The sequence below is a fragment of the Gambusia affinis genome, linkage group LG14 (assembly GCF_019740435.1).
Source record: "Gambusia affinis linkage group LG14, SWU_Gaff_1.0, whole genome shotgun sequence".
Classification (NCBI taxonomy): domain Eukaryota; kingdom Metazoa; phylum Chordata; class Actinopteri; order Cyprinodontiformes; family Poeciliidae; genus Gambusia; species Gambusia affinis.
Genome location: NC_057881.1, coordinates 2,997,905 through 3,142,083, shown reverse-complemented (window position 1 = coordinate 3,142,083; position 144,179 = coordinate 2,997,905). Strand labels below are relative to the sequence as shown.

General features: G+C 36.0%; 7 protein-coding genes and 1 long non-coding RNA gene across 10 annotated transcripts in view; 3 read left to right on the top strand and 5 right to left on the bottom strand.

Moving 5' to 3' along the window:
- The window catches only part of LOC122843206 (proteasome subunit beta type-7-like), a 2,655-nt gene extending 441 nt beyond the window's left edge, over positions 1-2,214 (top strand). The window contains exons 2-8 of the mRNA XM_044137805.1: positions 1-16; positions 672-769; positions 996-1,136; positions 1,248-1,363; positions 1,498-1,556; positions 1,696-1,847; positions 2,006-2,214. The exon at positions 1-16 is cut by the window's left edge and continues 72 nt beyond it. Coding sequence (XP_043993740.1) covers positions 1-16; positions 672-769; positions 996-1,136; positions 1,248-1,363; positions 1,498-1,556; positions 1,696-1,847; positions 2,006-2,117 — 694 coding nt within the window. The 3' untranslated portion in view covers positions 2,118-2,214. The remainder of the gene's footprint in view (positions 17-671; positions 770-995; positions 1,137-1,247; positions 1,364-1,497; positions 1,557-1,695; positions 1,848-2,005) is intronic.
- Positions 2,215-2,628: 414 nt separating this feature from the next.
- On the top strand, positions 2,629-8,820 carry LOC122843208 (proteasome subunit beta type-8-like). Its single transcript, XM_044137806.1, has 6 exons — positions 2,629-2,914; positions 3,168-3,309; positions 4,678-4,789; positions 5,465-5,594; positions 8,013-8,217; positions 8,587-8,820. The coding sequence occupies exons 1-6, from the start codon at positions 2,765-2,767 to the stop codon at positions 8,673-8,675; spliced, it is 828 nt and encodes a 275-aa protein (XP_043993741.1). The 5' UTR covers positions 2,629-2,764; the 3' UTR covers positions 8,676-8,820.
- On the top strand, positions 6,194-7,522 carry LOC122843212. Its single transcript, XR_006372679.1, has 2 exons — positions 6,194-6,413; positions 7,373-7,522. It is a non-coding gene; the product is annotated as an uncharacterized LOC122843212 (long non-coding RNA).
- Positions 8,821-11,786: 2,966 nt separating the features above from the next.
- LOC122843205 (H-2 class I histocompatibility antigen, Q9 alpha chain-like) lies at positions 11,787-30,140 on the bottom strand. Its single transcript, XM_044137804.1, has 8 exons — positions 29,988-30,140; positions 25,774-26,034; positions 16,962-17,240; positions 16,459-16,743; positions 14,796-14,891; positions 13,602-13,619; positions 13,386-13,459; positions 11,787-12,619 (listed from the first exon to the last, which is right to left on the bottom strand). The coding sequence occupies exons 1-7, from the start codon at positions 30,043-30,045 to the stop codon at positions 13,413-13,415; spliced, it is 1,044 nt and encodes a 347-aa protein (XP_043993739.1). The 5' UTR covers positions 30,046-30,140; the 3' UTR covers positions 11,787-12,619; positions 13,386-13,412.
- A 1,701-nt stretch (positions 30,141-31,841) lies between these two features.
- Positions 31,842-45,215, bottom strand: LOC122843201 (H-2 class I histocompatibility antigen, Q9 alpha chain-like). Of its 2 annotated transcripts, none has more exons than XM_044137799.1 (8): positions 45,060-45,215; positions 41,909-42,175; positions 34,036-34,314; positions 33,596-33,904; positions 32,902-33,006; positions 32,707-32,724; positions 32,543-32,583; positions 31,842-32,366 (listed from the first exon to the last, which is right to left on the bottom strand). In XM_044137799.1, the coding sequence occupies exons 1-8, from the start codon at positions 45,121-45,123 to the stop codon at positions 32,322-32,324; spliced, it is 1,128 nt and encodes a 375-aa protein (XP_043993734.1). In that variant the 5' UTR covers positions 45,124-45,215; the 3' UTR covers positions 31,842-32,321. The 2 variants fall into 2 exon arrangements, with proteins under 2 accessions (XP_043993734.1, XP_043993735.1); XM_044137800.1 differs by having other exon boundaries at positions 31,842-32,363; positions 45,060-45,212.
- A 17,145-nt stretch (positions 45,216-62,360) lies between these two features.
- Positions 62,361-73,626, bottom strand: LOC122843203 (H-2 class I histocompatibility antigen, Q9 alpha chain-like). The gene is made up of 8 exons (XM_044137802.1): positions 73,478-73,626; positions 72,375-72,635; positions 65,314-65,592; positions 64,672-64,968; positions 64,154-64,258; positions 63,911-63,928; positions 63,701-63,771; positions 62,361-63,290 (listed from the first exon to the last, which is right to left on the bottom strand). The coding sequence occupies exons 1-7, from the start codon at positions 73,536-73,538 to the stop codon at positions 63,716-63,718; spliced, it is 1,077 nt and encodes a 358-aa protein (XP_043993737.1). The 5' UTR covers positions 73,539-73,626; the 3' UTR covers positions 62,361-63,290; positions 63,701-63,715.
- A 14,625-nt stretch (positions 73,627-88,251) lies between these two features.
- On the bottom strand, positions 88,252-97,312 carry LOC122844033 (class I histocompatibility antigen, Gogo-B*0102 alpha chain-like). The gene is made up of 5 exons (XM_044139237.1): positions 97,234-97,312; positions 94,379-94,645; positions 93,862-94,140; positions 93,429-93,728; positions 88,252-88,340 (listed from the first exon to the last, which is right to left on the bottom strand). Exons 1-5 carry the CDS (start codon positions 97,310-97,312, stop codon positions 88,252-88,254), a joined length of 1,014 nt encoding a protein of 337 aa, XP_043995172.1.
- A 3,797-nt stretch (positions 97,313-101,109) lies between these two features.
- LOC122843198 (HLA class I histocompatibility antigen, A alpha chain-like) lies at positions 101,110-141,940 on the bottom strand. 2 transcript variants are annotated; one of them, XM_044137794.1, is made up of 11 exons: positions 141,865-141,940; positions 139,829-139,927; positions 125,268-125,435; positions 124,484-124,762; positions 123,215-123,517; positions 112,561-112,821; positions 109,347-109,625; positions 108,769-109,068; positions 108,202-108,312; positions 101,792-101,888; positions 101,110-101,662 (listed from the first exon to the last, which is right to left on the bottom strand). In XM_044137794.1, exons 1-11 carry the CDS (start codon positions 141,923-141,925, stop codon positions 101,641-101,643), a joined length of 1,980 nt encoding a protein of 659 aa, XP_043993729.1. In that variant the 5' UTR covers positions 141,926-141,940; the 3' UTR covers positions 101,110-101,640. The 2 variants fall into 2 exon arrangements, with proteins under 2 accessions (XP_043993729.1, XP_043993728.1); XM_044137793.1 differs by lacking the exons at positions 139,829-139,927; positions 141,865-141,940 and adding an exon at positions 130,678-130,813 and having other exon boundaries at positions 125,268-125,534.
- Between the last annotated feature and the right edge of the window lie 2,239 nt (positions 141,941-144,179).

Below are 144,179 nucleotides of genomic sequence, written 5' to 3'. Positions count from 1 at the left end.
AGGAGTTGTGTTTAAGGTGGGCGACGCAGTTCAAACTACAACATTAAATTGTCAAAAATATTTTTTATTAGAGACTGAGTCATTATGAAAACCTGACTAATTACAGAGTAAATCCCTCACATTTCAGCACCCCAAAATTTAACCTCTAGATTTGACCCAAGAACATCTGAAGGTGTCCTGTAGCACCTTTGTACCAAGTTGATATCTGTAGCTGTGTGAATTCAGGTTTTTAATGTAATCAGAAACAGTCAGATTGATATTTGGTTAATTTGAGCATATTTTGTTCTGTAAGGAGACCTTTCCAAACTTTCTAAATCTGGTAATATAGCTAATAATTTATTAATATCACACCCTAGAACATAGAGTAATGTTGTTTTTTTTAAATAAAATAAAAGTAAAACTTTGTTTCTGCAGTGTAACTGTGCAATGTAAAATGTGTATATAGTGGGAATGTCTTATCTTCCCAGTTTTGTCCTTTGCGTTACAGTTTTCTAATTAGCCAGTGCATAGTTTTAATTAAACTAGAAGATAAAAAAATACTCTCAACCATTTAAGCTGTTGAATTCTGTGAAACATTTTTTCACTTTAAATGTTTTTTTTTTTTACTGTACTAACTCCTCTAAACACAGATGTAATCCAGTCCTAATGTCTCATCTGTCTCTGCTGTGCAGGATGGAGTTGTTCTTGGAGCCGACACAAGAGCCACATCCAGTGAAGTGGTGGCCGACAAGATGTGTGCCAAGATCCATTATATTTCCCCAAATATATAGTAAGTTTTGGGAATTTTACATGAAAAACAATGAGAAGAGAAAAGAGGTAGAGCAGATGCTCCATTTAAAGAGGCAGTTGTTCAACGTTTGCTTCTGGTCTTGGGACATTTCCCCACTTCTCTCTCTGGCTATTTTCTGTCTGATCACTATTGGCCACTAGAGCTAGATAATTTATATCGTTCATTGTGTGTGTGTCATAATCCTTGATTTCTCTCTGTGTTTTAGTTGCTGTGGAGCAGGAACAGCCGCAGACACAGAGAAAACCACAGATCTTCTGTCATCCAACCTCTCCATCTTCTCCCTGAACAGCGGGAGAAACCCTCGTGTTGTCATGGCGGTGAACATACTGCAGGACATGCTGTACAGGTTAGTAGTAAACACATGGTGTACATGGATGAAATGGTAAATTGAGATCCTCTTTGCCAAAAAAACTCTACATTTTGTCAGTCAGTTTCACATTTGGTGTCTTGTCCTCAGGTATCACGGTCAGATTGGAGCCAACCTGATACTGGGAGGAGTGGACTGTTCTGGGAACCATCTGTACACTGTGGGTCCATATGGGAGTGTAAATAAGGTTCCTTACCTTGCAATGGGTATGTAATGAGACACAGCACAAATAATGTTTTTTTTTTTTTTTTTATGACATTTGAGTATACAGCATGTTTCAATTCACAGATGTTTATTTCTTGCGGATGTTGAGTAAGGAAGGTTTCCTTTCCATTCACAGGTTCTGGTGATCTGGCTGCTCTTGGCATTTTAGAAGATGGGTTCAAACACAATCTAGAGGTATAATACTTACCAGTGTGTGAAGAGCTTTGGAGAGTGTTGGTGTTTGATTTCAAAATCAAACAAGCAATCACTATGACCTTTCAACCTCTGTGTTTTATTTGTTCCTTTCTGTCTTGCTTTTGATTTTCTGTCTCAGCTGGAGGAAGCGAAGGAGTTGGTAAGATCGTCCATCCATGCAGGCATCATGAGTGACCTCGGCTCAGGCAACAACATCGACATCTGTGTCATCACTAAGAAAGGAGTGGACTACATCCGACCCTACCAGGAGTCAGAGTACAAGGACAAGAGGTGTGCAGTGCTAGATATCAGACATGTTTATTTACTTATTATTTCTTTTCTGATCTGTAGAAAATAAAGAAAAAAAGTTTGTACATAAACCTGATTATGAGTTACAGCTTAGCTGAAAATAACTATTTCAAAACCATTTCTCTCTTTCTTTCTCCCAGGAATATTAAATATCGATATCGCCCGGGCACGACTCCAGTCCTGACAGAAAAAGTAATTGCCTTGAAGCTGGAAGTTGTACAAGAAGCTGTGCAGAAGATGGACACTGCCTAAACTACACAACTACAGAAACAAATTAATACAGCATAAATAATAACAATTTGCATTCTGCTGCTGAACATTTTCAATAAAATCATTTTTAAAACTGTAATATTGACTGTTGTTTTCCTCCTCCTTTAATTTTATGATCCAAGCAACTTAACAACAGTCATATATTCACTTTAGCAGGATTTATAAGTAACTATTTTTGATGCATGTTGAGATAATTTACTGCTTTTACATTTTTTTGTAATAAATCACTTGCTGAATCTCAGTCCAGTTTTCTTCCCAAAACCTCCGTGTTGCCCTTCCTCATAGTGACTGATTGTGATATAAAATAAAGCTCTCCCATTGGCTAATATTTTCCAAGCATTTTTTTTTATTTCAGTGAATATTGAGACAGTATATTATTTAATAAACTCAATCTGTGAGTTAAGATCTATTTTTGTTGCTTGTGAATGGGATGTTTTTGACGAGAAAAGCGAGAAAAGGCACTGCAAAGAAAAAAAACGACTTTTTTCAAATTCTTTCACTTTCAGTTTCTTTGTCACGTACAAGGAAATCATTGATCAGCTTCGCCAAACGCGTTTCTGTTTCTGAGCGTTTGTAGGAATTATATCAAACAGCTACAATAATAAATAAGGTCTGGTATTTAAGACACAATGGCACTTTTTGAAGTGAGCGGTTTTAAGCCTTATTCTGAAGTCCGTGCGCAGATTCTCCCGTTCGGTCAGACTCGGCTTGTGGACCGACCGAACCACTACACCTTCAACACTAAAACCCAGGAGTTTGCTGTCCCTCTGGGCGAGGACGTGAGTATAACTTCAACTATTTATAAAAGACAAAAAAAAAGTTACACGACACCTAAACAAAGCGTCATATTTTGTGGTAATTGAGTTATTTCAGCTTCTCTTGTTTTTACGTGTATCTGAAAATGTAATAATTTTTTCTTAATAGAAAGTAAAATTATACTTTGTTATGAAAGCGACACTGTTGACATATTATAGTATGACTTATTTAGTTGCGTTGTTTCGCCTCCTGTTGATTTGATCCCTCTTGTTGCAGCCCTCTGGGTTTCTGAAATCCTGCAACCATGACGGAGGAGTTTGCATTGACCTGAACCACGGTACCACCACTTTGGCTTTCAAGTTCAGGCATGGAGTCATCGTGGCCGTGGACTCCAGAGCTTCAGCTGGGAACTACCTGGGTAATATTAATGACTAGCTCTCACGTTGAAATGAAAAAAAAAAAAAAAAAAAAAAAAAAAAAAAAAATCAATCAGGAAGAGAACAAATAAAATGCAAGACAGTGAATAAGCAATTGTAGTTATTTGTGCCATCAATACCTAAAATATTTGACCTGTCATGGTATGAGCAAAGAACGTCTGGACTTCAAGGCCAGACGTCTAATATGTTTGGTTTTGTGAATTAAGTGGGTTGTTTTAGGAACTCATACAAAATAACTCCACCATTTACAAACTTTGAGAATATTTGTCTTTAGTTCATGACGATGTCCTAAAAATTTGTCAAAACTGTATCAAATTCAGAGCATTTGTCTCAACTTCTCTACCTTAAGCTCTAACATTTCAGTAATATTCATAGTTGCTAACTTTTTGAGTATGACTATGTTCTATCTTTCATCTAAACAACAAATTGAAAATTTGTTTTCTTTAATTTCATTTTGTCTTACTTTTAGTTCTTTCTGGTTAGATAATCAGAAACATATTTATTTTCAACTTAAATCTTGAACCAACAAGGATTTTATTTTTGTTGTTAGTTGGCTGAAGAAAAGACCAAAAATGTGAGAAACAGAAAATATTTCTTACTTAATCTATAAAAATGTGAACTTAGAAAAAGGGACGTGCACAATGTAAAACCTAAACTATGTGTTATTACAGCAAACTCTTAAGAAAACTGTTTTTGAAGTGAAGTGATAGAATGATAACACCCGGCTTATAAAGCAGGCAAAAAAGCAGTCTCTGATTTTTATGTTAATTGCCTGAACAGGTATAGGTTTGATTCAGGACAACTCTGGGTAAAAAATGGGACCATAAAGATCTTAATTGTCTTCTGCAGGTTGAACTAAGTCTCTTTATATCCATGGAAGATTGTACATCGTTTGCTTAGCTCACTTTTGCAGTATTGATTGTAATTCATTATACCAGTCGAGAAAATATGACGCCAGGCCAACTAATTACCAACGGAAGTTGATATAACCAGAGTCCAAAATCTTAAACTCTATTAAACCTGACCTTTACCGGTTTGTTTACAGTCTAACATTAAGAACAACAGTTATGTTACTCTTTATTTTATAAACTATTGAATATATTAGCTGTAGAACAATATTTGTACCTTAATAACTGAAAACAAATTAGAATTATTAGCAAGTATAAACTTTAATAGTTTTGTTTAATCCTCTAATAAAGAAAAACAACACATTGAATAACAGTAAAAGTAAAAATAAAAGTGATTTCAACTGTAAAACAGTTCATATCAAATGTAATTGGGTATAACAGAATGTTTGTCTTTATGTTTTTACTATGAGGGGATAATTCTCATGTATATTTATTCTGCAGCATCAAAGGATGCCAACAAGGTGATAGAAATCAACTCGTACTTACTGGGGACCATGTCTGGAAGCGCTGCCGACTGCCAGCACTGGGAGCGGCTACTGGCCAAAGAATGCAGGTAAGCCAAGTTTTCTTTGTGTTTTAGACCTTTAATGATTTCATTTGGCAGTTTAGTTGCATACCACTTACATAAAATTAAAAATCAAAAGAAGTGTTAGTAGTCCTAAAAACTATGGAGAAAATTCTCAATTCTTTTTTGCTGATTTGATTGAAATTAAAAATAATTTACCTTCAAGCTGGAAATACTGCTACATCAAGCCTTTGAGAGCAATCCTAAAATCAACTGAAATTCTCCTACTTAAGAGACTTTCAGAAATCCTGCATTTACCTACTTATGAATGAATTCAGGCTTTAGTGTATGATTATTGAACAATTTACAACAGATTTTTAAATCAAACAAAAGATGCCAACCTAGAATACATTCGGCGCTAGAGGCACAATTTTTGCATATGTTTAATTAAATGTAACCAGATTAGCTTTATTCGTATTTGTTTTACAGCAACATTTGATCATGCTATACTTTTATATACAGTTATCTTTTTGTATGCACCAAAGCAATTATTCTGGACGTTTGAATTTATTTTTTGATGGAATAATGATTATGATAAGCACTGCTTTAAGAAGTAGTGATCGCAGCACCTGTGGGGATTTTTTGTTAATTACAAGTTGTCGTTCAAGGAACCTACTTGCTATGGTGTCAGCTTGTTGAATGATCCAATTTTACTTTGTCTAGACTGTACAGGCTGAGAAACGGTCACAGGATTTCTGTGGCCGCTGCATCAAAGCTGCTGTCCAATATGATGTTGGGCTACAGAGGCATGGGCCTCTCCATGGGAAGCATGATCTGTGGATGGGACAAACAGGTGAGGCGTCTTTTCTTTTGCTGAAGGAAAGAGATGAGTCTTAAATTGTTTTATCAGTGGAACACAGACATTTACATTATAGTGAGTAGACAGTGATTTTGTTTAATTACTATGGTGATATCAGAAATTGAGTAACAAATGTAGCATAAATTAAGGATTACATTTCTAAATATTGCATATGTTCCATTAGAGGAAGTTTTGCTTTACAAACACCACAATAGAATTATTGGGGAAAAAATTGCTTAACAGAATAATTTAAGAGTTTTAAATAGTTTCATAATTAGCATGATTAGTTCCAAAATTTCACCAGCAATCATGATGCACATAAAAATTGGGTCTGAACAGAGGGAGAGAGTCAATTTGTACTGCTAACAAGAACAAAGTTTAAACAATAAAACTGTCAACAGGAAATGCAACGACCAGCAATTTGTTCAAGTTGCATTTACAGGTAAAAGCCAGTAAATTAGAATATTTTGAAAAACTTGATTTATTTCAGTAATTGCATTCAAAAGGTGTAACTTGTACATTATATTTATTCATTGCACACAGACTGATGCATTCAAATGTTTATTTCATTTAATTTTGATGATTTGAAGTGGCAACAAATGAAAATCCAAAATTCCGTGTGTCACAAAATTAGAATATTACTTAAGGCTAATACAAAAAAGGGATTTTTTAGAAATGTTGGCCAACTGAAAAGTATGAAAATGAAAAATATGAGCATGTACAATACTCAATACTTGGTTGGAGCTCCTTTTGCCTCAATTACTGCATTAATGCGGCGTGGCATGGAGTCGATGAGTTTCTGGCACTGCTCAGGTGTTATGAGAGCCCAGGTTGCTCTGATAGTGGCCTTCAACTCTTCTGCGTTTTTGGGTCTGGCATTCTGCATCTTCCTTTTCACAATACCCCACAGATTTTCTATGGGGCTAAGGTCAGGGGAGTTGGCTGGCCAATTTAGAACAGAAATACCATGGTCCGTAAACCAGGCACGGGTAGATTTTGCGCTGTGTGCAGGCGCCAAGTCCTGTTGGAACCTGAAATCTCCATCTCCATAGAGCAGGTCAGCAGCAGGAAGCATGAAGTGCTCTAAAACTTGTTGGTAGAGGGCTGCGTTGACCCTGGATCTCAGGAAACAGAGTGGACCGACACCAGCAGATGACATGGCACCCCAAACCATCACTGATGGTGGAAACTTTACACTAGACTTCAGGCAACGTGGATCCTGTGCCTCTCCTGTCTTCCTCCAGACTCTGGGACCTCGATTTCCAAAGGAAATGCAAAATTTGCTTTCGTCAGAAAACATGACTTTGGACCACTCAGCAGCAGTCCAGCTCTTTTTTTCCTTAGCCCAGGTGAGACGCGCGCTGTTTCTTGGTCAACAGTGGCTTGACACGAGGTATGCAGTTGAAACCCATGTCTTTCAAGCGTCTCTTGGTGGTGGATCTTGAAGCACTGACTCCAGCAGCTGTCCACTCCTTGTGAATCTCCCCACATTTTGAATGTTTTTTTTCACAATCTTGACTAGGTAGCGGTGATCCCTATCGCTTGTACACTTTTTCTGACCACAGTTTTTCCTTCCCTTTGCCTCTCTATTAATGTGTTTGGACACAGAGCTCTGAGAACAGCCAGCCTCTTCAGCAATAACCTTTTGTGTCTTTCCCTCCTTGTGCAATGTGTCGATGGTCGCCTTTTGGACAGCTGTCAAATCTGAAGTCTTCCCCATGTTTGTGTAGGCTTCAGAACTGGACTGAGAGACCATTTAAAGCCCTTTGCAGGTGTTTTGAGTTAATCAGCTGATTAGTTTGTGGCACCAGGTGTCTTCAAAATTTAACCCTTACACAATATTCTAATTTTGTGACACACGGAATTTTGGATTTTCATTTGTTGCCACTTCAAATCATCAAAATTAAATGAAATAAACATTTGAATGCATCAGTCTGTGTGCAATGAATAAATATAATGTACAAGTTACACCTTTTGAATGCAATTACTGAAATAAATCAAGTTTTTCAAAATATTCTAATTTACTGGCTTTTACCTGTATATGTCACAAGACAGTAATCAGTCCGGTTAAAATGCTCGGCTTGGCTCGCAAAGTAATTTTATTTATATAGCACATTTTCATCAATGAGTGTTCAAAGCATTGTCTTGCCCTGTCAAAATCTGTGTTAGTTGTCATCCAGTCTGTTCACATTATCTCATGGGTTGAGAATTTGGTTGTGTGAGTGGGTTCACACCAAATAATCTGTTTATTTAAATACTAAGTGGGTGGGCAAATGAGTATCAAATTATGGTATTTAGCTATGATTGAAGGCTAAATGCGTTACCTATAAAGTAACTTACTTGTCAAAGTTAGTATTTTGTCATTTTTGTACTATAGATCAAACTAAGATTATAAATCGTTGTGTTCTCCAGGGTCCTGGTCTCTACTATGTGGATGACAATGGAACTCGTTTCTCTGGCCACATGTTCTCCACTGGATGTGGGAACAGCTACGCCTACGGAGTGGTGGACAGCGGCTACAGAGAGGACATGACAGTGGAGGAGGCGTATGAACTCGGCCGCCGAGGAATTGTTCACGCTACACACAGAGACGCTTATTCAGGAGGGGTTGTCAACAGTGAGTACATATTAATAATTAACTTTGGTGGTTTAATTTGTTATTTACTGTTAATTGTTTTAAATTGAAAGGGAAATGGTTACATACTAATTTATAACTTTGGAGATACATGAGTGTTAACTTCCTTAATTATTGTAAGAAGTTATATTTTTGACAGTAACATGAGGTGATACTGCTAAAAAATAGTTAAAACAACTTGAGAGACAGGTGAAATACAAAGGAATTTTAAAAAAATCAATTGAATAAACACTTATCACATCCACAAAACAACATTAAATGATACAAACCCCATGATCAATTAATACTATTTATGCATGAATGACTAAATGTTTATGCATTTGCATATCTAATTGTTGTTTGTTTGTCCAGTGTACCACATGCGAGAGGATGGCTGGATAAAGGTCTGCAAGGATGACGTGTCCGAGTTGATTCATCGCTACAAAGAAGGAATGTTCTAAGTTCCTTCATCACTTCATGATCAGCATGGGAGATGGAGTGGTCTTAGAAACTGAAGTGCTCTGTGTTTTATTCATTTCCAGTTACTAAAAAATGTGCCTTATGACCAAAAACTTGTCAGTGATAATAAAATACTACAGAAGACAATATAGAGTCAATATCAATAAAATGAGTTGGTTTGTGTGTGAGATTCAGTATCAACCTTTTGACCTTCAACCTCAAGGCAAACTTTGATGTCAGGTGCAACTCTGACTTAATTAAGCAATTAGTGTAACACCTCCACTTGAAGACAACTAGCTCATGTAATATTTCTGAAATGCTGTGACAGGTCACATGGGGAAAAAGGAAAAATATTACTTACTTGTATAACTGTATGTTCTTTATATGTTAAGATGTTTTTAAGTTCTGGAGCAAATGGGCCAGGTTATTAAGTGTGTGATAAAGTACACGTGTTTCCTGTAACAATGTTGCAGAACATGTAGCTTATTTGGTATCAACATGAAAAAGTTTCTTCTGAAGTATATTTTTTTTATTATCTAATCATTCAAAAATTGACGTAGAAAGCAGTGATTCTTTTAACCAGCGAGCCTGGATCATACATCAGGTGACAAAACTAATGGCCATTCAAGTGAAGGTTAGTTTTGCAGTTGTGGATCCACTTGAATTGATAGATCGTGGTGCAACTTATGTTTCTCTTACAGTCAATATACAAACCATAACTACACACAGGACCACACAGACAGTTTATCTTGGCAGTTCACCTTCCATTTTGTATTTGAAACACATTCAGTTAAATCAATTGCATAGACCCTCTACTAGTTGGCATAATGTAAACATTTAGATTCAAGCATAAGACAGCAATTTATCACAGCGCTCGCTGTGTTTAACTTGGATGTGCAGATTGACCCCAGAACAAAAGTCAAAGACCTGTAGATGTTGGCTGAAGCTGGTTAGTCGGCGTCATTATTCACAGTGAAATGTGTTTTACTGACATGGGCTGAAAGGCCATACTGCTAGGAACAAGCCTTTACTTCAAACGTTGTCGTTTGCAAAAGCACACGGATACAAATATCTTCATTTTGCAGACATGTCCTGTGGTCTGATGAAACTAACATAGAACTGTTTGACCATAACTACAATTGTTACATTTGGAGGAAAAACAGGAACGCTTTCATCAATTATGTCAAATATTGACAGCATCATGTTTATCATGATTTGTGGTTGAAATGGTGAGGATGGACACGGTGGACCCAGGTTATTGAGCAATGATGGTTTTAATGGTGAAATACATAAAGTTAGGCAGTACAGGTGAGCAGAAGGTTAGTAGGAGCTCAGAACTGGAACTGGAATAACTAAAAAAACAGGGATTGACACAACAAACAACAGTATTGTTAAGGATCAGGGAACACAAGTGGGATTAAATACACAAGGGATAATCAGGGAACACGAGACAGCTGGGAGCAATCAAGGGGTAGATGGGACAACACAGAGGAAGAGAACAGGCGTTTCAACGTGTGTTTGCTTATTTTCTTTCTCAAAACAGTACAATACAACTGCAGTACTCGGAAGACACAGTAGCTGCCCTTACAAAAAATCCCATGTGATCACATGTGGTTCACACAAATTTTACATGTGAATGATGTGAATCACATGTGAAAGCACATGAATACGTGTAATTTTGGAACGTTTCGTGGTAAAATCACGTGATTCACATGTGATTCACACATTTCCACATGTGATCACATGTGAAAATCACACCAAAAATCACGTTTTCACATGTGATTTTCATGTGATCACATGTGGAAATGTGTGAATCACATGGAAATGTGTGTTTCACATGTGATTTTACCACGAAACGTTCCAAAATCACACGTATTCATGTGATCACATGTGATTTTCATGTGATTTTTTTGTAAGGGTGGAAGCATTACAGCCTCTTCATTAACAACCATTGAACAAATTACTGTTTCACATTTCAACAACAGAGACTCAATTCTGTGAAAAACACAGAAACCTTAATGAATACACAGAGAAACCAAATCCTTATAATGAGGCTGTTTTGCTACAGGAGAACTTGGTATATTTCATAAAACAGGTGTTATCATGAGGAAAGAATATTATGTATATGTAACAATACTAACGTAACATCTAAAGACACCAGCCTGGAAGTTAAAACTTGGGAACAGATTGGTCTTCCAAATGGACAAAAACCATAAGGTTATATAGTCAAAGTTGATACAAACTGGATTAAAGACAACAAAGTCAATGTCCTGGTGTGGCCATCACAAAGTCCTGATCTCAGTCCTCTGGAGAAGTTAAGGGAAGAGCTGAAAAGGCATGTGTGAGTGAGGCAGCCTCCCATTATGTAGAGGCAGTCTACAAAATGGACTCTGTTCCACCAGTTCTGTCAGGAGCGATGGGCCAGAACTCCAGTAATTGAGGAAAGTTACAAAAAAGAATATTTAAGAAATGTTCTCGCCAAGATTTTTGGCATTAAGAAAATAGAAATAATTTCGGTAATTCTAACTAAGCTAAAGCAAGAAAAGTTTGGTCAGATTTAATGTAAATGAAAAAGTGCATATGTATTTTTATTCAGTATATGTAAATATCTGGTTTCAACTGTAGTTCTGCTGTTATGCTGCCAAACAGGCTTCTTGTGTCCAATTTTACATGATTTACTTTTAACTTTCCATTCTCTCTGGGATATATTTACTCTTCTGAGTAGGTGCTATATCAGGTCAGCCAACCTTTTTAGCTGTGACAATTTCCTGGAGAGTCATCAGCTGAGATAATACTTCCAACAGGTTAACTTTCTTCCACAGATTTTGTACTTGTCGACTTTCAGTATTGAAGCTTATCTCTCTCCAGACAAAGCCATTAACTGAAATTTGGCTGCAATTATGTGCTCTCTTTCATGCTTTAGACTGGTAACTGGCTCAGAGCTAATCTGTTTAGCTGTGTTTTTCTCCTAGGTTACTAAAGGAACTTTTGCCAGTGTTAAATAAATATAGGGGAGTACTCCTACACCAACTCTTCTGTTTCTTTCTTGTCTCTGCTTTGCCTTCACAGCTCTGTGGTGGACGACCATGACAATGTAACACACAAAGACATGATGGATTTGGTGAAAATTTATTTAAAAGCAAACCAAATTTACAGAGATGGATTTAACAGAACACCAATATACTAAACCTAACACAAGAAATTATTTAAACCCCGGATCATGAAGCCTATAAAACAACAAACATATCTTCCTTACACAATATTTTTTTTGGTGCATACATGAGATAGAACTATTTGAATAATTTCTTTTGAGTGGTTTTAATTAAAAGCAAAATAAAAATCAAAAAGACAGACAAAATAAAGAAGGCACACAAACCTAAGCTGAAAATATGCAATTTACCCAAAACCAAAATATTTAAGTGAGAATTATGTGAACACAAACCTGTCTAGAAATTAAATTTAGATGTGTAATCATCACTGTGATGCTAAACTTAACCAAGCTCATATCTGATAGGTAGAATAATGTATTGATAGTTGATTGGATCAGAAAAAGATTAACACATAAAAACACAACATGCTATATTACATTACCTGGCAGAGCAGTCAACATCTCCAGAGGTAAAAATGTCTTTGATTTTGTTAGATTTAAACCCCAATTGTCAGAGTAACTGTGTTTGGATGAATTTGTGAGCTTTGCTTTAAAAGTAATAATTTTTTTTTACTATAAAAAAAAATTATAATAATTTCAACATATTTCCAGATAATAAAAATATCAACATCACTTCCACTTGATTTAACAGCACTTGAACCCGTTAATGTACGGCTGCACAATATTCCTGAATTTCAAAACCGAAGAAATCTGTTCAAATTTCAGATGAATCACAATTTGCCAAAAATAGAGAACGTGGTGCAGTTTCTTGTATAAATTCCGTCTTTACTGATGAACCTTGAAAGACACAAAACAGAGACAAAGAAAATGCTGAAACAAAGAAAGTGCTGAGAAATTCAGAACAAGCTGTCTCTATTCTGTTTCTGTCTTTTGCTTTTGCATTTTTAGGGGATTTGTGAGCTGACTGCTTTGAGTTTTCTGTTGATTGTATTTTCTTTACACTCAAATTAGTTCATTAAAATCCAAATACATCTTTTTATGCATCATGTTAAAGTTTCTTTCTTTGATTAGTTTTATGATCCTCTCAGCCGTTTTAACCAACAAATTTCCAGCTGGGACTGTTTTCTGTTATTTACCCAGCTATAACAGTTTGTTAAGATCTGCAAACTCCCTCTTTTATCTGAGGCATAAGTTTTATAATTACACTACTGAACAGCCTTTCTTTGGAAATCAAAATACAAGTAAATCCTACAGTTTCAATATTGAGGTATTCCATGTTATCCATAAAAGACTTTCTATTAATAGCTATATTAATTGTATTTTTTATGTATGCTTTACAAAGTCTGAATATTCAGTTGATAAAGAAAATAGTTGGGTCATTTTCATGTTTTTCAAAGAGGATGGGTGAATAACCATCCTCCAAAAGCAAATATTTTAGATAAGAGTTCATAAAATGATCACTTAAAAAAAGTTGTATAATAATAAAAGTCTCTTTTAAAATGATCAAACCTTTTTTTCAATCTTCATATATGCCTCCAACTTCTACTAGTTAAATTGTTACATACAGGTTTCATGTTTATTAAAATTGTTTTGTTCAACTCACTTATTTGTCTGGTCTGTTTGAGATTTTTCATGCTTGCAGACGTTGGGTTTCTTCTGGGAGTGGACCGGGCACAGCTGTAACATCAACAAGCATATGAATAAACATTCTGCTGTTAACCAATGTAAAATGTATAGAAATCTCCAGCACAATAAAAGAAATATTTTCCGAAATTACAGCGCTATGGATAAAAACAGATGAAGATGGTGAGTTACTTACGAGAATCTGAACGGTTGGCTGAAATAAAGAAAGAAAGAAGGAACAACTTTAGATCTTGCCTTAATAAAAATTCTGTCAATTTCTACAGATGGCACAAAGTGTCCAGTTTTAGATAAATAAAAACATCCATCAAGTAGTTCCTAATCCTCTGGGCTAAATTTGGTAGCTGTATGGTTTAACAGTGATCAATTTTTGAACATCAAGAAATCATTTTGGCTGACATTGCCTTAAAGCAGGGGTGTCAAAGTCAAATGGACGGAGGGCCAAATAAAAAATTTAGCTACAAGCCGAGGGCCGGACTGATCGAATGTTCATTGAAATTCTTTTAAATGACGCATATAGTGTAGTGCAGCGGACCGGCCCGAGCCTTCGTAAATTTCCTGCGGACCGGGGGTTAAATGCGTGCGTTGAGGATCGAACGGGGAATAGAAGACAAAGTGAGCCTACCAAATTTATTATTCCTCTGACTGTTTCTTGCCAGAAATGTCACAGGATATCATGACTTGAAAGAGTAATATATTATTTTAATATATTCAATTGAAATTATCCATTTTTTTTATCTGCTTAGGAAAAGTTTTATTAATACCAAATAATCTTTGTGCTGCTGACAGTCTTTGTCACAGAAGAGCTGCTGCTGAATGACAGTGCAGTTTTATTTGGAAATTAAGATTCATGCCAGCTAACAGACATTTTTTATTTATAAAAACAAACTGAATTTCATCTTTGATGATATCCAGTAAGCAGCAGCCTGTAGAGCTAATTTACTTCAGATTAAGGTTCATCATTCATTGTTCAAGTACAATACAAGTAATGTACCATCATATTGATCACTTGTGGTTCCGAAATAAACAAAATACTGTTTTTTATGCACACTTTCTTAATTACAACAATATCAGAAATAAAAAGACAAGCTCAAATTCATTCATACTAAATCGAATGAATCTTTCTTGCATTTTCCTAAAATTTTGAGATTTTTAGATGGCCCTAAATCTAAATTTAGACCACTTTTAGAACAGGAAGCCTTGCTTGGTTTAAATCTAGGCGAAATTCCTAGGTCTAAATTATGACTACACGTTGACATGTCATTGTTTAGAGTCAGTATATACAATTAATGTTTAAGCAAGTTTAGTTTTCACTGTGTGAAACTCAACTATCAAAATACAGGAAAGGGATGACAAAATATTTGTTTCTCACCTTTCCTCTTCAGGTAAAAAATGATTCCAATCACAGCAATGAGACCAATGACAACCACAGCAGCAACAACAGAGATGATCACATTGGTTTTATTTGCTGTTGAGAAAACAAATCAAGTTATATTCATGCAAAGTAACAGGTTTCTTCGTATCTTTTATTCTAGTTCACTTAAACAACATGCCAGATTTTAGCTTTGTTCATCTTTTGTTTGTTCTGGTTTCTGTTCTTTAATGCATTTCCTTTCAGTTACTATAATTGTGAGTTGTTAATTTAACAATAATTCACAGCAATTTTAGAAGTTTTATACATTGTAAATGGTAAATGAACTGAACTTATATAGCGCTTTTCCAGTCATTTTGACCACTCAAAGCGCTTTACTCTAGAGTCACATTCACTCATTCGCACTCACAAACACACACCCATACGCAGATCGGTAAGCAATTTGGGGTTAAGTGCCTTGCCCAGAGGCACATCGACATGTGGCAGGAGGAAGCTGGAATTGAACCTGCAACCTTCCGATCACAAGACGACTACTCTACCAAAGAGCCACAGTCGCCCACTGTGGCTGTTCTGTCGATAGTTGCTAATTAAAGTCTAACTTAACATAAAACCTCAATTAATTAAGTGGTATCGTGGAAAAAATACTATTTCCAAGCACTGTTCAGGTGAAATTGCTCAGTCAGGTTTATTCATATATTGTGCACAATACAGAGAGCTTGTAGGACAATCAGTAATGAAGCAGGTCTGGATGAAAAGCTCGCTAAGCTCTGCCAGGCAGAGACAACACATGAGTTTTATACCAAAGATAAAGGATTAACAAGGGGAGAGATAGTCTGGTTCTGACGCAGCTGTGGAAAACAACTTCCAACCTTCTACATGAAACCCAAATAGTTCTTTTGGTGAGAGTTCATAAACTTTTCATATGACATGACTAGCAGATCTAACCTTATTGTAATTTTTCCATGACAGTAGAAAGTTTAGTTGAAGCTGGTCTTAATAAAAAGAAGCACAAATAACAGGTAAAAGTGTAAATAATAATCCCAAGGAAAAAAATGTTACTATTTCTAAGCACTCAAACTGAATGTAAATCTACAAACACAAACAAGGCAGACAGACCTTTGTCTAACATATATTTATTATGAAAACTACTTTCTTCCTTCCTTCTGTGTTACCATTATTAGTAGGCTATCATTGTCATTAATCTGCCATTATTATCATCATTAGTTCTTTCAATTTTATTGGTTAGTTATATAACTCAGATTATGAAGTATATAATATGGTGTACATTGGTAAGGAGTTGGTAATTATTCTGACACTGTATGGCCGGTTTGTCATCATTACTCTTCTATTATTATTATGGGTCAGTAAATTTTCTTGTCCTATTATAAGAATCAGAAATCATTTTGTTTTATGTAATATAACTTAATTACAGGTCCTTTAACAGTTTATTAAACAGGCATATAAAAATCATAACATGCTTTTGATGACAAATTAATGATAGTTATTGAGTCAGCTTGGTAAGTGGTATATTTCATTAAGTGAAATATAGGATAAAATAACTGTTCACTTCTTCTGACTTGTACTGATTACTTGTTTCTAAACACGTTTGTAATCAGCATATACTTACATATAGATAAATGTGGCATTTTAAAGAATTACTTACATTCATTCTCCAGTCTATTGATGATGTCTTCCTTGACTCCAGAGAGCTGAAACACACATTCATACTTGGTGTGGTCTTCAGTCGGAACAGATGACAGATCGATGTTAACGCTCATCTGGAAGGTCCCATCATTGTTGGGGAGGATCTCTCCTTTAATCACTCCATCATGAATCTCTTCTCCATCTTTCCTCCAGAACATTTCAGCTCTGTTGGGGTAAAAACCTGAAGCGAAGCAACTGACTGGAGAGGAGGACGATTTCTGAAGGACAGACACTGAGGGGAGCTCTGGAGGTAAAAACACACAAAGTCTTTATAATGACTCATATCTAATGAAAAGTGACTTTCTTTAAATGTGTCAAGCTGGAGAAAAGCCTCAGACTTGAGTCATACACACAAAATGTAGTGAATAAACTAGTACATAAATGAATGTAATAAAATTGCCTTTGGGTAATTTTAGTAAAACATGGTATTTAATTAATCAGATAATACAAACAGAACCACACCTGTTCTCATCAGAGAGCTTCTCCCATAGTCTACATATTTCTTCAGCCACTCAGGACAAATCTGGTTGAGGTAATTCTTTCTGTACTCCAGCCCAGCTTTGTTACTGTTCCATTTGTTTTTAGTAATTTCAGCCTGTTGTTTTGGAGCAATAAATGTGTTTGTGCCAACATTCAATACAAGCCAGTCTTCGCCATCGTAGCCATACTGATAATAGCCAGTAACCTGTTGAGTCTCATCATCCCACTCACAGCCGTACATGAACTGGACAATGTGAACACCTTTAAGAAAGAAAAAGATATTAGAACTAAATGGAGAGTAGGCTTATTACTCTCCATTTAGTAATAAATGGAGAGTAAGAGTTTGCATTAATTAACACCAAACAACAGTGATCCATACATTACAGAGATCTAAGAGAGAAACAGAAACTGTTGAGAAAAAGAAAAAAAATATTTATTATGACCAGAGAGCATCTTTATATTCAGCTTCACTGTCTGCAGTTTATCAAAACTGATTAAGGTAGTGAAACTACATTTACAAAGGCATTGTGGACTTTTTAATGGGTTAATGTCAATTTATTCAGTTTTACAAAAAGAGCACAACAAATTAACATGCCTGGTAATGTTTTGATGTGAGAAGTTACAGACCAAAATAAGGTTTCTGTTCAGAACCATTTACTGAAGGAAACCAGAACACAAACTGGGAACAAACTCAAACTCCACCAGTAACTCAATCTGGGCCGACTGGTGTGTGGAGAGGAGAACCAGCTGGTCCAGTTCCTCTCCCAGTCTGGATCAGGTGAGTCCAGCAGCAGAACCTCAGTCTGTGGAGTGAGGAGAACCTGAGAGGAACCAGAGAGGCTGACAGGATAGAACCACTGATCTGATCGGTTCTGTTGGGACCCAGTTCTTCCTTTTTCCTCCCTTGTTTATCATTCATATCTCTGTGGATGGAGACGCTACATGCCAAGAACTACCACTGAGTTTTTATTCAGGAAAGATTTAAACAATCCTAAACTGTTTAAAAGATTACAAATCTTGGAGTATTTTACTGTTTCCAGTTTTTCTGAGTTTAAATTAAATGAATGAAACATCTAACTTCCTCTGATGTTTCTCTTCTTTCTCTCTGCAGATCAAATCTCTCTCTCTTTCTCTTTCTCTCTCTCTCGAGTGCGCATGTATGAGCGTCTGCTGCAAGTGTGGAGTGGAAGGAGAACGAGTGCGAGGTTTTCTAAAGGTTTAAACTTCACTTTTCAATGTGATGTTTCTTTTGTTTTGCACTTTAATAAATTCTGTTTTCACTGGTGTTTCAGTAAGTTTTTTCCCGGCAGCACCAAGTTTTTTAGTTCGGTGCGAGGGCCGGGAAAAGTTACTGTGCTGCAGGCTTTAGGAGCCTTTCACGTCCACATGGTATTAAAATACCAGTTGGCGTAGATTTTTGGGTAGAGGAGTGTTTGGATGTTGGGGAACTTGTTGGGTGTGAAAGTGTGAAGGCAGCAGATGAACAATGCAGTGGTTCTGTTTTGGACTTGATTGACAAGATGAACAGTTGAGAGGGGAATTGTTTTGAGAAGTATGAAAACTACTGTTTTCCCTTTAATGAACCCTGATAAAAAGATCATCCTGTCTAATTTGCCACCTTTCATCAGCGATGATGTGTTGCTGATGGTCGTGTCGACGATGAAAATGCTCCCGTCGGGTTGCAAATCATCAAAGTTGAAACACGTTGTTTCTTTTAGAAGACAAATGTTTATGATTATTAAAAATGATATTGAGGAACTGAGCATAGTGATGAAATTTAAAGTTGACGGTTTTGATTACACTATTTGTTGCGACAACGGAAACTATGAGGTGTTTTGGATGCAACCAGGAGGGACATTCAGTTGGTAATTGTCCTGAAAATATTCAAAAAGAGACTGTTCAGGTTAACGAGGATCCAGATCCAGAGACGTCAGCGGATACTGTGAATGGATCTACATACTGAGGAGGGAGACTGGGTGGCTGCTGCTAAGGAAGGAGATCAATAAATTAATGTTGAGGAAGGAGTTTCAACAGGAGAGCAAAAACAGTTCGATGTTTCAGAATGTAACAATGACGATGTTAAAACTTCTGTTAAAGGGAGTAAAGAGAGTCAAACGACGACACAAGAAGGATTACAAGAAGAAATGGATGTTGATGACTTGGTTCATAGTGGAGGAAATTTGATCAGGGATGATGAAAGTGTTTTTAAAATACCAAAGACTAAAAGAAAATGTAAAGAGTCTAAAGGGATAAAACCTAAAAAGACTCAGTTAAAAGAAAAGGGTGAGAAATAAAGTGATTCAGAGGTTTTATCTGATTCTGACAGCGATAGAGAAACTTCTGATTCCTCCGTTCCTGATGGTCGGAGTATTAATGGTTACAGTCTGGAACAAATCAGAAAGTTTTTGGAAGTGACAAAAGGAAAACAGGATGTGGTCGTAGACGATTTTTTTCCCAAATAGAAAATTGTTTGTAGACTCAGTTAAATGGTTAATGAGACAAAGGACATCTGATGGGTTAAAGGACACTGAAGTTTATAGACTTCAAAAACTGGTGCAAAAAGTCAGAGCTTGAATTAAGTGAGTCACATGAAAGTTAAAAACAGCTGATGAAACGCTGTACTTTCTTCTTTGGATCTTTTTTTGTGTGATTATGAGAAGTTTTAAAATCTCATCTTTGAACATAAACGGTGCAAGAGATGTAAAAAAAAAAGGGCTGTGTTTTTTTAACTTTTAAATCTAAAGGTATTGACAGGCTTTGCTCCAGAAACTCACAGTGACGTTGATAATGAGGTTGATTGGAAAAAAGAACGGGATGGAAATCATAAAACTTCACCAAGTGCAGGAGTTGCTTTTCTTTTCTCAAGAAATTTTCTTCCAGTTTCTATTGAAATTGAAAATGTTACATCTGGAAGATTGTTAAAGGTTACTGTTAAGTATGAAAATATAAAGTTTATTTTACTGAATGTATATGCTCCTGTGAATTCAGGTGAACGTTGTGTTTTCTTAGAAAAGTTAGCAGATACACTTTTAAATTGTGTGTCAGCAGATTATTTAATTTTAGGAGGGATTTTAATTGTACAATAGATGATTTAGATAGAAATCATTTGGAGCCACATTTACATTCAAGGAAAATTTTGAAATGTATTATTGAAACTTGTGATTTAGCTGATGTGTGGCGTCTTAAAAATGGAAATATAAGGCAATATTCCTGGGCTCATTGTAAAGAGAATTATGTTACTTTGGCAAGATTAGATAAGTTTTATTGTTTTGGGCATCATTTACAAATATTTAGATCAGGCACTTTGTGTCCAGTGGGCTTTTCTGATCATTGTATGGTCATGGGAAATGTATTTATAAATAATTTAAGACCTAAAAGTGCATATTGGCATTTCAATACTGTCTTGTTAAATGATGGTTGTTTTAAAAAAGGATTTTCTTTTTTTTGAAAACAATGGAGACTTTTAAAATGTCAGTTTGCATCTGTGCAGCAGTGGTGGGATATTGGTAAAATTAAAATTCAGCAGTTTTGTAATCAATACACATACAATGTTACAAGAGAAATGGTAAAATCTATTGAAGAATTAGAGACTGAAATTGTGGATCTCCAGAGTTTTTGCGAGTCGACAGAAAATCGAGGCCAAATTCAGACGATCAAACGGAAAAAAGCTGCTCTGACTGACCTGCTGGGGCTCAGAGCGCAGGGAGCTCTGGTACGTTCACGTTTCAAAATGTTTCTGACATGGATGCTCCCTCAAAATTCTTCTTCAGTTTGGAAAAGAAAAATGGACAGAATCGTCTCATTCACTGCCTTCGTTCTGAAGAGGGAAAAGAGTTGACAGATCCCACTGAACTGCGGAAAAGAGCTGTGGACTTTTTCCAACGTTGTATGCCAGTGAGTTTAGAGAAGACTCTGTGATGACGGAAGAGTTTCTTAATGAATTACCAAAGGTGTCGGATCAAGACAATGTCAGTTTGGAGCATGCTCCAACGTTGAAAGAACTGCAGGAGGCGCTGCTGAGCATGGAAAATGGCAAAGCTCCAGGAATGGATGGCCTGCCTGTGGAGTTTTATAAATGGTGTTGGCTGAAGATCTGCTGGAAATCCTTAATAACAGCGTGACAAGAGGAATGTTACCTCTTAGTGTCGAAGAGCCGTTCTCACTCTTATCCCTAAGAAGGGTGAACTTTATGAAATAAGGAACTGGAGACCCGTTAGTCTGTTGTTCACTGACTACAAGATTTTCTCAAAAGTTCTGGCATCCAGATTGGGAAGAGTGATTGATCAAGTTATAAATGTTGATCAGTCTTATTGCATCCCTGGCAGATCAATAAGAGATAACATAACATTAATTTGAGATTATTTGGACGTCTCTAATTTATTGGGTTTAAACTTTGGTCTGATTTCTATTGACCAAGAAAAGGCATTTGATGGAGTGGAGCACCAATATTTATGGAATAGTTTAAAAGCTTTTGGTTTCTCCTCTGGGTTCGTTGCCATGATAAAAACCCTTTATTGTGACATTGAAGGTGTATTGAAAGTCAATGGTGGTTTAAGTCACTTTTTAATGTAAAGAGAGGAATTCGCCAAGGTTGTGCAATGTCAGGAAATTTGTGGTCAGGAATGTTGTTGTCAGGAAATTTGTTGTCAGGAATGTTGTTGTCAGGAATGTTGTTGTCAGGAATGTTGTTGTCAGGAATGTTGTTGTCAGGAATGTTGTTGTCAGGAATGTTGTATTCTTTGAGTATTGAATCTTTATTATGTCAAATTAGAAAAAGGTTACAGGGTGTAAAATTAAGTGAAGTTTCTTTACCTTTTCAACTTTCTGCATATGTGGATGATATTATTGTGGCAATAACAAAAGAGTCTGATGTTTTTACTTTAATTAAAATTATTGAATGTTTTGGTAAAATTTCTTCATCCAAAGTTAATTGAAGCAAAAGTAAAGCTTTGTCAGAAGGTAAGTGGACAAAGCAAAAACCAAAATTACCTGATGAATTAATGTGGTCAAAAAATGGATTTAAATATTTGGGTGTTTATTTGGGGGATCAAGTAGAGGTCATGAAAAATTGGGAAGGTTTAATTGAACTGGTGGAGGGTAGATTAAAGAAACGGCTTTTGCCACGCTGTTCTTACAGAGGCCGAACACTAATTATTAATAATTTGGTTGCTTCAACTTTGTGGCATCGCTTATCTGTTCTGGAACCTCCACAAGGTCTTTTGGTAAAATTACAGACTATTATTTTAAATTTCTTTTGGGACAGATTACATTGGGTCCCTCAGAGTGTTTTGTTTTTACCAAAGGAAGAAGGAGGGCGAGGGTTGATTCATTTAGAAAGTAGGAAAGCAGCTTTCAGATTACAGTTTTTACAGAGTTTTTTGTATGGTGATCAAAATGTTTTGTGGAGACAAATTACAGAATGTTTTTTTTTTTTTTTTTAAAAGTTGGCAATTTAGGTTTTGGTAAAACTTTGTTTATTGTTGACCTTTCAAAATTTAATGTGACGTGTTTGTCATCTTTTTATGTTAGTGTGTTAAAATCTTGGAGCCTCATGGAAACGAAGAGAGTTGGAACATCTACATCTTTAAACTGGTTCTTACTGGAACCTGTTCTTATGGGATCTCGTTTGGGTTCAGTTTGGGACAACATGGCTCTGATTTCTGAACTGTTGGTGCAAAAGGGAGTTTTTACGCTGAAACATCTGCTGTAACTCGTTGGATCTGAAATGGATGATGTTGTTCCTTTGGCTCGATGATTAGAGATCCACTCTTTAAGAACTGTAGGCGTTATGTTGGCAGCGTTTAAACGAATGTTGTCATAAGATGAAAATGGACTCATAAAGGGACGGTTTGATTTAACACCTGATAAAACAAATCCCTTCTTTAAGCTGTTTTAAGATACAAATGAAAAACCTTGAATGCCCTGGAATTTTTTAGAGGAAGGAAAAAATGAATGGACACTTTTGGATTCTGTGAATGGAAAGATAATTTATATGAAATGTGTTAAAGCTTTGAACAAAGTAAAGTTAAAAGATAAAACAGAAACTCTTTGGAGAGATTATTTTAAAGTTGGTTTTGAGATGAAACCTGTATGGGGATTAATTTATGAGCCTCCATTGACTAAAAATGTTGGTGATTTACAACGGAGAATTTTGCATGGGATTATTGTGGTTAATGCTTTTATTTCTATTATTAATCCTGTTTCAGATAAATGTCCCTTTTGTTTATTAACAGAAACTATTTTTCATTGTTTTGTACAATGTTTTAGAATAATGGATTTATTTTCATTACTAGGAGATATTTGGAAATTATTAGGTAAAAGTTTTACAGAACAGTTTTATATTTTTAGGTTTTTATGGCAAAAGAAAGAAGAAAATTGGACGGTTGTTAAATTTTTTTTCTTGGTCAAGCAAAGCTTGCAACATATTTGAGTAGAAAATTTAAAATTAACAATGAACAGAATATTGATTGTGTAAAACTTTTTAAGAGTTTGGTTGGAGCAAGAGTGATGTTAGAATATAAATATTATTTAAAAATGGACGAACTGAATATTTTTCAGAATATTTGGGATTATGAAGGTGTTTTATTTACTCTACATGATTCTGAACTTTCATTTATGAATGTGTTAATCTGATGTTGTGTTGAATGTTTCTATGTATCACCACTGAGTGAATAAATGAGTTTTTAAAAATCAAATCTCTCTCTCTCCATCTCTCTCTTTCTCTCTCTCTCTGTGTTTCTCCTCCTTCAGTTTGGTTCTGTCTGCTCTGAGGTTCTGGAGAGACTCCACCCATGGAAACAAACACACCTGCCCACAGAACTCCTCACTCCGACCAGAACCACTGACCCAGCGGCTCCTTCTCTAGAAAGCAGCTCAATCAGAACCAGCTGATGAACATGAAGGTTTTCCTGCTGATCAGAGGAAACCTGATCAGATAAAACCTGTTAGTGATCAATCTGACAGTCTGAGCTGCTTCAAGCTGCCGTCAGTCTGGATAATCCGACCCGGTTTTACTTTTTATTTATGAACCAAACAAACTGGGTTCTGTTCAGTACGGTTCTGCTCGGTCCGATTGGGACGGTTTTACTGGTGTTCTGTCTGTTAACTGGTTTAAACTGGTTTCCTCTGAGAACACACAGCTGATGGTGCAGCGTCTCCATCCTGCTGGGCTCAGCTCGGTCCAGAACCCGGTTCTGATGGAGCGGTCTCCTGCGGGCGGGGCGGTTCTGTTAAAGTTCTGGTGGGAAAGTGTTCCTGATCTCTGCTGGTTGATGTGAGGTGATCAGAACCGCTGAGGCAGAACTCTGCAGCGGTTCTGATCCCAGGGCGTCTTCAGCTGAGGGAGGTTCTGTTCTCCAAGACTCCGGATCTGCTGACCCGGATCAGACCCGGTTCTTCCTCCAGCATCACAACAACTAAAGCTCCTCAGAACCTTCCTCGGGTCAGAACCGTCCTCTTCCTCTGAGGCTTTTCTAGAAGTTTCCTCTGAAGCCAAGTTCAGCTGCAGGTTGGATCTCTGCAGGAACGTCGGCTCAGAAACAGGTGGGGGTCACTCTAACGCTCCGGCTACATGAATCTCCTCTCTGGTTGGTTCTGGAGGATCATCTCTGCTGCTTTATGGACAAAACATCCCAGAATAACCTTCACTGTTAAACATCCTGCAGCTCTGGTACCAGCAGAACCAGAACCAAACTGGGAACTAACACTAATACCAGTAACTCAGTCTGGGCCGACTGGTGTGTGGAGAGGAGAACCAGCTGGTCCAGTTCCTCTCCCAGTCTGGATCAGGATGAGTCCAGCAGCAGAACCTCAGTCTGTGGAGTGAGAAGAACCTGAGAGGAACCAGAACCTGATCTGATCGGTTCTGGTTCTGTTTGGACCCAGTTCTTCCTTTTTTAGGATTCCTTCCCTGTTTCTCATTACTGTTACTGTACATGGAGGCGTTTTGAGGTCTTCAAAAAAAAACTTCCTCTGAAATTTTATTCAGTAAAGATTTAAACAATCCAAAACTAAAATCTAAAATCTTAGAAAACTTAGAATATTTTTCACTACTTACAGTATTTCATCAGTTTAAATTAAATGAATGAAACATCAAACTTCCTCTGATGTTTACGAAGCTGACAGGACAGAACCACTGATCTGATCGGTTCTGGTTCTGTTTGGACCCAGATTCTCTTTCCTCTGGGTTTCTTTCTTGTTTCTATTCATATTGGTGTGAGTGGAGACGCTTCAGGAAAAACTACCTTAGATTTTTTATCCAGTAAATATTTAAACAATCCAAAACCGTCTAAAATCTGAAAATCTTGGGAGATTTTTACTGTTTTAATCAGAGTTTACATTAAATGAAAGAAACATAAAATTTTCTCTGAAGTTTCTCTTTTTTTCTTTATTTTATTTTTTTTTCTAGCAGTTGATCTGTTATTTTTTTTCTATTTATAGTATTTCATCAGTTTAAATTAAATGAATGAAACATCAAACTTCCTCTGATGTTTCTCTTCTTTCTCTCTGCGTTTAATCAGTGTAATTTAATTGAGCTAATAACTCTCATTCAATATTTTATTAGTGAATTAATAATTAGAACATTTAGAGACAAATAAGATTTAAACAAAATCATCCTATTTTGTATAAATCTATTTAGGGCCTTTTAATAGCTTCAAAAGTAATTGTTAAAATAATTTAATAATGATAATGTTTAAATGCTTTAAAAAGTTTTTAAGTAGAGGTAGAGAAAGAGAGAGAGATAAAAGTTTAATGCTTATTGCTATAAACTTTAGTAACATTGTGCATAACTCACCTCCAGTCTGGTTGAAGCGCTCCTTAGCAATACCAATGTTGGCTTTGAAGGACTGCTCATCACCAAGGGAGGCCTCAGTCTGTTGCTGCCAGTACTCAGGACCTTCACTCTTTGCCATCCAGTCCTGCTTGGGAATCTCCTTTTTAATGACACTGTCATAGTAGGAGAATTGCTGATCATCCACCATCCCAACAGTCACAAACTCTGGGAAGTTTTTTATTCCAGAAGAGGCCGTGTAGAAGTATTTCAGTGAGTGAGTAACTGTGGCAAAAGGAAAGGTCATTATTCATTCCTACATTTAGCAATCCTATTTACACAAACAAAATGCACAGGATTAAGTAGAATCTTACATTTTAATACATTGTTATGACTATATTTATGTAATTTAGAAATATTATCTCCTTACTAAATATATCTACATTCAACAATCAACACCACATCTCTTTCTAATTTTTTGAAATGAAGTGAATTGCAGAAGCCATAGAGAACACCTTTTCTCTACAAGTCCAGAAATATTCAGTTTTCCTTTTTGTATGATTCATATCATTAATAAATTATAATACTTCCAGCCATTAGTGAAATTAGTGAAAGTCATTCATTTAAATACCAATAAAGTAGTTTGATCAGTATAGCCCTAAAAATCTTTTTTTTTTTACTGATAGGATTATTGATAGAAATAACTACTTAAAATTTGCAACTTTCTTTCAGACATTTCCTACTTGTTTGCAACTAACAAGCAGGAAATGTCACAAATCTGCACCCTGCGTCAAGCAGCCTATGTTTTAAATATTTAAAATTTAACACATTAAGAAAAGAAAAAAGGTCAAAGACAAGATGTTTCTTACCAGAAAACCATAAAGAAAAAGAGAAAAGTTTAAGTTTGTAAAATTATTATTAAAGTTTGTTGTTTGATATTATGTTTTAAAAAAAAGTAAAACTCTATTACAAAAACATTTGAGGACATTTTTTTTTAGCAATTTTTAATACCTAAAATATTTAAGAAACACACACTAAATTTTTTAGTTCAAAGAAACAAATAAAATCAAATATATCTTATTTTCATAAGTTATAAGCATACGTCCAATTCTGTAAAAAAAAAAAGCTCATTAGACTCTTGTAAGGGATGTTTATTCTCTACATTCGCTTATTCTCTAAATTCGTCAGAGAGTGCAAAGTTAATAATTCTGTGCACATTATTTTAATTTCCTGAACAACAAGAATGCAGGATATTACAACAATCCAGTTTTACAATCACCGGTGTGTGAATGGAAATAACTGATTTCATGTAAAGTGTCTTTGAGTGTCCAAATACATTGTTCTATAAAACTAATGTAATTTCATTTTGTTACAATAACTTGTTTAAATAACTCAATTTCAGCATCTCACTGCAACTCTGAATGTTCTTCATATTTATGGCCTTTGTCTGAAAAGTTAACCTATGAAAGAGAAGATACTGTAAAAAAACAATTTCAGACTGAGATTGAAGAGGGATAGAAATATAGTAGTGTATAATTTTACAAACTCCTTTTCTCAGGAAAAGGAGTTTCCTTACATTTGCTTATAGATGAAGCAAATGTAATACATGGAACTGTATTTTTTTAAATAATGTGAGTGTGTTTTCATCAATTTATATTAATAGACTGTCTTCTTTTGACAAACAATGAGAGGTTCAGCATCCTCATTGCAAACTAATGTGTCACCTGGTTGAAGTACAGGGTCAATATTGAGTGAAATATTTTCATTTTATAATTCTGTTTTGCTCTAAATGATGCTTTAATAAATAGCAACTTTGTGTTTTCTGCACACTGTGAGACCATGTTTGACTTGTGTTTTTGGACACAATCGCACTGACAACCAAAGCTTTTCCCTCAATTTAACCCATTCAAAAAAAATAACTGTTTTCTCAAGGCACGTTCCTGTCTGAGAGCAGATAAAATATGCGTAAAGAACAGCGCCTCCTAGAGTGATGTTAAATAGAGGTCAGTCTGTGTGCCTGTCTGTAAGCCAGGTAAGGTCATTTTATTTATATAGCATATTTTCAGCAAAGCAAATCTAAATACTTTCTGTGTCAAGGAGACAGATTGTGTGTTTTCATCTATATTTGTGAAACAAAATTAGTCTTTGTAGGTTTTTGGCCACAAAATGAATAAATAAATAAATAAATAAATAAATAAATAAATAAATAAATAAATAAATAAATAAATAAATAAATAAATAAATAAATAAATAAATAAATAAATAAAATAACTGCTCAATTTCTTTTTTTTTTATATATCTAGTTTTTGATAAGAAAATCAAGTTACTAAAATACACCTCAACCTTGTAAGCCTGAGATTTGATGGCTTTTATGTGTTAAACACCCTTTTTTCCACCTAATGTGAAAACACACACACACACAAAAAAAAACGGTTAACTCACCGTTTTCTGTGAGGTGAATTTCAATGAATATTATACTCAAGAAAAGGAAGATCCTCATCATGTTTGTATCTACACTACTTAATGCTTGAAAATGAATTAAATTTTTAAATCTACTCCAGCTACAGAGTTTTGTTCTGTACCTCTACCACCACGAATGCCCAACTGAGAAATGTCTGTGCGGTTTCAAACTTTACCTTCATCTCAGCCAATAGCAATTTAGTGAGAGCGAAACGTCACTTAAATCTGCATGGAATTTGTTCATGAACGTAGTGAACGAAACTGAAAGTAAACTTTAAGTTTTACAGAAGAACAGCAAAACCCTTACATTTTTCTTTGTATTTTTTTAAGATAACTAACAATGGACTGGTAAGTTGGAAAAGTAGATTATAGCCTATTATGTTACATTGGCTTGGATTTTTTAATCAGAAACCAAAGTAAAAAAAAAACAGTTTTGGATATAAATTTATATAAAAAATATGAAGTCCAAATACAAGCTAATTTTTGTTTTGTGACCAACAACAGATGAGGAAAATTAAAATTTGATTTCATGTTTGTGTTGTTATCAACATATAAAAGATAAATTAGAGAATCAAAGAGTATATATTGCCTGGAGAGGCCCCTGCTGGGATCTTTATAGACTGTGATGCTAGGAGTCACTGCTTCTCTGTTTCCTCTCCACTGAATGTATCAGGGGAATAGTGGACATCTTGCTTAAATAGGGTAAAGATGTGTAGACAAAACAGTCTTGCAAATCTGTTTTTTTAAGAAGCAAACATAATTTTCTCACACAATTTTGACATTACTCTGCCAGCAGATAATGCATCAGTTTATTGCAAAACTGTTAAATGTGAAGAACATTTGAGTCAAAAAGTCAAAGTAGGTTGCTGGTATGCCAACGTATTTCTTGTATCCTATTTCTGCCTATACATAATGTTAGTATGCTGTTATGCATGTTATTGTGTGTTATTGTAAATACTATTGTACAATACCCACTACTCGCATGAAATAGGCTACAGATGATTGTATGTTCTGGTGGCTTGTATTTAGTTTGATGAAAACCATCAGAATATGCACAGTCCAGTTCCAATATTAAGAGCACAAACAGTTAGGTCAATCTTATATGGTTACAAAACAATTGCTTTATTGGGAAAATACTACATTTTGTAAAGATTAACATTATATTCACACTTGACAGGCACCTACATATTTTTAAAGCTAAGTCACAACCACACATTCAGTCTTCTACTACATGAACAGCTCTTTTTAGCGGCAGTTAAATATATATATATATAAATATATTTATTTATTGTACTCTTGCATTGAACGCTTGAGAGGGAAACATAAGACTCTGTGGGCAGGGCCACACACTGGCCAATGGAAATTCCGGAAATAATATTCTGATCTGTTTCTAGGTAGATTTCACAGCTAGACGTTTCTACTAGATAAGAACAAAACGTCAGGCTGAGGAGAAATACACAGAGACTGTCTTTCGGATTTATGTCAATACAAAGACGTACAAAATTAGGACAAGGTAATAAATAGTAAGTTAACTACATCTCTGGTTTGAGTTTCTATCTAAAATGTACAAAAGGGTGAAGCTCAACAGGCCGCAGTATAAAAAGCTTTATGAAAAGCAGTATAAAAAGCGTGACTGGCCAAATTTGAAAGAAGTATTTTTAACAACAAATTCTACTAATAAATAGATCAGTGGAAAAACCCAAGACTTTTTGCAGTCCAATAAATAGCTATTTTCTAGGCCTTTTCAAAAGATTTATAAAATATTTTAGATAACTCACCTGACGCCACATCCTGTAGGCCAACCAGCAGGACCACGAAAATGACAATCTTCATCATGAAGTCACACGGACTGTCACGAAACAGCTCCGTTCCTTAGCAGAAATGTAAGGTTATGCCGTCTACTATTCTAGACTCGGGGCTCAAATACTGTCTAAATACGTAACTGGTCGGCAACAACCGCCATATTGACCAATGAGAATTTAGGATTAACGTCTACGTCACCTAAATCTCAGTAAAAATGAATGAGTATGGATAAAATTGAAACTGAAAGTAAAGGATTGTTTAAAGTGAATAGAAGTTGAAGTAAAACAACTTATTTTTATTGATGGCGATGTTTCTCCAGTAGTTGGTTTCATAAGTATTTTACGCCATAAATTACAGGCAGCAAACAAAAACGCACCAAGATATCAATGAGTTACTCATCCAGGAGATTAAGTCTACCCATATAATCAAAACGCTCCTCAGCTAAAATAGATTTGTGTGCAGTAAAAAACTTACCTTAAAAAAAAAATCATTGTGGTTATACTTTTACTTCCGACTTTTGCATTTTTTTTATTTGTTCATTTTATTTGTCAACTGGAAAATAAACAAAATTATGTTTTGGGGTTTTTGGGTTTTTTTGTTAGTTTTTTTTTTGGGGGGGGGAGGGGGAGGGGGGGGGATCTGTGGGGAACAAGTGAGTCAAATAAATTTATAACTGTAAAAAAAACTGTAGACTGATCTGTTTATTTAAAACAATGTGTTTCATGTCCAGGATGCATGCTTGTCACTGTCATAGGGGATGTGACAGCTCCCTCTGCAGGTATATACTGTATTGTTTTCTTTATTTTTTTTTCCACGAGTTATACTCAACACTGAAACTGATCTTAATCAGTTTCAATATGAGATAATTGAATGCTCTTGGATTTTGGTTTGCTCTTAAGTCTGTGCTTGGCCTTCATTGGGGAAGATGGTGAGAGTCCTTCCATGGAAGAGTGCAGCATCCAAAAGAACATTAAAACACTTTTTAATATAAGTTGTTGCTTCAACATGATCACAGCACTGCCAAAACATATATACAAAAATCCCCAATAAAACATAAAATATTTGAATTGAGAAAAAACGCTACTTACTTAACCTTTAAGTAAGTAAACCTTTACTTAAAGTAGCGTTTCTTCTTTTATTCTTTTTAAATCCTAAAATTTTAAAAGAATAAATGTCCTTCCCCAATTATGGTAATCTGTTAATCTAAGCGTTCAAGCATAGATTGCAGTTATGTAGTTTCACTGCAACAGGTAGGAATGATTTGAATTTGTTATCGAACGAGCTCCTATAACATTTTGGCAGCTGATGAAGAGGATGTGAAAAGTTCAACATTGTTCTAATTTTGGACAACATTCTCCTCTCCAACACCATGTCCAGAGTCTAGTCTCACTTCTGCAACATGACTGGCCTTACTAATGATCTTGTTCCTAATGTCCTCGACCCCCAAGCAGCTGCCCCAGCTGTTTAAGTGTGATGGTACAGGCTACCACAAATTCATAGAATCTGCAGCAACTTTCAACAAATATTAAAGAACCTGAGCCTTCTGTAAAAGAGACAACTCTTTTATAGATCACACTGGGATTTTTGACCAGTCCAGCTTATAGTCCAAGTTGATGAAAACAATTTTTTGGTTGCTCACCATTGTTTCTTCTTCTCCCCACAGGACTCCAACAATGATGCCAACCAGAACTGCAAACCCAATAAGTCCCAGAATATCTTCAAGTACTTATTCTCCAACCAGCAACAGTAATTTACACTTATTTTTAAAAGTACTTTATTCACTTAAAAAAAGATTCTAAATACAAGTTAGAAAAAATAACCCAGAAGGATTTTATATTTATATTTTATTGATAAAATTGCACCACCACATATAGACCTTATTGGTAGAATGTTGAAGAAAATAGGAATTCAATAAAACAGTAAAACATCAAAGCAAACAGTTGTAATCAAAGAACTAACAAATTTGCTTCATTTATAATATTTTTGTCACACATATGAGATGGAAAACAAACAAAAAAATCCCCACATTAATTAAGATTGCAGTTGCATTAAAATAAACACAATAGTGAGTTATTTTTACAATTGTATCAAGTTTGTTTAATTTAACCAACATTAATCCAGTAAAGCAGGAGTGTCAAATAAAAAAAAGGAGAAAAGGAAACTTAAATCATAAAGAAAGGAAAAATAGAAGTCTCGGAAGAGAACTGTCATACATATTAAAAAGATTGATTTCCACAGTTATTTTAATTTTACTTGATGTTGTAATTTATGAACAGATATTTCCAGACTGTTCTGTTTTCTTTGTGCATTCAACTTATTGTCTTCATCATCTTCTCCTGTTCGCTGTTCACCTGCTGAGAAAGTGGATAGACACAGTGTTATTTTAAAATTCAGGGCAGCTTCCAAAGTTTCCTCAATATTTCTGAATAAACGTCCTCTGTGTCAAAAATCAGATGGAAAACACATACAAGTGAGACTGAAATTAAAGAAGCAACAGTTTGAAAGACTGTTTCAAAATAAATTCACTCACATTCTTAGGATCTCCTGAGGAAGAAGATGAAGTCTCAGAAGCTACAAAATAAAATTAAAAAATAATAAAGTAAAATGATTCTATTTGGCTTTCACAATATTAGATGGGAACTACAGGCAACTTAACATTAATAGACAAACAAGAAAAAATATGAAAATACTCACTATTTGCTTTTTCAAACCCTGAAACACAAAAAAACAGCAGTTTTTAAATTTTGATTTAAACTGCATACAGCATAAAATTACAAAATATCAGGTTTGACCAAGAGCACAAACCACGGAAACAAGAAACAAACACAAAAACCAATATTATGCAAGTAAGGTCAGCTTTATGATGAAAACAATTTTTTGGTTGCTCACCATTGTTTCTTCTTTTCCACCATAGGGCTCCAGCAATGATGCCAACCAGAATTACCAGTGTCACAACAATCCCAATAACAGCCTCAGGGGGGAACTCTGAAGAACCTGAAGCAACATAATTCACACTGTTCAGACTATCTCAGTCATCGGAAGATTTAGGGAAAACATAAAATAGGAGAAAAAAATGTCTTCAAGTGAAAGTAATACTAAAAAAAATTGATGTAAAAATTCAGCCACAAAAGTTGTGTAGCAAACATCTGTGTATGAGCTAATTAAATTTGGTTAAAAAAAATGTTATCACAGTGAACAGATAAATGACCAAAAGGTGTTGCAAGAGTAATAAACCCATTAAAATAAGTCAAAATAACTTATTGCGAAAAGCGTTTTATTTCAGTAATACTGCAAAAGTAATGACAGGGGAAAAAGTAATCAAAAGTAATGCTTTCTGAGTGTGTTTCAGACTACATCTAAAATGATCAAGAAAACATTACTTATTAACTTTCTTTGACTGTCTCAATAACGTAAAGGTTTTAGCTTTTTGATAGTTTAATACTAATTAAATATTAAAATAAAGATTACTTAATTTTAATATTTGCTACCTTGTTTAATCAAGGTAGCAAAAAATATGTTAAAGAAAACTCAGGGAGAAAAACAAACATACTTTAAGAACACTATCATAATATTTCATTCTCACCATGTCCAGTCCTGATGTTTATTTTTATTTTCTCCAGTCTGGTGATGATGTCATCTTTGACTCCAGACAGCTGAAACACACATTCATATTTTTTCTGGTCCTCTGGGTTTTCTGATGAAAGCTTCAGGTCAACACTCATCTGGAAGGTCCCATCATTGTTGGGGAGAATCTCTCCTTTGTCCACACCCTCATGAATCTCCTCTCCATCTTTCCTCCAGAACATTTCTGCTCTGTTGGGATAGAAACCCGTAGCGTGGCAGCTGACTGGAGAGGATGACGACTTGCGAAGGAGAGACACTGATGGAAGCTCTGAGGAGTAGATGGGAGCAATATTTGAGATTCTGAATATTTAACAAAGGAAATGACATCTAATTTGTTGTAAATTGAAAGCCATGCAATTTAACAATAAGTCTATCACACAATACAAGTTACATAAATACCTGTTCTCATGAGAGAGTCTTTTCCATAGTCCACATACTTCTTCAACCAGTCAGGAGCAAGGTGGGCATGGTAATTGATCCAGTAATCAGTATTAGGCTTGTCGTTGTCCCACTTGTGCTTGGTGATAACAGCTTGCTGGGTCGGAGCAGTCCATGTCTCTGTATCAAAGTCCAATGCTATGAAATCTTCCCCATCATAACCATACTGATGAAATCCAGTAATCTTTCCTGTCTCGTCGTCCCACTCAACGCCATACAACCGCTGGACTACATGCACACCTGAAAGTCAGAAAGATGATTGTAGAGTAAGCTGTATTGAAGCACAAAGGATTCACACATTGTGTTTTAACAGGCTTAATCAGTCTCTCACTCGAACTAAAATCTTGTTGCAGTTCCTATTTTCCATTTACTACAAACAAAGTCTGCCTAAAACTGTGTTATATGAGCAGGATGAATAAACAACAATAAACAGACTCCATGATGGATAAAGAATAAAACTGCACCTAGATTTAACTTCACAATCAGCCTGGATGTCTAGATTCATCCAAACTGAATTTAGGCATAATGACCTCAGCTGAAGAGGCCATCTAAAGTGTTGTAAACATTTGATAGTCTTATCACCATAACAAATGTTGCTGGAAGGTAAATTGTCCCAGAAGTTATTGTGATAAAAGATAATATTGTTGTTTTGAGACCATTGTAAATTAATATAATGGTAGTGGTGTAATAATGCAAAACACATGATCAATGATCAAAAAGATTAAAATTCTAATAACCACTTAACACTGGAACGGGAACATTTTTTAAATATCTAAAATAAATAAACACAACATAAACAAGAAATAAAATTAATTATTAAGTCTCTGTAAACAAAATTGCCCTTTGGAAAAAGGGCTAGTTGAGACCAAAGCACCAGACTGAAAACATTAGAGAAAAACAATAAATCATGCAAATTGAAATTATTAATTCATCATGTGATTATGGTAGTTCATTTATTGCTCACTGAAACATGACTAGTAAACAAACTACCAGAAAAAAACTCAGACAAAAAACAGAAGGCAAGGAAGTACTGGCAAAAATACATCTTATTTTTGCTTTAATTCATAACCTCAGTTGATCAATTTAACTTTAATTTTAGTTAAAGTTGGTTGGCGCTCAAGCTAAATTTTTATTGATTTATACAGAAAACCACAGTAACATATTTACTCGCAAAGAAAGAGAGATATTTGTGCATTTGACAATAAAAAATGCAATATCTGTGATTCCTTGATTCTCATTATTCTTTTATTTATAATAAAGTCCTCATAAAACTTTAGACAGGATGATCTACGAAGAATTTTCCACCTTTCATCAGCGATGATGTGTTGCTGAGGGTCGTGTCGACAATGAAAATGCTCCCGTCGAGTTGCAAATCATCAAAGTTGAAACACGTTGTGTCTTTTAGAAGACAAGTGTTTATGATTCTTAAAAATGATATTGAGGAACTGAGCATAGTGATGAAATTTAAAGTTGACGGCTTTGATTACACTATTTGTTGCGACAACGGAAACTATGAGGTGTTTTGGATGCAACCAGGAGGGCCATTCAGTTGGTAATTGTCCTGAAAATATTCAAAAAGAGACTGTTCAGGTTAACGAGGATCCAGAACCAGAGACGTCAGCGGATACTGTGAATGGATCTACAGGGGGGGAAACTGGAGAGGGAGACTGGGTGGCTGCTGCTAAGGAAGGAGCTCAAGAAACTAATGTTGAGGAAAGAGTTTCAACAGGAGAGCAAAAACAGTTTGATGTTTCAGAACGTAACATTAACGATGTTAATACTTCTGTTAAAGGGAGTAAAGGGAGTCAAACGACGACACAAGAAGGATTACAAGAAGAAATGGATGCTGATGACTTGGTTCATAGTGGAGGAAATTTGATCAGGGATGATGAAAGTGTTTTTAAAGTACCAAACAGTAAAAGAAAATGTAAAGAATCTAAAGGGGTAAAACCTAAAAAGAAAGTGATTCAGAGGTTTTATCTGATTCTGACAGTGATAGAGAATCTTCTGATTCCTCCATTCCTGATGGTCGGAGTATTAATGGTTACAGTCTGGAACAAATCAGAAGGTTTTTGGAAGTGACAAAAGGAAAACAGGATGTGGTCATAGACGATTTTTTCCCAAATAGAAAATTGATTGTTGTCTCAGTTTAATGAGACAAAGGACATCTGATGGGTTAAAGGACACTGAAGTTTATAGACTTCAAAAACTGGTGCAAAAAGTCAGAGCTTGAATTAAGTGAGTCACATGAAAGTTAAAAAACAGCTGATGAAACGCTGTACTTTCTTTCTTCTTTGGATCTTTTTTTGTGTGATTATGAGTAGTTTTAAAATCTCATCTTTGAACATAAATGGTGCAAGAGATGTAAAAAAAAAAAGGGGCTGTGTATTTTGAACTTTTAAAATCTAAAGGTATTGACAGGCTTTGATCCAGAAACTCACAGTGACGTTGATAATGAGGTTGATTGGAAGAAAGAACGGGATGGAAATCATAAAACTTCACCAAGTGCAGGAGTTGCTTTTCTTTTCTCAAGAAATTTTCTTCCAGTTTCTATTGAAATTGAAAATGTTATATCTGGAAGATTGTTAAAGGTTACTGTTAAGTATGAAAATATAAAGTTTATTTTACTGAATGTATTTGCTCCTGTGAATTCACGTGAACGTTGTGTTTTCTTAGAAAAGTTAGCAAATACACTTTTAAATTGTGTGTCAGCAGATTATTTAATTTTAGGAGGGATTTTAATTGTACAATAGATGATTTAGATAGAAATCATTTGGAGCCACATTTACATTCAAGGAAAATTTTGAAATGTATTATTGAAACTCATGATTTAGCTGATGTGTGGCGTTTTAAAAATGGAAATATAAGGCAATATTTCTGGACTCATTGTAAAGAGAATTATGTCACTTTGGCAAGATTGGATAAGTTTTATTGTTTTGGGCATCATTTACAAATATTTAGATCAGGCACTTTGTGTCCAGTGGGCTTTTCTGATCGTTGTTTGGTCATAGGAAATGTGTTTATAAATAATTTAAGACCTAAAAGTGCATATTGGCATTTCAATACTGTCTTGTTAAATGATGGTTGTTTTAAAAAAGGATTTTCTTTTTTTTTTGGAAACAATGGAGACTTTTAAAATGTCAGTTTGCATCTGTACAGCAGTGGTGGGATATTGGTAAAATCAAAATTCAGCAGTTTTGTAATCAATACACATACAATGTTACAAGAGAAATGGTAAAATCTATTGAAGAATTAGAGACTGAAATTGTGGATCTCCAGAGTTTTTGCGAGTTGACAGGAAATCGAGGCCAAATTCAGGCGATCAAACGAAAAAAAGCTGCTCTGACTGACCTGCTGGGGCTCAAAGCGCAGGGAGCTCTGGTACGTTCACGTTCTCAAAATGTTTCTGACATGGATGCTCCCTCAAAATTCTTCTTCAGTTTGGAAAAGAAAAATGGACAGAATCGTCTCATTCATTGCCTTCGTTCTGAAGAGGGAAAAGAGTTGACAGATCCCACTGATCCCACTGAACTGCGGAAAAGAGCTGTGGACTTTTTTTCAACATTACATGCCAGTGAGTTTAGAGAAGACTCTGTGATGATAGAAGAGTTTCTTAATGAATTACCAAAGGTGTCGGATCAAGACAATGTCAATTTGGAGCATGCGCTAACGTTGGAAGAACTGCAGGAGGCGCTGCTGAGCATGGAAAATGGCAAAGCTCCAGGAATGGATGGCCTGCCTGTGGAGTTTTATAAATAGTGTTGGCTGAAGATCTGTTGTAAATCCTTAATAACAGCGTGGCAAGAGGAATGTTACCTCTTAGTGTCGAAGAGCCGTTCTCACTCTTATCCCTAAGAAGGGTGAACTTTATGAAATAAGGAACTGGAGACCTGTTAGTCTGTTGTGTATCGACTACAAGATTTTCTCAAAAGTTCTGGCATCCAGATTGAGAAGAGTGATTGATCAAGTCATAAATGTTGATCAGTCTTATTGCATCCCTGGCAGATCAATAAGAGATAACATAACATTAATTCAAGATTATTTGGACGTCTCTAATTTATTGGGTTTAAACTTTGGTCTGATTTCTATTGACCAAGAAAAGGCTTTTGATGGAGTGGAGCACCAATATTTATGGAATAGTTTAAAAGCTTTTGGTTTCTCCTCTGGGTTCATTGCCATGATTAAAACCCTTTATTGTGACATTGAAGGTGTATTGAAAGTCAATGGTGGTTTAAGTCACTTTTTAATGTAAAGAGAGGAATTCGCCAAGGTTGTGCAATGTCAGGAATGTTGTTGTCAGGAATGTTGTTGTCAGGAATGTTGTTGTCAGGAATGTTGTTGTCAGGAATGTTGTTGTCAGGAATGTTGTTTTCTTTGAGTATTGAACCTTTATTATGTCAAATCAGGAAAAGATTACAGGGTGTAAAGTTAAGTGAAGTTTCTTTACCTTTTCAACTTTCTGCATAAGCAGATGATATTATTGTGGCAATCACAAAAGAGTCTGATGTTTTTACTTTAATTAAAATTATTGAGTGTTTTGGTAAAATTTCTTCATCCAAAGTTAATTGGAGCAAAAGTAAAGCTTTGTCAGTGGGTAAGTGGACAAAGCAAAAACCAAAATGACCTGATGAATTAAAGTGGTCAAAAAATGGATTTAAATATTTGGGTGTTTATTTGGGGGATCAAGTAGAGGTCATGAAAAATTGGGAAGGTTTAATTGAACTGGTGGAGGGTAGATTAAAGAAATGGCTTTTGCCACGCTGTTCTTACAGAGGCCGAACACTAATTATTAATAATCTGGTTGCTTCAACTTTGTGGCATCACTTATCTGTTCTGGAACCTCCACCGGGTCTTTTGGTAAAATTACAGACTATTATTTTAAATTTATTTTGGGACAGATTGCATTGGGTCCCTCAGAGTGTTTTGTTTTTATCAAAGGAAGAAGGAGGGCGAGGTTTGATTCATTTAGAAAGTAGGAAAGCAGCTTTCAGATTACAGTTTTTACAGAGTTTTTTGTATGGTGATCAAAATGTTTTGTGGAGAAAAGTTACAGAATGTTTTGTTTTCCAAAAGTTGGCAATTTAGGTTTTGGTAAAACTTTGTTTATTGTTGACCTTTCAAAATGTAATGTAAAGTGTTTGTCATCTTTTTATGTTAGTGTGTTAAAATCTTGGAACCTCATGGAAACGAAGAGAGTTGAAATATCCACGTCTTTAAATTGGTTCTTACTGGAACCTGTTCTTATGGGATCTCGTTTGGGTTCATCTTGGGACAACATGGCTATGATTTCTGAACTGTTGGTGCAAAAGGGGGTTTTTACACTGAAACATCTGCTGTAACTCGTTGGATCTGAAATGGATGATGTTGTTCCTTTGGCTCGATGATTGGAGATTCACTCTTTAAGAATTGTAGGCGTTATGTTGGCAGCGTTTAAACGAATGTTGTCAGAAGATGAAAAAGGACTCATAAAGGGACGGTTTGATTTAACACCTGATAAAACAGATCCCTTCTTTAAGCTGTTTTAAGATACAAATGAAAAACCTTGAATGCCCTGGAATTTTTTAGAGGAAGGATAAAATGAATGGACACTTTTGGATTCTGTGAATGGAAAGATAATTTATATGAAATGTGTTAAAGCTTTGAACAAAGTAAAGTTAAAAGATAAAACAGAAACTCCTTGGAGAGATTATTTTAAAGTTGGTTTTGAGGTGAAACCTGTATGGGATTAATTTATGAGCCTCCATTGACTAAAAATGTTGGTGATTTACAACGGAGAATTTAGCATGGGATTATTGTGGTTAATGCTTTTATTTCTATTATTAATCCTGTTTCAGATAAAATGTCCCTTTTGTTTATTAAGAGAAACTATCTTTCATTGTTTTGTACAATGTTTTAGAATAATGGATTTATTTTCATTGCTAGGAGATATTTGGAAATTATTTGGTGAAAGTTTTACAGAACAGTTTTATATTTTTAGGTTTTTATGGCAAAAGAAAGAAGAAAATTGGACGGTTGTTAAATTTTTTTCTTGGTCAAGCAAAGCTTGCAACATATTTGAGTAGAAAATATAAAAATTAACAATGAACAGAATATTGATTGTGTAAAAATTTTTAAGAGTTTGGTTAGAGCAAGAGTGATGTTAGAATATAAATATTATTTAAAGATGGACGAAATATTTTTCAGAATATTTGGGATTATGAAGGTGTTTTGTTTACTGTAAATGATTCTGAACTTTCATTTATGAATGTTTTAATTTGATGTTGTGTTGAATGTTTCTATGTATCACCACTGAGTGAATAAATTAGTTTTTAAAATCAAAATCTCTGATCTTCCTTCTTCTTCTCTCAGTCACTAAAGTTTCAGCTGATCTTCTCTTCGCTCCACCTCTCTCTCTCTCTCTCTCTCTCTCTCTCTCTCTCCCTGTTTCTCCTCCTTCAGTTTGGTTCTGTCTGCTCTGAGGTTCTGGAGAGACTCCACCCATGGAAACAAACACACCTGCCCACAGAACTCCTCACTCCGACCAGAACCACTGACCCAGCGGCTCCTTCTCTAGAAAGCAGCTCAATCAGAACCAGCTGATGAACATGAAGGTTTTCCTGCTGATCAGAGGAAACCTGATCAGATAAAACCTGTTAGTGATCAATCTGACAGTCTGAGCTGCTTCAAGCTGCCGTCAGTCTGAATAATCCGACCCGGTCCAGCTGATCCCGGGTCAGTATTTCTGATTCCTGCAACTTCCTGCTGACCAGGCAAACTGTTTCTGCTCTGAGCTGCTGTTTGTTAAATGAGAGAGAAGCTGCAGTAAAAACCCTCAGCGCCGTCTGACCCGGTTCACTGATTTCTGCCAGAGTTTCATCTAATCTGCTGAATTTGATTTAATTAGGTTTACCCAACAAAAATCAACAAAATGCCCCTGTAAAAGGCATTACTGTGTGGTCATATGAAAGTAAACTGCAAGTAGATAGAAGAGACATGACATCTTGTTATTCCTGTGTGCAATACAATCACTGACTTAAAGAAATTATTTTATGTTGGTATGTTGGATTGAAAGTTATATTCAGTGATCTGTAAACTAATGTTAGCTGTAACCTAGCAAATTCCAACAAAAGCTATAGTCAGCATTCTGCTAAAATGATTTCTTCTCACTAAATCTATTTTTTCAATCGTACAATAAAGAAAACACTTTTGACAGAAAATTACACAATGTCCATATAATAATCATAAAAATGTCCTCTTCAAATTTATAAAGATATTAAAGAATAACTAACTAATGTTCTGTCCCAAAAGTCATAGACCATCTTACAGCCAAATGTTTGTATTCAATAATTATTAAAATACTTTAAACTGTTTTTACGTTTTTACATTGGAAACTAATCCAAAATTTTCTTCAATCAGTATTGTTAATTTGTATTAAATAAGAATATGAAGAGGACATTTTCTTTCCTATTTAATGAGTTTGGTTTTCAACATGCTTCCAGTTTTCTCTCATGCCACTATAACAGACACCGATATCTTTGATAGTAATGCACCACAATTAAATTGAAAGTAGTATTCCTCAATAAAGGGATGTTGAGAAAATACTTACAAACTAAAGTTGTAACAGACAAGATCACAGATAAAGTATGTATTAATTTACATCTCTATTGTATAGCAAGATCAGAATTTATTTTTTGAATTTTCTATATCAACCAGTCTCAAAATATATTAGTGTCTATTCAAAACATCCAAATTGTAAATTCTTATTTTAGTAGGAAAAATCAAATAGTTGAATAAAGGAAAATAAGATAAACATAAAGGAATAAAGATACAAATATAAATTAAAACACAAACAAACCTCCAGTTTGGTTGAAGCGTTTCTTTGCTATATCGATGTTGGCTTTGAAGGACTGCTGTTGCCCCAAACATGTCTGAGTCTGTCCCTCCCAGTATCCTGGATCCTCCTCTTCTGCTCTGCTCATCCAGTTCTGTCTAGGTTCGTTTCTATTGATGAAGCTGTCACAGTGGCTAATCTGAAGATCATCCACCAACCCGACAGACACGTACGCTGGGAAATTTGGAATCCCAGAGGATGCAGTGTAGAAATACTTCAGTGAGTGCGTAACTAGGCAAAGAAAAACAAAATCACTTTATTCAATCAAGAAAACAACGTTAAAAGCTTGCTTAGTTTTAGGAAATATTAAAACATATACTCTTTAGCCGTTTAGCCAAAGTATTTTCAAATATTTTGAACTAATTTTAGCTTTAATACAAGCATTTGAATTTGTCTTTTTGTTTTGTTTTATCACTCAAATTCAAAAACTGGGGAGTAATTTTTTGTTCCATATTATAAGTCTCTCTGTCCTACTCCATAGTGCAACCTTTAACATGAACATGTTTACCACCACAATAAAAAAAGCTGTTAGTTTTTTAGGTTAGCTATACATTTTTAAACACTGAACTAACCTGTCATCAATCCTGGCATTCTGATTAAAAGCAGAAAAATAAAGAGTCCCATAGTAACAGAGGATAGTAGACATGGATGTTTGCCTCTCCAAATCCTCAATGTTGTTCTATGCAACTAGGGTACGCTTAATACATAAAATAGATGGTGATTGTGGGAGGTGTATTGCAGGAAAGGCCAGTTGTGAGTGGTTGTGAGCAACTACGTCACCTATATCTAAGAAGAATTGATACATTGTTGTTGCTAACGAAAGTGAAAGTGTGTTTTTTTGTCTTTCACCTATTTTAAAATTTAAATAATTTACTTTCCACAGTAAACACCTCAAACAAAGTTGAATTCTTTGTGATAGATCATCATTCTTCTGATTATGTGTGGATAATTGTTGCTGTTAACACCTTTTCCCTTTTTTCTAATATTTCTGAGTATCATAAAAAGCCAATGTGGGCTACAATAATAAATAATATAAAAGGCTAAACATACTTAAATATTTACAGTAATAGTTAACAGTTTACTGATATAACTAAAAATGTATGTCTACTTATGACAAACTGAAACAGATAAACCTCGTCCGAGGGTCTGTCCCTGTTAGTGCGTCATAAATAAAATCTCCCTATTTGTCTCTGGCACTACTACAAAGAAAACTTCCTAATTATATCCTAAATGTACAATTTATTTTTTTTAATTTATCTCTTTATTGAAAGCATTCAATAAAATTTAATTGCATTATAATTTTCAATAAACAAATGCAAAGGTTTTATAACTGTGATCTGTGTTACAATTCAAGAATTTACAGGATCCCCAGACCTTCAGTTTTCTTTGCCTTGTGTCATTTTTGTCATCATTTCATTCCTCTGTGGAACATTACATGTCAATCACTGACGCTATAAGCAATACTGAATAAGTCTACATTATCCATGAAGATAGAGTAGCGAAAGCAAACTACACCACAAACATAAATGTGGTGTTGAAAAGTTGAAAGATAACTTTAATAGAGGTTGAGATTAATTTGCAAAACAAATTTATCTATCGTTATGCTGATAAATAAATACAGGACTTTTCAAAAAATTTTATTTATATTTTTGCACACTGACACATCACAGCAAGGCAATTTATTTGTAAGTTTTTGTTAATGATTGTTTTGTGGTGCTAAGCTGTTCAGTGATTTATAAAAACAGTATTTTAAAGTCTATTCTCTTTGCTACAGGGGGCCAGAGCAGAACTAAGGTGATGTGCTCTATCTAGTGGTTTTAGTCAGCTGCAGCTGGAGGATAGATTTTTTTAAGGCAGACCTGTGAAAACAATGTTACAGTAACTGACTAAAGAGAAATGCATGAATGTTTCTCAATTACAAATTAAATTACAAAATCTAATGAAAATAATTTATCTCTCAACGTTACAGTTCTAGATTTTTCAGAGGTGCGTACATCAAAAAATTATGTAGAAAAAAAAACCTCTGAGGTTTTTGGATCTCTAAAGCAATCTGCAGCCAAGTTGCTATGAAGGTTAAACAGTCAGACATTATTAGAGTTTATTAAGTAGCTAAACGGTAAATGTGCTTATTTCATAATATACGTCATATGTTAGACCACAAGAGAGTGACCTTTGCGCCTGTGGTCTGTTTAACAACTACAGTTTCGGATCAAAACTGCACTCCAGCTGAGCAGCAGAAACCCCTCAACAGCAACATTATGCCCATAGGAAAAAACATAGACTACATTTGCTTTGCATTGTGAAGACACTATTACATAAACTAACAGTATTTTAATGACACATGATGACAATTATTTAGTATGATCTGATTAAATATTAGATCCTTGATTGATATGGGTTGTTGCCATGTTGCTGAATGGTGTTTTAAGATCTTATTCAATGTGCCCCTTTTTAACTTTGAGTCCCTGAATGAGGGCAGCCAGACTAATTTATTTTTTTCTAAATTGTTATTGTTAGTTAAATATTACTGTTGAGGGAAACAAGCAGGGCTCTTGATGCACAGATAAAATTTAAAAGATATAATGAAAAATGGAATTGAATAAAGTGCTTGAGAATTGAAGCCTAAATTAAAAGTGTGATAGTCAAGCCTACTGCTCTGTGTCTTGTCCCATGTTGAACTCAGTAAATTAATGTTTGAGTAATTTACTAACACCAGAGACACTTCATTTGGTGTTGTTTGCTTACAGAATCCATTCCTAGTTTCTTTTTTGTTTTAATTTTTTTCTGTTGTTTTGATATCATACTTTCAATTGGCAATTATTAGGGAAAAACGTCTACATAAATACAAGCATTTTAAGTTTTTGTTAATTAATTTTTCAAGTTTAAGTTCATAACCTATAAAAATGTACCTAATTCAAGAAAATGCAAAACAACATTTGCAATATAGGCATCTACAAATATGTTTTGCACACACATATTTGTGCTAAACAGAGATGTTAAAGAGCTTGAACATGCTATATAGTAAATTAAAATTCGATCGGTAAAAAATGTTAATTTTAAAAACACGGGATTTTTAAAATTTTTCTCAAACGTAAATAGTTACAAATTAACTCACCAGCATCAGTGCTGCATATCACTGCTCCCAGTAGGAGCAGCAGAAGAAAAATATTCATTTTCATATGTGTTGTCGCTGGAACTGATAGTTTAAGTTTAGGAACTTATATTGCCAAGAAAGACGTGCTTTCGGTAGCGACTGCAGCCGAAGAATGAAATACACGATCAACATCATGGGGTATCAGCGTTGGCCTAACCAATGAAAATTGAGCTTTAGCCATACGTCACTGAAGCTCGTCCCATATCTAGGCAGAATGGATTTTCTTAGGTTAGTAACAAAAGCAAAAGTATGAGTTTACGGGCTTAAATAGACCTGACATCAATGGCAAAGGGTCATCCCAGTACTTAAAATAAAATAAATACAATTTATATAGTCTCAATTATCTTCTTAAAATTCAAACATTAAAACGTTTTATTATCTAACCAATTAAGCTATAAAAGACTGAGTTATACTTGAATTCTCAGTAGTTATTTTGTAATCCACTTAATGTTTCTGTTTTTTTAATTTGTTGCTATTACAAGAAAAGCCTCTATAGTAAGTGAAAATTAACTTAACTCTACACGTTGTTCAATGGAGCCTCATGACAGAGTAACATTTTTAACTTGATCAGTTACATAAAAAAGTTATTTATTTTGTGTTTGTTGATATTTGTGTGTGTTGCAACCTGCTCGGTTTCCATAGCCACTTTTTAAACGACATCGTATAGAGAAAGGTCAGTTAATTATTCAGTTTGATATGATCAATTGGAATGTAAATGTGATTGAATTGAAACGATTTAATTTTTTTTGTACAGTGCCTCAAGACATCTGTTGTGATTTTGCTTAAATTGAATTGAAAACAGCAAATAAATGGTGAACAATAACTTCTGCTGTTAATTATTTTACAATTAATATTTGAATTGAGCTATTAACCGGTGTTCAAAGTTTGTTTAAATAAGACTTGCTTAGGAGTATTTTGTTTCCTCTTGTGTGTCACCATGATTATTTACTGTGTTAGAGCGCCACCACAAGGCAGAACTCGGACTCCACTGAAGTCCTGTCAGTTTTTTACAATGAAGCACAAAACTGAAATCATTTACAGTTTAGTCTGAGCAAAACATTGTTGATTTATCTTTACCATAGCATTTTTCATTTTATTTTTCTTTTTACACTTATTCCACTACATAACTCTGGGAACACAATCAGGGAAAAGTATCAATGAAATTATAACAATTCTTTTTTTCTGCTAGAGAAATGTAAAAAACAAAATACTTTTTATTTTCTAACTTATCTCGTTTGATCTGAAGTCCTGTCAGTTTTTTGCAATGAAGCACAAAACTGGAATCATTTATAATTCCAGTTGTGATTGTGTCTGAAAAAACAAAAGTGTGTAAAATCATTGGCTAAGAAATAAATCAATATAAAACCATCAATATAATTCAGATAAAAGATTTCAAGCTTTGAATTCAGTGAAAAAGGAGGACTCATAAATCACAATAATTTGAGAACATTTACTGCAATCTAAAAAAAGTGGTGGAGTTTTTTAACTTTGTGTAATATAGTTGGTTATTATTAGTTAACTACACAGACACAATATAATCAATTTAATGGTTTTATTTTGATTATATTACATATTCTTACTTAAAGCTTATGAAAAGTCAAAATTCAGGTCTGGTTTGACCAAAGGCTCTCATCAACATCCCAGGCAATGTTATGATTACCGGTAGCAAGACAACATTGGAAAAATCTTCTGGGGTGGTGACTCCATCCCTTCACTGATATCACAACAGTTTGGCCACACATGAATGCAGGTGCTCCTGTTTTATACAATTTATGTTAGGATGAAGGGGGAAAAACATCACCATCTTAACACAGTCTAAAGATTTAATGAGTTTAGGAGTGACTCCAAGTGGTAAAATAGTTACTAATGAAATCCATCCATCCATTCATCCATTTTCTGTTCACCCTTGTCCCTAATGGGGTCGGGAGGGTTGCTGGTTCCTCTCCAGCTGCATCCCGGGTGAGAGGCGGGGTTCACCCTGGACAGGTCACCAGTCTGTCGCAGGGCAACACAGAGACACACAACCATTCACACCTAGGGAGAATTTAGAGAGACCAATTAACCTGACAGTCATGTTTCTGGACTGTGGGAGGAAGCTGGAGAACCCAGAGAGAACCCACCATGCACAGGGAGAACATGCAAACTCCATGCAGAAAGACCCTGGGCCGGGAATCGAACCCAGGACCTTCTTGCTGCAAGGCAACAGCTCTACCAACTGCGCCACTGTGCAGCCCACTAATGAAATCATTCATGAAATAATTAAGACTGCTCTGCCTTTGGAGCCTCTTAAATAAGTTTACATGTTGAGATTATTGTAGCAGCTATATTCTGTATTTTAGGCTACTGGTGGCTGTTCCTGGAAGGCATTGGTTTTGTGTGCGCTCAGTCAAGATTTGTACTACCAGTTTTCACTTTGACATATGATAAAGTCATTTATTTTCAGTACATTGTCTTGCTATTTCCATTGAGAACCATATAAATCTGACATCAATCCAAACCAAGCACAGCAGAAAACTGTTTGCCTCTTCCCATTAACAACAGCTGAACAGAATCACACTAGACCTTAAATAACCTGTCTCCCTTCAGACATAGTCAAACTCAAAATGAAATATGCCCTCTGGTGGCGATAAACACAGGAAAAGATAAATGGCTCCTACAGTTATTCTTTATTGAAAATGCAAGGTGATAACCAACAGTGTGACCACCTCGTTAAACACATGCACACCATGGATGCTCTTATGAAAGTAAATTTTCTCTGAGTCCACTTTCACCAGGATTGGTCTTAATTTTTGTTATTTTCCAGTTTGATGAGGTTTTCACTTTCACCAGAGACCTGAAACACACATTCATACTTTGTCCAGCCTTCAGGTGGCAGATCAGTGTCAACAAGCATCTGGAAGGACCTTTCATTGTTAGGGAGAATCTCTCCTTTATCCACACCTTCATAAATCTCCTCTCTTTCTTTCCTTCAGAATTTCTCAGCTCTGTTGGGGTAGAAACTTGTACATGAGGCAGCTGACTGGAGAGGGTGGAGTCTCATGTAAGTGACTTTTCAGACAAAAAAATCATCATCTGTCAAACTGTATGGCTAATATAATCAAAATATTAAACCAAACTGGGAAGAAAAAGTCTTCTCTATAAGTAAGAGAGTAATGATGTTGCAAAAGATTCATCATATTTTAACAGCTGCAAGCTGTTATAAAACTACAACAAACCAAAATTCATGTAAACATTTATTTTTTCCTTTACTTTTCTTACAGTAACTCACTATCTGCTGTATTTCTATATTTGATCTTCTGGAGTACTAGACTTCCCAGTCTGTTCAGTATGTTGACAATATTAAAATAAGTCATGGTGACGACAGAACCATCAGAAATGTATCCAAAGAGGACTAGACGAACTTTACATTGAAGGATCCACAGAACTGGGAGAGTCGGACTCATATCTGTTTGGTGAACCAGAAGCTCTTTAGGGAAACATTAAAATAGCAAAGCAGAGGTTCAACTGAAGGTTAGTTCATGTTTGTCTATTATTGGATGTGTCTAATCAGAAGTGGGCCACAATGCATGTCAGAAGTATTCATACAAAAAGATTTCCGTCATTAAGTTCAACAATTCCTCAGTAACTTGAGTTAAAAAAAATCCAACTAAATGTTCAGTTTGATCTGCTGAGTATTTATTGAGCAACAACTCTGTGAATGTTAATTTTAATCAAAACGCTGTCATCATGTTATGTGAATATAACAAGATGACATGTTAAATCTTCTGACTGGTATTAAACTCTGACAGTTTAATACCAGTCAGTGTATGAAACTGAACAGATAAATGGATATAAACAGTATGGTTATGATGGAGAACATTTTCTAGTGTTCCACTTGAACACCTGCTCATGGAAAACTGCAAAACATCAAGGCTTCATCACCAAACACAACTGGGACCATGACCCATCTGCATTGGACAAATTAAGTTATTGCACCCAGATTTGTTCCTGGTGGCTAAAAAAGTATATGAACTATGGGATTTTTAATCAAAGACAAAAATGGTGTTTTTGTAATTAATGTTACTGAAAACTGAAACTAAACTAATTCTTTTTTTCTACCCATGCCAGTGTCTTTCTAGATACAGGGACAAAGGCTCAAAGTTGGCAAAAGTGGACTGACTACTGACTATCCCTGGCCGAGGCAAAAGAGACTAAATGTTTTTTTCCTGTTATTTGCAGCCACAAACTGTTCCTTAAAATGTCAACTGTTACATTTTTACTGTCTCTTACCTGTTGGTCTGCTGTTATCTGTGCCTCACTTTGACTCACAACATCAAGCCTCTGATGTCCCTGCAAAACATTACTATATTTACAATACATATGTACAGGATCAGCATGTGACTTACTGTAGCTAAAAACATCTGTTAAAGTTTTTATCATACAGAATGACATTTTTTAGCAATTGATTTGCAGATATATTCATAATACATCTCACACACTGACATCACCTCAAGCCCTGTACCATTTTCTCCTTTCTGCATTGTTATAGAAATAGAAAATGGTTTCAGAGATGTACATCTAAGGAACAGCTACTGAGAAAAAAGACGGAGCTAAATAGGAAAAACAAAATCCAACTATTGGTCACTACATGGAGAAACATTTCATATAACACTGGTAGAGTGGCTTAGTGAAGCTGATAACCTAATCATAACCTAATGCAGAAACTTATAAATACTGTGGAAGTAATAAAAAAAGAAGCCATCTAGGAAAAAAATCTACTTTTCATCAGTCCTGACCTATTCTCTTTTCTGGCTCTATATAGTTTTTAAGGTTCTGCACATATTTCCACACATTCTTGCATTCTCTCATTATTGAAGACCTATCTATTGCATCATTTCATTACTAAATGGTTCTAAATGTATTGGTTTCCTCCCCTTCTTCATTATGGAGTCAGGCCGTAAAACACACCTTTCTTTATGGATCAATTTAACACGATGGAAACGCCTGATAGCTGTCAACCAATTGGATTCACTAAAAGTAAAACTGCTTGTCATTAGTTGCTAGGCAAATGTCAGTGCAACAAGATCACCCCCCCTTTCCTTCTCTGTTATTTTGAAAACCAAAACCACCACATTACATGCTGATATATGTTTGACAAATATTTGAATAGTAGTTTGGAATATAAATCACTGAACTATAACATTTATCAGTGTAAAAAAACTGTCCATCCTGAATAATGTGCATAAATAAGTACATAAGTGTATGACTTCAGCTTGTTTTAAAGAAAATACACTGTAGCCTGAAGAAAAAAGAATGACAAATATTAATACCTAAAATAAGCAAAAATTAAGAAAAAAGCAACTGTGTACCAATTGAATTGTTGGTTGTTGGGGCAATCTCCCAGTGGGATTGTTGGTTTCACCTTCTTTAGTGAAGGCAGAGAAGGGTGGTACTTTCATTCCCATTACTAATGTAGGAAAAACTGATGTGTGGTTAACACCTCGAAGAGTTGCAGCCACTGTTCAAACTGCTACTCTGATGACAGATGATTCTAAGATTCAGGTTTCAGTTGACTCGCATAGCTGTGTGGCATTTTTTGCCTGAGTTTGAAAATCTGCAGGGCAAAGAGAAACAACAGGCGAAGGAATTGTTGTTAAAATATAACAAAGTGTTTGCTAGAAGTGATCTGGATGTGGGTAGTACAAATTTAGTAACCCAAAAAATCCCCCTGCTGGATGAAACACCAGTGCGACAACCTTATCGACTCATTATCCCTTCTCAGTATGATTTAGTTTGCAATCATTTTCAACAGCTATTACAAAGGCATGTTATTAGGGAAAGCAGTAGTCCATATGCTTCACCAATAGTTTTAGTTCAGAAAAAGGATGGAATATTGCACATGTGTGTGGATTATAGACAATTAAACTCTAAAACCAGGAAGGATGCATTCTCTTTACCCAGAACTGATGAATCCTTGGATGCTTTGACAGGGGCACAATGGTTTACAACATTAGATTTGGCAAGTGGGTATAGTCAGGTTGAGATGGCTGAGAAGGACAAGGAAAAAACGGCTTTTTGCACTCCATTTGGGCTGTTTGAATTCAATCGCATGCCTTTTGGATTGTGTAACGCACTCAGTACTTTTCTGTGTCTTATGGAGCTCTTGTTTGGAGATTGCCGTTACCAGTCATTGCTGTTGTATTTAGATGACGTAATTTTCTTTTCATCATCAGTTGAACAAGATTAAGAAAGATTAAATCAGGTATTTTCCAGACTAGAAACCCAGAGGCTAAAGGTCAAGGTGTCAAAATGCCATTTTTTTCGGAAGAGAACTATTTGGGTCACGTAGTGTCAGAGGAGGGGGTTTCTACTGATTCAGATAAGGTAGCAGCAGTACGTGATTGGAGGCAAGCTAATACTCTGGCAGAAGTGCGTTCATTTTTGGGGTTTGCCAGTTACTATCGGAGGTTTATTTGTGGTTTTTCAAGCATGGCTTCTCCTTTGAACCGTCTTGTTCCTAGGCTGCTTCCTCCTGGGAAAAAGGGCAAAACCCCAAAGAAGCCTTTGGGTTGCTTCTGGGATGAGGAGTGTGAGCAGAGTTTTTATAAGCTCAAAGCTGCATTAATAACAACTCCTGTTCTTGCTTATGCAGATTTCCAGAAGCCATTTGTTTTGGAAGTAGATGCCAGTCATGCAGGGTTAGGAGAAGTACTCTCTCAAGATCATGGGGTTAAATTGTGCCCTACAGTCGCAGTTTGAAACCCACCGAGCAGAACATGAGTAATTACAGCTCTCTGAAATTAGAGCTTGTTGCTCTTATGTGGGATGTTACAGAAAAATTTAGAGAGTATATGTTGGGTAATAAATGCACAGTCTTCACAGATAATAATTAATTAAGCCATCTGGCGACGGCAAAGCTTGGAGCAACAGAGCAGAGGTGGGTTTCTAAACTGGCAGTTTGATTTGACGTTGAAATACCGACCTGGTTCTCAAAATGCTAATGCAGGTACATTGTCCCGTCAACATGTTACATGCAGAGAAGTGGAGGTTGGCTCTGGTGTGGATGGAGGGTTTATTGGAGTACAGGAAGAGATCAGTGTGTTACCTGGTCTCTCAAGAGCTGATCTCTGTACATTGCAGCACGAGGACCCTACCATCTGTTCTTTTATGCAATTTTGGACCAGGGGTAGCATGCCTGATCCTAAAGAGAAGAACGAACTTAATAAGGTCACCCGGGAATTGGTTCGGCACTGGAATCGGCTTAGGGAGCAAGAATCGATCCTGTATCGCTGCGTCCATGCTTCTGATGGGCAGACTGAGGTTGAACAGTTTGTGTTACCTCAGTGTTTGCAGGAAGGTGTCATCCAGTCACTTCATGATGATCACAGCCATCAGAGGGTGGAGCGGACTTTGCAGCTAGTTCACTCACAGTATTATTGGCCCAATATGTACTCAGATGTACAAACATGGTGTAAAAACTGTGAAAGACTTGTGGTTTAAAAAGCTCTGTTGCCAAAAGTTAAAACCTATATGGGTACAATTAAAGCATCTAGACCTAATGGGATTCTGGCAATAGACTTCACAGTTTTAGAACCTGCTACAGATGGGAGAGAAAAAGTTCTTGTAATGACTGATGTTTTCTCAAAGTTTACACAGACTGTCCCTACCTAAAATCAGCGTGCTCTATGTAGCACCGGTATCACACCGCTAACTGCGCCACTGGACCAGTTCTAGGCTCTAAGGAGTGGGGAGCAAAAATAATAACACCAGAGACCGCTGCTTTAAGTGAAAAAGGCCGGCAATTTACTGAATGCAAAACACACATATAAAATACAATACATAAAACCAAAAATACTCTGCAGATTCTTAATAATGAGGAAAATAAAAAAATGGGGAGAAAAGAAAAGTATATTACTCTTCCTTTTTGCTCTTTAGTTCGCCTAAGTTATTTTAATTAGACTAATTTGAGTTAATTAGACTAGTTTCTTTTCCCTAGGTTGCAACTATTTTAAGATTACTATTTTTTCCTTGAGTTAACTCATTTTCCTTTCTTTTACAGGTAGGGAACACCTTCAACACAATTAAATCAAAGTGGACCACAATTACTCAAATCACATTCAGAAACATAAACATGAAAATCAAAGTATGACACTTTAAACTCAAGTTCAGCTCCAAATGTAAATCCAGATGCTCAGTTCAATGAAAAGTTTCAGTTCGATTCAGTCGAAAAAGATAATAATTCAATCAGTTCTCAGTTCAGTTCAGTTCGAACTAGTTCCTGATTTTCCTACCGCTCCGGCAGCGGATCACCACACGCGGGAGAATCCCTCCCTGATGCAATGGAGAAGATGAACAGAATGTCTAGGTCTGGCTCGCCATCTTGAATCCCGTCTGTGAATGTGCACGCCCGCACAAAGCAGACCAATCCTCGCTCCGACCGACAAAAAAACCTGACCTGTGTAACAGGCCACAAACACAATAAAACTCCTTTTAAATCCTTAAATTATACAAATAAACTCTTCTTCATAAACTCAATACATTAACTGGATAACAGTTTATGACGAAGCTTTTCTTCAAAGTCAGCTACGTTTTTAGCGTTAGCTCTCCGCCAAAAGAAAAAGTACAACACGACAAAAATGCAGAAAAATAAACACAAAACTCACCAAAACCGATGTAACTTGGTTCTCATAAAATCCCCGTCAGTTCCCGACCAGGTAAATTATGTTTTTGTTTCAGTATAATACTAACTTTTCCTGCTAATTAATCAACGCTCTATTTCCTCCGATTCTTCCTCTGCTCTCTCCCTCAGGTCTGCGTACTGCAGCGTCACCCAGGCACCACGCCTGTAACGCTCTTAAAGGAACAGCGACACTATTTTCTTGTCAACAGACTTTTAATCAACTATTTATTCCTATTTATGTCAGATTTTAACATGGGTTTGCAGGAAGGTGTCATCCAGTCACTTCATGATGATCACAGCCATCAGAGGGTGGAGCGGACTTTGCAGCTAGTTCACTCACAGTATTATTGGCCCAATATGTACTCAGATGTACAAACATGGTGTAAAAACTGTGAAAGACTTGTGGTTTAAAAAGCTCTGTTGCCAAAAGTTAAAACCTATATGGGTACAATTAAAGCATCTAGACCTAATGGGATTCTGGCAATAGACTTCACAGTTTTAGAACCTGCTACAGATGGGAGAGAAAAAGTTCTTGTAATGACTGATGTTTTCTCAAAGTTTACACAGACTGTCCCTACCTAAAATCAGCGTGCTCTACACACCAGTGGCACTGGTAAAATACTGGTTTCAACTTTTTGGGCCCTCAAGCCGGATTCATTCTGATCAAGAATGAAATTTTGAGAGTAATTTGGTTCAACAGCTCTGTAAACTTTATAAAATCAAGAAAAGTCGCACTACCCCTTATCATCCTTAGGGGAATGGGCAGTGTGAGCATTTTTATCACACCTTACATGATTTGTTTCGGACTCTTCCAACTGAACAGAAACGTAAGTGGCCCCAGCGTATTTCCCAACTCACTTTTGCATATAACATAACTGTCCATCAAACTACTGGCATGACTCCCTACTTTTTGATGTTTGGTAGGAAACCACAGTTGTCTGTGGATTTTTTGTGGGATTGAGTGAAGATGATGGGGGTCTGGACCTGCCCTTGGAAGAGTGGGTCAATGAGCACCAAAAGTCATTAAATTCTGCTTATGAAATGGTACATCAGAAAGTAGAGAGTAACAGCTCAGAGAAATCAGGATGTGGATGTTGCCCCAGGTTTTCAGGAGGGAGACTTGGTGTACACAAGAAATCATTCAGTAAAGGGTCACAGTAAAATCCAGGACTTTTATGACCCAACTCCACATAGAGTAGTTCAACCCACCTCCTGATTGAGAGGTAGTTTACTCTGTAGCGCCTGTGGGTCAGGAAGGACCTGTTCATCAGGTCCACAGTGCTGAGCTTAGAAGTATCCGTGAAAATAGTGGTGTGGACAACTGTCAAGAAAATGGCTTAGAAGATGTGCAGACAAACGTCAGGGTGGGAGATGAGATGGTGGATTTGCCTGAATCTGAGATTCAGCCATATGCTAAGAATGGGGAGGAATGTAACAGGTGGCACCATTAGGTGTCACACTCTCCACAGCCTGAGCCTCCATAAAAGGGAAGCTGGAAGGGTGGTGGCCAAGCATTAATTTCCTGTGTGTGAGACCAGCTGTGTGTTGGGCCCACGCTGTTTGCTGGCTGTGGGCTGCAGTGTGAATGGTGATCCGGTGGTAGCATTACCTGGGCGTGTGGTTGTTCGGTGCCACAGGTAGGCCTATACATTTGTCACTTTTAATCAAAATGAATTGTATGTTTTTATAGGACTTGAATGGCCAAATTGTTTGGTAATGGAATCTACATTTAGCGTTCCCCGGTGAAAGCAGCGAGTTTTCACGGTGACTGTGGCGACAAGGTGATTGTGTCCAGGTGATCACTTGAATCTGAATCACCTGCAAAAGGAAAATAAAAAAAAAAGAGGAAATTCACCCGTCGAGACTGGCTAATTAATTCACTAACTGGGGAGCAGCTATAGTGAAAACTCGAGGCTTCCGTGTGTTGTCTTCCACCGAGTGAGACGTTTGGATCGGACATCAGTAGCGGTTTGACGCAGCGTTGGAATCAACGCCACAATGAGGAGCTGTCTACAAGGTAAAACAAGGAGCTGGGAACCTCAAGCTAACCCAGCTAACCGAGAAAACAACTAGTGGAAAACGACGCGTTGGATTGACAACAGGCAGAGGTAAAACTCTGCCTTGTCCGTAAGTACCGCTATCCACCACAGTCAGCTGAACAGCGAGAGATCGGCTGTGCTTGGACAACACGTCTGGCCCAGGGTGTCTGTGTTCACAGAGCGACAGTGCGGCTAGCTTGCTGCGGCTAGCTTACTAACATCACGGCTGCTAACCGGGACGAGGCCAACGTCCGGCAGCTAACCGGCCTAACAGAGAAAACAACCAGTGGAAAACGACGCGTTGGATTGACAACAGGCAGAGGTAAAACTCTGCCTTGTCCGTAAGTACCGCTATCCACCACAGTCAGCTGAACAGCGAGAGATCGGCTGTGCTTGGACAACGCGTCTGGCCCAGGGTGTCTGTGTTCACAGAGAGACAGCGCAGTGGCCTCCAACTGCTGAGCAGGAGCCTTAAGGAAGCGACAGGCAAAAAGAAGCGAAATAATGCCTCCAAAAGGATCCAAGACCGACGGGAGACAAGATGAGGACTATGTATCACTCACGCAAGTCAAAGAGTTGCTGAGCCAGCAAAAGCAAATGTATATGGAGTTACTCCAACAACAACAGGACAATTTTAAGGGTTTTGTTAAAATCATTGTGGACACTACTAACACCAGAATGGACGCAATGACACGAGAACTACAGGACATTAAAACCAGCCTGCAATTTACACAGAAAGACATTGAAGTAGAAAGTGCTAAGCACAAGGACCGAAATGACACGGTGCAGTCAGACATATTTAAAGTATGTGAGGGTATGATGACTATCACGGATAAAATGGAGTACCTTGAGGGGCAATCAAGGAGAAATAATCTGGTTTTTGATGGAATTACTGAATCACCAAATGAGACTTGGGCTGAGACTGAGGAGAAAGTGAAAACTATTTTAAATGAAAAGCTAAACTTTCAACATAAGGTTGACATTGAGAGAGCTCACCGCACCGGTAAACATAGAGGAGACAGACCCAGGCCTATTGTTGTCAAATTTTTACGATACAAGGACAGATCAACTATTCTGCAGAGCACCAAGGCACTTAAGGGATCTAAGATTTTCATTAACGAAGACTTCACGGATGCAGTAAGGAAAAGGAGGGCGGAACTAATGCCGGACTTAAAAGCAGCACGTCAAAGAGGGGACATTGCTTACCTACGTTATGATAAGTTGATCACCCATCCACGTACTAGTACCCCTAAATTATCCAACAATGTATGACAGACAGCCAGACATAGCTGACGCTCACTTCTGAAAGAGAAACATGCAACAGATCATGGCCTATGAGGATATAGAGTTACCCGTATTCCAACACAGAAACTATCATCAGCAAGATATTGAAACTGACATTGATCCTGATAACAACTTCTATAATGTCAGCAATGATAGTTGTCACTATTACAGCGATGATCAGTTCAACAACAGCATTAAAATGGAACAAAAGCTGTCAATAATTCACTTTAATAGCAGAAGCCTTTATGCAAATTTTGACAGCATCAAACAATACCTCCAACAACTTTCACAGACATTCAATGTTATTGCCTTATCAGAAACTTGGCTCAATAGTGATAAGGGCATAGACTTTGAAATCAATGGTTATGAAATGGTTTGTAAGAACAGAGAAAACAAAAATGGAGGGGGAGTAGCTTTATATGTTGACAAGAAGATTAATTATAAGTTGATCAAACAATGTCAACTGTGATGGACAACATGTTTGAATGTGTGACTATAGAAATACTCGTGGAAAAAAGGAAAATGTCTTAGTGAGTTGCATTTATAGAGCCCCTGGATCAAACATTGAAGTATTCAACAACTGGATAGAAGAAAAATTTATAACAATTAATCAAAAAATAATATTTTTCTGTGGGGATTTCAATATTGACCTTCTCAATCCAAATAAACATAGAATGACTGAAGAATTTATTAACACCATGTTCAGTTTAAGCCTGTATCCTAAAATCACCAGGCCCAGTCGCATTACATCGCACTGCGCTACCTTAATTGATAATATTTTTACAAATGTGCTGGAAAATAATTTAACTAGTGGAATATTAATGAATGACATAACCGATCACTTACCAGTGTTCATAGTCTACGACTGTAAGTGCAAAACAGACGATCAAAAAATAGAGACGCATTACAGACGGGTTACGCCTGAAGAGACACTAAAAGCTCTAGAAGCTGAGTTGTTGGCCTATGATTGGAGATTAATATATAAAATGAATGATGTGAATTCAGCATATGAAGAATTTCTAAAATATTTAAAATATTATATAACAAGCACTGCCCAATCAAACAATATAACAGGAAAAGCAATCAAAAAATGAACAGTGGATCACAAAAGGAATACAAAAGGCATGTAAAAAGAAAAACAAACTTTATAGAGAATTTCTAAAACATAGAACGTCTGAATCAGAAAACAAATATAAGAAATATAAAAATAAGTTAACTAATATTATAAAAACATGTAAAAAGGACTATTATCATAAATTACTGGATAGGAATAAAACAACATTAAGGAAACATGGAATATTTTAAATAGAGTTATTAGAAAAGCTAACAATAACAAATATCCAGACTATTTTATAGATAATGAACAGAATATTACTGATTTGAAAAGTGTCAATAAATTCAATAGATTTTTGTTAATATAGGACCTCAATTAGCAGAAAAATACCGACTACAAAACTGCAACTCAGCAATATCTAATTGAGAATAATCCCAGCTCCTTATATCTCAACCTGTACTAGAAGAAGAAATCATAAACATTGTGAATAACTGTAAAAATAAGACTTCCACTGACTGTGATGATCTGGACATGAAAACTATTAAAATAGTAATTAAAGGAATCTCTAAACCACTAACTTATATTTGCAATTTATCATTTCAAACAGGATCATTTCCCAACAAAATGAAAATAGCGAAGGTCAAACCAATGTATAAAACTGGCAACAAACACCTCTTCACTAACTACAGGCCTGTTTCTCTTCTCCACAATTTTCTAAAATCCTGGAAAAACTCTTTAAGAAAAGACTGGAACAATTCATAGAAAAACATTCGCTACTTATCAGCAGTCAATATGGATTCAGAGCAAACCGTCAACATCGCTGTAACTGACTTAATAGAAGAAATAACCAACGCAACAGATAGTAAGAAACTGGCAGTAGGGATATTTATAGATTTAAAGAAAGCTTTTGATACAATAAATCATGAAATCCTACTTAAAAAATTAGAACGCTATGGAATTAGGGGAGTAGTTTCTGACTGGATGAGGAGTTATTTAAAGAGCCGGAAACAATTTGTGAAATTGGGAGATGTGGAATCTGATTGGCAGGAGACTGTCTGTGGAGTACCACAAGGATCAGTATTGGGACCAGTTTTATTTAATCTTTATATAAATGATATCAGTAAAGTGTCCAATGTATTAAAATTTATCTTATTCGCTGATGACACAAATATTCTAGCCTCAGGAGACAATTTAGAGCATCTTCTCTCAACAGTCACTTCAGAGATTAGTAAGTTAAAGATATGGTTTGACCATAACAAATTATCCCTAAATTTGGACAAGACGAAATTCATGGTCTTTGGGAACTGTTATAAAAATACTGAAATCCAAGTTCAAATAGAGGACGTAACTCTAGAAAGGGTTTTTGCTAATAAGTTCCTCGGTTTAATAATAGATGACAAAAACCAGTTGAAACCCTATATTCAACATTTACAGAGTAAAAACTCAGTAGAAGTATATCCATATTGGCTAGAGCTAGACATGTATTGAATGCTAAATCACTTCATATTCTATATAACTCTCTGATTTTACCATATCTATCATATTGCTGTGAAGTGTGGGGAGTTAATTACAAGAGCTCTTTACATCCGATAACCGCCTACAGAAACGAGCCATTAGAATCATCCATAAGGTTATTATGAGCATACAAACCCGCTCTTCATAATATCCAGAATTCTCAAATTTGACGAGCTTGTAGAATTTAAAATGGCTCAATTTATGTTCAAGTTATCAAAAAAGTTGTTACCTGAGCACATACAGAGCACGCTTTTCTGAAAGAGAAGGGGGGTATAACTTAAGGGGTCACTCAAACTTCAAGATCCGCAATTTTAGAACAACAAGAAAAAGCTTCTGTATTTCAATTAAAGGTGTAAAGTTATGGAATAAGTTACATGAAGATTTAAAACAAAGCAATAGTTCAACTCAATTCAAACGAAAGTACAAAGAGGTAATTTTCAATAGATACACACATGGGGACAGAAAGCAATAAGGTGTGTATTGAAGATAACAACTTGGTGTAAGGGTTTAGAAAGATAAACCAGCATAAAATGGGAAAATGTATAGGTAAATATTAGTAACTGTTACTTCTGACTGCCACTTTGATTTTGATTTTTTTTAATGACAGTAGGACTCTAAAGTCTCAAGTGTTTAGGGGTAGGAGTTTATAAGTTCTCACTTCTTCCTACCCCATTTTGAGCATGATATGTTAACTGAAACAAAAAATCTGTATTTTCTCTTCTTTCTTATGCACTTCTTGTTACTGTGCACTATTTTATTTTTATATTTGTATCATGTTCGAATAAATTTCATTTCATTTCATTTCATATCGTTTTTATCTGGTAGGGTTGCACCAGATCTGCTACACAAAGTTTGACCACAGAGTGCTGGTTTATGCGATCCAGGTATGCAGTGTTTTTAATGTGTTTTAGATTGACTTGATTAAAATGATTTAATAAGTATTTAGTAAATTTTCTGTTTTTGTTTTTACAGTTTTAGAGTTTTGTTTTCTTTTTGTTTGTCCGCCCAGTTAGGATTGTTTGTCTCTTCTTAGTACTTGTGAGGGAGGCTTCGTTTAACTAAATCAAACTTAATGTGATGTTTAATTTTAGTAATAAAGGGCTGTTTTTTCAGCAATCTCGGCTTGAACTTTGGCCATAGGGTAACCAAATGCACAACCAATGGAAACGTAGAATGATGCTGCTGATGTTCCAGATGTTAACAATATTTCCTTGTGTTTTTATGCTTAATACCTTCTACCTTAAATATACTGTATATTTATGAATGTGTGTTTTTATACTTGCATGATAAACAATCCAGTCCTTCCTCTCTTTCAGTAAAATAGAGGATTGATCATCTGTTTGTGTGCAGATTGACTATGATGTCGCAGCAACCCTGGAAAATTATGGAGACGGAATTGCTGTTTTCAACTTGTGCTAAAGCACAAAAAACTGTCCAATAAAGGAAAAAAGGACTTCTGCTAAAGACTGTTCCCTTCTTAAAGTGAAAGAAGCTAGAAAATGTCAGATTTGGATGATATCATTAAGCTTTACTTCAGACTGTCTTTAAGTAACAAAGAAATCCTCCATATTTTAGCGCACAGTCATCATATTATATTAAGTAACCGAACTCTTAAAAGAATTTGCAGAAGACTTGGGCTGTTTAGAAGAAAGAATCAGTCCGACCTTGAAGAAGTGTTGGATTTTCTCCAACAACAAATAATGACTAATGGACAAATGTAAGGTTATCGGTGGCTACATCTCCGTGCAGTTCAACATGGATTTGTGGTGTCACAAGACACTGTGAGACATTTAATCAAATTGTTTGACCCAGAAGGTGTGGAACTGAGACGAGCACGACGGTTGAGAAGACGTCAGTACAATTGCAGAAGACCAAATACACTCTGGCACATGGATGGTTACGATAAACTAAAACCTTATGGCATTGCTATCAGTGGCTGTATAGATGGGTTTTAGCCGACATGTTTTATGGATGGAGGCTTATACCACGAACAATGACCCCAAATTGATTGCATGTTACTATTTGAAAACAGTTTTATTTGTCAACAGATGTCCAGAGAGAATAGGTGTCATTAGAGGCACAGAAAACATTTGTGTTGAACAAATGCAGATATTTCTGTGGCAAAATCACACAGACAGTTTTGCAGGGGACAAAAGTTTCCTTTACGGAAGAAGTACATCCAACCAGCGCATAGAAGGCTGGTGGTCGACCCTCCGCAAACAGAGTGCACAGTTTTTGATTAACTTATTTCAAACCTTTCTGGATGATGGTCACTTTACAGGAGACTTTTTGGATAAAAGCCTTATCCAATTCTGCTTTCCTAATCTTATTCAGGTAAAAGTGTTTAATGATTCACTGTAATGTCTTTGTTTTTAAAAGTATAAAAGCAAATCTTCTGGTATGCTTACTAGTAATAATAAAAGCTCTTCTTTTATATATTATTTTATCAGTACACATAACAGCACCTTCTCAGCACATAAGCATCAAGCACATAAGCTTTTAGGCAAAATGGTTGAAGTTACTTGGAAATCTGTTAGGGTTAGTTAAAAGTTCACATTAGAGAAAAACATATTTTTTTAAAACATAAGAACAACTATATTAACAAAATTATATCAGAAAAATCACCGAATACAGAAACCAGAATGGCACATTAAATAAAATATAGAAATCAATCATGTTAAAACTACAGAATAGAAAAAAAGACACACTTCTTATTGTTGAACATGGTATCAAAGTTTCACTTTACCCAGAGCTTACCAAAATCAAAACCCAGCTGATGGAAAAAAACTCCAGCAAAGATATTTACATGTTGGGACAAAATAAGAGGTACTATTATTCTTTTTTGTAATCTTTAAACATTAGAAATCTGTTGTTTGTGTGTCACTTTATTCCGATTTAAATTACATTCTCCGTAAATATATATTATTTACATGCACAATTAAGTGTGACCTGAAAATCAGAGTCAAGGTACTGATGCTATTGCTAACTCACCAAATCAGAGAATTTTACCAACACAGAGACATTTATCTCAAAACAGTAATAATGAATATTTAAAATCCTTTAATTTTTCATACCTGCTTATGCTGGTGCCTATTTTTAACAGTGGGTGAGGCACTGGATAGGACAACTTTTTAATCTCCAGTTTAAACATGAATGGTCGGCACTGTATCACCACATTACCCAAAAATATATCAAGGTGTCAATCTCTAGAGAAAAAAAAGTCTTTTCTAATGGATATGTGATTATACTCTTATAATTTTGTCTCTTCTATAATTATTATTCATTTATTTACAGTAACCTCTGGCAACAAAAACAATTACCTTAATAAAAAGTAATGGAAAGGTGTCAACATACTTAAAACTATCGGTAAAACATTTTTTGTTACTTGTATTAAATTTGAACAATTTGTGTTTCTCCAGACAATAATGAGCTAATAATGAGTTATTAGACAAACATTTCAATAATTTACCAGATGAAATTATGCCTCAAACTATGAAACTCATTTGGCATTTTTACAAATGTTTGATTTGTGATAAAAACAATCTGATTTAAATAATGAATGACGACAAATTAATCCCCAGATTGTGGAGGAGAATATGGTGATGTCGTTGATTGTTTCAGGGCAAACCTTATTCACCAACCTAAAGAGAGATAAAGACAAAATATTACACAAAACAATATTTTGTGTAATATTAGCAAATGTGCAATTAGCAAATGTGATTTCTGTTAAGACGTAATATAAGATTAATTACAGCATTTGATGCATTTGATACTTTTAAATGTGAATATATTTTGTCCAATTTGGTCCAGAATGTGTTCCAGTAAAGTTGACATTACTCATCTGCATATGTAAAGATTTCTGGCATTATTTCTGTATGTCGTTCAATATGTTACCAAACAAATCCATGCAAAATATTTCATCTTAAAATTTAAGGAATTTCAAATGGAATGTTTTTCTATTTGAAATTCCGAAAGCAACATTTTCAGAGATATAAAGAAAGACATTATATTTTATTTTACGCTACTCTGATTAACCCTTGAAACAACTTACTGTGTGCATTGCTGCCTATGTTTTGTTGCATTTTGGAATCATTTCCTCTTCGACTTCCCGGTTATCAATTGCTGCAAAATAAAAAATAAAGCATAAGCCAAATTTTTGTTCAACAGCATATAAAAAAAACATTAATAATAAATTCGCTGAATCTAATATGTTTTTTATATTTATAAAAACAGAGTAAATTATGAAGCAAGTTTTACTTACGAGTTGGAGGGCGCTTGGCTGCAGTAAAATAGAAAAGATCTTTTTAGTTTGTTCATTTACATAACAAAAGAAGTACAAGCTACTTGGTGTATCACTTCAAGCTTAAATTTACATGAAAGATTCATATTATTACGATTCTTACACCAATGTCCAATTTTAATGTTTTTGTCAGATTTTCTTGTACTGCTGCAGTCTGTATAATAACATGGATTTAGGATAAATGGTAATAAAATAAAAACTCACGGCATAGTTTCTCACTGATCTTCTCTCTGAAAATGATTCCCACCACAATGACAGCAATGGCAACAATAATCACTGCTGCAATGACGATTATAATGGTCCAATCCCCTGTGAAACAAATCACTAATTAAAACATCGTTGGATGGTACAGATATTTTTTCAATACTTATATATTTTATCCTACATGTAGGATATAGACTGCTCTGCTGTTTTTAAAGAAATCTACACCTATAATTATTTGGTAATTATTTAACTTTTTGTTTATTTTTTGTAGCAATTCTTTTTGATGAAACATCCTTAGTTCTAATGTTGGTTTTAAATCAATAACAGCATCAGAATATCATATTTTATGGCTTTACTAACCAAGTGGACACTTAAAATTACACATATTTATTATAATAAACAGTACCAATTTTTAAAACCCAAATTCTCTATAATAATTTGTACAGTCAATTGAATTACTTCAGTAATTATAAGTTGATGTATTGGTTGGAATTCCACAATTTTGATAAAGGTCTTACTTTCATTGGTCAAGATTTTCTCCAGTTTTTTGGTGATGTCTTCATCGACTCCAGAGAGCTGAAACACACATTCATACTTGTTCCAGTCTCCAGTTGGGACAGATGACAGATCCAGATCAACACTCATCTGGAATGACCCGTCGTTGTTAGGGAGGATCTCTCCTTTGTCCACACCCTCATGAATCTCTTCTCCACCTTTCCTCCAGAACATTTCAGCCTTATTAGGATAGAAACCTGTAGCGTGGCAGTTGACTGGAGAGGATGACGACTTCTGGAGGAAAGACACTGAGGGTTTCTCTATAATAGGAGAAAAACAAAATTGAAGAGTTTAGGAATGTCACGGTTTTTGGTAAAAAGTTACATAAACACTTTCTCCTTCAGAGACTTATTTTTAACACTTCAGTTCTACTTGTAGTACCAGTATGGTAAACTGAAGTCTAGTCTTTTGAATTCAATGTTGAAAAATATGAGACAAATCATAAAGATGATGAAATATACAGAAAAAAAGAAAGCATAGTCCTCAAGAGAGATCCGGAATAAAAAAGGTTGAACAAAATGAAAATGTGAGTCATTAGTTTTGACAAAACATAAAAAAATATTTAAAAAATGCACTCTTGGTGCATTAATAGCTGATGATTCTACCTGTTCTCATGAGTGAAGTCTTTCCATAGTTCATATATGTCTTTATCCAATCAGGACATAGCTGGTTGAGGTAGGTATCTGCCTGTGTAATAAAACCTATGTCTCTGTCCCACTTGTTTTTGGTGATGACAGCTTGAGGTGTTGGAGCGGTCCATTTCTTCGTGCTCAGGTCAAAGGCTGCAAAGTCCTCTCCATCATACCCGTACTGCCAGAAACCTTTTTTTGCTTTAGTCTCCTCATCCCACTCACAGCCATACATCAATTGAAAAACATGAATACCTGGGGACATAAATTGGAACAGAAATTATTAAACCTCAAATGTTTTTAACAATTACAATATAAAGCAAAAGTAAAATTCAGTAACAAATGTTTTAATGGGACACAATGATTGCAGTAAGTCACTAAAGGCAGATTTCCTCTGGCATGTCACAGTCTAACTGGTTAATGGAGAGCGTCTCCATTACAGTCTGTTAAAGTCAAGTAAACCCAGATTTGTCATTTTGTTTTGTAGAAATAATTCATTTCTGGCCTAAACATAATGATAAAGACTCATATCAGCTCATTATTTTGCACTACATATAAATATAATTACATCCTGGTACTTTATTTTTTTAATGTGGATCCAGGGTACAATATGTTAGTGTTCCCATTCTGCACTGGCCAGATTCACTGGTATTTCCATAGAGGACTTAATGCAACACTTACTTTTTCTCAGACACTAAGAAAGGAAATGGACTGTATTAGAGTTCAACTCTGGCAGGAGTGACTCGCTGTAAATTTTACACATAATCACAAAGAAATTGTTATGTTCTTTGATTTAATGTGATTAAAAATCATGTTTTTTTAGTGTTTTAGTCTCAATGCTGGTATTTTCTGAATAAATAACCAACTGGTGTGTGGAGAGGAGAACCAGCTGGTCCAGTTCCTCTCCCAGTCTGGATCAGGGTGAGTCCAGCAGCAGAACCTCAGTCGGTGGAGTGAGGAGAACCTGAGAGGAACCAGAACCTGATCTGATCGGTTCTGGTTCTGTTGGGACCCAGATCTTCCTTATTCAAGGTTCCTTCTTTGTTTCTCATTCATATTTACTGTAGATGGAGACACTGTGAGTCCTCCAGCAAAACATTTTTTGGGGTTTTGATTCAGTAAAGATTTAAACAACCCAAAACTGTCTAAAATCTTAGAAAACTTAGAATATTTATTTCTATTTACAGTATTTTATCAGTTTAAATTAAATGAAGGAAACATCAAGCTTCCTCAGATGTTTCTCTTCTTTCTCTCTGCAGCTCCAGACTTTCTCTCTCTCTGATTTTCCTTCTTCTCCTCTCAGTCACTAAAGTTTCAGCTGATCTTCTCTTCTCTCTCTCTATCTCTGTTTCTCCTCCTTCAGTTTGGTTCTGTCTGCTCTGAGGTTCTGGAGAGACTCCACCCATGGAAACAAACACACCTGCCCACAGAACTCCTCACCCCGACCAGAACCACTGACCCAGCAGCTCCTTCTCTAGAAAGCAGCTCAATCAGAACCAGCTGATGAACATGAAGGTTTTCCTGCTGATCAGATAAAACCTGTTAGTGATCAATCTGACAGTCTGAGCTGCTTCAAGCTGCCGTCAGTCTGAATAATCCGACCCGGTCCAGCTGATCCTGTCAGTATTTCTGATTTCTGCAGACAAATTGTTTCTGCTGAGCTGCTGTTTGTTAAATGAGTCTGGAGGAGATGAAGGTTCTGGTTCCTGGAAAAGCAGCTTCATCCCAGCAGCTGCTGACGGATAAAGAGTCAGAGAGAAGCTGCAGTAAAAACCCTCAGCGCCGTCTGACCCGGTTCACTGGTTTCTGCCAGAGTTTCATCCGACCTGCTGGACCCGGAGGAGAAGCTGCTTCCAGCGGCTCAAAGTTCTGCTTCCCTCTGAAAGCAGAGATTGTTTCAGACACACTGGATGGAGGAGGACGTCTTCTGTCTGCTGGACCCGTCTTCTGTCTGCTGGACCCGGTTCCTCCCGTCTTCTGGACCCGGTTCCTCCCGTCTTCTGGACCCGGTTCCTCCCGTCTTCTGCCTGCTGGACCCGGTTCCTCCCGTCTTCTGGACCCGGTTCCTCCCGTCTTCTGTCTGCTGGACCCGGTTCCTCCCGTCTTCTGCCTGCTGGACCCGGTTCCTCCCGTCTTCCGGACCCGGTTCCTCCCGTCTTCTGCCTGCTGGACCCGGTTCCTCCCGTCTTCTGGACCCGGTTCCTCCCGTCTTCTGTCTGCTGGACCCGGTTCCTCCCGTCTTCTGGACCCGGTTCCTCCCGTCTTCTGGCTGCTGGACCCGGTTCCTCCCGTCTTCTGCCTGCTGGACCCGGTTCCTCCCGTCTTCTGGCTGCTGGACCCGGTTCCTCCCGTCTTCTGGACCCGGTTCCTCCCGTCTTCTGTCTGCTGGACCCGGTTCCTCCCGTCTTCAGGACCCGGTTCCTCCCGTCTTCTGCCTGCTGGACCCGGTTCCTCCCGTCTTCTGGACCCGGTTCCTCCCGTCTTCTGTCTGCTGGACCCGGTTCCTCCCGTCTTCTGGACCCGGTTCCTCCCGTCTTCTGGCTGCTGGACCCGGTTCCTCCCGTCTTCTGGCTGCTGGACCCGGTTCCTCCCGTCTTCTGGACCCGGTTCCTCCCGTCTTCTGGACCCGGTTCCTCCCGTCTTCTGTCTGCTGGACCCGGTTCCTCCCGTCTTCTGGACCCGGTTCCTCCCGTCTTCTGCCTGCTGGACCCGGTTCCTCCCGTCTTCTGGCTGCTGGACCCGGTTCCTCCCGTCTTCTGTCTGCTGGACCCGGTTCCTCCCGTCTTCCTGGGTTTCACAGCAACTGAGGAGAACCGGGCTTGGGTTTGACCTTCCTCTCTGGTTTCTGTCATGTGACCTGCTGGTTCTGCTGCGGCACCAGAAGGTCCAAGCCGTCCTGAACCCGTCTCGTTTCTGTCCGTCTCTGGACAGACGGAGGAGAAAAGCTGCGTCTTTAACGGATGTTCTGGTTCTGCTGCTTCACCGGTCGGTTCTGATCCACAATAAACCAGCAGCTGGAATAAGAGACTGAACCGGGCTTCAACCGGGTCATGTTGCCTCTCAGCTGCAGTTTCTACATCTCTGAACTGAACCAGAACCAGAACAGATTTGGACTTTTCTTTCCACCAATGAGGTTTTTTTCCCCCCCAGTTTTGTTAAAGGTTGCCATGGAAACCCATGAGGGTCGGCAGCGTTTCCAGGTCGGAGCGGCCGCAGCAGGAAGCGGGCCAGCAGGTCCGTTACGCTGCTCACGTTAAGAACAGCAGAACTTTTTCCTGAAACTTTCTGATGTCTGAAGGTTTTCAGGAAATCAAATAAAAATCAGATTTTAGGTTTTATTTGGATCTTTAACGGATTTATCTGATCATTGTTTTAATCTTCTGAACAAATATTTAAACAATTCAGGAAGTTTTATTGATTAGAGTAAAGATTTTATTTCTATTGATCTCATGTTAACTATAAATATTTAATGATCAATAATCCACCATTAATCAGATAATTGATATTCCTGACAGCCATCAGCCATTTTAATCTGATTTAATCTAATCTGTAGTTTTACTTTTTATTTATGGACCAAACAAACTGGGTTCTGTTCAGTACGGTTCTGCTCGGTCCGATTGGGACGGTTTTACTGGTGTTCTGTCTGTTAACTGGTTTAAACTGGTTTCCTCTGAGAACACACAGCTGACGGTGCAGAGTCTCCATCCTGCTGGGCTCGGCTCGGCTCGGTCCAGAACCTGGTTCTGATGGAGCGGGCTCCTGCGGGCGGGGCGGTTCTGTTAAAGTTCTGGTGGGAAAGTGTTCCTGATCTCTGCTGGTTGCTGTGAGGCGAACAGAACCACTGAGGCAGAACTCTGCAGCGGTTCTGATCCCAGGACGTCTTCAGCTGGGGGAGGTTCTGGACCTGCTGACCCAGATCAGACCCAGTTCTTCCTACAGCATCACAACAACTGGAGCTCCTCAGAACCTTCATCGGGTCAGAACCGTCCTCTTCCTCTGAGGCTTTTCTAGAAGTTTCCTCTGAAGCCGAGTTCAGCTGCAGGTTGGATCTCTGCAGGAACGTCGGCTCAGAAACAGGTGGGGGTCACTCTGACGCTCTGGCTGAGATGAATCTCCTCTCTGGTTGGTTCTGGAGGATCATCTCTGCTGCTTTACGGACAAAACATCCCAGAATAACCTTCACTGTTAAACATCCTGCAGCTCTGGTACCAGCAGAACCAGAACCAAACTGGGAACAAACACTAATACCAGTAACTCAATCTGGGCCGACTGGTGTGTGGAGAGGAGAACCAGCTGGTCCAGTTCCTCTCCCAGTCTGGATCAGGATGAGTCCAGCAGCAGAACCTCAGTCTGTGGAGTGAGAAGAACCTGAGAGGAACCAGAACCACTGATCTGATTGGTTCTGGTTCTGTTTGGACCCAGTTCTTCCGGTTTTAGGATTCCTTCCCTGTTTCTCATTACTGTTACTGTAAATGGAGGCGTTTTGAGGTCTTAAAAAAAAAACTTCCTCTGAATTTTTATTCAGTAAATATTTAAACAATCCAAAACTAAAATCTAAAATCTTAGAAAACTTAGAATATTTTTCACTACTTACAGTATTTCATCAGTTTAAATTAAATGAATGAAACATCAAATTTCCTCTGATGTTTCAGAGGCTCACAGGACAGAACCACTGATCTGATCGGTTCTGGTTCTGTTTGGACCCAGTTCTTCCTTCCTCAGAGTTTCTTTCTTGTTTCTATTCATACTGCTGTGGATGAAGACGCTTCAGCAAAAACTACCTCAGATTTTTTATTCAGTAAATATTTAAACAATCTAAAACTGTCTAAAATCTGGAAAAACTTGGAAGATTTTTACTGTTTTAATCAGAGTTTTAATTAAATGAAAGAAACATCAAATTTTCTCTGAAGTTTCTCTTTTTTTCTTTATTTTATTTTTCTAACAGCTGTTCTGTTCTGTTCTGGTCGGATCCAAATCTCCTTTCTCAGGTTCCTTCTCTGTTTCTCATTCATGTCTTTCTGTATGGAGACTCAGCAAAGTGTTCAGAAAAAAGTAACAACATGATTTATTAAAAAACATTTTTAAAAGATTTCAGTGTCTAAATCCTGAAACATTGTTAATGTTTCCTGTTTTTTATCAGTTAAAACTGAAGGAAACTTTAAACTTTCTCAGATGTTTCTCTGCTGCTCATAATCAAACTGCAGCACCAGATTCTCAACATTTATTATTTCATGTTAAAGTGAAACGATTTGTTTTCCTAGAACTAAAATCTACAGAATAAAATAAACACACATTCTTTTATATCATGACTGGATTTTATTGTAAGGCTTTTTGTAAACGAATATTTTAGTAATCAAGTAATTTATCGATTATTCTTATGAGTAATCAGATAAAAAAAGATAAAATAAAACATTGGTAAATCTAACATAACAGCAGTATTACTACCTGATATCAACATCAGTCCAATTTATCACATTTGAGCTTCTCTAATAACTTTTCTGTAGTTTATTAAATTAACTCGTAACAATAATAACTCATTTTCCAGGTTAACATGAAGAAAAGTTATACAAGAATTTGAAATTAAATTCAATTCAATAATAAAGGCTCACAAATACGCTATTAAAAAATGTTTATGCTTCAGCTGTTAGTTTATGTTTTCATCTTCAGTCAGTTTAATAGATGAACTCTGACCTTTCCCCGACATTTATAGCTTTGTGTTCATGTTAGTGACGGGATTTGATTCCTTTGTTCGTCACACAGAAACATCTACCAGCTATTTAACACCACGATGATCTCCACCTCACATTTGTTGAGACCAGGATGATATGAAATTAATTTTCTCGTTCGTCCGTAAAGCTACATTTACATTAATTATCTAATGAGCAGCCCCACGCCGTGTTCAGTCAATCTGCTCACCTGTATAAAAACACCTGCAGCGTTCTGAACCGCCACCAGGCAGCAGCTCCAGGAGGAGAAAAGCTGCCGAACTCCAGGCATCGCCAGTCATTTTAAGGATCTTATTGGTTCCCCAGAAAGACCCAGATATTATCATCAATCAATAAAATCCTTCCAGGCCGAACCTGAAAACTGGACGTTATGCTGCTAACACTTAACTTTCATCAACAACTTGGGCAGAAATAAGAGCGCAGCGTTAAGTAATTACATGGAACATGGTAGATAAATAATAAAATATAACTTAACAAACTTCGAGGCAGATTAATTTTCCTCGAGGAATTTTAATAATCGAGATATTCGAATCACTCTAGGAATCGTTTCAGCCCTATTTTCTAGTTACTTCCTTTATGTATAAAACTCATGAAGTTGTTTTGACCATAAACATTTTTAAATTTTAGGAGAAAAGTCTCAACAACTTTTCTAGAGAAAGAGGGAGAATTTAAACTGGGTTCAGGTTCTTAGAAATGTTTTACAAATGACTTTAAATTGCAGCTTCACACACAGATTCCCTCAGCATTGGGGCATAAGCCCCCAGTACCCATCAATCCTAGAATCGCCCCTGATAATAGAGCCGGTTTAGTTTTTCAGGGTGTTTCCACTATTTTAAACCTGGTTAACACAGAAGAACTTTATCCATGATATTTACAATTAAACAGCTTTAGTGAAAATATAGAACATAATGTTGAGAACGATGGCAGCAACTTTTAAATAATAACTTCTGTAACAATGATATTAACTATTGTTGTTGTTTTAAACCTATTTCTCAGTTTGAATCTTCTAAATTATTTATTGTACTTTTTTTGTTAATTAATGTAAGTTAATATCTTGGTAAAATGACATAAGTGATTTTATTAGTTAGCAAAATAAATGTTACATCAATCAAAGTTAATTTAATTTTAATTCATATCTTCAAAAAGTCTCTAAATATCAGTTTTGTGTGTGTGTGTGTGTGTGTGTGTGTGTGTGTGTGTGTGTGTGTGTGTGTGTGTGTGTGTGTGTGTGTGTGTGTGTGTGTGTGTGTGTGTCCTACTTCCCATAAGCAACAACAAAAATTATCAATAAACGGTGAAATCAACACGAACCTCCAGTTTGGTTGAAGCGTGGCTTTAAGATTTCAATGTTGGCTTTGAAGGTCTGCTGGGCACCCAGAAAGATTCCAGTCTGACTCTCCCAGTACTGCTGATCCATGTTGTCCCTCATCCAGTCCTGTTTTGGTTCGGCTTTCTGTGTGTTGCTGTCATAGTAAACCATCTGAACATCATCAACCAACCCAACAGTCACAAACTCTGGGAAGTTTGGGACTTGAGAAGATGCAGTGTAGAAATATTTCATAGAATGGGTCACTGAAAAAAGAAAATGTGATTTAAGAATTTACAAATCAACAAAATAATTAAATTTTATCTACAACTTAAACAAATCAAACAGCAACTTTATCAATTATAATAAAATTCAATCTTAACATTAAAAAAGATTTAAAAAGTTTTTTATTACTTTGATGATTTTTTAGGGGTGTATTTACTAAACATTAAATATTTTATTGGTTATATATTTATTATATTCAGTTTTATGTAATAAAACTATTTCTATTCTCTTTTAAACAGCTGGCTTTGCGTTGTGTTTATTTATTATAATTATAGACCTACATAAAATGATGAAAAGATACTTAATTTAGGATAAATCAACATGTTGTATATAAATGTGCCACTAAATTGTTCTACTGTTTAATTATAGTTTGAGTTTTAAAAACGTATAAAAAATGTTTCCCGGTTTCTTTCATTATTATTTTTGAAGTTGTGTTTCATCTAATATTTATACTGTTACAAATTAACCTCATATTCAACTTGGATTTTATTAAGAATGATTTAAGGTGAAAAGTGAGTTGATGTTGAAACAGAAAGAAAATCTTTGTCACTGTTGACATAAATTAGCAAAGAAATTAGCAAATGGACCAGTGTTTTATGTTTTTTGCTCCACGTTAACATATTTCCGACTTTCCTGCATCGTTTTACAAAAAATGTTCGGTCTACTAAATAGTAAGTGACATAAAGAGAAAACAAATAATCTCTTAAACCAACATTTTTTATTTATTTATTTTCAAATCAGTGTTTAGGACACTTTTTTTAAAGTTTACTAGATTTGTAAATTGTCAGATACATAATAATTTATAAATACTCTTCTAACTTACCAGCTTCAGTGCTGTAGATTCCCAGGAGAAGTAAAAACACAAAACGCAGCATTTTGTCCATCGCACAGCAGGTCCAACTGTTCTGCTGTTCACGGTTAGAAACTGATCTTCATTCCACGGAGCGTTTCGCTCATCTAGGATCTAAAAGGGGCGTCAACATGAATCTGAACCAATGACAAAATGTTCTGCCTGTGAACGTCACATAAATCCAGGTTAAATTTCAATGTTGGGGTTGTCATCGAAAATGAAACTATTTATACGTTTAATATCAGGTGATGACGTCAGACACTGACGGTTTTGATGGTGTTCAGCACCATAGAGAGATTTTCATGTCTCTCTCCTGATATTTGCGGATTTTACTGCCATTTATTTCCAACACTGAAAGGACTTTCAGTTGTATTTTAGTCTCAATTTACTGGTAAAACAAGAAAGAATGAATTTCTAGTCTAATCAGAATAATTTAATTACCTTACGTCTAGCTTTAATATTTGGCCTTATTAAAAACTGAATGATTATCACCGCGTTCATTTCTGAGCACAGAGTTTCTGTGGTGAAGTGCGCCCTCTAGTGGTTTGATCTTCACAAAGGGAGATTCTTCTAACAATGTTCTAAGTTTTTGTTTTCCTTCGTTTTTAAGAGTTCAAACTCAAAAATACAAGCAGAATACAAGAGTTTATCAATAAAAGCGCTTCAGAAAAACATAGTGTTGATCTTACAACATTAATATTTTAATATAAATTTGGTTTCTGAAAACTGAATGAAGGAAACTTTTCACAATTATTTATCATTTAATTTTAATTCATCCACAAACCTTACATTTCACAGTAAAATTTATAAAATATTAATTAAAGTCATTCACTTCAGTGTATTTATACCTCCAGATTACCAAATAAAACAAAAAACAAAAATCTAAATATATTTATAAGTACATATTAAATACATATTTTTATATGTTATATATGTTATGTATGTTATGTATGTATGTATGTCTCATTAATCTATAACTGATTTAATGAACCATTTGTAATTTTATTGTATTGGCTACATGTATTTAGACTTGCATGGCTTAATCTTTGAAATAATTATTATGCAACTTTATTACAAAGTAATAACGTTTTTGATTCTTATAATCGTTTTACATAAAATTGGTTTTCTGATTTATGATTCACATAAAATTGTGTCTAAATGACAACGTGAGCAGCTCAAACTAAATCTGCTAGATGTTGGAAACTCTTTACTAGCAAAATAATGGAGAAGCAAAATGTGAGATTTTATTGAGTTGAAGTTATTCAAATATGATGACATTTTATTAAAAATATACTAAACACAGATAATGTCCTATATTGTTGAAATGCAAACATTTCTACCAGTTTTTCCATAACACAAGAGACACGTTGGAGTTTTCTAGAGCAGAAACAATGAGAGAAGATCAGACAAACTAAAAGAAACAATGTACAGATTTTGTTTGCATAATAATTCAGTTTTTGTCAGCAGTTATGTATTTTAATTATTGTTGCTGGTTATTATATCAGCAGAACATCACAGATCTTCTTCCATGGTTCACAATTTCTGCCATGTAGAGACAAATCTGGATGATGTATTTTTTCTTTTGTACTTTGTCATTGTTCCACTTGGGTTTGGTGATGTTTGCTAGATGCTAGCAAACATCACCGCGTTTGCAAGCAAACATCACCGCGTTTGCTAGCAAACATCACCGCGTTTGCTAGCAAACATCACCGCGTTTGCTAGCAAACATCACCGCGTTTGCTAGCAACACACCGCGTTTGCTAGCAAACATCACCGCGTTTGCTAGCAAACATCACACCGCGTTTGCTAGCAAACATCACACCGCGTTTGCTAGCAAACATCACACCGCGTTTGCTAGCAAACATCACACCGTGTTTGCTTGATGTTTGCTAGATGCAAACATCTAGCAAACATCAACGCGTTTGCTAGCAAACATCACCGCGTTTGCTAGCAAACATCACCGCGTTTGCTAGCAAACATCACCGTGTTTGCTTGATGTTTGCTAGATGCAAACATCTAGCAAACATCACACCGTGTTTGCTAGCAAACATCACACCGTGTTTGCTAGCAAACATCACACCGTGTTTGTTAGCAAACATCACACCGTGTTTGCTAGCAAACATCACACCGTGTTTGCTAGCAAACATCACACCGTGTTTGCTTGATGTTTGCTAGATGCAAACATCTAGCAAACATCACCATGTTTGCTTGATGTTTGCTAGATGCAAACATCTAGCAAACATCACCATGTTTGCTTGATGTTTGCTAAATGCAAATATCTAGCAAACATCACCGCGTTTGCTTGATGTTTGCTAGATGCAAACATCTAGCAAACATCACCATGTTTGCTAGCAAACATCACCATGTTTGCTAGATGTTTGCTAGATGCAAACATCTACCAAACATCACCATGTTTGCTTGATGTTTGCTAGATGCAAACATCTAGCAAACATCACCGCGTTTGCTAGCAAACATCACCGCATTTGCTAGCAAACATCACACCGCGTTTGCTAGCAAACATCACACCGCGTTTGCTAGCAAACATCACACCGTGTTTGCTTGATGTTTGCTAGATGCAAACATCTAGCAAACATCAACGCGTTTGCTAGCAAACATCACCGCGTTTGCTAGCAAACATCACCGCGTTTGCTAGCAAACATCACCGCGTTGCTAGCAAACATCACCGCGTTGCTAGCAACAAACATCACCGTGTTGCTTGATGTTTGCTAGATGCAAACATCTAGCAAACATCACCATGTTTGCTTGATGTTTGCTAGATGCAAACATCTAGCAAACATCACACCGTGTTTGCTAGCAAACATCACACCGTTTTTGCTAGCAAACATCACACCGTGTTTGCTTGATGTTTGCTAGATGCAAACATCTAGCAAACATCACACCGTGTTTGCTAGCAAACATCACACCGTGTTTGCTAGCAAACATCACACCGTGTTTGCTAGCAAACATCACACCGTGTTTGCTAGCAAACATCACACCGTGTTTGCTAGCAAACATCACACCGTGTTTGCTAGCCAACATCACACCGTGTTGCTAGCAAACATCACACCGTGTTTGCTAGCAAACATCACACCGTGTTTGCTAGCAAACATCACACCGTATTTGCTAGCAAACATCACACCGTGTTTGCTAGCAAACATCACACCGTGTTTGCTAGCAAACATCACACCGTGTTTGCTTGATGTTTGCTAGATGCAAACATCTAGCAAACATCACACCGTGTTTGCTAGCAAACATCACCGCGTTTGCTAGCAAACATCACCGTGTTTGCTTGATGTTTGCTAGATGCAAACATCTAGCAAACATCACACCGTGTTTGCTAGCAAACATCGCACCGTGTTTGCTAGCAAACATCACATCGTGTTTGCTAGCAAACATCACACCGTGTTTGCTAGCAAACATCACCCCGTGTTTGCTTGATGTTTGCTAGATGCAAACATCTAGCAAACATCACCGCGTTTGCTAGCAAACATCACCGCGTTTGCTAGCAAACATCACCGCGTTTGCTAGCAAACATCACCGTGTTTGCTTGATGTTTGCTAGATGCAAACATCTAGCAAACATCACCCCGTGTTTGCTAGCAAACATCACACCGTGTTTGCTAGCAAACATCACACCGTGTTTGCTAGCAAACATCACACCGTGTTTGCTAGCAAACATCACACCGTGTTTGCTAGCAAACATCACACCGTGTTTGCTAGCAAACATCACACCGTGTTTGCTTGATGTTTGCTAGATGCAAACATCTAGCAAACATCACCGCGTTTGCTAGATGCAAACATCTAGCAAACATCACCGCGTTTGCTAGCAAACATCACACCGTGTTTGCTAGCAAACATCACACCGTGTTAAAAAACACCAGTGTTAAAAAATTCAGCATATAAAAAATTCAACTTTTCAAAATTCAAATGCAATATTTTCGTTGTCCTCCAATTCAACTTGCTCAAATTCGCCGTCTCAAATTCAGCGTCTAAAAATTCGCTGTAAAAATGGCCAAGGTTACTTCAGGTTACTTCAGGTCACAGACATTAGCAATGGATGTCCGAGTCCAACATCCACCTAATCACGTGACACAACCGTCATATTGAAGAAATACCAGCATCACCCAGGCTGGCGACCATGGAGAAATGACATAAACCCAGCGGTGAGTTTAATGCTTTCATATTTCTATAGTATATTTTATTTTGTGCATGAAGTTTGATACATTATCTTAAAGCCTGATTTAAAACACGGGTTGGGCCGTTGTTAATCTTACACCGTGTAGTGCCGGCATATTACATCTTGCTACCTCCTAGCACCCCCAGCCCCTCCCCGCTGTTCCACGTCCAATTTCCCCAGTTTTATTTCAAAACGAAATACCACTTGGGTCAAGTCTAGAATCTTTAAAGAGAACTGATGGGTGGCGACATTCTGGGTTGTTTATATGTTGTCTTAGGTGAGACTGAGACAGGCAGTCTTAGTAAAGTCGTAATTTTTCAGGAGATGCTACCGCTAATATCGCTGCCTTGTGTGCTTCAAAGAGGGGCTGTGAACACTTTCCGACATTAATTATAACCACAACCCCATTCTGATCAGCTACCGTATTGTTCAGGTGACTTCATTACAACATCATCCAAAATACTGCTTCTCTTATCTGACAATTGTTGATATACAATATTAATTTACATTCTTTTTACTTTGTCTAAAACCTCGTTCTGTTACCTAGCAACACTATAAACAACCGCCTTTGTTTTTTCAGTTGATTAATTGTTTAATTGAATAACGGCAAACAGCCGTTTGCCGTTATTCAGCTATTGTTATTAAATAAAAATCTGAACATAAAATGTTCAGCAAATACATCTGAGCCTCCGTTATAATCTTTATAACCTCTGTCAAGGCACCGTGGGGTTCAGGAATTGGATGATGTGTACGACCAAGAACCCAGAGCAGGTTAGGAGTCATGTTGCTTCAGTTCGAAGTGGGTGATTGTCCCAGCCACTGCAGAAAGTATCCAGATCATCCTGCAGACATGGCAGGAAGACATAATGGCAACAGAAGAGGAGTGCTTCATTTGAAATGTCCAGGTATCCCTCTTCTTTAAGGTAGTGTAGCACGTCATAATAGATGCACGTTACAGCCGTCCACAGATCTCTCCACAGTCGCTCAGTCCTTCAATTATGGAGTAATAAACGATTAAAAACTGCCCTTCAAATCTCATCATATTGAAGACCACACAAAGCTAATGTTACTATAGACATTCAAAAGCATCACATATTGAAACTTGTCATTTGTACAAACCTTTGATTGTGCACACTCTACCCAGATATAAAACTGCTTCTTCCTGCTCCAAACGATCACGGAGTCTATCAAAAATATGATTCAGCAAAAGTTCCTTGAAAAGAGAAAAAAGAAAAAACATTTAAAAATTGTCAGTAAAAATAAAAAGTATTTTGACATCAGTAGGTCAGCATTGAGAAGTCACAGTAATCTAAATTAAATTATGATATTTAATCTAAAATAAGTTAACAGATGTACTTACAAGCATATATTTTCTTGAAAATTAGTTAAATCAACTGAAAAAACAAAGGCGGTTGTTTATAGTGTTGCTAGGTAACAGAACGAGGTTTTAGGCAAAGTAAAAGAATGTAAATTAATATTGTATATCAACAATTGTCAGATAAGAGAAGCAGTATTTTGGATGATGTTGTAATGAAGTCACCTGAACAATACGGTAGCTGATCAGAATGGGGTTGTGGTTATAATTAATGTCGGAAAGTGTTCACAGCCCTCTTTGAAGCACACAAGGCAGCCATATTAGCGGTAGCATCTCCTGAAAAATTACGACTTTACTAAGACTGCCTGTCTCAGTCTCACCTAAGACAACATACAAACAACCCAGAATGCCACCCATCAGTTCTCTTTAAAGATTCTAGACTTGACCCAAGTGGTATTTCTTTTTGAAATAAAACTGGGGAAATTGGACGGGACAGCGGGAGGGGCTGGGGTGCTAGGAGGTAGCGAGAGGTAATATGCCGGCACTACACGGTGTAAGATTAACAACGGCCCAACCCGTGTTTTAAATCAGGCTTTAAGATAATGTATCAAACTTCATGCACAAAATAAAATATACTATAGAAATATGAAAGCATTAAACTCACCGTTGGGTTTATGTCATTCGCCTCCATGGTCGCCAGCCTGGGTGATGCTGGTATTTCTTCAATATGATTGTGTCACGTGATTAGGTGGATGTTGGAATCTGACATCCATTGCTAATGTCTGTGACCTGAAGTAACCTTGGCCATTTTTACAGCGAATATTTAGACGCTGAATTTGAGACGGCGAATTTGAGCAAGTTGAATTGGAGGACAACGAAAATATTGCATTTGAATTTTGAAAAGTTGAATTTTTTATATGCTGAATTTTTTTAACACTGAAAATTTAAACTGTGAAAAATATGTATATTGAAAATTTGATCACTTTGATATAGGAATGTGAATTTTTTTAATAACTGAAAATTGCAACCATGTAAAAAAAATTACACCGAATTTTTTTTTACTGCAAAAATAATGACATTGAATTTTTTTTTAGGTTAAAAATATATTCTGAATTTATTTTAATACTGAAAAAGTAAGCACTAATATACAACATTCAAATTTCAGAGGTATTTTTTATTCAAATTCTGACGGCACATATTTACTTCCATAGTTTTAAAATCCAAAACTTACATTTATATAGACAATGAGCACAAGGGATGTTAACTCCCCCATAGTGGCTGTAATATCATTTTGACTCAATTGTGTGACTTTAAACAACTGATTATAAATGCAGTTGTATAAATATATCATAACAGATTTTTAAATTTCTGTTAGGATAGAAACCTGCAGCATCTTCTGGAGGAGAGACGCTGAGGGAAGATCTGTGTATAATAAAACTAACAGTTTTATCTGTAACTTTATTTAGAGAACCACCATTTTTCTGTGATTTCTTCCTGATCACAGAGAACCTCTCTGATAGTTCACATCCTTCTTTGCTATTGAGAGAAAATCTGGATGAGGTTTTCCTTAATTTGTCCAATCAAATATGTGTCATGATTCCACTTGTGTTTGTTGATGAAGCCTTGAGGTTTTACAGTTTTCCATCTCTCTGTCTTCAGGTCAATCTTCTCCATCATAACTGTACTATTTATATCCATTTATTTGTTTGGTTTCTTCATGCCACTCACAGTTGTACACTGACTGGTAAAACACAAACAGAACATTTTTATATTAAATAACATGAAGTTTTGATTAAAATTAACATAAAACAGTTGTGGCTCAATAATCGCAAATACTCAGAAGATCAAACTGAACATTTAGTTTGATTCTTTTCTTTTTATCTCAATATAAATTATTGATCAATTGTTGAACTTAAAGATCAACAATTATTTGTATGATTCCTTCTGACATATTTTCTTGGAAGAGCCAGTGCTGATTAGAAGTAACAAAAACCTTCAGCAACAAATTTCTTTTTTTGTTTTATAGATATTAGAATTAGAAATCCCTTTATTGTCCCACAGTGGGGAAATTCTGGTGCAACAACAGAAAAGTAACAGGCAATCAACGCAAGTCACAAAAAGATAGAATGTAAAAACAGAATGAACACAATTTCATTGTTGTAACAAACTTTGCAAAAATTCAATATAAATACTGTGCATTTATTTTAAAATAGCGTAGTGTGGTACAAAGGAATGTGCAACTGGGTGGGTTAATTTAAAAATGTTGAAGATATGCATGTGTATTGAAGCATTACAAAGACTGCAATAAATGACAATAAATAACAACAATGCAACAGAATTGTTCCGACACCACCAGAAATATTATTCAAACTGAAAATGTCCAAATGTCCAACATTCTTTGACTTTTGAAACATATAGATGTTTTCTAGAAGATTTCTAAGAAAAACGTCAAAATGTATTTTTTCTCATAATTTTATTTCATTTTCTATCTATAGTGGCCCTATTATGTGCTGCTTCTTAAGGTGTCCAGCAGGGGGCGCTCAGCAATCAATTTCACAGCTTCACACAGAATATCAAAACTTCAAATTTGTTGTTTATCAAGAATGAGTCCCAGATTTACATCAGCAATAGCATAAAATGACAAAAAAGAGTTAAACTTACATTTATTTCGGATTAAATAACTAAATAAATAACTGGTAAATTAAATAGTTAATTATAAAAGCTATAGTTTTATGATTAACTATTAATAATAGTTATGTTGATATCACCATAAATTTATGTGACAAGTTATTCATGCTATATATGTTAGAGCCCCACAAATCACCAAATAAATACTACTGGAGAAAACCAGATAAATAATCTTGACTCCAGTTTATTTCCTGCCTTTTAATTAATTAATTACTTAATTGAATTGGGACAAAATTCTGTCCAGCGTTGCTTTGTGGCCCACTACTGATTACACACATCCAATAATAGACAAACATGAACTAACCCTCAGTTGAACCACTGCTTTGTCTTTTTAATGTTTCCCTAAAGAGCTTCTGGTTCACCAAACAGACCAGAGTCCGACTCTCCCAGTTCTGTTGATCCTTCAATGTAAAGTTCATCTATTCCTCTTTGGATACATTTCTGATACTTCTGTCGTCACAATGACTCATTTTAATATTGTCAACAAACTCAACAGACACAAATGCTGGGAAGTCTGGGAATCTAGAAGATTCAATGTAGAAATACAGCGGAGTGAGTAAAAATGTGATTGTAAGAAATGTAAAAAGAAAAAGAAATGTTTAAATGAGTTTAGGTTCATTGTAATTTTATAAGAACTTTCAGTTGTGAAAGTTTGATGGATGATTGTGCAACATTAATTCTCTTCTACTCTTGAAGAAAACAATGTTTGGTTTAACAGGACTGAGGCCTGATAGCTGTCAACCAATTGAGTTCTTTAAAGTAAAATAACTGTTTGTCATTAGTTGCTAGGCAGATATCAGTGTAACAGGTTCCTCCCCTTTTCCTCTTTTGTTTTTTATAATAAATAAATAACACATTTCTCAGTATTTAGATTTGATATTGATTTTAATAATAGTTTTAGAATACCAGTCACACTTAACTGTAACATTAATCAGTGTATAAAAACAGTCAATACTGAATTTTGAATGCAAATACACAAATTTATGACATTTGCTTAAGAAAATTCACTGTAGGCCAACTAAAAAAATGTTGAGTTAAAAAAAATTATAGCTAAACTATGTTTTTAAACTTTGTGAGAAAAATCATGTTTGAAAAGATAACAACAATTAAGAAAAATAAACAACTGTGAAGGATGTTTTCATGTCAAGCCAAAGTTATTTAAATAGTAAATTTGCAACAAGCTCAGCTGACCAAAGTAGTTCACAATAATTACAGCATCACAGGTAGATATTTGATCAAATACGTTTTGTGAGTGTAGAAGCAACACTGAGACAATTTTACCTGTTAGACAGAAAGAAAAATGAAAGTAACTACATAAAATAAAACATGTTTTATATCTGAAGGTTTTAACTAGAATGAACTAAAAATGTAACTTCACTGACAGATGAATTGTAATGTACTGATGACTGTATTTAAACACATTATAAAACAAATAATTGTATCCAACTAAAACTAAATAAATATGAAAATTCATGCAGAGAGAAAGCAAAACTTAAACAGTTTTATTTGACTTGAAGGTTAGATTTTATTGCCATTTGGACCCCAGCAGAAGCTGAGAATCTCCCCCAGATGGACAGTTTAAGGTGAGGATTAGGGTCGCCTTCCTCCTGACCCGGATACTGGTGGTGGAGTGGAGACCAGAAAGAAGGGGGTCTTGAAGAAGCCTGGGAGGTCCGTGTATGAGGAACCTTATAAAGGGATTATTGAGCAGTGATTGGCTGAGGCGGAGCGAGGACCTGTGGCTGATTGGCTGCGGTGGAAATGAAACGATTGGATGATGCAGGTTGGAGAGAAACCCAGCTTGAATTTTCACCTGGGCTTCATAAGAGTTGTTATTCATTGTATGTATAATCATTCAAACATGATTTGTAACAAACTAACCCATCTTTGTCATGGTTTTGGGTGAACATTTTGCCCACATGCAGAACACTCTCAGGAATATGGAGCTAAATTAGTCTCAAAGATTCACAAAGCTCAGAAATCCAAACTTTTCTTCTACTTTGAATGAAGCATTACAATTCTAATGCTGACATATCCCAGCTTTTCATCAGCCTGGAATGCATCGTTCTCCCTTGAATCCAAAGTGAGATGATGCAGTTAGGAAGTCTCAAAAGTCAAAAGCTCAGGCAAGTTGATCCATTCTCTCATATCGACCAATCAGTCCACAGCAATTCATGCTCACATATTTTCTTATTGTATGTGTAACTTACTATTTGTATGTGTAGTTTATTAACATGCATTCTTGTCTGTACTTTTGTTCTTAGTGAAACGTCATAAACAGCGGCACAATTACTGTTCCAATTCTATCCAGGCAAGAACGCTCAAAGAACCCGGATGTGTTCTTGCGCTGCCCAATTTATCCAGGATGCATCGACGCATCCTTATGCAGACTTGAGCCAGCAAGATATCCCACAATGCAATGCGCCACCAGCAGCGGTAAATGGAGAAAGTGAGTACAGAAATGTATTACACTTTGACCACTATTAATTTGTCACAAACTCATTTTAATTTGTTTTTAGGCGAGAAAGTAGATCTTATAGCTTCATCTACCCGCTCAGTTCATCCAGGATTTTCAAACTTTAAAACTTGCTAAGGAGTTTTTGGAGCAGCATATTGCTAACAGACCGAGGGAGCTACTGGTTTATCGGGCGGTTCTCTTCATTCCCATGTCCTGCCGTTTCCTCTTCACTGTCTCCTCATCTTCTTAAAAAAAACAAACAAACAAAAAAAAAAAAAAAAAAAAATTAATTATGGTAATATTTGCTTTCGATTAGACAGTCTCATTATCAATTTCCTGGAGTTATTGGCTTATTATCTGCTTGTTTTATTTATTTTTTTGTTACTCTAATAAAGACATTCCTACAATTTTGGGTGGTTTCTTTCTATGCTGGTATCTTACAAGAATATACCTGATTATGATAATAACGGAAACAAGTTTGTTAATCCGTGTTTAGCAGTTATTGTAAAATAATCATCCAGTTGTGTGACAGCAAGTCTGGCCAGATGCAGGTTGGTAAAATATTAAATATAAAAAAAATAATAATACTTTCCCTACTTATGAATCCCTTCCAAATCTAGGGAGTAAAGAAGGAATCAGTCAACTGCATGACTCGCGCTGGCCATCATTTGTTATTGTTTGATTTGTGATAAATATTTTATAAGCAAATAATCTGATGAAGGTGACTCAAGCTTCACTGGTAACAGAAGTTTGAAAAAGTAATTTGAGGCAATAAATTTCTGTTAATTTTAGCTTTTTACAATCAGTAATAAAAACTTAATCCCATTAATTTGAAGGTGTTTCTACTTAGAACATATATTTCTTTATGTATATTTGATATCTGTTAACATTTTTCCCAGTTATAAATGTTAAAGTAATTTCTGTGTTAAATTGGACAATTTATTGAAATTCACAGAAGCTGAATTTCTGTAAATTCACAGAATTTCAAGACTTGTCTAAAATCAAGTCTTGGAAAGAATACATTTTTAAAAATACTAAACTTGTCACTGTCATATTTTACAAATAAATAAACTGTTATAATTTTTTTGATCAAATCCTCCCAAAGGCCCTTTTTAAATCTTATTATTTAGTCCTTGTGAACTCGGTAAGAAGTTGGTAAGAACGGACTTTCATCTGTTCTTGCCGGTACGTACTTGCCAAGAACACAAGAACACACAAGAACATACTTGCATCCTTGAGTAATTAGAAATGGCCTTTTCTGGAAAACGTACCGTTGCCTGGCAACCGTTCCAGCCAATAGAATGAAAGTGCTTTGCTGGGCGGCGGGAGTTTGTTTCCTTCTGGTGGGTGTGCCTGTGTGGTTACTATGGATTGTAGCAACCTGCGCTGCCCACAACTTCAGCTTTCTGCTTTGTTACAACTTAGATTTAAGGACTTTGTGATCGATAGCTTTGCATTGACTTACATGATAGACGGCAAGTCTGTTCTCTTGCTCACTAAATATCTGCCAGCAGTGCTACTGATCATCAACAACCAGGGCCGTGCAGAGACCTTGGGAGGGGCAGGGGCTAAAATTTAAAAAAGGGGCACATTGAACAAAAACACTGTACAACAACATAGCAACAACCCATATTAATCAATAATCTAACTGGATCCTAATACATCATTGCCATCACATGGGGAAATCCAAAGTAAATATAGTCTAAAATTTCCCCAACAAATATAAAGTTTCTGTTTCTGCTGCTGACAGTCCTGGAGGGCTGAGCTGATTTGAGACTGTAGCTGTTAAACAGATCAGAGGAGAGAACGTCTCTGGTTATGAAGTTATGAAATAAGCAAAATTGCTGCCATTTTACTAATTAAGCCCTAATAATATCTATTTAACCTGTAGAACAACCTGGCTGCAGACTGATTTATAGATCCAAAAAGCTCAAAGGGGTTAACTCTATATAATAGTTTGATGTTAAACCTCTAGATCTAGAATTATAAGAATGGAATATCAAGATAAAGAAAACTCAGTAGCTGCTGGTAGGGGCCATTCAGGGGCCTCCAGACACTCAGGGGCCTCCAGACACTCAGGGGCCCATACAAATGGTTTAATTGTAACACAGACCATAGATCTAAACCTGTAGCATTATTTATAGAGAATGACAATGTTATTATATTTTATTTAATGCATTCAGCTGAGAAAAATAAATAGTACATTTAGGATTTAATTAGGAAGTTTACTTTGTAAAAGTTTAAAGAATCATCTTGATAGTTTGATTGTTGTTACCATGGCTACAATATGGTGTAATCTTTGTGTTTCAATTGGGTTTGTCCACAAATACATCACAGCAAATAACCAATAATCAGTGATTGATTTTAAACTCGGCCAATAAACCTGGTCTCCCTCTCACAGATTCACCTTATCGATATTTAAACATGTTAGTGATGCTGAGGTTCTTAATATGACGGGTTCTAGGGGGGGGGGGCAGCGGGGGGGTTCTGTCTAAGGCCCCATATTACCTTGGGCCGGCCCTGCATGAACAGCCGCTGTGATGTGCATCTCTAGAATCTACCTGGAATCTACCTGGAATCCACCTGGAATCTACCTGGACAGTTCACTCCTGGCCCCTGTCAATCCGTCGATGCTTTGGAGACATTTTGATTCATTTCATTGTGGCATGTTTGGCTTTTTGCTGCAGTTCTAATTATTGCTACAATATTTTCTCTAATGTTTATTTTGTGAACTCTAAATGCTCTAATTGGGCCGAATCTTCCTTTAACACTTGAGGTTCTGCAGTAACTTCTATTTACAGCCGCGAACCTCCAGCCCAGATCCCGTCAGCAGCGGCTTTAACCTGCCTGGTAGAAACGTTAAGGAGAAGCAGAGCGAACAGTCAATAGGTGGTACCACCCGGTACCGGTACCGTGTGTTACAGACATTCTTTATATCTGTTGGTGGACCGACTCAAGCTGCTTGTAGTGAACCAGGCTTTTAGCAGAATGACTAAGTTAAAGTCAGAAGTTTTCTCTGCAGCTGAAGCCTTTCTGTGTTTAGGGGCGAGGCCTACGGTGGCCGACAGGTGCAAATGCGCAGCAAAAGAGAAAACATGCAAACAAAAAAAAAAGACACCCCCGAATGAAATGCAGCAAACAAAAAGAGAGACGCAAACAAAAAAGAAGACGCCCCCGAATGAAATGCAGCAAACAAAAAGTGTTGAAAACGGAAGTGCTCCAGACCACTAGGGGGAGTCAAAGAAAATAGTATTCATTTCTATGGGACCAGATGCAAGATTCAGAGAAAGAAATTTGAAAGAAAGTAAAGGTACGTATTACTATATTTCTTTTCAGATACGCCGTCTTTTATAATATTAAAACCAGAGAACAAAAATCTATGATTATAAAAGGAACTCTATAAGAAAGTAATTTAGCGAAAAGTAAAGTTTTGTAAAATTAAGAGATATAACATTCGTAATGACATTATTTATTTGCCCATAAATATTTGTCTTTATGTGATTTAACCAGCAGTTTCTCAAGAGAAGCTTTGTCAGTTAATTTTACATAAATGACAAATTTGAAGATTTCTGAAAACATTTATATCTATATAATCTATTATCATTCATATGACAGAGTAGTTTCTCCTTAATAATGAAAAATAAAATCCAAAAAGTTTAGATTAAATAAACAAACAGTTTTAGGTAATTTAGTTTTAAAATCTAATAGTTAACATTTGAAACAACTTACTGTTTCCTGCATTCATGTTCTTCAGGATAAAGGAAACATCTGTTGAACATCAGGAATCTCTACAGCTGAACAAGCAAACACACAATTCAAATTCTGCTTTTGAGGGAATGTGAGCAGCAAATATATAATTCCTTTGTGAGCTAGTTCAGATTAAATTATATACAATAGAAACAAATTTTACTTACGAGATGGAGGTCGTTTGGGTGGAATTAAAATAATATACAATTTTACTTTATACAGCCAAAATTTTCTTGTATTTTATTTGTATGGGTTACAGTTTGTGGAAAATTATTTAAAAAAAATTTGCGATGCATCAAAGCACTACATCAGAGTCAGGTTACAAAAAAAGAATAATGTTTAGGTTTCACCATTTTTCTTTTTCTAAAGATTGAATCCAATCACAGCAATGGAAGCAACAACAACAACAACAACAACAACGATGATTGGGATGATCATGAAATTGGAAATTGCTGAGGTGATAAAAAGAAAAAAGAAATGTAAATATGATTAGTAAAAATCTTCACTGCATCAGTAAATGTATGAGGCAGTTTCAGTCTGTATTTAGTGCACAATATTAGGAAAACATGTATGAGATAATATTGGTAAAAGTGTAATTATTAAACAATTATTAAGTGTTAATTTCTTTCTGCTTTGGGTTAAAAGCAAACAGACTCCAGATAGTGAGATTTCTGCCCAGTTATTAAAAAGAACATTATTTTTTACATCTCAACAAGAAAACTTTGCATGCTGTTTTTTTTCTTAATTTATCTTAACATATTTACTACAGTTTCTATCTGTTTAGCTGGAGCCTGAAATCTGATGTAATAATGCTACAGCTCTGAATAAATATGAAGAAAAGCAAACTGACAAACTTGATTCTTTGTTTTACATATAAGAGATAAAACTCTGTTTCTGTGAAATTATGTTGTTATACAACATTGAATTTAGTCCAACTCCTTGATTATTTTGGTTTGTAACTTATAGACCCTGGTGAAAAAATATATATGTTAGTATATTTCAAATATACTTACATTTGTGAAAGTACATTTTAAATATATTAAGTATTAAGTGTACTACCTTTAGATAAATACATAGTATACTAAAAGTATGCTTGTACCAATTTTCACATTATAACTTTAAACACACTTAAATATAATTGTACCAAAATACACCTTAAAAAATATATTAGAAGTATACTTTCATTGAACAAAATATGTATTTGCCCAAGTGTAAATATACATTTACTCAAGTGTATATTTAAAAGACATTTAAAATATCTCTCAAGTATCTGTCAAAGATATTTTGTGTGTATTTTAAAATATATGTTCAAAATAGAATTTTTAAAAATTCACTTAATGCTTACTTTAAATTATTAAATTCAATATGTTTGAAATTACATCTGAGTGTAAACTTTAGGCTAATAAAGTTTGCTTTTTTAGGTGCCTTAATAATCTTTTACTATTTTTGTTGAAATGGCAAAGAATAAAAAAATAACAGTCCTTATAATGGATCTGGATGTAATGTTGTTTAACAAAGTGAATAATGTGTTTATGCCTCAAAATATCAAACACTGACAGTTTAGTGACGGCAGTGCTACAACAAAAACAATACTTGTCCTGGACACTAAATGTTGCAGTTTATCTTCAGTTCTACATCTCTGAATATGATCTGTTGTTTTCAGATTTTAACTAAAACATGGATGCTGTCTTTTTTTAAATAAGCTTTATTTACACATAAAGAATATACAATTGCAGACAGTAGTAGCATGCTTGAGATGCTGGTTGTAACAAATCCACAGGATTCCATGAGAAAAAATTAAAAATGACAGTTTGCAAATCAAATTCATCACTTAAGGTTATAAGTTTCATAGCTTTAGAGTTGGTGCACATGTTTAAAGAGTCCATAAAACATCTTACATAAGCTCTAAAAACAGTGAGGTTAAGTTTGTTTTTAGCAAATTTACAGGCATGTATGTGAAACTAAGCCAACAGAATAAGAAAGTTTATAATATATTCTTTCCCAGACACATTATTATTGGAAATACCAAAGAAAACATGTTTACCTTTTAAAGGAATAAGTATATCACATTTCAGACTTAAGATAATATTGAAGTCACACCAAAATGTTTTGCTGAAAGAGCATTTCCCAAATAATGTGGGTTAATGTTTCTTGTTCGATTTGACAAAAGGAACAAAGAGGATCAATATTTGGAATATATTTAGTCAGTAGTGAATTTACAGGGTAACACCTGTGTAGAATGTTAAGAGACGCCTCCCGTACTTTATTTAAGACAAAAAACTTTCTTGGCAATAATCATGTTTGTTCCCAATCAATATTGGAATAAAAATTGTTCCAAAAAAAGATTGAAGCAGGTTTGCTAATAGTATTCCTTTGGATTATTTCACTAACATGTTTATTTCTGGTTTTAATACTAAGGAACGGGACTGAATTACCAATAAATAACTCTGGAAATCTGGGATATTGGACATGCGCTCCGCCTGAGGTTGATATAAAAAATTTCAAACCTGCTGGAGTAGCATTGAAAACAACAGCAAATTCTTTAGGGGTCACAGGAAAATTATATTTACAAATAAATTTACTATAATTAAACAGTTGACCATCCTCATTAAACAATTGTTTTACAGATAGAATATCATTATCCACCCAGTTCTTAAGAAATAGGGATTTATGCTTGGAGCAGCTAGATAAATTACCAAGGAGCTTTTCTGTTTTGTAGTTACATCTTAATAAAAAGTCTGGGCCACCCAAGGATTTAAAGACTTGTGTAGGAATCCAATTCCACATTGAATTAGGATTTTTCAAATATCTTTGGATCATCTTAACTTTGAATGTAGAATGTAGGATATTAAACTCCAGAACATTGAAACCACCTGAACTTAGTTTATTGATCATAATATTCTTCCTAATGAGATGGAGATTTTTTCCAAATGAAATCAAAGAGTATTTGATCAGTTTTATTGCAAAGGCTGTTGGGGACATTAAGGGCTGAACTGCCACAGACAAGATGAGAAAGACCTTCAGTTTTGGCCAGCAGGACTCGACCAGTGACAGTCGGGTCTCTCTGTAACCACAGATTAAATTTTTGTTGACAGGAGGGTTTAATTGGATCAAAGTTTTTATTAATTCTTGCTGTTTGCTCTTTAACTATAGTTATCCCAAGATATTTAACTTCAGACTTCACAGGAATTCCTGACAAAGATAATTCATTACAACTATTGATTGGAAGAAGTTCACATTTAGATAAGTTAGGGAGAAGAAACAAATAGGTGATACAGGGCATCCCTGGAGAATCCCATGTTCTATTTTAAATCTTTTGGTAGTTTCCATGAGGTAATTTTATTGAGCTATTTCCATAAACATTGAGTGAGGATAAATTTTTTTTTTAAATTCTCTCAAAAACCAATAATCTGAGTTCTTTGAAGATGAACTCATGTTCTATCGAGTCAAATGCCTTTTGAAAATCTAAAGATAAAATAAAGCTGTTAGCTGAAACCATTTCTGGATAGTCTAAGATACCAAGAACCAATCTAATATTATCAATAATATGCCTTCCAGCCATAATGCCGTTCTGAGATTCCTCTATAATATCACTAGGAACTTTTAAAATGTTTTTTGCCAAACAACTGGTTAAAATTTTGTAATCACTGTTAAGTAAAGAAATAGGATACCAATCATCCAAAATTAATGAATCCTTCTGAGGTTTTGGGATTAGAGTAATTAAACTTTGAGAAAGTGATGGGAGGAGTCTTTCATTATTAATGCTTTCAATAAATACAGAATGTAAAAATGGAGTGAGTTCTTCTGAGAACGTCTCATATAATGTTCTGATGTAATTCCATCTGTACCAGGGGATTTATTTGATTTAAGACTATTAATAGCTTATTTAATTTCATCAGGTGTGATTGGAGAGTCACATAATATTTTGTTTGATCACCAGAATAATTGTTGGTATTACTAAACTTGGATAAAGTTTAGTAATACCATTTTTTGTTTGTTTTTGTTTGTCTAGAGGATAATAAAATCAACTCAGAGACCAAGCAGGTTTCCTTTTTTATGATATTTTTAATTCTTCTTGTCCCAGCTTTACTTAAGATCTTTCTTAACTCATATTTTAAAAGCTCCCAGTAACGTCCATAATTATTTTCAGATTATGCTAGACGAAACAGTTATTCAATTTTCTTGCCGTCCATAAAAGCTCGTCCTCCTACAAAGTATGCAATCTTCTTATCCTTGCAGGCTTGTTGGATTATTGGCCACAGCCGGCTGTTTCTCGCGGTTTTCCACAGAAAGATCTTCTCTGAACAGGAGATTTCTTTGCTTCAAGTAGCCAGAATCCTTTGCCATTTTCCAGATCAAGTTGCAGAAATGCTGCATAGAGAATTGGATGATGGTATCTCGGGGTTATGGTTTGGTTGGATGTTTTCTACTTAGCCGATAGACTGAATCAATCACCTCCAGAAGCTTCTCTTTGTAGTTTGGGATTATATTCTGACATACCTCCACCACATTGAGCCTTACATCTTCTGTCTTTTCTTCGGGCCGCGGAGCCACAGTTTCCACCTCTTCTTCTCGCCTGTTAGCTCCAGCACTTTGTTTTCCATTGTCTGAATCTTTTCTTCAGCTTTGCTGACTCGGCTGACCGTGGTGTGCAGTGTGCTTTTAATATCTTGTATGTCAACGGAGAGAAAATTAATAAAAGACTTCAAGTCATCGATGGATTTCCTAATAAATGTCCCTTGCTCCTCAATAGCTAGCTTTAGCACCGCTATCACGTTCTCTGCTGTTCCATTTTACCTTTCTTGGTAGACGGTGACTTCGAAGGAGTAAGTACTAGATGACTTTCAGTTTTGCATTTTGTTGTTAAGGTTGAAGACATTACAAATACATCTGTTCCAACAGGAGAAGAACAAAGTTGGAGGAAAGATCCGAACATCTAAAGGCTAGCCGCCATCTTGGCTCCCTCTGGACGCTTCCTGTCTTTATCCAATTCATTTTTGAATTGGGTAAAGACAATTCAAAATAGATGTAAGATCTATTGGTATTTTATAGATGTAAGATCTATAAAGTTCCAATACACATTGTCTAACGATTAGAGGATGTGTCTGCTATGGAGTCCAACGATATCATTTCATTTTCACATTACAAAAAGGAAACTATGGAATCTGCTGATCCATAGTTGGTGCTAGAACATGTTCCTGTCTGTCCACTTTTTAAATGAAAATATTAAATATTATATTTTTCAAAATTGGAATGTTATCTCTTGTTTATTACCTCCCCTTAGATATGTATAAAAGCAGTTTGCTTGGTTGCAAGTTATAAGGTGGCACTTTCTGAACTTCTTAAATGTTATTAATAAAATTGTGAATGACTGTCTTTCCTCTCAGTGTTTTGGTGTGACATGTATGATGGATGTGCAATTGGATGGAGGAATAAAAAGATAGAGACAAATAAAACAACAGAATAATCTAGAAAGATAAATAAGAACAGAACAAAAGTGTTTCTAAGGAAACACGTTTCACTTCCAATTTTGGTCTTACTTTCATTTGTCCTGATCTTCTCTTTGTCAGCTTTGTTAACGAAGTCTTTTTCTCCAGAGAGCTGAAACACACATTCATACTGGGTCCAGTCTTCAGGTGCAACAGATGACAGATCGATGTGAACGCTCATCTGGAACGTCCCATCATTGTTGGCGAGGATCTCTTCTGTTTCTACACCCTTATGAATCTCTTTTCCATCTTTTCTCCAGAACATCTCAGCTTTGTCGGGGTACAAACCTGCAGCGAGGCAGCTGACCGGAGATGAGGAAGTTTTCTGAAGGAGAAACACTTTTAGAAGATCTAAGGAGCAGAAAAAAACCCAAAACAAAAAAGCAGCATGCTTCCTACAGCTCTCTTTAAAAACTCATATACTATATAAAATCCATGAGAACATGTAAATGTATAATTGTGCATGTGAGACTGGATGTAATACCTGTTTTCATCAGAGATCTCCTCCCACTTCTCACATACCTCTTCAGCCATTCAACACAAACTTTTGTAAAGTAAAACTTCTCATATTGTAAAGAGTATTTATTGTTATTCCACTTGTGTTTGGTGAGGACAGCTTCTGGTTTTGCAGCGATCCATGATGATGCGTTCAGGTCCAGAGCTATGAAATCCTCTCCATCATAACCTATCTGATCATAACCTTTGACCTCTCCAGTCTCATTATCCCAGTCACAGCCGTACATGTGCTGATAGACATGAACTCCTGAGACACAGAGGCAGCAGTCAGTAAACTTACAACACAGTTTCCATGTCTAAATTTAATGTTTACTGGTAAAATGTCAATAAATTAATGACAATAAAAATTCTCCTTCCTATTCAGAAACATTGCTGAAGAGTTTAAAAGGTGTTTGGAGACGTTATTTAAAAATCAGATTACTGAAACTTTACAAAAGCAGAGGAAGGAAATCATGTGACATGTAAGAAGTGAAACATGAACAAACCTGCAGTCTGGTTGAAACGAAGTTTTACAATTTCAGTGTTTTCCTTCAGAGTTTCCTGTTTAGCCAGACATGTTAGTGTTTCCTCCTCCCAGTAATGTGGATTATCTGAACCAACGTTGTTCATCCAATCCTGTGTAGGAATGTTTCTGTTTGTGACACTGTCACAGTAACTTATCTGAACATCATCCAGAAAACCAGCAGACATGTAGGATGGGACGTTTGGTATTCCTGAAGATGCTGAGTAGAAATACCTCAGAGTGTGAATCACTAATAAAAATCACATAACTGAGTGGGTTACCATTAAAACAGTATTAAAACCAACAGCTAATGTGTGTTTAATGTATCCCATACTGTTCATAGTCTCAAAACTATTCAGTATTTAAAAATTAATTTTAAACAAAAACAGTAGCTTATAGCTGCATTAAAGGCATCTAAGTTTCTCTATCAGTTTTTAATACTTTTGCAAAGTGAAGAGCAGTTTGGTTTCTAACTGATAAATAGTTTCTCAGCATAAATTACTCTGAAAAAAGCATTTGTTCCCTACTTTTGCTTTCACTTCTTTTTAAGGAAAAAAAGTTATACAAAACAGAAAAGCCTATTGTAAAAAGATAATTGCCTGACTTGCTTAATCATAAATAACCGATGATTTAACTTTTCTGAAATACCATTTCAGAAAAAGAAGAAGCTAATAATGGTTGTTATTGTTGGTCTTGGGCTGATTCAGTACCTGTGTGGCTGTCAGTAGTTGATTAGAGCCATTAAATTAGCTTTCTCCTTGAAATGAAATGAAATTTATTCGAACATGATACAAATATAAAAATAAAATAGTGCACAGTAACAAGAAGTGCATAAGAAAGAAGAGAAAATACAGATTTTTAGTTTCAGTTAACATATCATGCTCAAAATGGGGTAGGAAGAAGTGAGAACTTATAAACTCCTACCCCTAAACACTTGAGACTTTAGAGTCCTACTGTCATTAAAAAAAAATCAAAATCAAAGTGGCAGTCAGAAGTAACAGTTACTAATATTTACCTATACATTTTCCCATTTTATGCTGGTTTATCTTTCTAAACCCTTACACCAAGTTGTTATCTTCAATACACACCTTATTGCTTTCTGTCCCCATGTGTGTATCTATTGAAAATTACCTCTTTGTACTTTCTTTTGAATTGTGTTAAACTATTGCTTTGTTTTAAATCTTCATGTAACTTATTCCATAACTTTACACCTTTAATTGAAATACAGAAGCTTTTTCTTGTTGTTCTAAAATTGCGGATCTTGAAGTTTGAGTGACCCCTTCATAAAGAACATCCAATCAGTTTGTAACTGAAACTGAACCTTATCCAAAAGGACAACGATACAAACCAGACTAGGAAGTCCACTTTTAAAAATGTTAAAATACTAAAGTCTTGGACTCTCCTGCTCAAAGTAGCAACTTAAAACCAACTGAGATGTTGTGGCATGAAGCTAAATAGGTAATTTATGATTGAAAACCCTCCATTCTGCCTGAGTTAAAACAATCCTGCTAATCTGAGTTCAAAACTTCTTCACAGTGACAAAAAGCTGTTTTTAGTCATCGCAAATGGTCGGTGGCAGTTATAGCCAATTACAAAAGCATAAAAGGTTAATAAGTTTATTTGGGGAAAAGAGCTTTAAAATTAAACCCAGGTTGGTTTGGAAAGATTTTTCCCCTTAAGAATTTAAATCCTCAATTTGAAAACTGCATGTTGGATTTATGTGGGTCATCTATTAAAATATAATAATTAATCTAAATGATTTAAGAGTGAATCATTTAGCGTTTAGCATTTTTTTGTGTTTACATTCGCCTCACAGTAAATATAAACTGCGAGGTTTTTGAAAATCTAAAAAATACATTCCTTAAATATTCCTTTTACAGGGGTCTCAAACTCCAGTCCTCAAGGGCTGCAGTCCTGAAACTTTTAGATGTGCCTCTGCTGCACCTGAATAGAATAATTAAGGGTCTGGAGAACTGATCTACACAAGGTGGAGGTGATTAAGCCATTTCATTACATTTACAAAAATGCAGGACTGCGGCCCTCGAGGACTGGAGTTTGAGACCCCGGCTTTAAAATATAAGTAAGCAGATTTTCTTCTTTCTCATAGAAATGTTTCTGTTTTACCAACCAGAGGGGAACCAAAAGTACATCAGCTGCTTTTGGAACATCACACTACAAATAGTTTCACAATGAGACATGAAATGGTCATGAACATAAATATTTATATGTTGTTTCTTTCTTTCTTTATTATTTATTTGGATGAGGCAAGTGATAGACGTAAGCAAATTCTGAACACTATAACATTCAGACTCCCCAAATGAGTCTTTAACACTATAAAACATACTAGAAGACAATACAGCATCATAGCAAGATTTAAAAAATTATACATAACATACAAAGTATAACAGAAATAATACAAGGACTATTATAGAACCACTGAGATTTGGCTTTTAATCATGTTTACAAGTCTGGTCTTCTTTGAGAGACTGCTGCACCTTTATCTGAAAATATTTGAAACCTTCTGGAGGAAACCAGTAAGAAATCTTTTAATCTTACTGGACAACATAATGACAGGTTTGGTACATATTTATGAGGAGACGCTGTATCTTCAGAGTAAAAAGGACCACAAAATGTCACCAGCTTCAGGCAAGAAAAGTATTTACCAAACAGCCATCTAAACTTCAGCTGTACTTCCCCACTGTCACTAAATAGGTTACTATTTAAAAACAATACTATAGAAAAAAATTACCCGATTGATTCCTTAAATAAGGAACTTAAATATTCACCTTTCAGGACAAAACACCAGTAAGAGGTTTGATCTATAGATTAATAACTCACCTGATTCTGTCCCCTTTATTTCCAGTAAAATCAATAAGATTAATGTCCTCGCTGCACCTCCACATTTTCGACTCCACATTTTAAATAACAACCTGTGATTTTTTTTTCTTCCTTCTCCTTTAAAGGCACTTTGACAAAATAAGGAAGAAGGTCAGCTGTGAAGTTCCCTAAATTGGTCACCAGTTTCTTAAAGTTGGTTTAAACAAAAATGAAACAATGTCTTTTTAAATCAGGTGTGTAAAAAGGAAACTTTAAGTATCCTAACTATTAATTCAGCAAATCCTGGGTTTTCACTATAGAAATTCCAATCTAAAGACATTTTTAATAATTTTAATATGTGTTCTGGTGAGAATCTTTTTTTTTTAGATTAAAATTATCTTTTTAAAATAAAAACCTTTAGGAAGGGACACATTGCTACCTTTCATTTAGCCCACAGTTCTGTATTATTTGTTTTATTGGTCAAATGTAATATTTTAATATTAAATGTTTTGTTTTTGGGCTGAACAGTGGTGCAGTTGGTAGAGCTGTTGCCTTGCAGCAAGAAGGTCCTGGGTTCGATTCCCAGTCCGGGGTCTTTCTGCATGGCGTTTGCATGTTCTCCCTGTGCATGGTGGGTTCTCTCCAGGTTCTCCGGCTTCCTCCCACAGTCCAAAAACATGACTGTCAGGTTAATTGGTCTCTCTAAATTCTCCCTAGGTGTGAGTGTGTGTGTGAATGGTTGTTTGTCTTGTATGTCTTGTATGTATGGCGACCTGTCCAGGGTGAACCCGCCTCTCGCCTGGAACGTTAGCTGGGGAGAGGAACCAGCAACCAGCAAATGGATGGATGGATGGTGTTTTATAAGTCTGGTACTCTGCCATAGCCTGCTGCCCATTTCAGGCGATGTTGATGACTGGAGATGTTTGGAAACGGGTAACTGATTCAGGGTAGAGCCCTCTGCGGCTTTGCTGGGGATGGGCTCAGGTAGGGTCAGTGTTTCGGAGGCGGACTTTTTACGAGGCCGGTCTTTGGGGACAGAGAGGGATTCGGGTGCATCCGTGCACATCGGGGTTGATGGGGCACTGGCAGTGCCGTTTAGGGCGCAGGAGGACAAGGCGGTCTCGCTTATGGAGATTGATGGGGAACGCCCTAATCTTATGGTTGGTGGCCTCCTGGATGGTACGCTCAAACTCTCTCACCTCATCCATTGTCAGGTCTGGAAAGAGATTTTGCAAGAGACAATACACAAGTTAGTGTTTTTGTGTGTTCATGTGTTGGCATTGTCTTGGCATGTGGATCTTACTACTAATGATCTAGTTTGCTCGTTTTGGATGGAGATGCCGATTATATTGTTCTTTTGCATGTTTGTCCTTTTTGCACCCAGAAAAGGCGCGGCCAGCCGTGAGATCCTGAGTCAAATCCATCTCACCTTACAGACGAGTCAAACCTACTTAAAATTATTTCTATCGTCCACTTGTGACCTGAATATATGGACATATGGCTGTAATAAATAATATACATCAGTAGAAAGCTATTCAGAGCCATTTTGGTTTGATAAGCCAAAAGAGGGATTCAAAAGAGGGATTTAATCAACACAATGTTTTTTTATATATAATTTTTTAATTACTATTTGTCAGCTGGTGATGGCCTCACTAAACAGGATGTTGTTTTTAAAAGCAACATTGCAAATTCAAGCAGACATCACTGTGCAAACAGAATTGAAAACTACTGCAGTTACCAAGCCTTATTTTTACTGAGAAGCATTTTGTTATTTTATCATTAAACTTTAATTGAACGGTCCTTTGGAGACTCAGAAGCCTGCTTGCTACTTTAACATGACTTTTTAGGAGAGGAGTGCCATCTGGTGTTTACAAATACAAATTGCAGGCTGCAAAGTGAGCGTTTAAAGCAGCTTATTAAGGTGAACAGTTCCAGTCTGGATGGACTTTATGTATAAGTAGGAATAAATTCCTGAATAGGTAAATGTGTTTAGACTTTCTTCCCCCTTTAGAGGAAATATTTGTCTAAAAATGAAATCAGGAACTGAAAATAATAATTGTCAACCAAACAAAAGAAAAACAAAACACTGATTAAAAACCAAAGGATATGTTTGCTATTTATGTGTTATTATTATATAACCATGATGTTTTTATTTTTTTAGCTAACTGTTAGATTTTTAAAAATGCCAGTCAAATGTTCCTTCTTTTTTTTAGCTCCAAATGTAATGCCCTATGAAGCTTTTACCACCTAAAAATATGAGACAGAGAAGGGAAAAATGGAGCAAAAAGAAAAAAAAGGCACATACACTTGCTTTGTCATAGATCTCTATGCCTTCCATGGAAGATGGGTTTGTTGTGGAATGCTCTTGCTGCTCATTGCAAACTTTAATGTTGGTTTTCTTATGTATTTTTCTCTCGTAATCCCGAACGTCATCCAAAGTCACATCTTTGTCTCTGCCACTTTCATTTTGTCATTGTCCCATTTGTTTTTGGTGATTAAAGCCTGAGCTACTGGAGCAGACCATCTCTCTGATTTCAGGTCAAATGCTATGAAGTCCTCTCCATCATAACCAAAGTTTTCCCAACCTTCAATGTTTTTATATTCATCTCCATCGGGCTGCCTGGGAACATCCTCTAGGCTTCATTCTGGGAAACCAGATGATCTATGTTAGGTTTTGTTTTTCTATAAAGGCAAAATGATTCATGCAAATGTTGAGAGGCAAAAGAGGAAGTATTGGTCACCTTGGTAACTATCTGATTAACCTTTGCCAGGACAGAGAAGTTTGTTGTCTGCCTTGTTAAGCCACATTTCCAAGTATACTTGTACTTAAAATGTACTTACGCAAATGTAAGTAGGTTTGAAAGATACTAAAGTATATTTCTTTCACCTGGGTTTTTGATATTCATTTTGTGCTTTGTTTCTGTCATTATTGTGTGTTTAAAGTTATTATGTCAAAATTGGTACAAACATGCTTTTAGTATATTTTGTATATATTTATAGATACATAAATATAATTGTAGGGCTGCACAGTGGCACAGTTGGTAGAGCTGTTGCCTTACGATAGTGTTGATTACACTGTTTGACATTTCTGCTCAAGCTATTTACGGATCTGTCAGGTTTCCAATATGTGACCCCCCCAGCAATAAACTCGTTCCTACACCCTTAGTTGCATTCTTTGCGTCAAGCCACTCATAAACCAGTGACGGCATCAGAAGCATCTTGCCGGGGTTTAAGACAGAAAGGACTGGACTGCTGCTGAGTGGTCCAAAGTTCTGTTCTCTGCTGAAAGTAAATTTAGCATTTCCTTTGGAAATCAAGGCCCTACAGTCTGGAGGCACAAAATCCATGTTGTTTGAGGTCCAGTCTAAAGTTTCCAGTCAGTGGTGGTTTGTGTTGCCATGTCATCTACTGGTGTTGGTCCACTGTGTTTTCTGAGGTTCAAGCTCAACGCAGCCATTTACCAGGAAGTTTTAGGGCACTTCATGCTTCCTGCTGCTGACCAACTTTATGGATATACAGATTTAATGTTCAAACATGACTTAGCACCTGCACACAGTGTCAAAGCAACAGTACCTGGTTTAAGGACCATGATATCCTTGTTCTTAATCGGTCAGCAAACTCTCCTGACCTTAACTCCTTAGAAAATCTATTGGGTATTGTCAAGAGGAAGATGTGATTACTGATTTAAATTAACTTCTTCATATTGTTCTAATTTTTTGACCAGCACCTGTAATGCTGCCATCGTCATAAAGCCACCATAGGTGGGTGTAGCATTCGGTTATGTGTTCACAGGTCCACTCCACTGCTGCACCCAGCAAATCTGTCTGGCTGGAGTGTAACAGAGATGGATAAAGGTATTGTGGTTCAGTGACTACAGAATGAGCGTGACAACTCCTGCACAAGCTAAACCCCTGACAACTTTATTATCTTTACTCAAGATTTTTAACATTTTGAATTCAAGTTACAGAAAACAAAACTAATTAACACCCAAAAAGAAAGAAACTCACCAAAAACTAAGCCTTATCCCCATTCAATATCACAATTAAAAATAACAACAAAAACATTAAGTCAAAAGGTAAACTAATGTAAAACAAATACAAATTAGCCAAGTTTATGAACTGACAAGCATTTACCCCAAATATATGATGCAGATTATGTTTTATCCTGACTGTTTAAACAAACATTTTCAAACTAAAATAAAACCACCAAGTCCTTCCTCTGGCAAAGATTTTCCTTGTTACAGTTAAAAATCAAAAAGCAATAGCGATAGTTATTTTTCAAAACCTCTTAAAGACATAAATAATATTTGAATATAAAGGCCAAAAGATCTAAAACGTTTCAGAAATATGTACAACTGATGCTTTGACCAAATGAAGATGCTCAAAAAAGACTGATTTTGGTGCATTTGAATATTGGTGTCCAAGGTCCTCAGTTGGTGGTTCTCCTTTTGCTGTTGAGACAGTTAAAAAGCACAAATATTATTTAGAGAATGTTCCCATGTGCTGGTGTTCATATACACAGTTTGCATCATGCATATAAGGCACTGATACAAAAATAAATCATAAGACTGGAAATGTACCATTGAATGAGTGGTTCATCTGATGAGGCACTGTCCTTGCTGTTGTTTGATTTGTCACTAGATAAAGATGATGTTGAAGACTTGGTATTTTGAGCATCTGGAAAATTAAGAAAAAAAACATGTAAAATGCACATTGTTATTTTCAGTGACAAAATACTTTGTGTCAAAGTTTCTTTTGATTCAACTAATGATGTGCTGGGTTCACACTATTATTTCTGGTCCTATTAGATAAAACTTTTTGTAGTGAAAGAAAATCTCTAGTCCTGAGTTTGAATTGGTGGTCTGTGGTTCAGGTGGACAAAATGAACAGAACTCAACCAAAGACCACATCAGCGTCAGAAATTTTCTGATAATCATGCAGTATGGTTGCCATTTTATGGAGTGAAAATAGTCTCAAAGTATCTGTGCATGTATAAAAAATATCTGTACATGTGTAATACTGGATTTGTAACTCGTGTAAGCATTTTTGTGTGTAACTTTGGATAGTTGTGTCTGTGAAACATTATTTTCATATAAAATATTGAAAAACAGTTTATTTAATTATCAGAATAATGTCAAATTAGCAAAATCTAAATAATTAATCTTGTGGCTTCAAATAGACATAGGCCTCAAGTCCTTTTTAATGTTTTGGATAGGATTGTTAATCCCTCTACTACATCTGGCCCTTTAGCCTCTGCTGAACTTTGTGAGGCTTTTTCTAAGTTTTTCACAGAAAAAATTGTAGCTCTTAGAAGCTCGAATACCCTATTAGTTTTAGATTCCCAAGAAATGCCACAATGCACAGCTGTTCTGGAGCATTTTCAGCCAGTTTCTTTAGATGAACTCACCTCAGTAATTAAGCATCTGCAGCCATCAAATTATCCTTTGGACTGTCTACCTACTCGTCTGATAAAAGACATTTTTCTTACTTCTGGCCTATATATCTTAATGGTGATAAATGCCTCATTGCAGTCAGGTTGTGTCCCATCAATACTTAAACATGCTGTCGTTAAACCCCATCTTAAAAAACCTAATCTAGACTCAAGTGTACTAGCAAATTTTAGGCCTATTTCGAAACTCCCTTTTTTATCTAAGGTCCTTGAAAAATTTGTTTTTATTCAGCTTGAAATGTTTTTAAAAGACAATAATATAACTGAGAAATTTCAGTCTGGGTTTAAAGCTGCTCATAGCACTGAAACAGCTTTGCTTCGAGTGTATAATGATCTTCTTTTAACAGTTGATTCAGGCAATGTTGCAGTTTTATTACTTTTAGATCTGAGTAAAGCATTTGACACTGTAGATCATCAGATTCTCTTACATAGATTAAAACATTGTGTTGACCTGAGAGGCCTGGTACTTGAATGGTTTAAGTCTTATTTAGAAAACAGAACTTTCTCAGTTCATCTAGACCAGGGGTCTCAAACTCAATTTCCCCGGGGGCCGATGGAGGTAGAGTCTGGGTGAGGCTGGGCCGCATCGGGTTTTCCACAAGAAAAGCTCTCACAAAAACATTCCAATGTTATCAAATGTCTTTATTTTTATTTTTTAAACAAAAAATAAGATGAAAAAATAAATAAATTAACAATTCATAAGAAAAAAAATTAATCAGTAATAAATAAATAAAATCTAATAATAACACAGCAGCTATAGAAGACTAGATAAGTGTAATTATTATAATTCAGATTCAAATGGCTGTATTAACAGTTCTTTAACCTTTAACTTTCTGAACATGAATGGAACATTGAACATAAACTGTTATGAATATAACAGTTTATAAACTGTTTCTTCTGCCTACTTCTTACTGCTAGAGGTCTGGCAGCGTTTCCTCTCGCATAGCCGAGCCACATTTGGCTTAAGGGAGGAGGCAGTTGAGACCCTAAGTAGAGCTTGAAGATGCTCGTCAGTAAGTCTGGACCTGTACTTGGACTTATTGAAGTTCAAGGTAGAGAAGAGCTTTTCGCACAAGTATGTGCTCCCAAAAAGACACATGGTCTGCTTGAACATTCGGGAAAGCTCAGGGAAGCTGGGTGGCAATTCTCTCAAAAATTGCCCAAGCTTGTCTGCTTTTCCACTCACCTCCCTGAACTTGGCTTTGAGTTCAGAGTGGCACTCTTGGTCAATGAGCTCCATTTGAAGCACTGTGATTGGTAAGTTAGTTCAGCTCCGCACACAACACTGAAAAGTGCCAATCATATCAAACTCGCAGGCAGTGTTGGTATAGTTACTTTGAAAAAGTAACTTTAATCGGACTACTGATTACTCCTTGAAAAAGTAACTTAGTTAGATTACTGACTACTTGATTTGGAAAGTAACTAAGTTACACTAAAAGTAACTTTTTAGTTACTTTCAGCAGCTGCTAACAACAACGCTCCGCCTCCTGTGAAAATCACATTGAGCTTTGCCAATACTTTTTTGTAAGCTATTTTATAATGGTAACATCAACAATGTGTCTCCACTGATAAGGTTGAACTGAAGAGGAGATTGTAGAAAAATAAAAAACGTGAGTAGTTTGTGTGGTCCACTGTTGTCTGGAAAACTCTAAGAAGGATTTTAAAGCCCCCCCCCTCCCCTCCCCCCCGGCCTCCAGGTTCTGCGTTACGGCCCTGCGTTTGATGTAGCAGCGCACAGAGCTCCTCCTGCAGCTCACAGCTCAGATGGCTGCACAGATTTGCGACACTTATCTTAGTATTAATAATTAGAATTAAGTTGCCATTATAATTATTGGAAACTACGGACACGTTCATTCGTGGCTGTTTTCACGTTTATTGCGCTGTTCATATTGGTCTCGTTGTTTGCCGTTTTCTGGAGCGCAACGCGAAGCTCAACGTCATTCAGAGGTAATATATTAACTTGATATTAACAAAAAACAGCGGGACGGATCATCTGAGAAATGATGAACAGGAGAGACTGACTAAAACTACCTTAATGACGGACAAATTCTGGGATTTATTATGAGTCTCTGCTTATTTCCAAGCCCAAATGAGCAACTTCACGTTCAAAAACGAACCCAAAAAGGCGCAACCCGCCACTCATTAAATCTGCAAGCGACTTTAAAAAATGAAGCCCAAAGCCGTTTATAATAATCGGACTTGTCGACAGAAACTGAAAATAGCTCCAGTTTTTCCACCAACAAAATGCGCATCTCCCTCCATTGTTTACATTTCTGTTGCATAGAGACGTCGGTCACTCGACAAGACGAGTAGAGGAAATAAGATTAAATTACAAAAGAAGATAGTAACGCAAAAATGATTTTGATAAGTAACTGTAGTCTGACTACTGGATTTGAAATAGCAACGCGTTAGATTACTGGTTACTGAAAAAAGTGGTCCGACGTCAGTAACGCATTACAAATTAACGCGTTACTGACATCACTGCTCGCGGGCCACACTAACATTAAACTTTCATATTAAGGTAGGGGCCACAAACTATCGTCCCGAGGGCCGCAGGTGGCCCGCGGGCCGCGAGTCTGAGACCCCTGATCTAGACCAATGTTGTTCTGGGGCCAAACCTTTAAAGTACGGTGTCCCCCAAGGCTCAATTTTAGGTCCCATTTTGTTTATTTTGTATCTATTACCTCTTGGCCAGATTTTCCATAGGTTTAATGTTTCATTTCATTGCTTTGCAGATGATGTCCAGATTTATATGCCCCTTAAACTACAAAATGGTAAAAGTGAATCTCTTCAACTATCGAACAATTGTTTAACAGAAGTCAAATCTTGGATGGAACAAAACTTTCTTCACCTCAATCAAAGTAAAACGCAAGTTATGCTATTTGGTCAGAGTCTTCACACAACAGATCCAGATCTGATTCTTGGTTCTTTAGCTTGGTTTTGTCAGACCTCTGCTAGGAATCTTGGTTTTACTTTTGATAGTTGTTTAAAGCTAGATAAACAAGTTAGCTCTGTCGTTAGATCAAGTTTTTATCACCTGCGTATTTTAGCTAAAGTTAAATCATATTTTTGTTTAAAGGACTTTGAAGGACTTATCCATGCCTTCATCACATCTCGTTTGGATTATTGCAACTCATTATATAGAGGACTGGATAAATCACAGATGCAGCGACTTCAAATGATCCAGAACGCAGCGGCTCGGCTTCTTACAGGAACCAGGAAGCGTGACCATATAAGGCCCATACTGGCCTCTTTACATTGGCTGCCTGTTTTTTATTGAATAGATTTTAAGATTCTCTTATTAACTTATAAAGTTTTAAATGGATTAGCTCTCCCTTATCTTCGGGAACTTTTAAAATTTCAGTCCATGTCCAGAACCCTACATTCTAATAATCAGCTTTTACTGACAGTTCCAAGGACCCGACTTAAGAGGAAAGGAGATCGGGATTTTTCTGCTGTTGCTCCTTTTCTATGGAGCAATCTACCTTTCCTAATTAGATCTGCCCACAGCCTGGATCATTTTAAATCGCTTCTTAAAACTCATTTTTATTCTTTGGCATTTAATTGAACTAGTGTTTGATACTTTGTTTTACTCATTTGTGTTGTTGTCACTCTTGTACAGCACTTTGGTGCAGCTCTATGTCTGTTTTTAAAGTGCTATATAAATAAATTTGACATTGACATTGACATTTTGCTTCGGAAGCTCCCGGATTTGTGTGTAGATGGTGCGTTTACATGCTAGGAGAAAGCTGGGTCATTTGAGTTTTGCCCTGAGTCTAGCGTTTTTATCCTCTGAATGTTTCTCACTATGATTGTGCCGAAGTGGCAAATATGTTAGTTCGATGGAAAACGGTAAATCTCAGCACTTCCTTATAATATTCCAAAATTATTTATAGACATATTGTGCATTTTTGAGCAGTACAGGAGACCTTGGACACTGGCCAGAAAAATAGGCTGGCAAACCAAGAAGCAAGACGGAGCGTCCCGGTGGTCTGCCCTCAGACTTAAGAAGAAGTTAAACCTGCAGGTTTTGCTCTCCAATTATAATGAGACATGGAGTAATTATAAATAATTTCAGATTATATGTCTGGTACTCTGCCCTCCTCATATGTTTCTGTTAGCAGGAGCTAATGTTTATGTGAGCTATGCTACGTTAATCTGGTTAATCTGGTACCAACAAATTTAGTCACAGAGGAGCTTCTGCTGTATGAGAGTGAATTTCTGTTTGTATATTATGAATCATGCTGATTAACTGACATTTATATTTTTATATAAACATGCTTTATATCTGGTAATATGCAGCAAACAGCAGCCTGTAGAGTTTAAATGTTTAAGGATGCGCATTTCCTTCTCCAAGTTCAATACAAATAATATATTTACCACAATTCTGTCATGTTTTTGTTTTAAACTCCTAGCACAGTCTTGCTTGGTTTGAGGGTGCATTTACACCATCCCTGTTTAATCCATTTTAATCTAACTCTAGTCTAGAAAAAAAACTAACTGGATGTCTGACAAATTCTGGGGTTTATGTCTGCTTATTTCCAAGCCCAAAAAGCGCCACCCGCAACTCTTTAAATCTGGAAGCGACTTTAGAAAAAAACAAGCCCAAAGTTGCTTATAATAATCGGACTTGGCAAGCGAAACTCAAAATAGTTCCTGTTTTTCCAACAACAAAAAACCATTGTTTATGTTTCTGTCCCTGCTGATAACTGTTGCATAGAAACGATGATCACTCGACAAGATGCGTAGATGAAATAAAATTAAATTACAAAAGAAAATTGTAACGCACAGTTACGCAAAGTGATTTCGATAAGTACCTGTAGTCTGACTACTGGATTTGAAATAGCAACGTGTTAGATTACTCGTTACTGAAAAAAGTGGTCCGAGTTACTGACATCACTGGTAATGTCGTATGCAGAAGCGTCACCAGCTGCAGAGGCTGAAAGGCAATGTAAGCAGTAATTTATATCAGCATGAAAGAGAACTGCAGCTGCCAAAAATGTAACAAATATTACCATTTTGGTTTCCAATTGAACCAAATCTAAAGGACTCTCAGGAGTGAAAACACCCAGAATGTAGTCAAAATATATAAGTTCAAATCAAGGCTACACTTTGACATGTCCTTGAGAAAATGAGGTCGATGTAAAGCTTCTGTAGTTTCTGACCACACAGAAGAATTATCTGGAAGATTTGGGAAAACAGTCAGGTCAAGGGTCAAAAGACATTAAGCTTGAAAAATAAGTGTAATATATGGTTTCCAGATGTGCAATTGGACAGAGACCTATAATAGGGACACTGCCTAGAGATCAAGAAGATTGGGCCAAGATTTCCTCACAATTCGGTCATGCTGACTTTTAGGCTGCAGAACTGTAATAAAACTTTGCTGTTGAACCAAAGTCTGTATCATCTAGAGTCTTTTTCTTACAACCTCACCACACAGCATCAAGACAAGACGGACAGAAAACACTGAACTACATTGTTTAAATCAAGTCTATTTGTCACTGGTTGAAAGTCAACAACAAGACAAAATATGACTCTCACCTTTATACTTCTTGTAAAGAATGAATCCACATCCACCAATGAGACCAAGGACACCAAAAACACCAAGCAAAGCCAAAACAACAAAAGCGATGGTCAGATCTTTGGTTTTTGCTGAAAAGAAAACAAACAAGGTCACACTCATGTAGAGCCACAGGTTTCTAGAAGTTCATCTAAACACCCCAGCCAGGTTTTAGCTTCGTCTCAGTTAATATAATTGTGTGGTTAATTAATTAATCATTCAAAGGATTTTCAAGTATTGTAAACCCTTTAGTGTCTAACCTAAACTAAAAATTCAACATCAATAAACCAGAAAATGTGTAGTTGAATCTGGTATTAACAATAAGAAAAACAAACAACTGGAGTATACTGTATTTGCAATAAATCATTTATTTAAACTTTTATTTTATAGTACAATTGTCTAAAATTATTTCAAGAAAAAAAAAACAACTTCCGATTCCAAATCCTAAAACTGAATGTATGTTTAAAATCACAACCAAGGCAGATAAAACATTGTAATCATCAGATATTTACTTGTAAATACATCTGGAACTTTATATAATTACTTACGTTCATTGGTCAAGATTCCTGTTTTCTCCAGTCTATTGGTGATGTCTTTGACACCAGAGAGCTGAAACACACATTCATACTTGTTCCAGTCTCCAGTTGGGACAGATGACAGATCGATGTTAACATTCATCTGGAAGGTCCCGTCATTGTTGGGCTTGATCTCTCCTTTCTCCACTCCATCATGAATCTCCTCTCCATCTTTCCTCCAGAACATTTCAGCTCTGTTAGGATAGAAACCTGAAGCGAAGCAGCTGACTGGAGAGGATGAAGATTTCTGGAGGAGAGAAACTGAGGGACGATCTAGAGAAAGAGAAATATTATCAAATATTATCTGTTAATAATGACTCACGTTTAATAAAAAGTATATTTCTTGAAATATGTTGAGCTGAAGAAAAACCCTCAGAATATCGTCAGAATATAGTCCTGCAGACAAAATGTTGCGAATAAATTGATAATAAATAATAAATAAATAAATAAATTGATATATATATGAGGATTATAAAATTTCTGTTGGTTATAAAATTAGGTTTTTAAATGATCAGATCATACAATAAAAAAGTCGGGACGTGTGACCTCACCTGTTCTCATCAGAGAGTTTCTCCCATAGTTGACATATTTCTTCAGCCATTCAGGACAAATCTGGTTGAGGTAATTCTTTCTGTACTCCAGCTCAGCTTTGTTACTGTTCCATTTGTTTTGAGTAATTACAGCCTGTTGTTTTGGAGCAATATATGTGTTTGTCCCCATGTTCCATGTTATGAAGTCTTCCCCATCGTAGCCATACTGATCATAGCCAGTGACCTGTTGAGTCTCATCATCAAACTCACAGCCGCACATCCACTGGAAAATGTGAACACCTGAAATACAGAGAGATTCAGAAATCCTAATTAAAATTGTACATTTTACTCTTTTAACAGGTGATTTTATGACCACAAAGCAACAAACACAGAAATACTGCAGACATTTCAGAGAAAAGCAGAAACTGGTGAGGAAAAAAGTTTCTAATTTGTAAATATTTATTTATTTAGGTTGAAGATGTTTGAACATTTAAATCTCATAATTTATTTAGTTTTAAATGCAGACAGTGAGTTGATATTTCTGAACAAATGTTTTTATGTGAAACTTTACAGAAAAACTGTGAAGTTTCTGTTTAAATCTAATTAGTGAAGAAACCCAGAACCAAACTGGGAACAAATATAAACTCCACCAGTAACTCAATCTGGGCCGACTGGTGTGTGGAGAGGAGAACCAGCTGGTCCAGTTCCTCTCCCAGTCTGGATCAGGGTGAGTCCAGCAGCAGAACCTCAGTCTGTGGAGTGAGAAGAACCTGAGAGGAACCAGAACATCTACTGGAGGAACAACAGAGGCTGACAGGACAGAACCACTGATCTGATCGGTTCTGGTTCTGTTTGGACCCAGATTCTCCTTTCTCAGGGTTTCTTTCTTGTTTCTATTCATATTTTGTGGATGAAGACACTTCAGCAAAAACTACCTCAGATTTTTTATTCAGTAAATATTTTAACAATCTAAAACCGTCTAAAAGCTGAAAAAACTTGGAAGATTTTTACTGTTTTAATCAGAGTTTTAATTAAATGAAAGAAACATAAAATTTTCTCTGAAGTTTCTCTTTTTTTCTTTATTTTATTTTTATTTTTCTAACAGCTGATCTGATCTGTTCTGTTCTGGTCGGATCCAAATCTCCTTTCTCAGGTTCCTTCTCTGTTTCTCATTCATGTCTTTCTGTATGGAGACTCAGCAAAGTTTTCAGAAAAAAGTAACAACATAATTTATTAAAAAACATTTTTAAAAGATTTCAGTGTCTAAATGCTGAAACATTGTTAATGTTTCCTGTTTTTTATCAGTTAAAACTGAAGGAAACTTCAAACTTTCTCAGATGTTTCTCTGCTGCTCATAATCAAACTGCAGCACCAGATTCTCAACATTTATTATTTCATGTTAGAGTGAAACGATTTGTTTTCCTAGAACTAAAATCTATAGAATAAAATAAACTTACATTCTTTTATATCATGACTGGATTTTCTTATAAGGCTTTTTGTAAACTAATATTTTAGTAATCGAGTAATTTATTAATTAATCTTATGAGTAATCAAATTAAAAAAAGATAAAATAAAACATTTGTAAATCTAACATAACAGTATTACTATCACATGTCAACATCTGTCCAATTTTTCACATTTGAGCTTCTCTAACAATAACTTTTCTGTAGTTTATTTCAAATTAACTCGTAACAATAACAGATCACTTTCCAAGTTAACATGAAGAAAAGTTAAACAAGAATCTGAAATTATATTCAATTCAATAATAAAGGCTCACAAATACGCTTATAAAAAATGTCTATTCTTCAGCTTTTCATTCATGTTTTCATCTTCAGTCAGTTTAATAGATGAACTCTGACCTTTCCCAGACATTTATATCTTTGTGTTCATGTTAGTGACGGGATTTGACTCCTTTGTTCGTCACACAGAAACATCTACCAGCTATTTAACGCCACAATGATCTCCGCCTCACATTTGTTGAGACCAGGATGATATGAAATTAATTTTCTGGTTCGTCCGTAAAGCTACATTTACGTTAATTATCTAATGAGCAGCCGCCCGCCGTGTTCAGTCAATCTGCTCACCTGTATAAATACACCTGCAGATCTCTGAACCGCCACCAGGCAGCAGCTCTGGGAGGAGAAAAGCTGCCGAACTCCAGGCATCGTACCAGTCATTTTAAGGATCTTATTGGTTCCCCAGAAAGACCCAGATATTATCATCAATCAATAAAATCCTCCCAGGCCAAACATGAAAACTGGACGTTATGCTGCTAACACTTAGCTTTCGTCAACAACAGAAACAAGAGCGCAGTGCAGCGTTAAGTAATGACCAGGCCAGAACACGATGCACTAAATAATAAAATATAACTTAAACATCGAGGCAGATTAATTTTCCTCGAGGAATTTTAATAATCACGGTACTCAAATCACTCCAGGAATCATTTCAACCCTATTTTCTAGTTACTTCCTTTATGTATAAAACTCATGAAGTTGTTTTGACCATAAATATTTTTAAATTTTAGGAGAAAAGTCTCAACAACTTTGTCAGAAAAAGAGGGAGAATTTAAACTGGGTTCAGGTTCTAAGAAATGTTTTACAAATGACTTTAAATCACTTCCCAGACATTTAGTCTGAAAATGTTTCATCATGCAGCTTCACACACAGCTTCCCTCAGCATTGGGGCATAAGCCCCCAGTACCCATCTATCCTAGAACCGCCCCTGAGAAAAGAGTTTAGTTTATAAGGGTATTTTCACTATTTAAAACTTGGTTAACACAGAAGAACTTTATCCATGATATTTACAATTAAACAGCTTTAGTGAAAATATAGAACATAATGTTGAGAACGATGGCAGCAACTTTTAAATAATAACTTCTGTAACAATGATATTAACTATTGTTGTTGTTTTAAACTTTCTCAGTTTGGATCTTCTAAATTATTTATTGTACTTTTTTTGTTAATTAATGTAAGTTAATATTTTGGTAAAATTACATAAATGATTTTATTAGTTAGCAAAATAAATGTTACATCAATCAAAGTTAATTTAATTTTAATTCATATCCTCAAAAAGTCTCTAAATATCAGTTTTGTGTGTGTGCGTGTGTGTGTGTGTGTGTGTGTGTGTGTGTGTGTGTGTGTGTGTGTGTGTGTGTGCGTGTGTGTGTGTGTGTGTGTGTTCTACTTCCCATAAGTAACAACAAAAATTATCAATAAACGGTGAAATCAACACGAACCTCCAGTTTGGTTGAAGCGCTGCTTTGCAATTTCAATGTTGGCTTTGAAGGCCTGCTGGGTACCCTGAAAGATTCCAGTGTTCCTCTCCCAGTACTGTGGATCTACTGCATCATTCACCCAGTCCTGTTTTGGTATAGCTTTCTGTGTGTTGCTGTCATAGTAAACCATCTGAACATCATCAACCAACGCAACAACCACAAACTCTGGGAAGTTTGGGACTTGAGAAGATGCAGTGTAGAAAAACTTCAGAGAATGGGTCACTGAAAAAAGAAAATGTGATTTAAGAATTTACAAATTAACAAAAATAATTAAACATTTTTTACAAGTTAAGCAAAGCAACACATGGAATAATTATAACAGCCAAACTTTACATTAAAAGATCGTTCAGAAGGTTTTTCATCTTTTTGATCAACTTTGAGGGGTTTAGTTACTAAACATAAATTATTTTCTGGAGTAAATATTTATTGTATTCAGTTTTTAACCCAAAAAAAGATTTATTTTGTATACTATATAATGTTGAGTACATACTACTTCTCTTGTAGCTTCAGACCCTTTAAAAGCTGGGTGTTTCATCTAATCTTTTGCTTTTCAAAGTATTCCACATCATAATTGGTGCAATTTTTATAGTTATATAAATCTCCTTTGACATCACCTTTTGAAAGACTATTAGAGACTTGAAGTTTTTCTGTTATCTTTACATAAAATATAGAAGTATGTTAGCTTCAAGCCAAGGTGAAACAATGAGTTACACTTTTTTAAAAAGGGCTAAAAAAAATAAAATAAAATTAATAAATAAGTCAGCAAAGCACTACCCCAAATCGACCAAACTAAGCATCGCAATATTTAATGTTATTATTCTAAAATTTGTCATATCAATAGCAAAACCTATCTCCATTGAACACTCATAAAAGTGTTCCTTGATATTTTTATAAGTCCACAGTCCGTGTGGTTCTGTTGGACCTCAGTGCAGCTTTGACCATGTTGATAATGACATATTACTGAAACGACTGGAGAGCTGGGTTGTACTCTCAGGCAGAAACATTGAGTTCCTTTAAATCTAGACTTAAAACCAGCTGTTTAGAGTTGATTTTGAAACATAATCATGAAACATTAATCAATAATCTGATGTACAATGACGGCAAAATGTGTGCTCTATGACACGCCATATATTATTTTTGTGTTTCTATTATTTAAAGCACTTTGAAATGCTGTGTTGCTGAAAGGTGCTATACAAATAAAATTTGTACAGCCGTGCCCCCTCTGGACTGGAAGCTGTTTGTTGTTTGACTTTTCTCTTGGTGAAGGCAGACCCTTTTTTCCTCTGCTCCCTCCCTGCCCATGTCTGCCCTGCTTGCTCTGCTTTTGTGCTGTCTTTTTCTATATTTTTGGAGTCTATCTTTGCTCATTCTCCAAATGTACTAATTATGGATTTGGTCAATTGGTCTCTCAATGCAATTGATCCAATTTTCTCAACAAGAAAACTTGGCACAGGAGAGCCTTCTTGCCCTGGGGGGACACATCCAACGAGATGGACCCTGGATTTATTCATGATGACAGGATTTCTGTTGTTTGGAGTTGGCGGATACCTGGCTTAACGACAAATTTTTGATAGACTTTGCCGAACTAGTGAACACTTGGACTGTTGGTGTGGACAGAGACGCAAGTTGGATGTGAGTCTTGCTGAGACTCAGAGCCCAGCTGAGGACTCTAAAAGTCAATGACGAATGGATCTTGGAGATGTTGCTAGTTTCGGCTCAGTGGAAAGACCAAACTAATTTGAATGATTGGGATCTGAGATGTATCGGAGAGACTTTAGGGAAGATTGAAATTTATAGTCTACCTGAACTAAGACATTCTGTATCTGAAATGGCCTTCCCCATGTTGCCTTGGAAAGGCTGCATATTTCCAATCTCCTTGAAGATATGTAAACATAACACTCCTTCCCAGCTCACCCACTCCTGTTATCCATGCAGCTGTGGAGCTGAGTGCTCCCAAGGACATGCCTCAATAACATCTTTATCGGACTTCTGCCAGGAGGTTTTATGGCCCTGTGATGTCACCACCTTCTTTGTTTTGCCCTTTGTTTTGACTGAATGTTGCCATTTGCCTTTCCTCTTTTTTATTTCATTTTGTTAGAAACTGTGGAGTACTCACTATTTAAGCCAGGAAAGGATTGTTTTAGTTTATTAGTAATATTATACAGTAAGATCAATATTATACAGCCCAGAAATGGAATCAGAATCCGAATTAGAATAACTACGAACTTAGAATCCAGAAATATTTAACAGAAACAGTCACTACTTAGTTACTTTTATACTACTACTTTTTAGAAACTGTGGACTACTGACTTTTAACCCAGAAAAGGAATTAGATTAGTCACTCTTAGTTTATTTTATAAGAAACTGTAGAGTACTCAATATTTAGATGCAGAGACCAAAAGCCCAGAGTAAACTTTGTTAGACTATTTTCAGACTCCTGTTCTCCCAATCAAGAAATGGAAATAGACCAGAGGACAGTTAGCAACCCTTACAAGGAGGAGCACCTAGTTTACATACTTTTTATCAACATTAGATTATTTTTCTTCTTTTGCTTTTTCCTTTGGTTTGTTATTTTGTTTGTATTTCATTTTAAATCCTGTAAAGCACTTAGTATTGCCTTGTTGCTGAAAATGTGCTATATAAATAAAACTACCTTTACCTTTTTACCTTAGAGTGGCCAACTCTCTGTTATTCCTATATTGATTTGATACAGTTGGGGCTTCCGCACTTCCCATATCTGTGCCTTCTGTCACTTATTTAATCCGTTGTTAACACGTCATAACCTGTTTTTCCGAGCCGCCATTAAACGCATTATGAACGCTAAGCTCGCACTGGGTTTACACCTGCAGCTGCTGTGCAGAGCTAGTCAGGTGTGTTAGAATCATGATAGCAAAACGTAAAGAACTTTGCACAGTTTTTCCCCAAAACTAAGTGACTGAGTTGAATAAAGCTGTTGGATGCAGGTAATGTTGGCTAAAAGATTACTAGCCAATACCAGTGTTGTTTTTATTTTTAAAAAAATTATTGCAAAAAGGAACATACAAGAACAACATAGAATGCTAAAACTTACAAATACAACATCAAAGGGCTTTACAGAACATAGAACAATTATTTTACAATGTCAAAATCAAATTGGTGCTGGAGGGTTGCAGTTCTTTAAGGGCAGTTATGATTTGAAAGGCTTTAGCATTTGAGCTGATTTTTAAGAATTCTATATAGATATTAATAGCAGATAATAAAATCTGGAAATTAGGTTTTTGTTGTAAATATTTGGAGGTGTGAATATGATATTTACCATAAATAGTAAAAAAGTTAACAAGATATAAAAATTCTGTTTTGACAAGTTCACATTTCTCTATCCCAAACAAAATATCCTCATCTGTTAAAGTAATATTGAGATTTCTTTGATAAAAAAAAAGACATATCTCTCCAGAATATTTTGGTACAATTACAATCCCAAAAAAGATGAACAAGCTTTTCTTCATTACTTTTTACACAAAGTACACATAGGGTCCAAATCCCATTTATATCTTTTTTATCAAAAATGCTTTAACAGGATAAACATTATGAATAATTTTATAAGGAATTTTTCTTACTTTATTGTTTATTAAAATGGGGAGATTGTTTTTGTGGGCATCTAAGAAGAAAGGGTAATCCTCCAATTTTGTCAAAGTTGTAAATGGGAATAGCATTTCATATAGAGTTTGGGTTTTTTAGAAGATTTTTTAAATATTAAATTTTAAATGAATTGTTTAAAGATGTGAAGTTAGGGGCTTCAATTCCACCTTTTTCAACTTTATGCATTAAAATATTTTTCTTGATGAGATGGCATTTTTTTTCCATATAAAGTTAAAGTTTATTTTATTAATATTGGTACTGATTTGTTTGGGAACATCCAGAGCAAGGGCCGGATAAACGAGTCTAGATAAGCCTTCAGCTTTGACTAATAATGAACGTCCTAAAAGAGAGAGATTTTTCCAGAGATTAAATCTTTGTTCAACTATTTTAATTATGGGATTAAAATAAAGTTCTTGGAAAAACGTTTCACAATAAGAAGAAATTTGAACAGGGCCTTCACAGATATTATCATTGATTTGAAGTTTCATAATACTATTAGATTTTTGGTGGGTTTTTTCTAATCTTAAAAAATAATAGTATTTTTCTCCTTCTCCTAACCATTTCTGTCTCGATCTGATGTACGCTCCTTTGGCTTTAGAAAGGTAAATATTGTCCAGGTCCAGTTGTAAATGGTTTAATCTAATCTTTTGTTCTTCAGATATATTTTCTGGCAGAACATTGTTCAATAAGATAATTTATTTTATTACTTCTGATTCTCTTTTCCTTTTTCTTTTAGCAATTTCAGCTTCAGTTTTCATAAACATTTTTCGAAGTTCATATTTTAGGAGTTCTCTATTTTTACTAAATTCCTTCTAACTGGAAGCTGTATTCCAATACTTTATAATTATTTGTTTAATGTTTTCCTATATTGTTTTATTTTTCTAACAGTGTGGAGTTGAGTTTCCAGTAAGCTGTAATTTTATTTTTTCCGTACTGGTTTAATTTAGTTTTTTCAATTAAAATAAGCTTGTGGTGTGATAAAGAAGCTGGAAGAATCTCCGACTTAATTTCATCAGTTATTAAATCAGACACCAGCCAGAAATTAATTCTTGAGTTAAAGGAGCCAGTTTTGTTTTGCCATGTAAATTCAACTTTGGAGCAATTTTTTTTTTTGTCTCCATACATCAATCAGGCCAAAGGTTGATATAAAGTTTTGAATTAATGTGTTTGGATTTGTATTAGCTTTTGGAGGAAATCTATCTAATGCGTCATTAAGAGTCAAATTAAAAGTCCCCACCAATAATAATATTCATATTATGATATTTTCCACATAAATAATTCACCCCGCTACTTAATCTATCATAAAGTTGCATATTTTCTGCTTTGGTATTATATCCATATACAGAACCCAACAAAATAATTTCTTCATTTATTGATACAACTAATCAAGCAAAATGTCCATATGAACATAATACATCTCCACTGAAGTTGTTTTGTAATATTTCCACTCCTGCTGATTGAGTAGTGCCATGTGCCAGCCATAGTTTGTCCCCCCACTGACTTTTCCAGAATTTGGTAACATTTCGAGTTGAATGAGTTTCTTGGATAAAACAGAAAATCAGCTTTAAAATGTTTAATTAATTTTTTTTTAAAAAGTTGCCTTTCTTTTAGTGTTGTTCCTTAACCCTCGAGCATTGAGTGAAATAACTTTTTTTTAAATAGTACTCAGAGTTGTAGCTTCTAACCCTGAAAATTGAGTTACAGAAAAATCTAACAAACTCTCCCAACAGACAAATTATATAATAAACGGAGCTTTTTCGATATTTAAATGTCATCACTTTCTGATTCTCAAGATGTCTTCAAGTCATTAGCGGGTTCAAGTTATTTCCTCTTTCCTACTTTATCAATAACAAAGGCTCTAGGACCGATGTAAAAGGCTGTTTTCTCTTCTTCGCGTGCTTTTTTCACCAGTCGCCACAGCATGTTTCTTTGACGGTCCTCTGGGGAGAAGTCCTCCTTGAAGCTCATTCTCCTTCTTCTTCATTTATTCCCGAAAGCCACAAGCCCCATCTTCTTTTATAACGTGGAAGTTCGAGCAGCTTATTTTCCATTTGCAGCACCTTTTTTTCTGATTTCTAAGCTCTCCTGACGGCTTCTGTCATCTTTTCTGGCATTTCTTTCATTCCAGCAGGGATATAATCCACCGAATCTTTGAGATCATTTATGCTTGCCTGAAGACCGTCCGCTCTCTCGTTTATCGTCAACTTTAAGGTTGGTATGATATTTTCAGCAAAGTCATGGTCTTCCGTTCCATTTATGACTTTTAGCCGACATCTTAGTTGGTGTATTTTCTATGCTGGCGGATTTGCGCTTACCACTTGCAGTCATTCTTTGAAATTTTCAGGACGTCTTTTTTAATCAACTTTAAGCACAATTTTTAACAAAGGTCTCAGAATAAATGCTTCCCTGCGTTAAAGCAGCAATAACAGCTCCCTATCCAGACGATCTCGGGAGAGCTTGCAAACAACGACCGCCCACACCGCCATCTTGCTCGGCCCCCCTAATGGACCTTACCAGAGGGGCCGCTTTTCATTGGCTAATGTCCAGTCTACGTGGTCACGTGGGTGGCCGTCTCACAAACACACGCTTCTCGGCAGTACTTACAACTTCTACACCTAAAAGCCTGTCTGCTACACAGTCTTAGTTAAACAGATCAATATGCAATGTGTACTGTATCTGACATACACTAAAGATTTTATTTTAGCAGAAAAGGCTTTGGACTAAACTGTTACTCGTGTTAGCCTCGCTAGCACCAAGTACAGCTAGTCAATCAACCATCGCTGTGTTCAGGGAAGCGCTGATTAATAATCCAGAAATAAATATCAAGCCTGGAAACTTGATATCGTAACGGAGTGAATGTTATGTTTTTAACGTAATCTTTGCTCGTCTTGCGGGGCGCAGGCGGTTGCCACGGTAACAGGTGTGCTTAAACCACAAAGAGAGAGAGTAAAAAGGTACGAGTGGTTTTGAGTTGATCACCTGTTCGGGTTATTTTACTTTTGTTTACCTTTGCTGTGGCGCATTACAGCCGCTGTAGTTTCTAAACGTTGGACTAATTACGTCGTTCATTTGTGACTATACGTCATTCATAACAAACATCAAATAGAACAAATAGATTTCATAAAATTTTAACAAACAAATGGCTTCTTTACCGTAACAGAGCTCTTTGGTTCCTCTTATCAGTCTGTAGCTTCTCATATTGAGGTCATCAAACCAAATTTCAGATCTACCATAACTGACCGACTGACACCTGCTGGCCTCAGGTTTGCAACCAGCTTGTGACTGAGAAACCAGTAACCTCCTCCCAGATGATGACATGAACTTGATAGTTCCTCTGTCCATTGTAGTAGATGATATATTGTGAAAATCCGGTAGAAATTATGCACTAATGGAGTCATGTTTACATAGAAATAATGCGCTAGAGGCTTTGCTTGTGAGACTTGCGGTCACGTGGGTCGGTTGTGGGCGGAGCTTGGTAAGGTCCATACCAGTATAGCACCTTAAGCTGTTTAACTAGCAGCCTATAGGCTGCTGGTGTCTGTGTTCAAAAGTGGGTAGTACTTGTTACATTCACTTGAATTTTTTTGTAAAAAATGTACTTGGAGTAGTTTTACTGCGCTGTACCTTTTTCTTTTACTTGAGTAATATTGTTGCCACATAGATTCATTTTGCTCCCCCTCCCCCATTTGGAAAAATGTAAAAGATGGATAAATGCCTGTGCCCCACCTCATGAACAGCTGAATACTAGAGTCATCAATAATATTACAATAACATGTAATATGTATTTGATGACAAAACCTTTATACAGGTTTTGAAATGCCACATAACTGCTACAGGTTCTGAATGGAAAGTTTCATACCACCTGCTTTCTGCAACAGACCCAAAAATCTGTCCTAGTGTCTGAATTTCTGACATGTAACTGAAAGGTGACAGCTCACCTTATGTAATAAAACTGCTGCAGATTCATTCAAAGAAATAATGACAGGTTTAAGTATGATTTACAAAACCAGATACAAACAAGTTAATACCAGAGTCTATGAGTGTGTTTTGTCACCTCTGTTACACACCTTGTTTATGTGTGCCTGGCACATTACAAAACATACAGGTTTTACCTGTATGTTTTGTATTGGTGACAAAACAAACTGGTCAAATATGTGGAAGAATAAAATATATAATAGTAAAACAGATGACAAATATCCTCCAGCAATGCCAATTTTGAGCAGCAGGACAACCTAATGATTCCAGCTCAACATCACGTTACGGAGCAGCACTGATATGCTAACTAATAAAAACTTCTCCAAGTGTGGCGTGTATTTAAATACAGCCTTTTTTATTTATCAGATTTTTAGATAACATCAGTACACAAACACCATAATGAACACGACAGAAAGAAACACCAACACCTGAAAATAACACAACAATCTGATTAACAACATGATGTCATTTAAATGGCTGGTATGGAACTGAGTGAAGATTTGGTTTAATTTTCTTTATTAATAAAATAATTAATAAATTAATTTGTTAATAATTAATTAATTAACCATTTTAACATAGTCAGGGCTTTTGTTTAGGATCAAAACTGTGCCAATAAGGATTTCACTTAGAAAATGACATTTCATTCAGAGTTGAGGAGTTACTAGTTACATTTACTCAGTTACATTTTTGCTATGATGTTTTCAGCATCATAGCGAAAAAATATTTTTAGTTGTATTTTTACTATTACTTGAGTAATTTTATTATGAAGTGTTTCTACTGTTACTTTAGTAAAATTTCTGGATACTCGACCAACTGTGAGTAACTTCACTGAATGAACAAGCTTATTTTACCCCAAATTTACCAGACACAGACCTGCTGTTTTTATTGAAGTTTCATAAGTTTGCTATTGAAAGAAACTGATTTGGAAAAAACATTTCTTTCGCCTTATCTTATTTGCCTTGCCTTATCCCTCTCCTTGGGCTGCCACCTTACTGTGGTGGAGGGGTTTGAGTGACCCAATGATCCTGGGAGCTATGCTGTCTGGGGCTTCATGCCCCTGGTAGGGTCACCCAAGGCAGACAGGTCCCAGGTGAAGGACCAGACAAAGCACAGCCCGAAGGCCCCAATGATGATCAAAAACATTGGACTTGGCGATCCCTCACCCGGACGCGGACCACAGGGGGCCCCACTCTGGAGCCAGGCCTGGAGGGGGGGCACGACGGCGAGCTTCTGGTGGCCGGGCTTTTACCCATGGAGCACGGCTCAGCCCGAAGAGAAAACATGGGCCCCCTCTCCCATGGTCTTGAGCCAGAAAAGCGTGTCCTGCACCAAGTGGAGGAGTTCAAGTATCTCGGGATCTTGTTCACGAATGGGGGAAGAAGGGAGCGGGAGATCGACAGGTGGATTGGTGCAGCGTCTGCCATCAAGCGGGCGCTGTACCGGTCCGTCGTGGTGAAGAGAGAGCTGAGCCAAAAAGCGAAGCGCTCGATTTACCGGTCGATCTACGTTCCCACCCTCATCTATGGTCATGAGCTTTGGGTCATGACCGAAAGAACGAGATCGCGGATACAAGCGGCGGAAATGGGTTTTCTCCGTAGGGTGGCTGGGCTCTCCCTTAGAGATAGGGTGAGAAGCTCAGTCATCCGGGAGGGACTCCGAGTAGAGCCGCTGCTCCTTCACGTCGAGAGGGGCCAGTTGAGGTGGCTCGGGCATCTGGTTAGGATGCCTCCTGGACGCCTCCCTGGTGAGGTGTTCCGGGCACGTCCCACCGGGAGGAGACCCCGGGGAAGACCCAGGACACACTGGAGGGACTATGTCTCTCGTTCGCCTTGGGATTCCTCCGGAGGAGCTGGTGGAAGTGGCTGGGGAGAGGGAAGTCTGGGCCTCCCTTCTGAAGTTGCTACCCCCGCGACCCGACCCCGGATAAGCGGAAGAAAATGGATTGATGCCTTATCTTGCTATGTTGTAATTAGGTTATTTATATTATTTTTGATTTATGTCCTTAAAATAGCTAAATCTCCACATACATTTATATTTTGGTCCTGTTGATGTGATTTTTAAATATCAAAAGACTGAAATCTTGATCAGTTGCTCAGTACTAGAGTAGACATTTTAGCAAATACTTTTTATTCTTACTTGACTAGTTTCTTGAATGGCTATTTATTGGTTTTACTTGAGTAGAAATGTGTTGAAGTGCTACTCTTACTTGAGTTCAGTTTTTGGATACTCTACCCACTTTTCATCTCATTACTTACTAATGTCTTCTGGTCTAAAGTGAGTTCGAGTGAGATATGAAAAAAAGCACATTTTGCTGAATAAAGAAGCATCATGTGTCTTTACAGCCAGTGACGAGTCTAGTGTTTATTAAAAGACACTAAATGATCAAATCCTAAAATCCAATATCAAATTTTATTTGTATAGCACATTTCAGCAGCAAGGCATTTCAAAGTCCTTTATATCATATCAAACACAGAACACAAAGTCATCAAGTGGGGGGTTCTTGCTTTTGCTTCCATAAAACGTTTACCGGTTACACTCCTACTGTGTCATATGGAACGAAATACCTATTGGTATTTTTATTCCCACTCACACTCACAATCACACAGTTTAAAACGATGTAAACTGCCTTTTAACGGGCTTCCAGCTTAGATGTCTAGTTTACGTTAGTTATAAGCAGAAAACTAACAAAATTTGGAGAAATAAAGGCTTGAAAACATAAATAAATGTGTAAATTATCTATAAAATTTGTTTCACCATATGAACTAAGTTACTAAATAAATGAAACTTTCAATGAAATTGTAATTTATTAAATATGACTAAATGTACATTGTAATGGTAAGACTGTTTAGTTTTTAAGTTTTCCATTGCTAATTGTTTAATTGTGATACTGCAATAGAAATACAATTAAAAACTTTTTACTACCAAAAAAAAAAATAAAAAATAAAAACAATGAACAGGTCTGTATTAACTAAAGCATTTCTACATTAAAGTGTATGCTCTAAATTTTTCATTTTATTCTTACCGTCATTGGTCTTGATTTTGCTTTTATCCAGTCTGGTGACAAGATCTTCTTTGACTCCAGAGAGCTGAAACACACATTCATACTTGTTCCAGTCTTCAGTTGGAACAGATGACAGATCGATGTCAACATTCATCTGGAAGGTCCCATCGTTGTTAGAGAGAATCTCTCCTTTCTCCACACCATCATAAATCTCCTCTCCATTTTTCCTCCAGAACATTTCAGCTCTGTTGGGGTAAAAACCTGAAGCAAAGCAGCTGACTGGAGAGGATGGATTCTTCTGGAGGAGAAACACTGATGGACGATCTGCAGAATATATAAAGAAAACATTTTTAGTTTCTTTATAAAGATAAACATTATTTCGTTGTAACTAAATTATTTAAACAATGTACATTTCAATAAACTGAGAAAACTTGATAAGCTGAAAAAAGTTGTCTAATGTGAAAGGAAAAAGATGATGACTGACATGACAATGCAGTAAAAACTTGTTGCAAAGGTTAAGAACTGCATGGAAAATGTCATCCATTCATCCATCCATTTTCTGTTCACCCTTGTCCCTAATGGGGTCAGGAGGGTTGCTGGTTCCTCTCCAGCTGCGTTCCGGGCGAGAGGCGGGGTCACCCTGGACAGGTCGCCAGTCTGTCGCAGGGCAACACAGAGACATACAAGACAAACAACCATTCACACACACACTCACACCTAGGGAGAATTTAGAGACCAATTAACCTGACAGTCATGTTTTTGGACTGTGGGAGGAAGCCGGAGAACCCGGAGAGAACCCACCATGCACAGGGAGAACATGCAAACTGTGATGGTGACATGTTTTTACAAAACAAGGTTCACACATAACTGTAGTTGTGTATTTTGAACTACATAGTGTTTTGTAGGGCTGCACAGTGGCGCAGTTGGTAGAGCTGTTGCCTTGCAGCAAGAAGGTCCTGGGTTCGATTCCCGGCCCGGGGTCTTTCTGCATGGAGTTTGCATGTTCTCCCTGTGCATGGTGGGTTCTCTCCGGGTTCTTCCTCCCACAGTCCAAAAACATGACTGTCAGGTTAATTGGTTTCTCTAAATTCTCCCTAGGTGTGAGTGTGTGTGCGCATGGTTGTTTGTCTTGTATGTCTCTGTGTTGCCCTGCGACAGACTGGCGACCTGTCCAGGGTGACCCACCTCTCGCCTGGAACGTTAGCTGGGGATAGGCACCAGCAACCCTCCCAACTCCATTAGGGACAAGGGTGAACAGAAAATGGATGGATGGATAGTGTTTTGTAATACCTGTTTTCATCAGGGAGTTTCTCCCATAGTTCACATATTTCTTCAGCCACTCAACACAAGTCTGAGTTAAGTAGATCTTCTCATGTTCTACAGCTTTTCTATCATGATCCCACTTTTGTATGGTGCTGACAGCTTCTGATTTTGGAGAGATCCAATGATGTTTCTGTGGGTCCAGGGCAATAAAATCTTCTCCATCATAACCAAACTGATCATAACCTTTGATCTGTGAAGTCTCATCATCCCACTCACAGCCATACATCTGCTGAAAGACATGAACTCCTGAGACAAAAAGACATCAGTGAGTTTAAAACACAATCAATTAATTTGTCCCAATTTAATTGCACAATTTATTTGTGCTCTATCGCAAATAAACTCCTAAATATTTGAATAAATAAACTCAAATAAATAGAAACTTTGAGAAAAATGATAACTTTACATTCCTGGCATGTTTAGTTTACCATGTGTTCATAACTTTTAATTGAACAATAACCACAAAGAATTAAATATTTACTTCTTTATGTCCCAGTAGTGTAATGTTATGGGTTCTAAGCCAGGAATTGGAATAGAAATGGTTTTTAATTATTAATTTTCAGAATAGAGAGGAACACTCACACAAAAAAGACTTATTATTGAAGGGAAATTTACTTGATTAAACACAGAGGCAAATATCTTCAGATGCACAATAACTAAAATCAAGTGTAAAATAACCAGTGACATAATGTACAAGAACAATGTGGGAAACCTAAAAAATATGTGATATGTACAAAGTGAATCATGAACAAACCTTCAGTCTGGCTGAAACGTTGCTTGGCAATTTCTAGGTTTTCCTTGAGGATGTGCTGTTTAACCAGACATGTTTCTGTTTCCTCCTCCCAGTAATCTGGATGTTCTGAACTCACTTTATTCATCCAATCCTGTTTAGGAATGGTTCTGTTGATGTTGCTGTCACAGTAACTTAACTGAACATCATCCACCAACCCAACAGAGACATATGTTGGGAAGTTTGGTATTCCTGAAGATGCCGTATAGAAATACTTCAGAGAGTGGATCACTGTAAGAAAAGGACATTTCAGAATTATTCTATTATGACTGATACCCGACATAAACCCAGGGCATCAGGTTTTGTTCTGATACATGAAATATAAAACACATATCTAGTTTACTTATCTGTCCATGAATTCATATTAAAACAGACTAGTAGCAACACAAGTTCACTTGCAAATAATGGATTTAATCTTTCAAAATGTTGAGTATTTTTGTTAAACAGTGATTTCATTATCAGTATACCTTATACACTGATCAAAAAAAAATTAAGGGAACACTCAAATAACAACCTGCATCTGAGAGAATTAAACATTCTCATTGAATATTTTGTTCTGTACAAAGTTCAAAGTGCTGACAAAAAAAAATGTATTTCAATGGAAATCAAATTTATTAACCAACGGAGGACTGGATTTGGAGTCACACACAAAATTAAAGTGGAAAAACGCTACAGGCTGATCCAACTTGGATGCAATATCCTTAAAACAAGTCAAAATGAGTCTCAGTATTGTGTGTGGCCTCCATGTGCCTGTATGACCTCCCTACGACGCGTAGGCATGCTCCTGATGAGGTGGCAGATGTTCTCCTGAGGGATCTCCTCTCAGAACTAAAGCAGCAGCCAACTCCTGGACAGTCTGTGGTGTAACGTGACGTTGGTTGATGGAGCGAAACATGATGTCCCAGATGTGCTCAATCAGATTTATGTCTGGGGAACAGGTTAGCCAGTCTATAGCTTCAATGCTTTCATCTTGCAGGAACTGCTGACAATCCAGCCACATGAGGTCTAGCATCATCCTGCATTAGGAGGAATCTAGGGCCAACCACAGCAGCATACAGGTCCTTCTCAAAATATTAGCATATTGTGATAAAATTCATTATTTTCCATAATGCAATGATAAAAATTGAACATTCATATATTTTAGATTCATTGCACACTAACTGAAATATTTCAGGTCTTTTATTGTCTGAATACAGATGATTTTGGCATACAGCTCATGAAAACCCAAAATTCCTATCTCACAAAATTAGCATATCATGAAAAGGGTCTCTAAATGAGCTATGAACCTAATCATCTGAATCAACAAATTAACTCTAAGCACCTGCAAAAGATTCCTGAGGCCTTTAAAACTCCCAGCCTGGTTCATCACTCAAAACCCCAATCATGGGTAAGACTGCTGACTTGACTGCTGTCCAGAAGGCCATCATTGACACCCTCAAGCAAGAGGCTATGACAGGAAAGATATTTCTGAACGAATAGGCTGTTCCCAGAGTGCTGTATCAAGGCAGCTCAGTGGGAAGTCTGTGGAAAGGAAAAAGTGTGGCAGAAAACGCTGCACAACGAGAAGAGATGACCGGACCCTGACGAAGATTGTGGAGAAGGGCCGATTCCAGACCTCGGGGGACCTGCTGAAGCAGTGGACTGAGTCTGGAGTAGAAGCATCCAGAGCCACCGTGCACAGGCATGTGCAGGAAATGGGCTACAGGTGCTGCATTCCTCAGGTCAAGACACTTTTGAACCAGAAACAGCAGCAGAGGCTCCTGACTTGGGCTACAGAGAAGCAGCACTGGACTGTTGTCAGTGGTCCAAAGTATTTTTTTCGGATGAAAGCAAATTTTGCATGTAATTCAGAAATCAAGGTGCCAGAGTCTGGAGGAAGACTGAGGAGAAGGAAATACCAAAATGCCAGAAGTCCAGTGTGAAGTACCCACAGTCAGTGATGGTTTGGGGTGCTATGTCAGCTGCTGGTGTTGGTCCACTGTGTTTTATCAAGGGAAGGGTCAATGCAGCTAGCTATCAGGAGATTTTGGAGCACTTCATGCTTCCATCTGCTGAAAAGCTTTATGGAGATGAAGATTTACTTTTTCAGTACAACCTGGCACCAGCTCACAGTGCCAAAACCACTGGTGAATGGTTTACTGACCATGGTATCACTGTGCTCCATTGGCCTGCCAACTCTCCTGACCTGAACCCCATAGAGAATCTGTGGGATATTGTGAAGAGAAAGTTGAGAGACTCAAGACCCAACACTCTGGATGAGCTAAAGGCCAGTATCGAAGCATCCTGGGCCTCCATAACACCTTAGCAGACCACAGGCTGTTTGCCTCCATGCCACGCCGCACTGAAGCAGTTATTTCTGAAAAAGGAATCCCGACCAAGTATTGAGTGCATAATTGTACATAATTATTTGAAGGCTGACTTTTTTGTATTAAAAACACTTTTCTTTTATTGGTCGAATGAAATATGCTAATTTTGTGAGATAGGAATTTGGGGGTTTTATGACCTGTATGCCAAAATCAGCATTTTTAAGACAATAAAAGACCTGAAATATTGCAGTAAGTGTGCAATGAATCTAAAATATATGAATGTTCAATTTTTATCATTGCATTATGGAAAATAATGAACTTTATCACAATATGCTAATATTTTGAGAAGGACCTGTATGGTCTCAGAACAGGTCTAAGGATCTCATCTCGGTACCAAATGGCAGTCATGGAGGGCTATGCAGCGCTCCAAAGAAATGCCACCCGACACTATTACTGACCGACTGCCAAACCGGTCATGCTAAAGGACGTTGCAGACAGCAGATCGCTCTCCACGGTGTCTCAAGACTCTGTCACGTGCTCAGTGTGAACCTGCTTTCTTCTGTGAAGAGCACAGAACTCCAGTGGTAAATTTGCCAATCCTGGTGTTCTGTGGCAAATGCCAAGTGTCAAACACAATGTTGGGCTGTGAGTACAATCCCCACCTGTGGACTTCAGGCCCTCATACCATCCTCATGGAGTTGGTTTCTAACAGTTTGTGCAGCCACATGCACATTTGTGGCCTGCTGGAGGGTTCCGACAGTGCTCCAGCTTGCACAAAGACGGAGGTAGTGGTCCTGCTGCAGGGTTTTTGTCGTCCTATGGCCTCCCCCACCTCTCCTGGTGTACTGATCTGTCTCCTCGTAGCGCCTCCAGCCTCTGCTAAACTGCTAAACAGCAAACCTTCTTTCCACAGCTTGCATTGATGTGCCATCTTGGATGAACTGCACTACTTGAGCCACTTGTGTGGGTTGCAGAGCCATTATTACATTTGTTAAAAACATCTACTGTCTCATCTTCTGTTGCCAAGTTATGATGTAGATGATAAATGTCAGAATGGGACAGAAGAATGTAACCATGAACATTTGTTGTTAAAAATAAATTAAAATAAAGTAAAAAAAAAAGTGACCAAAACATCAGCCAGAAAGCATATAGGTACTGAGACGTGTTCTGTGGTCTCCACCTGCAGAACCACTCCTTTATTGAGTGTGTCTTGCTAATTGCCAATAATTTCCACCGGTTGTCTATTCCATTTGTATAACAGCTTGTGAAATTGATTGTCAGTCAGTGCTGCTTCCTAAGTGGACAGTTTTATTTCATTGAAGTTTGATTTAATAGGAGTTATATTGTGTTGTTTACGTGTTCCCTTTATTTTTTTTAGCAGCATACAACATAACAACTTGAACATCGTCAGAACTTTTGTTTAGGATTAAGAAGGTCTTTTGTTACCTTCTAAATCTTTTATTCTTAACATTTAATCTGATTCTGGCTGTGTTTTAATAAACCTCTTTAACCATTTTTATTTTAAAAATTCACCATTATGTGTTTTTTTGACAAATATTCTTAATTTATATTATAAAATTCTCTAGTTTTTCACTGGAATAACATCAAAGGGGGGGAAAAGGGAAGTTTCGGGTACATTACTTTGCTCATGTTTAATTTTATTACATATTACATTACTCTATCAAGGATTTCACTAAGAAAATGACATATAATTCAGAGTTGAGTAGTTACTAGTTACATTTAATCAGTTACATTTACTTGAGTAACCTTTTGGAAAAAATATTTTTAGTAATATTTTAACTACACTGTACTTTTTCCTTTTACTTGAGTAATTTTATTATGAAGTTTCACCACTCTTACTTTAGTAAAATTTCTGGATACTTCACTGAATGAAGAAAAAGCTTGTTTTACTCAGCATTTACCAGACACAGACCTGCTGTTTTTGTTGAAGTTCCATAAGTTTTATATGGAAAGAAACTGATTTGGAAAAAAAATTATTTTGCCTTATCGTGTTATGTTGTAATTATGTTATTTATATTAATTATTTTTCATTTATGTCCTTAAAATAGCTAAATTTCCACATACATTTATAATTTGGTCTTTCTGCTGATGTAGTTTTTTTAATATTAAAAGACTGATGTCTTGATCAGTTCCTCAGTACTTGAGTTGAGTTTTTGCCAAATACTTTTTATTCTTCCTTGACTAGTTTCTTGGATGGCTACTTATTGGTTTTACTTGAGTAAAAATATGTTGAAGTAATGCTACTCTTACTTGTGGATATCTTTTGGGTGAAAAAATAAACACAGAAAAGAACGAAGAGATCATATTATCACTTACAGCCAGGGATGAGTCTAGTGTTTACTAAAATACCTACATAATCAGATCATGTGATTCTCTGAACAAAGAGCAGGAGAGGGAAAAAACCGTGACAAAAATGTAAGCAGGAAGACTTCTGGGCTGAGAATTATTGCACGTAAACTGGCGAACGAAACAAAAAATAAACTAAAAATATATTCTTTAAATTCAGTGTTTTGTTTGATTTTGGCCGGTAAGCATTTGTAAAAGAAATGTTATTGTAACATGAGAAGCATTAAAATCTAAAACAAACTTCAGATTTTGGTGAAAATTTAAAAACCTCATTTTAGCAAACTTTATTCAGAATGTTGATTACACTGTGGAGTAAACCTGATAAACTCACTAGAATGTATTTATGTATTTAATAATATTTATGTAATAGCATGTATTATTTACATGTAGCCTAACCCATAAGTAACAACAACACTGAGACTTAACATGCTGCCATTTTGTTTGTAGCCTAAGCCAATCAGCTAGATAATGTCAAATCATAATGGTTACAATTATGATTGTAACCATTTTTATTTAACATGGTTAAAAAAAAAACTTAATGCCCGGCTCACTTTGCTTAATTTTAGACAATTCTCTATTAAATGCATAAGTAAAATTTTTAAAACTCAGGAGCCATTACCGGGATCTGCCATCGATTAAACCTCAAAATAACACAAAGTTGTTAAAATAATGCTGATCTTTAGACCTTTAAGTTTTCTTACCTGCTGTAGACTCTTGTATTCCTACTAGAATCAGAAAAATTAAGGTCGTTTTTTCGGCCATTTCATTTTTTATACATCCACTTCAAAGCTACGTGACTCTTCTGAGCGAACAGACTGAAAATAAGGAAGTAGCGCAGTGTGCACCTCGTCTTGAGCATTCACCTGAGCCAATGGGATCGTCAGGGGCGTAAACGTCACTTGTAACTGGGTTAAACAGTGTTAGACAGGTTCGTTAACGAAAGTGAAAGTAAATTGAGTTGACAGTCAGATCGACTTTAATGGAAAGATGGAACTTGACTTTGTTGTGTTCAGGTGATTCAGAATTAAGAAAAAAAGTCTCAAACGCAAATTACTTGTGTGGTTTCAATATACGCCGCTCACCAGTTCAATAAGAATGTCTGAAAATTTTTATTAAAAAATCGTTTTGCAAGTTCAGAGCTCCGTGTTTATTTTTTTCCTTATTTCTTTTCAACACTTGCCTTTGCTTTTAACGTGTCATTTGAATGTTAATATCAGGACCTAAAAATGCCCAAATAACACAAACTATTTTTGCATTTTTTAAAATAAATTAACTTATGACATTTAGGTTTACTTTCTATTGAGGGCCAAGAAGGGACTAAATAAATAAATAGATCATTAATTAAATATAACATGAGATAAATAAATGTTTCATTAATTTTATCCTTTAAACCTGCCCATCAAAGTCAAGGTGAGGAGCTAACATTGATCTGTTGAACTTCATTAGTTCAGTCTGATTCTTTGATAATCAAAGGCTTTTGTGAAGAAGGATTTTTATAAGGTTTTCTGTGAGTTCATTAACGAGACTTTACAATTAGCAGACTTTAGGAGATTGTCATGCAAACTATGTGGTGGATAAAGTCAAAGATCTGACTGGATGCCAAAGAACTGCAAACATGTTTAAAAAGACACAAATCATTGCAAATAAGACAAGCAGATTTATTTGTTTACTCTGTAAAAATTATAAACATTTTGTTATATAATGGTGGAAACTCTGCAACAGGTTTTTTGGTTTTTGTTGTCTATCCAACATTTCCCTCCATTACCTTTTATTTGTTAACAAGGTCAATAAATCCATATCAGATAAATCACCTGTCTGTAAATGTTTTAACTGAGGAATCTTTTAATTAATTTATCATGGTATCTTTTTCTGTTTTTATTGTCAATATTCTGTAACCTCTGTGTTCTGATCCCAGACTTAACCAGGATTCTCTTGAAAAATAGATTTTTAATCTCAATGAGATTTTCCTGGTGAAATAAATTTTAAATAATAATAATAAAAAAAGAAGAAAACATTTTTATATAACAAAATATAAAAGCATTTTATTGATTTCAAATACAGACATTCAGTGTTTTGTATCACTCAAACAAAACAAAGAACCAAAAATAAATAAAAGCAGCTCATATTGTAACAAACATTTCTACAAAAGTTTCATGGGTCAATGTGGGATCTAAGATGTTTGTACAACTCAGACATGTTTTTGATTTCACATGCTAAAAAAATGTATTAATTAACAACTTTTCAAAAAGCACCACCTCACCAACTATATATTATTAAACATTTAACATCTAAAATACAGCTAGAAAAATTAACTTTAAAAAAAAATAAAAAAATTTAAGCCTCAATATTTTCATACTAAAACTCATCTGGCACAGCAGGACAGAATCAAGTCATTATTGTGGAAAAAAAAATGATTGTGTTGTTTTCAAAACCTCTTGTAGACAATATTTGAAAAGAAAGTCCATATAATATGGAGATCACTGAAAATTACATCTGATGTTTTATTTAGATGCAGAAATCCAGGAAAACTCAGATTTTGGTGTCCAAGGTCCTCATTTGTTAGGGTTTTATTTGCTGTTGAAACAATTCAATAAGCAGAAATGTTAAATAAAGTGTTTCCATGTCATGTAAATACATGTTATATAATAAAACAATGTCTAAATACAATACACTGAAAAAGAAACAAGTTTTAACAATGGGAACTTACCGTTGTAGCAACAGTTTGTCTGATGAGGAACTGTCTTTAGTGTCGACTGAACTGGTACTAGTTAAAGATGAAGTCTCTGCGCTTTGTGTCTTGATATCTTGATGAAATACAAAATAAAAAAAACATTTTGTGTGTATAGTAAATTTTAATTTGATTGTTTTTCAGTTTCTTCTATTGTCAGACGAAACCTTTATTAGTGAAACTAAATCTAATAAAGGTTTCTGTGGTTGTTTAATGAACACAGTATGGATTTATCATTTTCCCATAAAGCAAATCACATTAAAATATCATGCAGAGATTTTCTCTAATCATGCAGAGTGGTTGCTGGTTCTACATGATTCTTGTTCTCTATTGCTAACTTACAACACTGTCTCCTTTCATTTCCCCTTCTCCCTCCATTTTTATTATCTAGTAATAAGATCATAAACTCTTAACTCACTGTTAAATCACAAAGATCTGAAATCAATCTCTCTGATGTAGTTCAGCTACAGAAAAATCCGTCTTGCAATTCTTACAATTTGACAACTGGTATTATTGAGATTTCATTTCATCTATTCTCACATGAGTTTTAAAAATGTACTGTGGATCACAGAAAATATTACAAATTGAGACAAAGACGACAAAAATATGACCAAACATTTTAAATACTTACTGGCATCAAGTATACGCTCTGAAATAAAAAAAGAAGAGATTGATAAATTATTTGTTTATAATATTTTACATCTACAACAAACAGAATCAAATATTTTTGCAAATTATAAAATGAATGAAGTGATTAAATACACTTGACAAGCCCTGAATATCATAATCTAAAACTCAGTAGTTTTATATTATCTGATTATCTGAGAGAACATTTAGCAGCTTTACTGTAGTTTCAACATTGAGATAACTCAACGTTGAAAACAATTGAGTTACTGTGGCCCGGGACTTTTTTCCCCTATTTTACATACATTCAACAAATATCCTGCTAAAACATCTTTCACTGTCTTCCATAAACTATCAGAAGGTTTGTTTATTTCTGAGATGCTGGTTATTATTATTATTATTATTATTATTACATTGCTGCAGTTTTGTTTTGTTTTAGTTTTGTTCATTCTTTACTCACCGATCACTGCACCTTTTAATAAATTTGTACAGAGTACAATGTGATATTATTTAAATATCACATATAGCATTTTATTCCTCCTGTAAATAAAGGAAGTTTTACTTGTCCTTTAAAATCCTTTGACATCATCTTTAAACTTCAAAATGCCTCGCCAGATTTGAAGAGCAGACTGGCTTTAGTACTGCTCTGTAACTCAGTTTGTACACAAACTTTATGACATTCTTCAATTTGTTCCTTTCAAATTCCTAATTAAATTTGAAATGAATTTAGTGAACTAGGCCTGATAATCTGTCTTGTCATAGTTACATTTTCTGGCATTTAGGGAATCTTTAAACTATTCAAAATCTGTAATACATTTTTAAACAAATATTAGAATTTTATGCATCTTTTTCTTCAATCTGTCCTGTGAACATTATTTTTGGAGAAAGTTCACTTTAATGTCTGTGACATCAACATTGTGATGAGTTGAATGTGTTGATGTGAGCAGGAACTACTTGTGGTTTTAATTAAAATTTATTTGTGTTTATTGTTGTCGTTCCTGCAAAACCTCTGAGGAATCTGTAACTTAAACATCTTTAAGACACAAAACCAATTACTTTATTTTAACTTTGTTTGGTTTTAGCTTCCACAACTGTGAAGTTTCAGATTTTTCTTTTCTCATTATATCAGTTTTACATATTCACCAAAATGACTAAGAACTTTGAGTTAATTTAACAGTGATATTTTATCAGCTCAACTCAAAACCTACAATAAAAAAAAAAAAAAAAGATAATTGATTTCTCACCAGTTTTCTTTTTGTAAAGAATGAATCCCGTCACAGCAATGAGTCCAAAGAGTGTCACTGACACAATAATAATGATGAGCATGGAGGCTGAATTTGGGGTCTGGCTTCGCACCAAAAAATTAAATAGGGATCTGCTCCCCTGCGCAGGAATCCACTGCTAATGACCGATAGATACTCCACTCGGTTTGGTTTGATTACAGTCACGCAGTTCCAGGTCAGATTTATATTTTTGTCTGCACACTTTACAAAGCGCTTCTCTGTCACCTGGTGAAAACTTGTATTTTCTCATGGTGAGGCGCAAAATGACTCGCTAGTTCCCAACACGTTAGGCGCTTCCAACGCTACGCATGCGCACAGCAGATCGGACGGCGGAAGCAATCGAGTCCATCAACGTCAGCTCAGGTCCTGGGAGTAGATATAATTCTTAATACAGATTTTATAGTTGAACAAACTTAAAACAAAAAGTCAGAATCAATGTAAAATTCTAAACATATTGAAGGGTTCATGAATTTATTATTATTATTATTTTTTTTAATTTACTACCAAGTCAGAATCTATTTGTTACCTTTTACTACCTTTCACTACAGCGTGGAAACCATGGTCATTTCCATGATCCTTTCCAAAGAGTAAAACTGAATAAACATCCTCCAAAAGTGGAGATTTAAGAGAATTTACAGTGCTTTACATTTAAGTGTCCAATGTAAAACTGTCAAAGACAGTAAAATTGTTTTTTTCCCCCTTTTTTTAAAACATTCCTTCCACATTTACAGGTAAAAAAAGTTTTTACATACAGGTCTTATGTTTAATAAAAGAAACTTCATTCAACCTTCAGCAACTCACTTGTATGTGTTGGTCTGTTTCTGCATTTTCATCCTTGTGGAAGAAATTGGGTTTCCTCTGGAGCCTGACCGTTTACCCGAGCTGTAACGTCAAAAAGCATGTGAATAAATGTTCTGCTATAAACCAATGTAAAATGTACAGAAAATATTCTGAGGATGAAATATAAAATAGAAAAACTTTAGGAAATTACAGAGCTACAGATAAAAATAGATTAAATAGTGAGAGGCTTTACTTACGAGATGGTGGACGCTTGGCTGAAACAAATAGAAAAAAACAACTTTAGATTTTGTCTGAAAAAAAAGTCCTTTCACTTCTGCCATTCTCTACAGAGACAACAACCCAGTGAACATTTTAGATGAACATACCTCCAAATAATTCATCGACCTCCAGGCTAGATTTGGTAGATTTTTGGTTAAATGTGATACTTTTTGACATCCATAATTAGTTTTAGCTGACATCATCAGATTTTATCATAATTAAAGACAAAAAAAATCAACTTGTGAAACTCACTATCCCTCAGCTACTGTCTCCTACCACTAATATTAAGAAATATCTTTAATTGGATTAGTAATCTATTAGTTCAGCAGATTTAGTGGGTCTGATTTTATTCTTGTTGTGCGTAAATTGAGATCAGTTTTTACAATTAGAAATGATCAGTTTCTCATCTGCCTCAGAGATATTCTATGAGCTCTGAATAATCTGTGTTACAAACAAACTCAGTCACAGAGGAGCTCTGTTTGGAAATTACGATGCTGATTAACTGACATTTCTATTTTTAAATAAAGCAACAGCATTTCATATCTGGTCATATTCAGCAAACACCAGCCTGTAAAGTTGAAATGTTTAAAGACGATTTAGATTAAGATCCAGTTCCAATTTTCAAGTACACTACAAATATTATATAATCATATTTACCACTATTTTTTCCATTTTTGGTTCTCAGATAAAGAAAAGCTGAGCCTTTTTAAGCACACTTTACCTAATTACAATAATATCACATCTGAAATAAGAATTGAATTGTTTCACACTAACTCAAACGAAGCCGTCTTTGACTTTTTGTCACTTTCTGTCACTTTTCCATTTGTTTTGCATGGCCCTAAATCTAATTTTAGATTACTTCTAGAAAGTATTGCTTGGTTTAACCCTCCTGTTGTCCTAAAATAACATTTAGTGGATCTTTAGGGAGTTTTATAACACAGTGGCGGGTCATTTTGGCCCGAGGACAACAGGAGGGTTAAACCTAGGATAAATACGTAGGTGTAGATCATGGCTAAACATCAGCATGATACTGTTTAAAGATGATATATAGCTTCAAAGTTTCTCACTTGGCAAAGCTCAACAATCAAAATACAGAAAAATTAAGATAAAAATGTCCAACTCACCGTTCCTCTTCTTGTAAATAATGAATCCAATCACAGCAATGAGACCAAGAACAGCCGCAGCAACAACAACAGGGATGATCACATTGATGGTATTTGCTGTTGAGCAAAACAAACCAGGTCACAATCATGTCAAGGTTTCTTTATGCCATTTCATCTAAACACCATGACCAGGCTTTTGCTTTGTTCATATTTTGCTCGTTCTGGTTTCTGTTCTTCAATGTATTTTCTTTCAGAAACTATAATCGTATGTTATTTCATTAATAATTTGCAGCAATTTTCAAGTGTCATAAAGTTGTTATAGGGCTGCACAAATGATACTGTCATTTCATTTAAATACTTACATTCATTGGTCAAGATTCTTGTTTTCTCCAGTCTTGTGGTGATGTCTTTGACTCCAGAGAGCTGAAACACACATTCATACTTGTTCCAGTCTTCAGTTGGGACAGATGACAGATCGATGTGAACGCTCATCTGGAAGGTTCCATCATTGTTGGGCTTGATCTCTCCTTTAATCACACCATCATGAATCTCCTCTCCATTTTTCCTCCAGAACATTTCAGCTCTGTTGGGGTAAAAACCTGAAGCGAAGCAACTGACTGGAGAGGATGGAGACTTCTGGAGAAAAGAAACTGATGGACGATCTGCAGAGCATGTAAAGACATTTATATATACAAAAACATTTTTAAATCCTTTATAAATATAAACATAATTTTTTGCTAACTAATTCATATTAACAATAGAGATTTCAGCTTACAGAGAAAACTTGATTTATGAACAATTAATTAAAAACAGGTTGAAAAGTCATTTAGCGCCATGGAAACTGATGAAGTTTATATAAAACAAGGGAAACACATAAATGTAACTGTGTGCATTAAACTACATTATGTTTTGTAATACCTGTTCTCGTCAGTGATCTCCTCCCATAGTTCACATATTTCTTCAGCCACTCAATGCATGTTTTAGTTAAGTAGAACTTCTCAAGTTCTTTAATAGTTCTATCATTATTCCATTTATTTCCGGTGCTGACAGCTTGTGGTTTTGGAGTGATCCATTGATGTGTCTGTGGATCCAGTGTGATTAAATCTTCTCCATCATAACCAAACTGATCATAACCTTTGACCTCTCCAGTCTCATCATCCCACTCACAGCCATACATCTGCTGATATACGTGTTTCCCTGAGACAAAGAGACATCAGTGAATTTAAAATACATTCAATTAATTTGTTCCAACTGCATCTCACTGTAAAACTGTTCTATCAAAAATAAACTTCTAAGCTTTTAATCAAATTAACAAAAATGAATAAAAGCTTTTCACAAAATGCTAACTTTGCATTTATACTCCTCCCCCCCACCAAGAACAGTAACGTTAGTTTACAATTTGTTCATAACATTTAATGGGACCATATAAACAAATAGTCAAATATTCACTGCTATAAGTTCTGATGTTTAACTATAAGGCATGAATAGGAATAGAAACGGTTTTCTGTGATCCCATTTCAGATTAAACAGGAACACACAAAAATACTATTTATTGATCTTATGAAATATACAGTGTTATGGAAAATTATTATTTTTAGTGCTTAATACAGCTAATCTTACCCCAGATGTAAAGGTTATAATGAACAGGCTGATTTTGAACAAATTTCTTAATTTTAAACAGGTTTGTGTAAAGGATTTGAAACTAAAACTACTCTATCGGTAAATATTTAGAAGTAGGTCAAATCTGTGATCTCTCTGTGAGGTTCCTCCTGCTGTGTTATCAGAGGTCAGGAGGCCATAAAATTAGTATTGCCTGTGAAACAGAACTCTGTTGGGTTCACAGAACATCAAACGTCTTTTAATCACATCTGGTATGGTTTAAACTAAAATGCAACATAGAATGTTGAGATCATTAACATTTTTCTAAGTATTAATAGCAAGTTTATAATTAAAGTGCATTATCTAAGTTTAGAATGGTGAATGCTGAATGTATTTGAAAATTGTACTGTCTATGATAATATCTGAACCAAATGGAAATTGTTTCAATGAAAATGTGTTGTTTAGTATTAGAAAACTGTTCAGGATGTATGTGATAAGGCAAAGATTCAAATCTTTGGAGAGGCTCAATGCAAAACTAGGTTTGTGAAGATAATCTTTCCTTAAACTAAATTACTTGATTTGGCCGGGAGGCACTCCGAATTTCACAGGTATCTGTGAAGTCTTGTTGTATGCTTTTATTTGCCCAAATGGCCAGGAGACCTGGATGCAGCTGCTTGCTCCATTGTTCTTCCAGAGAGCAAATGGCCTTTGATCTCTGGCGTGAAATTAGGGGAAGGTTTAAGTTTTATTGGCGTCCAAGGTAGCGTCTGATTGGTCATACAGAGCTACACCTCAATTGAATACATTAAAAAGTTAGGAAACACCTCCACTATAAGAGATCGAACACAGTGATAATAATTCAGATTGCTGGTATATTTCTGCCGTTTTGGCATCAGCCTTCTCCAAAGACATGTCTTTGCCTTTTCTTTCTCTGTCCTTGTTTTTATTCTTTGTCTGTCTCAGGTAATGAGTCTGTATCTTGGCTGCTTTGCAGCTCATGTTGTTACTTCATTGTGGTTTCCTATGAGATTAAACGCTGTAACTCTGTGACGTCATCACGCATCGTTGCTCCTGATTGGCACACGCGGCTCACTGGAAGAATCCGGGAAATAGGGAGAAATAGAGAGAGCCAAGCTTTTTCCAAATTAAGCTAACCTATTATTTCTTTCTTCAACAACAGATAACTAACAATCAAGTGTAAAATAATCATTAACATGAAAATGTGCAAAAAACAATGTGGGAAACTTTACAAAAACTACTGTGTGTACAAGATGAAATATAAACAAACCTCCAGTCTTGTTGAAACGTTGTTTTGCAATTTGGAGGCTGATTTGGAAGGTTTCCTGTTTATCCCGACATGTTTTAGTTTCCTCCTGCCAGTATTTTGGATGTTCTGAACTCACTTGATTCATCCAATCCTGTTCAGGAATATTTTTATTTGTTCTGCTGTCACAGTGACTTATCTGAACTTCATCCACCAACCCAACAGAGACATATGATGGGAAGTTTTCTATTCCTGAAGATGCCGTGTAGAAATACTTCAGAGAGTGGGTCACTGTAAGAAAAACACATTTCTGAATATTTTAACTTTATTATTACTCATATTGAATATAAACCCACTTCATCAGCATTAGTCATTAAAAAGGGATCAGCTTAGTATCAGTATACATTATTTTTATCAGCATACATTAATAATTGTTCAGACTCCCAATAACAGAACAGTCATACCAGCAGCGCAAAGCATCACATAATTGTTATTATTATTATAATTATTATTGTTATTATTTATGTTATTATTCTAAAACTTCTATTGTATCAACAGCAAAACTGTTCTACGTCCATGTGGAAGTCAGAAAAACAATCTGTTGAAGAGTTTCTATTGATCAGCACAGAATATCTTTGATCTGATCAAAGCTGAACTGGGACCAAAAAACACACCTGGCATTTTTGACCATGACAGCCCACTATTACTTATTAATATGACATACCAGTGGATATATCTGGACATTGTGCTGCTTCAAATGTTAAAATAAAGTACAACCTACAAGGAGGAGAGTAACCATGTCAGAAAATTCTTTCCCTCTTTTTTATTTTTGGAGAGAACCTCTGTCACAGTTTCACCTTGACGTGAAAATATCAGTGAAACTCTGCAAGACATATTATGGAATATGCTGTTTATGCAAAAACTTAAATAATAACAGTGAGACAATATATCCATGTAAAATAAAGAGCTCTTCATCAAACTGGCACCTTGAAGTATGAAAAAAAATTCACTAATGTTATTTTGCCTACAAATGATAAATAATATATTTCAGCAAAGTAATGTTTCATTAATATTATATTTATATTATATAACACAACATATAACTAACACCTGCTAACTGTAACTTTATGGTACAAATTATGCTCAGTTTCTCACCATATTCACTTAGCATATAAACAAAGGCTATAAAAGCAGGTCTCTATAGTTTATGCAAAAAACTGTAGTTTTGCACACCAAGCCATTCTAACTCCATAACGTATTATTACGTTTTAAGTCTGACTGAATAAAACAAGTCAAGTAATCATTTAGTAATTGTTTAGTATTTTGAATATTTTGGCTACAGCTTCTTCTGATAGTATTTAGTGAGGATGTGTCTCTTAAAGTTAAAAAAATAATAATAATAATTCAATTGTACAAATTGTGACTGTTCTCTAACTGTTCTATTTTTCATTTTTTGTTTTCTGCATGAAGGCTTCCTCTTCATGAACATTTTCAGTTCCTCCTTACTGGGGTAACAGTTCCTAAATCTGCCCCTGGATCACGAGTCTCTCATTATTTTTCTCTTTCTCCTGCACTGAATCTTCTCCAGTGTCAAAGTTTACACAGGGGAAGAGTTTATGTTTCATTAGATTATTAATTAACCATTTACAGGTCAATATTTTCTTGATTTGAAAGTGATTTTTAAATAGTAAAAGAAAACAACGTTAAATAGTAGGAGCTGGTGGAAAATTTGGGCATATCTAACCTTAGTGCTGGTGCAGCTATAAGAAAAGTTAGACGCACTATTAAAACAAGTTCTTCATTGAGTGAAGTTACTCACAGTGGGCAGAGAATCCAAATATTTTACTCAAGTAAAAGTTTCGATACTTCATAATAAAATGACTTAAGTAAAAGTAAAAAGCAAAGCATAGTGAAAATATTCCCAAAAGTATTTTTCTTCTTCAAAACTTTAAATGTAACTGAATGTAACTAGTTCCTACCAACTATGATAAAAACAAGATGGTGTCATTTAAAAGAGTGGCTGGTAGAGAAATGACTAGAGATTTGTTTTGATTTTCTCCTTTAATAAAATTAAAATACCAATATAATATATGCTCAACTTCATTTAATTTTAGACAATTATCTTTTAAATGAGTGAGCAAAATGTTTAAACTGTCATCAATTAAACATCAAAAGATCATAAGCTTGTTCTAACACAGATCTTTAGATCTTTAAGTTTTTTAACTCACCTGCTAAAGATCCTCGTATTCCCATAAGAATCAGAATCATTAGAGGCGTCACTTCAGCCATGTTCCTTTACATGTTCAATTTTGATCTACTTTATTCTTCTTCCTCCGAAGAATACTGGAGAACTGTGTCTGGACTTCTGCTTTCATCTGAGCCAATGGTTTCAGTAACCCAAAGTAGTTACTGAAACCACGTTGGGTTACTTTGCGAATGGGATGCATCCATTTGCAAAGAATACTCTAAAATCTGTCTAATCGAAAGGGAGACTTCCTGAAATTATTTGATTGGAGGAAATGAGTTCAACAACAAGCAGAAGCTTCAACATCATTCACAGTTAACATGCTAAACTGTGTTATAAACAGTGTTGGCATAGTTACTTTGAAAAAGTAACTTTAATCGGACTACTGATTACTCCTTGAAAAAGTAACTTAGTTATATTACTGACTACTTGATTTGGAAAGTAACTAAGTTACACTAAAAGTAACTTTTTAGTTACTTTCAGCAGCTGCTAACAACAACGCTCCGCCTCCTGTGAAAATCACATTGATCTTTGCCAATTCTTAATTGTAAGCTATTTTAAAATGGTAACATCAACAATGTGTCTCCACTGATAAGGTTGAACTGAAGAGGAGATTGTAGAAAAAACAGTACAAAAAATAAAAAACCTGAGTAATTTGTGTGGTCCACTGTTGTCTGGAAAACTAAGAAGGATTTTAAAGCCCCCCAGCCTCAAGGTTCTGCGTTACGGCCCTGAGTTTGATGTAGCAGCGCACAGAGCTCCTCCTGCAGCTCCACAGCTCAGATGGCTGCACAGATTTGTGACACTTATCTTAATATTAATAATTAGAATAGCGTTAAATTACCATTATAATCATTGCCAACTACGGACACGTTCATTCGTGGCTGTTTTCACGTTTATTGCGCTGTTCATATTAGTCTCGATGTTTGCAGTTTTCTGGAGCGCAACGCGAAGCTCGACGTCATTCAGAGGTAACACATTAACTTGGCATTAACAAAGACACAGCGGGACGGATCATCCGGAAATGATGGACAAGGAGAGACTGAGTAAGACTCCCTTAATGACGGACAAATTCTGGGATTTATTATGAGTCTGCTTATTTCCAAACCCAAATGAGCAACTTCACGTTCAAAAACGAGCCCAAAAAGGCGCAACCAGCAACTCGTTAAATTTGCAAACGACTTTAAAAAAAAAATGAAGCCCAAAGCCGTTTATAATAATCGGACTTGGCGACAGAAACTCAAAATAGTTCCAGTTTTTCCACCAACAAAATGCGCATCTCCCTCCATTGTTTACATTTCTGTCTCATAGAGACGTCGGTCACTCGACAAGACGAGTAGAGGAAATACGATTAAATAACTAAAGAAGATAGTAACGCAAAAATGATTTTGATAAGTAACTGTAGTCTGACGACTCGATTTGAAATAGCAACGCGTTATATTACTCGTTACTGAAAAAAGTGGTCCGACGTCAGTAACGCGTTACAAATTAACGCGTTACTGACATCACTGGTTATAAACCCCTAAATAACAATGTGGTTATCTGGCACAAGTTCTAAGATAACAATAACTAAAACTCATCTAAAGCAAACTTACACACTACTTACTCTCTACCTAACATCAAAATAAGACCTGAACAAAGATGGCAGAGAATCCCAAGCAGCTCCCACTGTGACCCAATAAAGGTTTAAATTTAAATGTAATGATGTGTGCTAGTAAAAGAGATGCTAATATTTTTATTAAAGTCTTATTTAATTCAGTCTATCTGGTTCTAACACCGTTAGTTCATAAAGATACATTCAGGATTTCATTTGTTCTGAGCTGCTCAGATAACAAACTGCCAAAATTAGAGATTTATTAAATTACTGTCAGTATATAGTTTTGTTTTCAAAACAAAGAATGTAAATGTTTACTATAAAGACATATTTTTGCGGGAATATTTTTTCAGCAAATAAAAATGTAATCAGATATATGGACATTTAAAAAACAGAGTTAAAGATGAAGTTTTAACGCTTTATTATGAAGTTTGTCAAAGCTGTTCTTAGGTTTGTCAGAACTGTTTGCCTCTAAACACAGATTAACATAGTGTGAGTCACATGAGGAAATATGATGTAACAGGTGATCAAAGTGCCACAGCCATGATGCCATTTTGTGCCTCGCTGTTTTAAAATGGCTTACAGAAGTTGTGACATTTCTGTACTTGTAAAAGACAAACAGGATGTGCAGTGTAATGAAAAAATATATAGTTCACAGGACATCCAAAGATAAACACTCTTGAAAATAAAACTTTAAGGCTTTA

Excerpts from the sequence above, each read along its gene's own strand:
- LOC122843208 (XM_044137806.1), top strand. The coding sequence starts at position 2,765 with ATGGCACTTTTTGAAGTGAGCGGTTTTAAGCCTTATTCTGAAGTCCGT. Across the intron at positions 3,310-4,677 it reads TTCAGCTGGGAACTACCTGG|CATCAAAGGATGCCAACAAG; the intron begins GTAATATTAATG and ends TTTATTCTGCAG. Across the intron at positions 8,218-8,586 it reads TTCAGGAGGGGTTGTCAACA|TGTACCACATGCGAGAGGAT; the intron begins GTGAGTACATAT and ends TTGTTTGTCCAG.
- LOC122843203 (XM_044137802.1), bottom strand. The coding sequence starts at position 73,538 with ATGGACAAAATGCTGCGTTTTGTGTTTTTACTTCTCCTGGGAATCTAC. Across the intron at positions 65,593-72,374 it reads ACGCTTCAACCAAACTGGAG|GTATTCATGTTTTTCAATTG; the intron begins GTTCGTGTTGAT and ends TTATGTCCCCAG. Across the intron at positions 64,969-65,313 it reads GACTTCACTCATGAGAACAG|AGAAACCCTCAGTGTCTTTC; the intron begins GTAGAATCATCA and ends CTCCTATTATAG.
- LOC122844033 (XM_044139237.1), bottom strand. The coding sequence starts at position 97,312 with ATGTGGAGTCGAAAATGTGGAGGTGCAGCGAGGACATTAATCTTATTG. Across the intron at positions 94,141-94,378 it reads TCGTTTCAACCAGACTGCAG|GAGTTCATGTCTATCAGCAC; the intron begins GTTTGTTCATGT and ends TCTGTGTCTCAG. Across the intron at positions 88,341-93,428 it reads GAAGATCAGGACAAATGAAA|CAATTTCCAATTTCATGATC; the intron begins GTAAGACCAAAA and ends TTATCACCTCAG.
- LOC122843205 (XM_044137804.1), bottom strand. The coding sequence starts at position 30,045 with ATGATGAAGATTGTCATTTTCGTGGTCCTGCTGGTTGGCCTACAGGAT. Across the intron at positions 26,035-29,987 it reads CCTACAGGATGTGGCGTCAG|TTACTCACTCACTGAAATAC; the intron begins GTGAGTTATCTA and ends CTTTTGCCACAG. Across the intron at positions 14,892-16,458 it reads CAATAGACTGGAGAATGAAT|CAAATAAAACCAATGTGATC; the intron begins GTAAGTAATTCT and ends TTTTCTCAACAG.
- LOC122843198 (XM_044137794.1), bottom strand. The coding sequence starts at position 141,925 with ATGGCTGAAGTGACGCCTCTAATGATTCTGATTCTTATGGGAATACGA. Across the intron at positions 112,822-123,214 it reads CAAAATCAAGACCAATGACG|TGACCCATTCTCTGAAGTTT; the intron begins GTAAGAATAAAA and ends TTCTTTTTTCAG. Across the intron at positions 108,313-108,768 it reads AGGAATCTTGACCAATGAAC|CAAAAACCAAAGATCTGACC; the intron begins GTAAGTAATTAT and ends TTTTCTTTTCAG.
- LOC122843201 (XM_044137799.1), bottom strand. The coding sequence starts at position 45,123 with ATGAAAATGAATATTTTTCTTCTGCTGCTCCTACTGGGAGCAGTGATA. Across the intron at positions 42,176-45,059 it reads GATATGCAGCACTGATGCTG|TTACGCACTCACTGAAGTAT; the intron begins GTGAGTTAATTT and ends TTCTTTGCCTAG. Across the intron at positions 33,007-33,595 it reads AAACATCAGGACTGGACATG|GTTCTTCAGAGTTCCCCCCT; the intron begins GTGAGAATGAAA and ends ATGTTGCTTCAG.